The sequence below is a fragment of the Bubalus kerabau genome, chromosome 2, assembly GCF_029407905.1.
Source record: "Bubalus kerabau isolate K-KA32 ecotype Philippines breed swamp buffalo chromosome 2, PCC_UOA_SB_1v2, whole genome shotgun sequence".
NCBI lineage: Eukaryota > Metazoa > Chordata > Mammalia > Artiodactyla > Bovidae > Bubalus > Bubalus kerabau.
The window spans coordinates 74,733,158-74,877,336 of record NC_073625.1 but is presented as its reverse complement, the minus strand read 5'-3'; the positions used below and the strand labels follow the sequence as shown (position 1 = coordinate 74,877,336).

The 144,179-nt window shown below is 36.8% G+C and overlaps 1 long non-coding RNA gene across 3 annotated transcripts; it reads left to right on the top strand.

The window, feature by feature from the left end:
• The first annotated feature begins 65,390 nt into the window (after positions 1 to 65,390).
• LOC129644767 (uncharacterized) lies at positions 65,391 to 129,912 on the top strand. Of its 3 annotated transcripts, none has more exons than XR_008710973.1 (3): positions 65,391 to 65,575; positions 66,111 to 66,256; positions 129,338 to 129,912. It is a non-coding gene; the product is annotated as an uncharacterized LOC129644767 (long non-coding RNA). The 3 variants fall into 3 exon arrangements; XR_008710974.1 differs by lacking the exon at positions 129,338 to 129,912 and adding an exon at positions 115,176 to 115,356; XR_008710975.1 differs by lacking the exons at positions 65,391 to 65,575; positions 66,111 to 66,256; positions 129,338 to 129,912 and adding exons at positions 104,938 to 105,248; positions 106,657 to 106,847; positions 115,176 to 115,356.
• The last annotated feature ends 14,267 nt before the right edge of the window (positions 129,913 to 144,179 follow it).

Sequence of the window (144,179 nt, the reverse complement as noted above, 5' to 3'; positions counted from 1 at the left end):
TGTGAAATACTGGGCTGGATGAAGCACTAGCTGGAATCAACATTGCCAGGAGAAATATCAATAACTTCAAATACATAGATGACACCACCCTTATAGCAGAAAGTGAAGAGGAGCTGAAGAGCCTCTTGATGACAGTGAAAGAGGAGAATGAAAATGCTTGCTTAAAACTCCACATTCAAAAAACCAAGATCATGGCATCCGATTCAATAACTTCATTGCAAATGGATGGGAAAACAATGGAAACAGTGACAGACTTTATTTTCTTGGTATTTCAAATCATTGCAAATGGTGACTACAGCCATGAAATTAAAAGACTCTTGCTCCTTGGAAGAAAAGTTATGACCAACCTATACAGCATATTAAAAAGCAGACATTACTTTGCAAACAAAGGTCCTCCGAGTCAAAGCTTTCTTTTTTTTTTTCCAGTAGTCACATATGGATGTGAGAGCTAGACCATAAAGAAAGCTGAGTGCCGAAAAATTGATGCTTTTGAACTGTGGTGTTGGAGAAGACTCTTGAGTGTGCCTTGGACAGTAGGAGATCCAATCAGTCAATCCTAAAGGAAATCAGTCCTGAATATTCATAGGAGGGACTGTTCCTGAAGCTGAAGCTCCATTACTTTGGCCACCTGAATTGAAGAACTGACTCATTGGACAGGACCCTGATGCTCGGAAAGATTGAGGGCAGGAGGAGAAGGGGACAACAGAGGATGAGATAGTTGGATGGCATCACTGACTCGATGGACATTAGTTTGAGTAAGCTCTGGGAGTTGTTGATGGACAGGGAGGCCTGGCATTCTGCAATCTATGGGGTCACTAACAGCCAGATGACTGAGCAACTGAACTGAACTGAACTGATGTGAGGAGGTTGATTATGTTAGATTGGAGCTGAAGGTTTTTAGAGAGAAGGAAGGGAGACTGAATGAAAAGCTAGTATAATGGTATAGAGGCTGTGGGAGAAATATCTGTCAAGACTAAGAGCAAAGAGAAACCAGTGTCCTCAGAGAGAATCAGGATTCACTAAAACAAGAAAGTAAAGGGAAGAACAGAAATGAGTCAGACCAAGTGTACTGGATGTAACTACACCACTGAAGGAAAAGATTTTTAAAAAGATTTTGGATAATCAGCAATCCCTTTCCTATTCCGTATAATGAGAATTTTAAAATGCATATTAGATTCTTGAGCAATTGCTGATGCATTTAATGAAATCTCTAAACTCTTTGTTTCCTTCTGGAAATTATAAGTGAAATCTTTATCAGTTAAAGAATTTACTCAAAATCTATTTGTAGGGGATATTTAAAATGTTTTTGGCATTTTCCAAGTGTTTAAATGGGCTTCCCTCATAGCTCAGTTGGTAAAGAATCCGCCTGCAATGCAGAAGACCCCAGTTCGATTCCTGGATTGGGAAGATCTCCTGGAGAAGAGATAGGCTACCCACTCCAGTATTCTTGGGCTTCTCTTGTGGCTCACCTGGTAAAAAATCTGCCTGTAATGTGGGAGACCTGGGTTTGATCCCTGGGTTGGAAAGATCCCCTGAAGAAGGGAACAGGAAGGGAACAGCTACCCACTCCAGTATTCAGGCCTGGAGAATTCCATGGACTGTATAGTTCATGAGGTTGCAAAGAGTCGGACACGACTGAGTGACTTTCACTTTCACTTTCAAGTGTTTAAATACATGATTCCTAAGAAACTTTTGAAATATTCTGATGACCAGTGTCATTCATTCAATATTTCATTCAATATTTCATATTCAATATTTCATTCAATATTTCATATTCATTCACCTACATATTCAACTGAAGTTTCTTCTAGATGTTTATTACTGAGTCTATAGATTTATGGGTTATTTTTGAAGTGGTGCAAAGTTTTATGTTTGTTGTCATCATTCAAAACTATTTATTTGGGCAAATATATTTAAATTCATCATTTCCCCCAGATAGATTTGTCTTTTCTAGTTCTCCTGGCAACTCTGGTTTCTATATTCTCACACATCAATTTTCTATGCCAAAAAAGTTTAAAATGTATTGCCAAAATTTACATCTTGGGCTACAAATTGACTTTTTATCTGGGATCATTAGTCAAATCTGCTTAATTAACTCCTATATTGATACTTGGTTAGGATAAGAACTTTATTCTGTGTCAAACTGATCTTGGAAGAAAAGCAGTGAGTGGTCCTGAAGACAGATCTTAGCTTTCTACCCAGAAACTGATCCTGGGTAACCTAGGTGAAAGCCAAGAATCCTAGGCACTAAATCACCAGGGCCTCAAGGCTAGAAGCAAAGTATCCTGGCTCTTTCCTCCATTTGAAAGCAAGAATGTTTCCAGGAGGAAAAACTATAAAAGCAGGTACAAATTTTATTATTAGAGATACAGCATAATATCTAGGAGAGCACGCAGAAAAACAGTTTGATTATTTAAGGCAGAAGCAGGGCAGAGATACACACCAGAGAGAAAGGTATGAACATCCTCTCTAATGAGGAAGAGTGCAGTAAGTCAGAAACTAGGCAGAGAGCCACACCCCAAGAGGAGTGTCCTGATTAATGATGGGTGCGTGAAGAGGTGTTTATGTTACTTTTATAGGACAGTCCATCTGGGACTTTATTTACATTTAGTCAATTATCTTGTTTCTTTCTCCACACCTGACTGATTCTTGGATGCTCCCATAGATGTGTATGCAATTTTTTCTATAATGGATCCCACCGTAGAGGTCTATGGGTGCACGTCTACAACTATTATGCAGTGGGGCCCTCTCCATTTTGACTCTCAAGAAGCCTTCTTGCATGTGTGCAGGTAGAGAAGTCTTCTTTGACCTCAGGACCTTATCTCTTTAGCTGCTGCTGCTGCTGCGAAGCCGCTTCAGTCGTGTCCGACTCTGTGCAACTCCATAGATGGCAGCCCACCAGGCTCCTCTGTCCCTGGGATTCTCCAGGCAAGAAAACTGGAATGGGTTGCCATTTCCTTCTCCAATGCATGCACGCATGCTAAGTCGCTTCAGCCATGTCCGACTCTGTGCAACCCTATGTACAGCAGCCAGCCAGGATCCTCTGTCCATGGGATTCTCTAGGCAAGAATACTGGAGTGGGTTGCCATCTCCTACTCCTATGTCTTTAGCAGGGCTCAGCTTTTTCCACTAGCTTTGTCCTTGCAGTGTCTGAGTGACAACAAGGCTTGAATTTTACTACACTGGACATATACCAGGTGTTCAGCCCAGGGGCCCATCTATCTCCTACCTCAAAATTAGAGAACTAAATCTCTCAGCCAGAACTCAATCATTAAAGTACACCAAGTAAACTTCTAAGTCAAAATGGAAGCAAAAATGAGAAAATACACTATAAAAGACATTTGGAGTTTTGCTATAACTCACTGAAGTTCAAATTATTTTGTGATATTAATTTTGTTTAAAAGAAAGAAAATATTCAAGCTATGCTCTCATGATGGCTCTGATAGGTAACCTATCTTTTCAAGGCAATAAAAGTGCTGAAGCATCAGGGACAGACTCTCAGGTGAAGAGATAAAATTTATGAATCAAGTAGATGATGTGATTGTTAGGGCTTGAAGGGAAAGTAGTTGGCAAAATTCTCCTGAAGGGCTTTTTAAGTTTAGTTTGGCTGCTAAATATGGAAAACCAAAAGTAGCTTTGCTTATTTCAGTTACAGAGGTAATAGCAGAGTGAAATATGTCTATGTTCTGTGGATATTGTGGGTTAAACAATTGGAGAAATACCTACTGGACACATAGAAATGTAGGAATAAATGTTCTAGTGGTCTAGTGGATTAAGGCCTTTTTGTATCCTGGGAAACCAGTCCCTCAAGTCAGTGTAATTTTATAAGAGAAAAATCTCAGACTTTAAGGGAAATGCTCAAGGTTATGTCTTTCACGATGCTGCTTAATGATTTGTTTCGTGTCAATAGCTCATTGTAATCCCATACCCAGAGGCAAAACTAGAAATTTCTCCTCCTTAGAACATCAATATTTTCTATTTTTAATTATTAACATTCCCAACTTTTGCAGTCAGAAAATAAATTACTGATCACAGCACATGAAAATGATGGTATTTGTCTGACATTGGCAAAAGGTACAGGTCAAGACTTCTAACTTGATATTTTGAAACTCGCCTTTGAAAAAAGAGAAAGAGTTATTTCTAGGACATATATTTATTTCTACAGGAGTTTTCGGAGAACTGCTAGTTGATTATATGGTCCTCTCAGGTATTACAGATGAGAAGTCCCAATGTAAAATCCTGAAACAGATATACACTTGATCTCTATTTCACTTATTCAAAATGTGTTCTCTCAAACATGTGACTTGTCCCATTCATGGTTATAGAAATGGATAAATATATAATAACTTTTTAATTTTTATATGAAATATTCTTATGGAAAGAGAAATATAATGCCATACAAATTACACCCAAATCAGTGTACTACTTAAAAGAAGAAACCACCTTTTCATTGTTTTGATCATTCACAATTATTGTAGTTTGGTAATTATTTTCATCTTATACCTGTCTTTGATATTCCCATAGTTATTTGTCCCTTCATTTATGTATTTTTGTTGTTGTTGTCATTGACATAGCATTTCATTAGGTTTCTAAAAATTATTTGTTCTCTTATGTAATATTTCATTAGCACAAACTTTATAGACTTCATAATACTTCCATATGACTCAGACCTTTCCTGAAGTAAATTACATCTCATAATCTATAACATGTCCCTTCTGACATATTGTCTATTAATGTCAAACAGCCTTTATGGATGAACAGATGAAGGACACTTGGTTTAATAGATAATTGCAACTTCATTGATTTAACCATATGAAAATCATACCCAGTTGAAACTTCATGAAACAGGAAAATACATGTATATTTATATATACATATATAAATCTATGAATTCTAATATATCTTAAAGTATATTATTTAACATTAACCTTTTCTGAAAAAATATTATTAGATTACCGAATCCTCATCTAAATACTCATAGCTACCTCAAGTCCACCAGAAAAATATAGAAAACATATGTTCAAAAAAATTCACAAGTTTTTTATTAGTAGTAAGAATTTTATATTTAAAACCCATTTTGTTTCCAGCCCATTAACTATGCTATATCTCAAGCACCTAATATAATGACACACATAGTAGGAATTCAATGAATTTTTTTATGAAGAAAAATGTGAGTGGCCACTCACTTTTAAGATTGTTAGTATTTTTTGAATAGCTGGATTAATGGAAGCTCTAACTGTTCTATATCCACCCGGTTTTGATTAGATATTTTAAGGGCTAGATTGCTTCTTCTCAAGGGGGTATTTCATGACATCAGCTATATGGGAGAAACTATTCACACTAATCTAAAATAAATTATCCTATTTAAAAGTTACTTCATTAAAAGATCTGTAGTCAGAACCAACAGTGAGACTCAATTATAGAAACCAGTGGTAACTCCACTGGGAGATATACTGAGTTGGAGGTAGACTTGAGCTCAATAAGAGATTAGAATGTGTTGCTACAGCCATGACGACATTTTAATCAATCTCTCTAGGTAACAGGGTATGTATCCTCCTTTTGTCCACCCTTAGGGCCATGCAGAGCTCTAAGAAGAATTTACGAAATATAATACAAACTCAACAGGTGTTAAATGTCCTGTGACAGTAATTATCCTATATGTCATCCATTCTAAGATGCAATATACTTAACATTTGATTGTCTTCAGAACTGAATTGTGACTTAACATTAACAGCATTGTATATTTTCTATTGACCAGGAGATAGTCATGACTTAAATACCATCTACGCAGGCATCAATTTGGTCAGAGTTCATGCTGTAGTCACTGCTATTGGCTTGGATGCATTTTTGGCATTTGCGATGTTGAGTGTAATTTCCATTAAAATTATTCAAACAATATTTAAAAAATGAAAAGAGTCTATTCACTGAATTTTCATTGAAACAAAAAGCTATTGAAAATGCAAACAGTTATGGAAAATAATAGAAGGTGATACATTTTATTAATGAAACAAGTGAATTACAGAGTGATTTATGACACTCAAAAGAGGGAGATACAAGTACTTGAAACTATGTATATTTTGTTATTGAAATGAAATAAATGAATTTGTAAGAAATTTCCAGTATCTCAGAATAGAGAGGAGGCATTTCAAAGCAAGCAGAAGTTAATTAGTTCAAAACATATGCCATACTGGACTACTTTTATATATTAGAATCATTATTTACTTGCTTTTAAAAAATGGAATATAAAGTGTGTCTTACAAGTTGATAGCTTGGATTCAGTGAAATCAAATTTAAAATTTAGTTAAAATTTATTGAGCATCCTGCCTATGATAAACAATCTATGGCATTATTTATTTGTTTCAGAACAAATTTAAGGCATCTTTAAACATTGTATTTAATCTCCAAAACATAATTCAAATTAGGTACTATCTTGCCCATTTTATATTTATATAGAAAGGATTCCATAAATAAACTCTGCAAAGAGTATATACTAGAACTGGGAATGGAATCGAGGTCTTTTTGGCTCATAAACTTCTATAAACGTGCATTTATTTTAATTGAAATTAATGCCAATGTATACTATTGGGACGGGGGAGCCTGGTGGGCTGCCATCTATGGGGTCGCACAGAATCGGACACGACTGAAGCAACTCAGCAGCAGCAGCAGCAGCAGCAGCAGCAGCAGCATACTATTCTAGTAGTCAAAATATAATGGCAAATTTAAGTGAAGAGTTTATATTTTACTTAGATATAGAAAGCACAAATATGGTCACACATACACATTCATGTACTTTCTTTTATACAGGCATTCAACATTTTCTAAAATAAAACATACTTTTGTATACTTTAGTATTTGGCATATTGTTTTGAATTTTTGTAGTTCTTCACTGATTTGGTTATATAGGAACCAACTATTGTCAATTTCATTCCATCAATTTAGTAAATTTTAGTAATTTAAAAATTTTCAAAAGACAAGTCCATGACTATATAGTTGTGGAGAATCTCTAAAACTGTTTTCTTGTATGTTCCTGGATTCTGGAAAAGTCAGAGTATCTTCTAAGGACATTAAAGTGGATCTCATTTAGATTTAGAAATAGAGTACTCATGTTAGATTAAATAACAGTGCCACTCAGATGCCTGGGAAGTTTTGCAGATTCAGCCTTTCCATGAAAGAAAACTGATTTTCATAAATTTTCACTTCTGATTAGAGCCAACTAGAAATCCCTTAGGGCTTCCATCTTAAGTGTACAGAAATTCCACAAAAGCCCTATGCTTACAATGTTCTCAGCACAATTATACTCCTTGTGTACAATCCACTTCTTTTTATCAAGAGTGATGATATTATCTTGACTGTATGTGTGGTGGGAAAACATTATTTAAGGCCAAGGGATATTTACTGGTTTACAGTTTAGTACCGGTCCATCAATATAGCATTTGTGGTATTAAAATGAAAGCATTCTCATCCCCAAATAAATGCCATCAAGTATATTGTGTTGTGTTCTAATTTTATGATTCCATGGTTCCCAAACACACAGGTTTTGTTTTGCTTACTAGTTCAGAATTCCAAATCAATTAAACTTTGTGGAAGAAAGAACTGATTTCTTAATGCATAGACATGAAAGAACTGATTAAGTATGGGCAGACTACAATTTGTTCTAATGGTTTATCTTTGTTTCTAACAATTCTTGCTTCTGTATATTTCCACCTGTTAAATTACTCTATAATTTACTATTTCCTGCTATTTGACAAGAAAACATTACAATCACAATATAAAGTAATTTAAGGCTATTACCAATCAATGAAATATGTCCTGGTCTGAAATGAGATTGAAATAATTTATGGGAATTTTACAGTCAAATTAGAATGGAGATTATTCCACAGGGGGGAATCAACTTCTGCAAAACTGCAAGCATCATATATTTCCTAATAAGTTCTCACAGCTGAAACGTGTCATTATTGGAAGGCAGCACAGGAAATTTGATGCAATCAGAAGAATCTTACAAATAAAGGCTGGCAAAAAAAGGATATTGTGCACCCATAATTCAGTAATGACTTTGCGGTTAATGTGAGATGAAGTTAATGCAACATTAAACCTAGGAGGCACATCAACTTTAATACTGGTGGTAACTCACCACAAATAATGTTTTTTGACTGACTTATTATACTTTTAACCCTAGGAAACCTTTCCTAACAGTAATTAGCAACTTAACAATGGTGTCACCTCTGCCCACTGTGCACCAACACACAAAACTGAAATATCCTAGAGAGGAAACGTTTTATTTCATTGTTGAAAAACAATTACAGTCAGTTCCTCTTTTTTTCTGGCAAATGTAACCTCTGAGTTTCAAGGCTTCATGTGCAATGACAAGATTTGAATGCATTTGCTCACTATTTTATATTGAGAGCTCATGCATTGAATTTTACTTATTTATAAAGCAACACGCATTCATCAAACATGTGACAATAATTGGAAAAGACAAAAATTTTAAGGAAATAAATTCTTAGGAACAGTTGGGCCCGATAGACCTTTTGTTTTCCTAACATACAAACATAAGATACTTCTTTGTTCTCTACTCTCATTCTGCTTTCCCTCTGTCACTTGTTTTCACCTCCCACTTTAAGCGTCTGATGTTTTGTCAGTCACCTTGTTGAGAGTAAAGAATTGAATTCCCCTAGTAATTCTGACAAATGGACACTACACTACTGTGGATAGGAGATCAAGATTGTTAACTAGTCATATTCCTTGAATGTGGGGTTACTTAATTCACTAATTTTTTTTTTTTTCAGCTTAAAATTGGACTCTTCCTACTTTCTATGAGATCTGTTAAACACAAGCAATGATCATGAGAGAATTAGTGGAATAAGGTGAGGGACAATACTTCAGTTCAGTTCAGTTCAGTCGCTCAGTCGTGTCTGACTCTTTGCAAGCCCATGAATTGCAGCACGCCAGGCCTTCTGGTGGTTGTCAGGTGGAGAATGAACTGACTAATCGCCAGCCTCTGCCTTCTTCCCTAGATGGTATAATTTAAGAGGACCAGTTCTCCTGGTGTTGAGGTATCACTCAGCCTTGATGCCTCCCATCAAATACACTTGCCCTTTTCAACCTAGAGAGCTTGCTACGATTCCTCCACTGGCTGTCCAAGGCTATAGGACAAATGTGCACTGAGACAGCAGAGGAAATAGTGTAAGTTCTTACAAGATTTCTTCCTTCTCCATTCCTGTATTTCCAGAGCCATTCTGAAAGATCATGATCAGCCGAGAGGAGCTACCCTACGTCCGAGGTCAGGGGCGGCAGCCAAGAGGAGCTACCCCATGCCTGAGGCCAGGGGCAGCAGCCGGGAGGAGCAACACCACCTCAAAGGAGCCGTGGCTGCGCAGGAGGGCCTGCTGCTGCTGCTGCTGGTGATGCTGAGTCACTTTAGTCATGTCCGACTCTGTGCGACCCCATAGACGGCAGCCCACCAGGATGCCCGTCCCTGGAATTCTCCAGGCAAGAACACTGAAGTGGGTTGCCATTTCCTTCTCCAATGCATGAAAGTGAAAAGTCAAAGTGAAGTCGCTCAGTCATGTCCGACCCTTAGCGACCCCATGGACTGCGGCCTTCCAGGCTCCTCCATCTATGGGATTTGCAGGAGGCCTAGAGGAGCTATTCCACGTTCAAGGTCAGAAGGGGTGGCAGTGAGGAGATACCCCTCGTCCAAGGTAAGAAGCAGCAGCTGCACTTTGCTGGAGCAGCCGTGAAGATATACCCCAAGTCCAAGGTAAGAGAAACCCAAGTAAGATGGTAGGTGTTGCAAAAGGGCATCAGAGGGCAGACACACTGAAACCATACTCACAGAAAACTAGTCAATCTAATCACACTAGGACCACAGCCTTGTCTAACTCAGTGAAACTAAGACATGCCCGTGGGGCCACCCAAGACCGGCAAGTCATAGTGGAGAGGTCTGACAGAATGTGGTCCACTGGAGAAAGGAATGTCAAACCACTTCAGTATTCTTGCCTTGAGAACCCCATGAACGTATGAAAAGGCAAAATGATAGAATACTGAAAGAGGAACTCCCCAGGTCAGTAGGTGCCCAATATGCTACTGGAGATCGGTGGAGAAATAACTGCAGAAAGAATGAAGGGATGGAGCCAAAGCAAAAACAATACCCAGTTGTGGATGTGACTGGTGATAGAAGCAAGGTTCAATGCTGTAAAAAGCAATATTGCATAGGAACATGAAATGTCAGGTCCATGAATCAAGGCAAATTGGAAGTGGTCAAACCAGAGATGGCAAAAGTGAATGTAGACATCTAGGAATCTGCTAACTAAAATGGTTAATTTAACTAGATGACCATTATATCTACTACTGTGGGCAGGAATCCCTCAGAAGAAATGGAGTGGCCATCATGGTCAACAAAACAGTTCAAAATGCAGTACTTGGATGCAATCTCAAAAATGACAGAATGATCTCTGTTCTTTACCAAGGCAAAACATTCAATATCACAGTAATCCAAGTCTATGCCCCAACCAGTAACGCTGAAGAAGCTGAAGTTGAATGGTTCTATGAAGACCTACAGGACCTTTTAGAACTAACACCCCAAAAAGATGTCCTTTTCATTATAGGGGACTGGTATGCAAAAGTAGGAAGTCAAGAAACACCTGGAGTAACAGGCAAATTTGGCCTTGGAATATGGCATGAAACAGGGCAAAGACTAACAGAGTTTTGCCAAGAAAATGCACTGGTCATAGCAAACACTGTCTTCCAACAACACAAGAGAAGACTCTACACATGGACATCACCAGATGGTCAACACCGAAATCAGATTGATTATATTCTTTGCAGCCAAAGATGGAGAAGCTCTATGCAGTCAACAAAAACAAGACCAGGAGCTGACTGTGGCTCAGATCATGAACTCCTTATTGCCAAATTCAGACTTAAATTGAAGAAAGTAGGGAAAACCACTAGACCATTCAGGTATGACCTAAATCAAATCCCTTATGATTATCTAGTGGAAGTGAGAAATAGATTTAAGGGAATAGATCTGATAGATAGAGTGCCTGATGAACTATGGACTGATTTTCGAGACATTGTGCAGGAGACAGGGATGAAGACCATCCCCATGGAAAAGAAAGGCAAAAAAGCAAAATGGCTGTCTGGGGAGACCTTACAAATAGCTGTGAAAAGAAGAGAAGTGAAAAGCAAAGGAGAAAGGAAAGATATAAGCATCTGAATGCAGAGTTCCAAAGAATAGCAAGAAGACATAAGAAAGCCTTCCTCAGTGATCAATGCAAAGAAATAGAGGAAAACAACAGAATGGGGAAGACTAGAGATCTCTTCAAGAAATTAGAGATACCAAGGGAACATTTCATGCAAAGATGGGCTCGATAAAGGACAGAAATGGTATGGACCTAACAGAAGCAGAAGATATTAAGAAGAGATGGCAAGAATACACAGAAGAACTGTACAAAAAAGTTCTTCATGACCCAGATAATCACGATGGTGTGATCACTGACCTAGAGCCAGACATCCTGGAATGTGAAGTCAAGTGGGCCTTAGAAAGCATCACTATGAACAAAGCAAGTGGAGGTGATGGAATTCCAGTTGAGCTATTTCAAATCCTGAAAGATGATGCTGTGAAAGTGCTAAACTCAATATGCCAGCAAATTTGGAAAACTCAGCAGTGGCCACAGGATTGGAAAAGGTCAGTTTTCATTCCAATTCCAAAGAAAGGCAATGCCAAAGAATGCTCAAACTACCGCACAATTGCACTCATCTCACACGCTAGTAAAGTAATGCTCAAAATTCTCCAAACCAGGCTTCAGCAATACATGAACTGTGAACTTCCAGATGTTCAAGCTGGTTTTAGAAAAGGCAGAGGAACCAGAGACCAAATTGCCAGTGTCCACTGGATCATCAAAAAAGGAAAAGTTCCAGAAAAACATCTATTTCTGCTTTATTGACTATGCCAAAGCCTTTGACTGTGTGGATCACAATAAACTGTGAAAAATTCTGAAAGAGATGGGAGTACCAAACCACCTGAACTGCCTCTTGAGAAATTTGTATGGACATGGAACAACAGACTGGTTCCAAATAGGAAAAGGAGTATGTCAAGGCTGTATATTGTCACCCTGTTTATTTAACTTATATGCAGAGTACATCATGAGCAATGCTGGGCTGGAAGAAGTCCAAGCCGGAATCAAGATTGCTGGGAGAAATATCAATAACCTCAGATATGCAGATGACACCACCCTTATGGCAGAAAGTGAAGAGGAACTAAAAAGCCTCTTGATGAAAGTGAAAGAGGAGAGTGAAAAAGTTGGCTTAAAACTCAACATTCAGAAAATGAAGATCATGTCATCTGGTCCCATCACTTCATGGGAAATAGATGGGGAAACAGTGGAAACCATGTCAGACTTTATTTTTTGAGGCTCCAAAATCACTGCAGATGGTGACTGCAGCCATGAAATTAAAAGACGCTTACTCCTTGGAAGGAAAGTTATGACCAACCTAGATAGCATATTGAAAGCAGAGACATTCCTTTGCCAACAATGGTCCATCTTACATGACCATATAGTCAAGGCTATGGTTTTTCCTGTGGTCATGTATGGATGTGAGAGTTGGACTGTGAAGAAAGCTGAGCGCTGAAGAATTGATGCTTTTGAACTGTGGTGTTGACTCTTGAAAGACCCTTGGACTGCAAGGAGATCCAACCAGTCCATTCTGAAGGAGATCAGCCCTGGGATTTCTTTGGGAGGAATGATGCTAAAGCTGAAACTCCAGTACTTTGGCCCCCTCATGTGAAGAGTTGACTCATTGGAAAAGACTCTGATCCTGGGAGGGATTGGGGGGCAGGAGGAGAAGGGGAAGACAGAGGATGAGATGGCTGGATGGCATCACGGACTTGATAGACATGAGTCTGAGTGAACTCCAGGTGTTGGTGATGGACAGGGAGGCCTGGAGTGCTGTGATTCATGGGGTCGCAAAGAGTCAGACATGACTGAGTGACTGAACTAAACTGAACTGAGGCCTCCCTGCCCATCACCAACTCCCGGAGTTCACTCAAACTCACATCCATCCAGTCTGTGATGCCATCCAGCCATCTCATCCTCTGTCATCCCTTTCTCCTCCTGCCCCCAATCCCTCCCAGGAGAATACTTAAATAGGAACAAAAGGAGCCAAGGAGCTTCTTAGGAGAATGCAAGTTGTACCAAGTATGAAATTATGTTAAGCAATTACTTTCAAACTAATCTTAACTCCCTTGAAGAAATATTTTGACTTGGCTATTTCTATTTAAATTCAGAAATAAAACTCTTTCTCCCAGAAAATCTAGAATTAGAGTTAAATCAGAATATATATATAATAGATATTACTTTATATTCCTGCACATTATTCTGGATTTGTTGTTGTTGTTTAAAATTAAACAAAACAAAACCCAAAACTTCAAAATATCCCTGGAAAAGTATACATTAATTTATTCATTCTTTAACTGAGAAGACACTTATTGTGCTACTAAAATGTAGTTGAAATAAAGTCAAAGTGTGGCCTCTACATCCAAGGAAATGCCAAATGATAAAATACAATGATACAACAAGCATAAAATATCTTGTACATTTTCTTACAGAGTGATCTTAACTCTCATTTGCTTGATGTTTGAATAGACATATGTATGGTAGGTTATACCTTTGTATCTTCTGATGTGTACATTAGCAGTTGAACTGTTGAATAATGCCTTTTAATAATCACATAGGCACTGACTATTAGAAAAGATTATATTTGTCATCAGTTTCTTCAGCTCAGTAGAATTATTTGTGCAATTACTAGAAGATAAAGATTGCTTGAGTGGACATAGCTCAAAGCCACTTTCAATCTGCCACTGGAGAAGCAAATAAACCCCTACCTAAGTGACTCCAAGTCCTTCTAACTCATTGATTGTGAAGAAAATTAACAAAACTTGCAAGTTCAAAACTACTGAGGAAAACAAAATGTATAGACTGCCATCCTCCTTTCTTACAATATAAATGTCAAGAAATTAATTTCCTTCATGGTAAATATCTCAGTCCCACTAGCCACAAAATTTATTTGCATATAAAGAATATTTCAATGTCTATATTGATTTCTGACCATAGTGTTTGTAAAATAACAATGAAATGTTCTATTATTCTTTATTATTTGCCAAAGAATTACATCTATTTTTCTTTATCTTCCAAAGAACACTGCTGCTGCTGCTGCTAAGTCGCTCCAGTCGTGTCCGACTCTGTGCGACTCCACAGACGGCAGCCCACCAGGCTCCCCCGTCCCTGGGATTCTCCAGGCAGGAACACTGGGGTGGGTTGCCATTTCCTTCTCCAATGCATGAAAGTGAAAAGTCAAAGTGAAGTCGCTCAGTCGTGTCCCACTCTTTGCAACCCCATGGACTGCAGCCTACTAGGCTCCTCTGTCCATGGGATTTTCCAGGCAAGAGTACTAGAGTGGGTTGCCATTGCCTTCTCCATCCAAGAACACTATCAAGCATGTATTAGTGTCATTCCCAATTTATACATGAAAAAAAATGGGATATAGAATTAGAAAATTGCCCATACTCATATATTCAATATTGGATGAATTAGGGCTTAGTTACAGATTGGTTACCAAAAGAATATTAATGCCTCCCCTATTCATAGGGCTTCCCTAGTGGCTCAGACAGTAAAGAATCTGCCCTCAATGCAGAAACTCAGGTTCAATCACTGGGTCAGGATGATCCTCCTGGAAAATTCCATGGACAGAAGAGCCTGGCAAGCTACAGTCCATAGGGTCGCAAAAAGTTGGACATGACTGAGCAACTAACACTTGTATTCATATGTTGAAATCCTAACCTCCAATGTCATGGTATTAGGAGGCAGAACCTGTAGGAGATAATTGTAGCTGACCTTGGACAATCCAACAGTTGTTGAGTAAACAACAACAACAACAAAAACACAAGTTTTTTTTTTTTTTTAATAAATACATACAGTGCTACATATCTGTGATTGTTTGAATTTGAGGATACAGAACCATATGGAAGGCCTGCTGTAAAGCTACACTCAGCCTTTCCAATATGGAAAGGATCAAAACCCCTAACTCAGCTGTTTAAGGGTCAATTGTAGATTAGGAATCGAACCTGGGTCTCCCACATTGCAGGCAGACGCTTTACTGTCTGAGCCACCAGGGAAGCCCGTAGATTATGAAAATGGAACTCTGATGAGCAAAATTGATATCCTGTTAAGAGACATGGCTGATGCTTTTTCTCTTGGCCATGTGAAGATACAGCTAAAAGAAAGCCATGAGCAAACCTGGAGGTGTGTTCTCATCATGCACCATGGCTGCCAGTACCTTGATGTTGGAGTTCCCAGTTCCCACTGTTTCAGAACAGTGATGAGAAAGACATTTTATTTATGTCACGCAGTCTATGGTATTCTATCTTAGCAGCCCCTACTGATTAAGACAAGGACTGAGCTCTAAAAATAACTTTGTATGTTGCCTATGTTAAGCTTGTGATTATCTCATGTTTAAAGTAGATAACACTTACATAGACTAAAATCCAAATTGTTTTACTTTAAAAATTTGTAATATTTTCCAACTTCCTGGAGCCATTTTTTTTTTTTTTTACCTACACTTACAAGTATTTTCTAAGGAATGCACTCAGTTCAGTTCAGTTCAGTCTCTCAGTCATGTCCGACTCTTTGCGACCCCATGAATCGCAGCACACCAGGCCTCCCTGTCCATCACCAACTCCCGGAGTTCACTCAGACTCACGTCCATCGAGTCAGTGATGCCATCCAGCCATCTCATCCTCCATCATCCCCTTTTCCTCCTGCCCCCAATCCCTCCCAGCATCAGTCTTTTCCAGTGAGTCAACTCTTCACATGAGGTGGCCAAAGTACTGGAGTTTCAGCTTTAGCTTCATTCCTTCCAAAGAAATCCCAGGGCTGATCTCTTTCAGAATGGACTGGTTGGATCTCCTTGCAGGCCAAGGGACTCTCAAGAGTCTTCTCCAACACCACAGTTCAAAAGCATCAATTCTTCAGCGCTCAGCTTTCTTCACAGTCTAACTCTCACATCCATACATGGCCACTGGAAAAACCATCTTGACTAGAAGGACCTTTGTTGGCAAACTAATGTCTCTGCTTTTCAATATGTTATCTAGGTTGGTCATAACTTTCCTTCCAAGGAGTAAGTGTCTTTTAATTTCATGGCTGCAGTCACCATCTGCCGTGATTTTGGAGCCCCAAAAAATAAAGTCTGACACTGTTTCCACTGTTTCCCCATCTATTTCCCATGAAGTGATGGGACTGGATGCCATGATCTTCGTTTTCTGAATGTTGAGTTTTAAGCCAACTTTTTCACTCTCCTCTTTCACCTTCATCAAGAGGCTTTTTAAGTCCTCTTCACTTTCTGCCATAAGGGTGGTGTCATCTGCATATCTGAGGTTATTGATATTTCTCCCAGCAATCTTGATTCCAGCTTGGGCTTCTTCCAGCCCAGCGTTTCTCGTGATGTACTCTGCATATAAGTTAAATAAGCAAGGTGACAGTATACAGCCTTGACGTACTCCTTTTCCTATTTGGAACCAGTCTGTTGTTCCATGTCCAGTTCTAACTGTTGCTTCCTGACCTGCATACAAATTTATCAAGAGGCAGGTCAGGTGGTCTCGTATTCCCATCTCCTTCAGAATGCATAAAAGTGGGAATGACATTATAAAGATTCTATAGGCTCTAAACAAAAGCTGTCCTATTCAATATTTCTATTTGGGTTTTGTTTACCTTCTGATATATAAGATATAAGGGTAACACAAGATCAAGAAAAAATACTAGATCAAATCACACATTTTCTTGGACAGAGAAAACATTTACTAAATTATTCTAGGTTGAACTATGCTTCATAATTTTCAGTGTAGTCATAAGCATTTAAGAAGCTTGTGAGAGAACATAATTCAATTCATTGTTTTTGAAAAGATTAAAGCATAATGCTGCTGCTACTAGTCATGTCCAACTCTTTCAACGCTATGGGATTGTAGCCCACCAGGCTCCTCTGTCCCTATATTCTCCAGGCAAGAATGCTGGAGCGGTTTCCCAGGTCCTCCTCCAGGGGATCTTTCTAACCCAGGGATCAAACCCACGTCTCTTAAGTCTCCTGCTTTGGAAGATAGGTTCTATACCACTAGTGCCTCTGGAGAAGCTCAAAAGTATAATGCACTCAAGTAAATGTTGTTATGATTGGAGGAAAATTCAAGCATTGTATTTGCTTTCCACAATGGTTCCCTGCCTGTGTCTAGATTCAGTCTGCCATTTACTCACTGTGATCTTGGGCAAGATTCTTAACCTTTGTCTAATTACATCTTCTCATCTATTATATGAAAAAAAAATGGTATCATATGATTTATAGCAATATTCTAGTAATTAAATAAGCTAATGTGTTTACATTACTTAGGACTCTGTCACATGAAAGACATTAAGTATTCAGGGTAACACTTTCTACATCTATTATTACTAGAGTGCTACTTACTGTTTGTAATCCAAGCCCTATTGAATAATTTTCGGTTTTTCAAAATAGCCATGTAAAGTTAAAAGTGATTCTTAGAATATTTAAATATTTATGCGGTATTAAATAGTCTTAGTTCCATTAAATTTTTTAGTGAATGTGTAATCATGTTTTGAATATTTAATATTTTGCAGTGTTTTTTCCACATATACATTATATATTTTTTAATTGACAAAATATGATTCTGAGAAGATATCTGAATTAAAAAGACCAGTGTATATTGGAAATAGTTCACATTTTTCATTGCTTAATACTCACCATTATTTCATTTTTTTTAAATGCACAGATGGCACTTCCGATTATGTTGAGGTATTTATGTCTCACCACAAAAAATTCTTTGCTTGAGGTCAAGAGAAAGCATATATTCTGGCTGATACCTTTATGAATTTCATAATTATCCTAATTTATAATGGACCACTTATTGATTTTTAAATATATCATTTCCCATTATAAAGCCTTAGCAATTTTAAGTTTAGCATATTATAAAAATTTAATGGGCATATTACCATTTCATCTACCAAATAAGGATAGAAATATTGAGTATTCTTATTGTATCTAAAGTCATTCCAAATACCTGCATAATTTGTTCAATGATACCTGCTTTATAGATTCAGTTCAGTTCAGTTCAGTTCACTTGCTCAGTCCTGTCCGACTCTTTGCAACCCCATGGACTACAGCACGCCAGGCCTCCCTGTCCATCACCAACTCCAGGAATTCACCCAAACTCATGTGCATCAAGTCGGTGATGTCATCCAGCCATCTCATCCTCTGTCATCCCATTCTCCTTCTGCCCCCCAATCCCTCCCAGCATCAGGGTCTTTTCCAATGAGTCAACTCTTCACATGAGGTAGCCAAAGTATTGGAGTTTCAGCCTCAGCATCAGTCCTTCCAATGAACACCCAGGACTGGCCTCCTTTAGGATGGACTGGTTGGATCTCCTTGCAGCCCAAGGGACTTGCAAGAGTCTTCTCCAGCACCACAGTTCAAAAGCATCAGTTCTTCAGCTCCAACTCTCACATCCATACACAACCACTGGGGAAACCATGGCCTTGACTAGACGCACCTTTATCGATTAGATAATACTTAAAACCAAGATCACACTTTTCTAGTTTAATAGGGATATTATATTTTAAAATTAAACTTCACATAACCAAACTTACTGTGTCTTTTATATGCATATATACATTTCATAATATTTTATATTATAAAACACATAAAGTAGTGTGAATTAGCTTTCTATTATATGTTATGTTGGTAGATTTAAATTCTAAACGTGACCTTAACCTTCCAATAAAGTATAGGATTCCTTCAGTATCTGCAAGGGAATTGGTTCTGGGATAAGCTCATGGACACCAAAATCTGTATATGCTTAAGTTCATTACATAAAATGGCATCAAATTTGCATACAACCTACCCACATCCTTCTGCATACTTTAGATCATCTCTTGATTACTTACATAATGTGATATAAATGTTACATAAATAGTTGCCAGTGTGCATCAAATTCAAGTTTTACTTCTTAGAACTGTCTTTTTCTGGATATTTTCAGACCACAGTCAGTTGCATCTGCAGATTCGGAAACCACAGATATGGAAGACCAACTCTATTAGCTGTCACAGTGATATCCTAGCAATGATCATTTATATTCCTAGTTCTGGAATTTGCTTTTAAATTAACTTTTAGTGTAGTTATTAGTTCAGTCGTGTCTTTTTGCGACCCCCTGGACTGCAACAGTCCAGGCCTCCCTCTCCATCACCAACTCCCAGAGTTTCCTCAAACTCATGTCCATTGAGTTGGTGATGCTATCTAACCATCTCATCTGCTGATCATGTTTAAAAATTGCATTTTAAAACTTCAAATTGTCTTACTATATATGTACCACTGTGTATAATCAAAACTTCAACTGTCATTGTTATTTCCTGGTTTATAATTCTCCTTTTATTTGACATCGTTAAGATTTTTTTCTTTATAATTCATGTTTGGTAGTCCAACTGTGACCTATCTTGGTCTGGTTTTCATTATGTTTATCCTATTTAAAGTTTGCTGAGATTCTTGGACCAGTTTGATATTTTTAATCCAATTTGGAAAATTTCTTCCAATATCTCTGGATTTTTTCAACCACACTTTCATCTCTCATTTCCTTCTGGAATTCTAATTTCATATATGATTGCCCATTCAATATCCACAGATCATCGAGCTTTGTTTATTTTTAATCAATTGAGTTTTAGATAATTAATATTGACTTATCTCCAAATTCACTTATTTTTTCTTCTATTGTTGGCAATACTGATATTCCCATACAATTAATGTTAATTTTAGATGGTGCAGTTATTAGTTTTAGAATTTTCATTTGGTTTAAGAGACTTTGTGTCTTCCTCCAGTTTCCCCACTCCTCAATCCATTTTCTTTTTCATTTTTCCTGGAGGTTCTTTATTTATTATAATTACTTTAAAGTTTGTGTATGTTAATTATACCATTGGGATTATCTGTTAGTCTGTTTCTACATTTTTTTTAACTATACATTATTATTTTACTTTTTAAAAAATATCTAGTATCTTTTTGTTGTGTATTGGACATTACAGATGATATATGCTGCAATTCTGGATTCTATTAACTCTCTGTAGAATGTTGAGTTGAATTAAATTACTTAAAGCTAACCTTGACCTTGCAGAAACTTGGTTTTAAATTTTCCTGGAGTGGATAGATTTCAACTTTGCTCATATTTCTAGGGTGAAAACTTAAGTCTTAGAATATGGTTCTTATCACTAAATTGTGACCATATCCAGAGTTTAATGGAATTATTAAGTCAAACACCTTTTACTTCTCAAGAATTGAACTCTAAAATCTGGATTCCCAGTGTTAAGTAGCTGCTTAAATAATTTCACAACTTTAAAATCATTTATCCTTTTTTTTCCCCTCTGAGTGGGACTCTCGCTTTATTCTTAGTTCAAACTGAGTATAGTGTGCACATAAATTTGAAAGGTCTTACTCTTTGGTTCCTACTTTGATTGAGTATAAGCTCCTTTTTAGCTTTTGGCAGCCTGAGATTCTGACTTCTAATCTCCCATATCAATAAGACTATGTCTTTCTTATTAAACTTTCTTTTCTGTATGCCTTAGGCTAGGTAGTTCCCTTATGGTGGAAACTGAATTAATATATTAACATCATCCAATGTGTTTCTTTCCTTTCTTGGGTTGAAGTTTCCCTAGTTTCTGTTTCTGATTTTTTCAAGTACCTGAAATATTGGCTCCTTCATATTTCTTCTCTCTTCACTACTTCTGGAAATATACTTTAAATCTTCTGCATTTCCCATTTATCTTTCAATATTAAATTCTGAGTAACTTCTTCAGATATATGCTTTGTCTCACTTTGATGTATCTAAATATTTATTTTTTAAGTTTCTTGCCTGTTACTAATCATTTTATGTGCATGCTAAGTCACTTCAGTCATGTTCGACTCTTTGTGATACTATGGGCTGTAGCCCTCCAGGCTCCTCTGTCCATGAGATTCTACAGGCAAGAATACTGGAGTGGGTGGCCATGCTCTCCTCCAGGGAATCTTCCAGGCCCAGGGATGGAATTCACATTTGCTGTGTCTCCTGCATTGCAGGCAGATTCTTTACCTCTAGTGCCACTTGGAAACCCACTAATTATTTTAACCTCGTTTATTTCAAAGTATTTTACACATAATTATTATATATCCTAAATCTAGTCATTCAGATACTTACAATATTTATTCATCTGAATTTGTTTCATGTTTCTGGATCTCATTAATGATCTATTGTAAATGTATATGTGCAGTTTTTGTTTGTTTGTTTTGTTTTGTTTTGTTTTTATTTGCTACTGTATGCTCATGATTCTTGAAATTGTTTCTGTGCAAATATTTTAAGACTATGGTTGGAAAAAAGTTTTGCATTTATATTGTAGCTTGGGATTCTTAACACACCCAAATCTTGTGAATTTATGTTTATAAATTGACAGTGATTTTTTTTTTTTTTCCCCGCTTAATCTAATGCCAAGTTTCAAGGCATACATATGGTGAATATGTTTGGTCTCCACAGGTTCTTAACTTTTTACTGGATCATAAATACATTTATTTACTTTTTATGTAAGCTATTTACTTGTTTTCATCTAGGTATCTGTTAAACAGAATATATAGTTTATACAGTCAAGTATTAGAAAAGTTTTTTATCATTTTTCAAATAGTTCCATGCTCCAAATGCTTCCACATTCCATGTAGCTGTCAACAAAGAAACAAGGCAGAAATATTTTCAAATGTTAAAACCTCCTTTTTCCAGTAATAGCATCATCCTACAAAGTTACAAATTATACTAATTTTACCATCAAGATTTTTAAAGCATACTTAAACAAAAAATGGAAGACTAGGTAAAGAGAGGTAAAATGATATTTTTTTTTCATAAATAGTGTATATGTTGTGTACTTGTTGATTGGGCTTCTCAACTGGCTGAGTGGTTAAGAACTCAGGAGACCTAGTTTTAATCCCTGGGTCAAAAGAGTCCCTGGAGAAGAAAATGGTAACTCGCTGTAGTATTCTTCCTGGGAAATCCCATGGACAGAGGAGCCATTTTAGTGACTAAACAAAACAAACAAACAAAAAACTAGTTGATTAGCATCAATGCATACAGGGTAATATGGAGTAGAATTGGAAAATTTGGGATTAACTAAAATAATATTAATTTATGGCCAAATCTCTAAAATTTTAAAGTTATGAACAAGACAAGTTATAAATAAAAGCCTCAAAGTTCTGCTTCATCTAAATGTTGGAGAAACATTAGTTCTATATAGGAGTTACAGTGTGATTGATCTAAAATGAAGATTAAAAAAAATTATATATCTGAGACCAGAAAGCATAGCTATTTTGTGATATTATCAGCCTTGTAGAAATTCCTGTTCATCATATCCTCTATCTTCTTCACTGAAATGTTGGAAAGAACCAGAAACTTCAGTTATCAAACAAGAGAAATAATAAAGATGCCAAAGAAGGATTTCTACTTCTAGATAGGATGGAGAAAGTATTGAAAGATGGTTAATACCTTGGTAATAATAAGAAAAATATGGAATATTTAAAATTGTATTTTTCTACAGAGTTAATAAAGAATGGTACATGCCAGGGAATTTCAATAACCTGAATTACAGACAAAAAGGAGTCCTTATAAGAAGACAGTGAGCTCTGGTAGCTTTTATACTTTATGTGGGTTTTTAGCCTGGGCAAAGTTAGGCAGAGAAGCAGACTTGTCATAAATAGAAAGACTTTGCAGGTGTGAGTAGACATCTACCAAGTCATGGGAACTCCAGGCAATGACTCTTCTCTAACTCAAATGGTGACATTCTAAAAATGATGATAGCACCAATAATTAATAATTGGATGTTGCTCATGGATAAATTTAACACAATTATAGCTGAAGGCCAAGAATCAGTTCAGTTTCATTCTTAGAGCAATCTGAATGACCATTACTGTCCCCAGTAGAGGAGAGGAAAGAAATTTTACGTGTTAGACATAATGATTGTGACTTATTTGCTACTGTCCTTTGACACAGTGTATGAGATATAATATAAAAATATAAAAAATATTCAAGGAACCAAAGAAATTGGAACCATTAGAATCAAGAGAAAATCAATATAAGCAGGTATTCAGATCATCCAATAACATAATTAACATGTATGTATGTGTATATTCTGAAATAAGCCAAAAATATTTTAAATTTGAATTCAGATTAACCCACAGGTATCCTGGAAGCTCAGTAGAGCCCAAGCATTAGAAATAGCTAGAAAACTATAAATTAAGCTCACTATAGTGAAAATATTGGAAAACAAATGAACCACAAACCCTCACAGAATCAAGAATAAAAATACATAATATATACAGAGGAAATAGACTCAGATGTGAATATCTTCTCATATATCTTGCATTAGAAAATATTGAAATGGTATCCTTAAAGATCCAAGAGGAAAATGACCAGTTCAGAACTTAATTTTCTTCAAATTTTCTTCTTATAATATATAAATACAGGCTAAATCAAGACAGTTTTAGTTTAAATGAAACTTAGATCATTTGTTACTAGTACACTCTCATTACAAGAAATGTAAAAGAGATTTTTTTCATACTGAAGAGACAGGTACAGTTTGAAAGGTCTACAGGAAGGAATCAAGATTTTCGCAAGGGGTAAAAATGTGTCAAAACATGTTTTTTTCTACATTAAAAAAATTGTCTACTTAATGATTAAATAATGACATGTACCAGGTTGCTTGTAATTTATGTAAAAGTTAAATACATGACAAAAAATAGGACTAAACAGTGGAAAGACTTAAATAAATAAAACAAATAATTGAAGCTAAAAATCTGATAGACATCATGAAAAACTAAAAAATTGCTTGGTTAATCAAGAATAATGCAGGAAAAATGGAACAATAAATAAAAACCAGATGAGATAAACAGTAAAAAAATAACAAGAAGATTAACTTAATCCTAAATATATTAATAAGTATGGAAATGTAAATTGACTAAACATTCCATAGAGATTGTATGGTTGGATTAAAAAGCAAGACCAATCTATGTGCTTATTATTAGAGAAAGGCTTTAAATATAAAATTACAGGTAGAATAAAATGATAAAGATGGAAAATATCTTACAGAAGTACTATTCATAAGAATGCTTCTATGTGAACATCAGATAAAGTAGATTTCAAGACAAAGAAAGTTAGCAGGGTATAAGAATGAAATTTCACAAAGATTAAGTATCAATTCATTCAGAAAATATTAATATAATAATCTTTAATGTTTATTCACTGAACAGTTCAGTGCACTCAGTTCTGTCCGACTTTTTGCCACCCCACGGATGGCAACACACCAAGCTTCCCTGTCCATCACCAACTCCTGGAGATGGCTCAACTCATGTCCACGGAGTCAGTGATGCTATCCAACAATGTCCTCCTCTGGCGTCCGCTCCTCCTGTTGCCTTTAATCTTTCCCAGTACCAGGGTCTTTTCCAATGAGTCAATTCGTTGCATCAGGTGGTCAAAGTATTGGACTTTCAGCTTCAACATCCATCCTTTAAGTGAATATTCAGGACTAATTTCCTTTCAATTCACTTCAGTTCAGTCACTCAGTTGTGTCCGACTCTTTGTGACCCCATGAACAGCAGCATGCCAGGCCTCTCTGTCGGTCACCAACCACCGGAGTCCATCCAAACCCATGTCCATCGAGTCCCTGATGCCATCCAGCCATCTCATCTTCTGTCTTCCCCTTCTCCTCCTGCCCTAAATCTTGCCCAGAATCAGGTTCTTTTCCAATGAGTCAGCTCTTCACATCAGGTGGCCAAAGTATTGAAGTTTCAGCTTCAATGTCAGTCTTTCCAATGAACACCCAGGACTGATCTCCTTTAGGATGGACTGGTTGGATCTCCTTGCAGCCCAAGGGATTCTCAAGAGTCTTCTCCAACACCACAGTTCAAAAGCATCAATTCTTAGGCACTCAGCCTTCTTCACAGTCCAACTCTCACATCCATACATGACCACAGGAAAAACCATAGCCTTGACTACATGGACCTTTGTTGGCAAACTAATGTCTCTGATTTTTAAAATGTTGTCTAGATTGGTCATAAGTTTCCTTCCAAGGACTAAGCATCTTTTAATTTCATGGCTGAAATCATCATCTGCAGTGATTTTGACGCCCCAAAAATAAAGTCAGCCACTGTTTCCACTGTTTCCCCATCTATTTGCCATGAAGTGATGGGACCGGATGCCATGATCTTCATTTTCTGAATGTTGAGCTTTAAGCCAACTTTTTCACTCTCCTCTTTCACTTTCATCAAGAGACTCTTTAGTTCTTCTTCACTTTCTGCCATAAGGGTGGTGTCATCTGCATAACTGAGGTTATTGATATTTCTCCTGGCAATCTTGATTCCAGCTTGTGCTTCCTCCAGCCCAGAGTTTCTCATGATATACTCTGCATAGAAGTTAAATAAGCAGGGTGACAGTATACAGCCTTGATGTCATCCTTTTCCTATTTGGAACCAGTCTGTTGTTCCATGTCCAGTTCTAACTGTTGCTTCCTGACCTGCATACAAATTTCTCAAGAGGCAGGTCAGGTGGTCTGGTATTCCCATCTCTTTCAGAACTTTCAACAGTATTGAGATCCACACAGTCAAAGGCTTTGGCATAGTCAATAAAGCAGAAATAGATGTTTTTCTGGAACTCTCTGGCTTTTTCCATGATCCAGTGGATGTTGGCAATTTGATCTCTGGTTCCTCTGCCTTTTCTAAAACCAGCTTGAACATCTGGAAGTTCATGGTTCACGTATTGCTGAAGCCTAGCTTGGAGAATTTTGAGCATTACTTTACTAGCGTGTGAGATGAGTGCACTTGTGTGGTAGTTTGAGCATTCTTTGGCATTGCCTTTCTTTGGGATCGGGATGAAAACTGACCTTTTCCAGTCCTGTGGCCACTGCTGACTTTTCCAAATTTGCTGGCATATTGAGTGCAGCACTTTCACAGCATCATCCTTCAGGATTTGAAATAGCTCAACTGGAATTCCATCACCTCCACTAGCTTTGTTCATAGTGATGCTTCCTAAGGCCCACTTAGCTTCACATTCCAGGATGTCTGGCTATAGGTCAGTGATCACACCATCGTGATTATCTGAGTCATGAAGATCTTTTTTGTACAGTTCTTCTGTGTATTTTTGCCACCTCTTCTTAATATCTTATGCTTCTGTTAGGTCCCTACCATTTCTGTCCTTTATTGAGCCCATCTTTGCATGAAATGTTCCCTTGGTATCTCTAATTTTCTTGAAGAAATCTCTAGTCTTTCCCATTCTATTGTTTTCCTCTATTTCCTTTAGGATGCATTTAAAGGATCTCCTCTAAGTCCAAGGGACTCTCAAGTCTTCTTCAAAACCACAGTTCAAAAGTATCATTTCTTTGGCACTCAGCTTTCTTTATAGTCCAACTCTCATATCCATACATGACTAGTGGAAAAACCATAGCTCTTACTAGACAGACGTTTTTTGGCAAAGTAATGTCTCTGCTTTTTAATATGCTGTCTAGTTTTGTCATAGCTTTCCCTTCCAAGGAGTAAGCGTCTTTTAATTTCATGGCTGCAGTCACCATCTGCAGTGATTATGGAGCCCAAGAAAATAAAGTCTCTCACTGTTTCCATTGCTTCCCCATCTATTTGCCATGAAGTGATGGGACTTGATGCCACGATCTTCGTTTTTTGATTGTTGAGTTTTTAAGCCAACTTTTTCACTCTCCTCTTTCACTTTCATCAATATTTCTTCAATCTGTTATTCACTGATATCATAGATTAAATGTGTGTAAAGGAAATATTGCCAGAAGTAATGAAACAAAAGTAGAAGTAAAATTGTTACCTAACCCTGGCCCAGCTGCTTGCCACTGGAAAATCAATACAAGAGAAAAAGAAATGTTGGTAGAAAGGAAAGTTGTTTTTAATGAGTACTGACAATCTGGGGAGATGGTAGACTCAATGTTCTCCAAAAACCACCTCCAAAGATTCTGCTCAGCCAGGAAAATTTTTAAAGTGAAAAAGGGGGAGAAAACTCAGTTAATCATTGAGACAGGGGTTCAGAGTTATCAGTATCCCTTGTTGGGTGCAGACCTCTTTGTAAGCTTTTGCAATTCTTGTGATTTTTTTTAATTTTATTTTATTTTTAAACTTTACATAATTGTATTAGTTTTGCCAAATATCAAAATGAATCTGCCACAGGTATACATGTGTTCCCCATCCTGAACCCTCCTCCATCCTCCCTCCCCATTCCATCCCTCTGGGTGGTCCCAGTGCACCAGCCCCAAGCATCCAGTATCGTGCATCGAACCTGGACTGGCAACTCGTTTCATACATGATATTTTACATGTTTCAATGCCATTGGGAGAATTCTTGTGATTTGTTATTTACATACTATCTTGTTCACAGTTTGTTTATGAGATTACTAAAGCGGAAACTGTGGAAGAGATCTGGTCATGTGTTAATTACTTATTCTTCATTTATTCTTCTTTGATCTATGGGAAGAAACAGCACATTAGGCATGGTATTGTGTGGTCAAAATATTTGAAAGCTGTGGTATGGCTGGAGATGAGTGGAGTAAAAGGTGCTTGGTTTAAGGTTAGTAACAAGACAAAGCGGCCTCCTGAAAAAAGCTGCTTGCAAAATTAAGTTTTAAACACTCCTGTTTCAGGAACTAAATAAGGAGACATATATGAATAAAGCTGTAAAAAGTCTGATATTATCAACTGCTTGACCTTATTGTCCATCTATATATAGCTATGTGACACCATACTCAGCTTATGCAAATAAACTCTGCTTTCCTAACATAAATGGAAAACTAAATGAGATAGACAGTATGAAAGACCCTAAAACAAATCTATTTAGACATTTTCAAGGATTTAAACCATACAGAATGTATTCTTTGACCATAACTGAATTAAATTCAAAGTAATATAAAAGGTACCTAAAGCTTTTAAATTATATGGAAATTAAGTTCATTCTAAATAATCCATAGCTCCAATAAGAAATAATAAGGCAAATTAGAAAACAATTCAAATTGACTGATAAATATAGCATTAGAAATTATATCTATCTATAGATGCATTTAGCTATGTGTTTATCCATACATCTATCTATGTTTAGAAAAAAAAGATATATTTTAGCTTTAAATCTTACAAGTTAAAATACTAATACTAGAATATAAGGATTTCATATTTCAAATTAAGGTGCTAGAAATGAAAGATCAAATTGGGCTTAAAATAAGTAGAAAGGAGGAAATAATAAATTATGAATGAAAATCAATAAATTGTGTAAATTATATACAAAATTTTTTTTTTTTAAATCCGTTTTAAAGATTAATGAAATTTATCTTGGACCAAAGCTGGTTAAGATGAAAGAAACATCAGAGTGAGAAAACTAGAAGCGTCCAAAATGACTCCTTTTCCTAGGGCAATTACCTGGCTGTTGCAGGCCTTAGATCACTGAGGTGAGAATCTACACTTTAAATTCATGAATTAATTAATTTCTGGGGCTGGTATTTTCAACTACAAATGGGCACTTGCCATGGGCACTTGAATCATGTGCTGCTGCAGCTGCTGACCTTCAACACCCCCTGAAAGGAGTTCAGGGTGGAGAGCACAAGTGAGTCACTCTGCGCTGGGGAAGGGGGAGGTGGTGACTTCAGATAGATAGTTTCAGGAGCCAATTTTATGAACCCAGTTCTTGTGGCCCCTCTTCCCTGGTGGCTCAGAGGTTAAAGCGTCTGCCCGCAATGCGGGAGACCTGGGTTCTATCCCTGTGTCGGGAAGATATCCTGGAGAAGGAAATGGAAACCCACTCCAGTATTCTTGCCTGGAGAATCCCATGGAGAGAGGAGCCAGGTAGGCTACGGTCCATGGGATCGCAAAGAGTCGGACACGACCGAGCGACTTCACTTTCACTTTTCTTTCTTTTTTTTTTTTTTGACTTTTTTTTTTTAATTTTATTTTATTTTTAAGCTTTACAATATTATATTAGTTTTGCCAAATATCGAAATGGATCCTCCACAGGTATACATGTGTTCCCCATCCTGAACCCTCCTCCCTCCTCCCTCCCCATACCATCCCTCTGGGTCGTCCCAGTGCACTAGCCCCAAGCATCCAGTATCGTGCATGGAACCTGGACTGGCAACTCGTTTCATACATGATATTATACATGTTTCAATTCACTTTTCTTATATATCTGTGCTGTATGCTCAGTTGTTCAGTCGTGTCTGACTCTTTGAGACCCCATGGACTGTAGCTCGCAGGCTCCTCTGTCCATGGGATTTCCCAGGTGAGAATGGGTTGGAGTGGATTTCCAACTCCAGTATAGATTTTTGAATCAGGTATTGCTTTCCCATACTGGAGTGGGTTGCCATGTCCTCCTCCAGGGGATCTTCCCAACCCAGGGATCGAACTCAGGTCTCCCTCAGTGCAGGCAGATTCTTTACTGTCTGAATCACGAGGGAAGCCCAAGAGTATTGGTATGAGTAGCCTATCCCTTCTCCAAGCGATCTGCCCGACCCCTGATCTCCTGGATTGCAGATGGATTCTTTACCAGCTGCACAACCAGGGAAGCCCTCCTGAAAGACATTTTCAGAAGCCAATTTTATCAACCCAATTCTTGTATCTCCTCATATCTAGAAAAGTACCAAATCCTTCATGCTGATGGCTGTTCCTCATGACTAACAAACATCGGGAGACCAGCAGAAACGTTTTGGAAAAATATGTGCTTGAGTGCAAGTGTTCCCCCTTCTCAAAAAAATCACATATCTACTTTCTCCTCTGCCTCCTTGGAGCAGTTTTTCAGAGCTATCTAGGGATGCAGTCCTCATTTTGCCCCATATAAAACTTAACTTGCAATTCTCACATTGTGCATTTAATTTAAAATCAGCAGTATTTTAATTATTATGGACTTCCCAAGTGACCCAGTGGTAAAGAATTTGCCTACCAATGCAGGAGACCCAGAAGACATGAGTTCAATCCCTAGGTTGAGAAGATCACCTGGAGAAGGAAATAGCAACCCACTTCAGTATTCTTGCCTGGGAAATCCCATAGACAGAGAAGCCTGATGGGTTACATTCCATGGTGTCTCAAAGGCATCAGACACAACTTAGTGACTAAACAACAGCAAAATTTTAATTATTAAGGCTGTGTTTATGATTTAAGTTGACATAGAACTTTTAGTTACAAAAAAAAAATTTCTACTAAAGTAATCATGGGACTTTCTCTAGTTCTCTTCTAGTGTCAGGGTAAATATTCCATAAGCAGGTTGAATAAGACAGTGAGAAACTCAAAGTTTCTTATATTTTGTATCCTGTTGACTGCAAAAAAGAAAAAAAAAAAAACCTCAAACTAAAAGTTAAGAGTTAAACTTTATTCAGGAGGCTCAGAGAGAACTTAGCCTGAAAGACCTCTTCTCAGCTCTGAAGGACTGCTCAGAATAAGTAAGGGAGGAGACAGGATATATAATAGCTTTTCAGAACAAGCAAACAATAACAACAAAACAGGAAATAGAATATCAAAATATTACTGCTAATTAAAGAAAAAACTGACATCTGAAGTTAATGAATTTAGCACTTTTCTATGTTTGGGAAGGTAAAAGAATCTGAGCCCATTTGAAACCATTCCTTTGATATGCACCTTAAATATCTAGGGCCAGTATTCTGTTTTTTTTGTTTATTTTTTTAATTTTTTTAAATTTATTTATTTTAATTGGAGGCTAATTACTTTACAATATTGTAGCGTTTTTGCCATATATGGACATGAATCCGCCATGGGTGTACATGTGTTCCTCATCCTGAACCCCCCTCCCACCTCCCTCCCATCCCATCCCTCTGGGTCATCCCAGTGCACCAGCCTTGAGCACCCTGTCTCATGCATCGAACCTGGACTGGCGATCTGTTTCACATATCATAATATACATATTCCAATGCTATTCTCTCAGATCATCCCACCCTCGCCTTCTCCCACAGAGTCCAAAAGACTGTTCTATACATCTGTGTCTCTTTTGCTGTCTCACATATAGGGTTATCATTACCATCTTTCTAAATTCCATATATATGTGTTAGTATAGTGTATTGGCGTTTTTCTTTCTGGCTTACTTCACTCTATATAATAGACTCCAGTTTCATCCACCTCATTAGAACTGATTCAAATGTATTTTTTTTAATGGCTGAGTAATACTCCATTGTCTATATGTACCACAGCTTTCTCATCCATTTGTCTGCTGATGGACATCTAGGTTGCTTCCATGTCTTGGCTATTATAAACAGTGCTGTGATGAACATTGGGGTACATGTGTGTCTTTCAATTCTGGTTTCCTTGGTGTGTATGCCCAGCAGTGGGAATGCTGGGTCATATGGCAGTTCTGTTTCCAGCATTCTGTTTTTCTCCATTCTGAATCCCCTCAGGATGCACAGTTGGGGGTAGTTGCAGTGGCTGATAACTTTCTTGACTGCTGCATCTTTTGTTTACTGATGTGGCAGGTGACATTTTCCATCTGCAGTCACACAAGAGTCCTTAGGATTTAGTTTCAAGTAACAGTATTTTTCAGAGTGATACTCATATACACCAGGAATTTAGAATTTTCCACATAGAAAAATTTGAAGTTAAAAACAGAACTTTAACATAATAAAGTCTCAGGTTGATGACTAATGTTTGTGATTGATGAGAAAATAAACTTAGTATTTTATTTTTAACTAATAATTATTTTCAATGCAGTATTCAGTAAATTTTAATTTTAATCCAAATCTTCAGTTCAATTTTTTTGATAAGTTAAACTGTTTCTCCTAGATAAGATGTCCAGAACATTTTGTACAGATTTATTATAGTTTCATAGGCTACTGAGCTGAAATTGCTTTGCTGCAAATATCTTTATTAATCTGGGCTATTTTTCTTTCCATTGCTACTTCCAGTCACTAAAAGTTGAGATTTCTTCTGACTTTTATACTCTTTAGTAGTTCTTTTAGATTTTTTCTTCCCTAGAGCTGACATTTTTGCTTGAGTTTAAACTTTCTCACACATTCAGACATTTCTAGAGCAGGAAATGTAGAACTTCTGCTGAAAATATGATGATAGGTTCAAAAATTGGTTGCTGGTCAAAGACTAGAACAAGAGGAACGATTCTAAATCAAAACTAAGTCATTCAGAGCTTCTTTCTCTAATCCCCTTCAGGTTTGTGTCTTAAAGGCCTGTAATTAACAACTGAGTTAAAGCACAAACATCTCCTTGGGACTTTGAGAGCAGAAAGCAGCCATGGTATTGGTGCCAGCAACTTTTGCAGTAACAGGAGCTATTGCCAGCAACTTTGGCTGCAGCATTAAACATGGCAGGCATTAGCACCCTCCACATTAAGCATTGTTGGTCAAGGAGTTTGGCAGGTGTTCCCAGGATGCTCAGGAGGAAAGATTAACAGTGTGTTAAGAACATAAGCTTGGGAGTAGAGGTGGCTGGCATGCCAACAGGATTTCAATAAGACTCCGCCAATGAGCACAGGTTAACTGATGAATCGCCTCCCAAGAAATCTTAGAATTCTCTACGCTCAAGTTACAATTTAGCAGGAAGTCTTGAGCCAAGGAAATGTTTCCTGTTAACATTTGTGAACTTTATTTTTACTCTGCTAATGCTTGTGTTTTCACTACTTTGATGTGGTAACTCAGAAACCAGAATATTCCAGTTCTCTATCCAATGAATCTAGCCACCAAAACTTCTTTCTAGTCTCAAGGACAAAATTGCCCAGTCATCTTTGAATAACTCTTGCCCACCAATAATTGAGATGCTTGCTAATTAATGGATTATGATTAATGAAAATACTTTTCTAAGAAAAGAAAATTGGCCTAAAGTTTCATTCTTATTAACTAACACGATTCACACTTACTTTGGGTTTGGAATTGTTAACATAATTTTAAAACCTCATATGCTGGTTTTTTAAAAAGTTTATTTCTCAACCAAAGTAAAGTTTAAAAAAGATAATACAAAATATTTTAAAAGAAAACCTCATAAGGTTTTCAGTAGTTTCATGGCAGCTAGAAAATTTACTCATATTACAAATCAGAGTCTGAATGATCTTACAATGAATACTTGTGTCTAATTCATGAGGAAAAACAGGATATGGATAAAGGAATCTGTGTGTGTGTGTTAGTTGCTCAGTCATATCTGACTCTTTGTGACCCCATGGGCTGTAGCTCGCCAGGCTCTTCCATCCATGGAATTTTCCAGGCAAGAATACTGGAATGGATTGACATTTGCTTCTCCAGGATATCTTCCTTACCCAGGGATCAAACCCAGGTCTCCCACATTGCAGGCAGACTCTACCATCTGAGCCACCAGGGGAGCAGTAATTATGAGCTGAGTTTTCCATTTAGGCCAGTATACATATATTTGGATATGATCACTAAATAGTGTAAGAAAATATAACACAAATTTTAATGATTTCAGTGATTTTCAGGCTGGCCATTTGACTGTGGAAACAGAGTGTGTGCAAATGTATTTGAAATATTTTCACTAAAAGGTGGGTTGTGCAACTACCTTATGACATATACATCTGAAAGACAATTTTAGTATATGTTTTCACCATCATCCCCCAAAATTTAAAGGATGCAAATAGAATGGGTTAAGAACTTTAGAGTTGATTCTTATGTTTCAAAATCATCTAATACAAATTATGCAGGAATTTAGCAGTACATTCATTTCAAACATTAGGCCCCTCCAAGAATACATACAAGAATAAGGTACAAGATTCACATATTTCCCGAGGAAACAAATGGACAATTCTTCAGCTTTTATGGAAGTAAAGGACAATGTGTTTACATAAAGCTGAAAGATCCTTACATTACTTTACATTATCTTTCAGTCATATTGAAATTCTGAAATAAGTACCTACTTTAAAGTAAAATAAAGAAATTCAGATAAATGAAATGTGTATGGCTGAGACAATTTGTTCTGTGTGAATTTTGAATACATTCCAAAGGAATATTTTTCACCTTCCTTTTTCAAATCTTACCCCTAGTGTGTTTGGAGTGTTCCTTTAATTTTATGCTTCTTTTCTATGGCATTCCAAGGCAGATGATCCTGTTTTCCCCACTGTCTTCAGTAGGACCTCTGTCCTTTGTAAATGATTCTTATTTGATTCCTGAGATTTGTCAGCCTCTTCATGATTGCTATGGTGATTCAGTAGAGCCCAGGTATTTCTGTTTCCTCTTAGGTTAACTCCACTGTAGTGGTCCAGATTCTTCATACTTCCCTCATTTTAGCATAGTTTCCTGAACAAAAGCTTTTATTATGTCTTATCCAGAGAAACTTTTACCTTGTCTTGGGGGAGTGAAGGATTATAGTCAACAATCATTATTTATCCAGGCAATGATTCACACTGTTGCTGAAGTTTGAGAAAAATCTTGACGTCTGCACGGCAGATATGATCTTAGCTTGAGACAGTATATTGACTTCAAACATCATATCCGCTCCTGTGGAAAACTGGGCTATTCCTCTCAAGTAAAGCTTATTTCAACAGCTGGAATACAAATGCATATGATTTACTAGTTTAGTTTTGATGATGCTATTAAGACGTTCAGTTCTGTTCACGATTCAAGAATTTACAAGTATGTTGCATGCTGCATAGTTTTTCATAATAATAAATTGTAGATGTCTTTATTAATTATTCCTGTAAATTTTACATATTTCAGAGCCAATCATTTTCTTGCTAGTCTTTACATCCCAGTCAATTAATAACTATCATTTTGTACATGAAAGATGTTTAAATGAAAACCAGAGGATCTGAGTGCTAATCCTTGTTCTGCCATGACCAGTTATCTGTCTTGGGATAAGTCACTTCACCTCTTTGGAATTTTTTTTCCTCATGTATAAATTGAATATCAGATTTGGATGCAATCTACTATGCCTTCCCATCTAAAAACTCTTTTTTTCCATGACAAAATAGGTAACCAGGGTCATAGATTTGCTAATCAAAGTTGTCTTTTCTCTCAGTGTTACATACAACCCCACACACATACCCTGTGTGTGTATGTGAATAGTACAAATATTGAGCTAAGGCATCACTCAAATAATTATGAATACATATGAAATAGCTCATACATATATGAATACACACTTATAAACTTAGAATTTTATAAATGGTCTTATATTGACCTAGCCTGCTCTGTTTTGGACCTCTGATTTGAATAATCTCTTTCTTATTCAGATAGTCCATCCCACTGAATTCTTGGCTGTTATTCCTTCACACTGAGCCCATATTAACCTGAAAAATTTTGAATTTCCCACTTCCAGAAATGTTCTTTTTCTAGATATCTAAATTTTTGTTCCTTGTTTTTCTTTAGGTCCCCACTCTAATTTCACCTTATCAAAAAAGACATCCTAATTAGTCTTGTAAAAAATACATCCACCACATATATACATATACATGTATGAATACACAGACAGAAGAAAGTAGGTAGTTACTTGAAAAACATTATTTGGATATCTTGAGGTAATGCACACAGAATCAACGATAGGCTTTCTCTTCTGTGTTTTAACTGCAGAACCATTGCGCCAACTATGCATACTGTTTTTTGGTAGAAGGAGCATTTATGTGAAACATCATTACTGTGTTCAGTTCAACTCTACAAATTCATTATATTTTAATTTCTCCGTCTGCTAAACCATGAAGTGATAGAAAATATATAAGTGGCAACTGCAGCAGGGGAGGGCTAGAACAAACCACCAGGGAGAGCTTAGAATGACATAAGTCTCCAGGAGGTTTTAGAGGCCAGGAATATGCAGATCTCAGTAGAAAAACTCTGAGAGGCAAGAACTCCCCGTGAACTCCCTAGGGTGAATGGGGGTCAGCATCCCTGGTGCCTGGACTCTTATCTTTAGAGAAGCCATTTCAAGTTCCAATTTAAAATACTAATAGAAAAGCAGTGCAAAGGGTTACAAATATTAACATTAAAGGAAAGGAAAAAAGATTATTGAGAGAAGAAAGTTGATCTCTCTAACAAAAGCACTTTTCAATAAACTTTATTGGAAAAGTTGAAGACAGTGTGTCTACATGGAAATGAATCACATCTCAGCTGTGGCATCTCACACATCATGTTGATGTATCCAGGTTGCAGGCTATCTGAAAGCACATCAGTTGAAATCATGACATAAAAACAATCTTTTCCAAAAGTCACAGTAAGATTGCCTGTTTTTTAGGCAGAAACTTGTAAGGTTTAAAAAGTCTCCTCCTTTTTCATATTTCCTTTTGAATATTAAAAGACTGTCAATATAAAGAATGCAATTCCCCAAAAGCACATATGCATTCAAGACAAACATAAATAAATAAATATTCTTAATTTAAAGTATAAGATTTTAGGAAATATCTGAGACATACGGTGAAAAAAAAAAAAGATCCAAGTCACAAATCACATTTACCCTAATATTTATGTTTAAGCAAAAGATAGAAGGAAAAGAATTGTGAGTTTAATCAAGAGATATGTATTTTTACATATGCATATGTTTATGTGAATGTGTACTTAGTTTAAATTAGGCTACTAATTAAATATTCAGATAAAAAAAGGTGTATTCTAATTAATGTCTTTGACATTAATAAGCAAGAAATTTGAGAGTGAAAGAGGTCTTTTACATTTATTCTTCCTAATATGCCTTCTAATTTGATAAACCTTTTATAAACATGTGCATGAATGTTCCTTTACACATTCATATCCAGAGCTGACCACTTCTTTTCCACCTTTCCCTAGAGTAACATAGTCTAAGTCATGATCATGGGTCGATGTCTTAGAATAGCTTCCTATATAATGTGTGTGTGTTATTAATATTAACCCACAGAGAAGGCATTCCTCAGAGAGAGATCCTTGTAAATTGTCAGTTAGGTCAAGATTACCCTCCTCAGGGACTCCCTCATAGCTCAGTTGGTAAAGAATCTGCCTGCATTGCTGGAGACCTTGGTTCGATCCCTGAGTTAGGAAGATTCCCTGGAGAAGGGAAAGGCTATCCACTCCAGTATTCTGGCCTGGAGAATTCCATGGGTCGCAAAGAGCTGGGCATGACTGAGCAACTTTCACTTTCACTTTAGCCTCCTCAGAATCTCAAAATCTCTAGTAGCTTCTCATTTCACTCATAATACTCATGAGCTTAGGATGTTATAAATGGTCCTAAACTCATCCCCCTCCCTGTTTGTTTTAGAACTTATATCTCAACACTCTCCTCCTCATTTAGATACTCCAGCCACACTGGCCTCCAGTTATTAATCCTTAACACTGGGTCTGCTTCCGCACCAAGAACTGAACTTGAATTTCTCACTTCCTGAAATGTTTTTTCTCCAGATATTCATATTCTTTTCCCCCTCTTTTGTTCTAGATCTCTGCTCTAATCTAACCTTTTCTGATAAGCAACTCTTTTTCATCCACATAAAAAGACATCCATTTCCCTCAGACCTTATCTGCATATCCTGTTGCTTTTTCTTGTAACACAAGTTTCCACCTTTCTTCTTATTATATATTTTTATGTATTTGTTTAATAACAAGGACAAGTGACCTATCAAATTATATTTATGGTGACAGGTTGAATATTCAGCAGCATCAGTTCTGGGGTAAGCTTTGATTAGAAGTACCCCAAGCTGTTGAACTAAAGCATATATTTTATCCCTTCTACAATCAATTCACTTTTTTAATGGCTTATTACACAAGTAGTGGTAAGGATGAGTTTTAGTGATCCTTTCTTTAAAGAAAAGATTCTCTAGTCCCCCTGGCTGGTTAAGTGCTTTTTGTGCAGTGAATGATCTTCCATGGGCATTAACATGAGATACAAAAATACACATGAATTTTCTATGTCATTCATATTTCTCTTGTCTGATCTCCTTTTATCATATCTCCCAAGACCTCAACCATTCAAGACATTCGTTACTGACAAGACAGTTATGTATACAGTGGTATAATCCTTCCTGTATATTATATGCATATATTATATATACAACAAATTATATATATGTATATATACAATATAAGTATACATCACTCATAACTCAGAATATTCCTGTTGCTGCTGCTGTTGCTGCTGCTGCTGCTAAGTCACTTCAGTCATGTCCGACTCTGTGTGACCCCATAGATGGCAGCCCACCAGGCTCCCCCATCCCTGGAATTCTCCAGGCAAGATGAATAAGATTGTAAAGCAGCAGCAATCCATTTTCAGACACAAAAGTGAGTGGCTGTGTCCCAGTCTAACCCAGATCATTGAGATAATGGTCTTTTAAAAATACTGCCATGCAGAAATTCTGGATTTCACAGCATTTCCTAAGTTGATACTTGATTGAACTGAACTTGTCATTTCTCCTTATTCTTGACTTCTAAAATAAATTAACAAAGCAGTTAATAGTTAACAAAGCAATGAATGAAGTTACCAAAGGAGTTACAGAAGAAAGCAAATAAAACATTTTAAAGTGCATAATCCACCTGTACTTTATCCCAAATTCATTATAGAGAGTGTCTTAATGATTGTGAAGGGGTTATCATAATCTTGCTTCCCACCATGTGGGAAGTCTTCCTTTACTGTTTAATCAATGAGTAAAACAGTTCTAGAACACTGAGCATCTGTTGTAGGGTTACTGCTATTAATAATACCATAGCTTGTGTTCCTCTGAATGAACATCTTGAAACAGGGAGTTGGGTGAAATTAGTTCATTATGTTACCCCAAGAGAATAAGAGTTGGAGAGAACAGAGAGTGAGATGGAGAAGGAAAACAATTCCATATAAAGGCAAATTATCCAGGTCATCATCATGAAAGCCTTGTTTTAGCTGGGACCTTCTGAGAAGCACACAGAATGCCCCCAATGCTATTTGCTTCTCCCATCAGCTCTTGTTTTTTATAGTTTGAGAATTGCCCCTGAATGACTCCTTCCCCATGTTTTGAAGGCCCTCCTGCTGCTATAAGGGTCCACCGTGTAGGAGGAGTCTCAGGGATGAAAATGAAGTGTTGTTGGGACATGAAGGAAGGCCCTGCCAGCTTAAAGTGAATCTTGGACTCAGAGGTCTGCACTGGTACCATTTACCCAGATGTTAGGAATCAGAGCGGAGAAGGCAATGGCACCCCACTCCGGTACTCTTGCCTGGAAAATCCCATGGACGGAGGAGCCTGGTGGGCTGCAGTCCATGGGGGTCACTAAAAGTCGGACATGACTGAGCAACTTCGCTTTCACGTTTCACTTTCATGCATTGGAGAAGGAAATGGCAACCCACTCCAGTATTCTTGCCTGGAGAATCCCAGGGACGGGGGAGCCTGGTGGGCTGCCGTCTATGGGGTTGCACAGAGTCGGACACGACTGAAGCAACTTAGCAGCAGCAGCAGCAGCAAGGAATCAGAGATAAGGTCAATATGATGTGGCTGAACAACTGTTATCCTGGGCCCCATAAATCAACTATTTAACAATTTGGGCACATTTTGTCTATGTTAATTGCTCAGTTGTGTCCAACTCTTGGCAACCCCATGGACTGTAGCCTGCCAGACTCCTCTGTCCATGGGATTTTCCAGGCAAGAATACTGGAGTGGGTTGCCATTTTCTTCAGGGGATCTTCCCAACCCAGGGATCGAACCCTGATCTCTTACACTGTGATCAGATTCTTTACTGTCTGAGTCACAAGGGAAGACAGTCACATCTTGTATGACATTAAATTCAGACATGTAAATGTAATTTTCAAAATTTACTTTCATTCCTGCTTTAATTAAAAATATGTAGACAACACATCCTCTCTCCAGGCATTCTGCAAGTCAGTATTTCTAAATGATGACAATAAAATTTAACAGATTGTGGAAAAAAAACAAGATAAAAGATTTTAAGTCATAGTCTTCACATTAAAGAAAAGGAAGACTTTCCAGATGTTAGCAGAGGTGTGGATAGCAAACTGCACATTCTCAGTTCCACAAGTAGGCTTTTCCAAAACTGAATCAATCTACTAGCTATTGATCTCCACCTCTCCTTCCATGGCCATGCTTCTGTTTTGCAGAGGAAAGGAATTCTTCTCACTGCCATTTTATTATTGTGTGTTATGTCAGGTATGCAATACTCCAGGTGAATAACTGAAAGCACAGTCAGGAATGCACTGTTCCTAAATCCAAGATCCTCTTTCCAAGATATGCTGAGCAGGTTGGCATTTTTTTCTCTTTTGAAACTAGAATTTAGAAAAGGGAAGTTTTCACAAGGTACTTATTAACCTATTTATTAGACTCAAATAATGGATTATTCTGAGGTAAATTACTTCTGATTTTGTTGAATGGCTTTATCATGTAAATGAACTTTGTCAATTCCTTTCTATGGCAGATACTTTCCAGAAATAAAATGAACTATATATCCAGGTTCAAAGTTTAATAAATATATATTTAATGACATGTTATAATACACATTGAGATACAAGATACAAAACTAAACTCTTCAAACTTAGGTTAAATTTTTATATTTTGATGTTTAACTGTGTGAAGAATAAACTATTTATAAAATGTGCATTAAAGAGATAACATTTTGAGTGTAACTAAGTTTAGGAGAACCAGAGATCAAATTCCCAACATCTGCTGGATCATGGAAAAAGCAAGAGAGTTCCAGAAAAACATCTATTTCTGCTTTATTGACTATGCCAAAGCCCTTGACTCTGTGGATCACAATCAACTGTGGGAAATTCTGAAAGAGATGGGAATACCAGACCACCTGACCGGCCTCTTGAGAAATCTGTATGCAGGTCAGGAAGCAACAGTTAGAACTGGACATGGAACAACAGACTGGTCCCAAATAGGAAAAGGAGTACGTCAAGGCTGCATGTTGTCACCCTGCTTATTTAACTTCTATGCAGAGTTACATCATGAGAAATGCTAGGCTGGAAGAAGCACAAGCTGGAATCAAGATTGCCGGGAGAAATATCAATAACCTCAGATATGCAGATGCCACCACCCTTATGGCAGAAAGTGAAGAGAAACTAAAGAGCCTCTTGATGAAAGTGAAAGAGGAGAGTGAAAATGTTGGCTTAAAGCTCAACATTCAGAAAATGAAGATCATGGCATCTGGTCCAATCACTTCATGGCAAATAGATGGGAAAGAGTGGAAACGGTGTCAGACTTTATTTTGGGGGCTCCAAAACCACTGCAGATGGTGACTGCACCCATGAAATTAAAAGACGCTTACTCCTTGGAAGGAAAGTTATGACCAATCTAGATAGCATATTCAAAAGTAGAGACATTACTTTGCGAACAAAGGTCTGTCTAGTCAAGGCTATGGTTTTTCCAGTGGTCATGCATGGATGTGAGAGTTGGACTGTGAAGAAAGCTGAGCACCGAAGAATTGATGCTTTTGAACAGTGGTGTTGGAAAAGACTCTTGAGTCCCTTGGACTTCAAGGAGATCCAACCAGTCCGTTCTAAAGGAGATTGGTCCTGGATGTTCTTTGGAAGAACTGATGCTAAAGCTGAAACTCCAGTACTTTGGTCACCTCATGCGAAGAGTTGACCCATTGGAAAAAACTCTGATGCTTTGAGGGATTGGGGTCAGGAGGAGAAGGGGACGACAGAGGATGAGATGGCTGGATGGCATCACCGACTCGATGGACATGAGTTTGAGTGAACTTCAGGAGTTGGTGATAGACAGGGAGGCCTGGCATGCTGCAATTCATGGGGTCGCAAAGAGTTGGACACGACCAAGCGACTGAACTGAACTGAACTGAACTGAAGGTTAGAAGGGGATTACTGATTATTACATTTATATTTATTAGAATATAATTAATAAATAATTTAATATTATAATAGTGGAGGAAATGCTTCCTAAGTCAACCAACCTAAGCAGGTTAAAATAAAATATACTAGAATATCAGAGACTTAAACAGGAAGTGAGTTGAAGTTGAAGCCTGGCTTGATTCATGTGATAACTCAGGAAAACAGGCCATGGATCAAAGCAAACAACTTATTGATTGAGGATATACCCCCTCACCCACAAAGGAGCAGATGGCTGAAGCTAAGCATTTATTCTCATCAGTGGCTTTGTTGATAACTTTGTACCATGGCATACAATTTTAATTGAATGCTTTGATGGCAATCAGTGCCTGGCTTGGATTTCTTTGTTTTCTTGAATCTTGTCCATGGAAACAATGGCAACAAAAAGAACTACTTCTTTTAGCTTTGTTCACTTTTTTTAAACTATCTTATGACAGTTGCACCCTTAAGCTTGAGCTGACTTTACATCCATGTCTGAATATAAATTTGTGGGAAGCAGTACAGTCTATACAGCCATTATAACTTCATTAAAATTTGGTATACAGATCTTTCTCTGTTTCTCTTTAGCTAGAAAATAATAATCATGTATAAGACATTAAAAATTATTGATTCAAGTTTTGAATAAAATGAAATTAATCTATTCTTTTGTTGTGGTTGTTAAAGAACCCTGCCAAGTAGCAACCTTAAAGGCAATCAGGCAGTGAAGTCTATTGAAGACAGACATGGACCTTAAACAAAATAAACCAAACAAAGAAAATTGAGACTGCTAAGAAAAATAAAAATTTTAAAAGCATTTAAAAAAAATGCTTCTATTTTTTTGTCATTTTAGTAAGGGTATTTGGTCATGTAATCTAGTGTGTACTTATGGGCATCTCTGCATACATACTGCTGATAAATTTCTATATGCTAGTAAGAATTACAACCATGTTAAAGTTTGGTTTATTGGCATATATGTGCATGGAAGTGAAGCATTCATTCCCAAAACATAATATATAGTCCTTTGTGACACTAAAATTTTAGAGGAAAGAGCACATGTTTATATTAATCAATGATATTAGAAATGACTTCCTGTGACATCGCTCTCACTGTGTGCTAAGTTTTATGCCACATCCTGTGCACATTATTTTATTTATGCTACACTAACTTAATGAGGTGTGTTGTGTTAGAATTATTCTGTACTTGCAGAAACTGAGGTTACTAAGTGAAATCATCTTTCCATATCTTACAATAAATGAGAGAAGCAGAATTTGAATGCTGTGCTGCATGATGTCCAAGCTTATATTTTTAACCACGACATTTTACAGGGATTTCCTCAGCTGTCTTTTACCTTATACTCAAGTTTCATCCATAAAAACAGTCACTATTACCACATTTCCTTGCTAATAAGAATTCGAAAAATCACTGGGGATGGTCTTTTCTGTAAAACTTTGGTCTGAGAAAAGACAAAAGTAATCTGTTTTTATTCTTCTTAAGCACTGTTGATTCTGGCTAGAGTTTTCTAAGTGAAGTTTCTAAGTACAAAATTAGAAGAAACGTACATGAGAATCATAACTTTACCACTCTTATATTGTACGAGTATTCAAGGGTTTGTGTTGACTAGAAACCTTTCTCTGTTTATGTAATCTACTTTGAGTACATGGCTTCACTATGACTTAAACCCTAACCCTCACTTACAGATCAGCTTCCTTCTTTTCTAGCTATGCATTTGATACCTGCTCACTTCTTCCTGGAAATAATCTAGTAAAGCTCCTTTCCAGAGTCCTAACCTTTCTCCTGCATATTCCCCTAAGTTTTCTTTCTCCTTCCAGGAGCATAAGGAGTCTACCATAGATGACTAGCCTGCCTATATTATTAGGTTAGACTTCATCCAATTTCTTAGGGTTAGTGTGGAGGTGAAATAATGTCAGAGGTTTCTTTATGTGACTAAATATATGAATACTTTAATGAAAATTTAAAAAATAATTTTCATAAATGGGTTATTTGGATATAAGATGGAACTGAAGAAAATTCTGTGCAGTAACTTGGCATCTCAATTATGCAGAGACTAGAACAAAAACATAAGCACAAGCCAATGCCTTATCCTGAAACTGTATTCTTTTAGCACTGATGATCAAGGGAAGACTTACTATGTATCCGCTGAGGCTGAAGCTGTGCAATTATCTATACACTGGTTTGATACTGTTCTCTAAAGCTTGCCGGCTGTAATTTTTACATTTTTAGGTTTGATTCAGGTTGTTTCCTCTTTTATTCCATCTCATTACCTACTTTTATTTTGTCTTGTGTGTTTATTTATGTATGAGTATGTGTGATACATAGAGGTGCTTAGAGTTAAATTAATACACTTGTTAATTTATTTATTAAATCAAGAAATATACTATTGAGTGTATACTATGAACTAGACACTGTTCAGGGTACTGGATTTTTCCAGTGCTGAAGACTGATGAAGTCTGTACCCCTTGGAAGTATATATTCTCCTAGGAAATATATTTAACAAGGTAAAAAATAAAATGTAAAGCAATTTAAATGAACTAATAAATGAGATAAACAATAAAGCGGATAAAGGATGGAATATGATAGAAATTGGTGATGAATAGTTTAGATAACAGTTATATGATGGTTAATTTTATGTGTCAAACCTGACTGAGTCACAAGTGATGAAATATGTGATTAAACTTTATTCTGAGTCGATATGAAGGTATTTTCAGGAGAGATTAGCATTTGAATCAGTATACTAAGTAAAGCAAATTGCACAACCTACTATGGGTACATATAATATATATATACTTGTTTCTCTCTGTCTAGAGAACCCTTATTTGAACACTCATGACCAAGGAAGCCTCTGTAAAACTCCTGAGGAGAGAATAAGATGGGTGTGTGAGGCGCAGTAAGAACAGTGGGACTGAAGCAAATCTTGTGGAAGGTGGAAAGTAGGAGAATGTTGAGGCCAGATCAGAGGGCAAGGTTTACATCATTCAGGATACAATCATTAGGATTTTATGCTAAATGTTTTGAAAGTCCAACAGATATCTATTTTAAACATTTCTGTGATGACTGTGTGACAAATGAACTCCTGAGAGGCAAGATTGGAAGAACTGTGATAAACAGTCCATAAGTTATAACGGTGGGTTGAACTTGAGAGACAGTAAAAAGGGGACAGATTAGGGATATGAATTTGAAAGTATAATGGATAGATGTGGGTAAAGGATTCCGTCATAGCTCAGTCAGTTAAGAAACTGCCTGCAATGCAGGAGACCCGGGTTCGATTTCTGGGTCAGGAAGATCCCCTGGAGAAGGGCATGGCAACCCACTTCAGTATTCTTGCCTGGAGAATCCCATGGACAGAGGAGCCTGGTGGACTACAGTCCATGGGGTCGCAAGAGTCAGACACAACTTAGTAACTCAACCACCACCACCACCACCACTATGAATAAAAAAGGGATTAAAGACAATTTGTAAAATCATTGTAGTCAATCTCTAAAGCTTCCCTGGTAGCTCAGCTAGTAATGAGTCTGCCTGCAATGCAGAAAACCTGGGTTTGATCCATGGGTTGGGAAGATTCCCTGGAGAAGGAAATGGCAACCCACTCCAGTATTCTTGCCTGGAGAATCCCATGGACAGAGGAGCCTGGCAGGCTACAGTTCATGGGATCGTGAGAGTCAGACACGACTTAGCAATTAAACCACCACCAATCTCTAAAGCAGGAAGGACCACCACTCAAAACTGTCCCAACTGGTGATGCCAGATACATACTTAGAAAATAGGAAAAGTTTCCTTACTCATGTAATTGAGGTCACTAGAAAATTCTGAAAGAGATGGGAATACCAGACCACCTGACCTGCCTCTTGAGAAACCTATATGCAGGTCAGGAAGCAACAGTTAGAACTGGACATGGAACAATGGACTGGTTCCAAATAGGAAAAGGAGTATATCAAGGCTGTATATTGTCACCCTGCTTATTTAACTTATATGCAGAGTGCATCATGAGAAACTCTGGGCTGGAAGAAGCACAAGCTGGAATCAAGATGGCCGGGAGAATTATCAATAACCTCAGATATGCAGATGACACCACCCTTACGGCTGAAAGTGAAGAGGAACTAAAAGGTCTCTTGATGAGAGTGAAAGTGGAGAGTGAAAAAGTTGGCTTAAAGCTCAACATTCAGAAAATTAAGATCATGGCATCTGGTCCCATCACTTCCTGGGAAATAGATGGGGAAACAGTAGAAACAGTATCAGACTTTATTTTTGGGGGCTCCAAAATCACTGCAGATGATGACTGCAGCCATGAAATAAAAGATGCTTAGCCTTGGAAGGAAAGTTATGACCAACCTAGATAGCATATTCAAAAGCAGAGACACTACTTTGCCAACAAAGGTCCATCTAGTCAAGGCTATGGTTTTTCCAGTAGTCATGTATGGATGTGAGAGTTGGACTGTGAAGAAGGCTGAGTGCCATAGAATTGATGCTTTTGAACTGTGGTGTTGGAGAAGACTCTTGAGAGTCCCTTGGAGTGCAAGGAGATCCAACCAGTCCATTCTGAAGGAGATCAGCCCTGGGATTTCTTTGGAAGGAATGATGCTAAAGCTGGAACTCCAGTACTTTGGCCACCTCATGGGAAGAGTTGACTCACTGGAAAAGACTCTGATGCTGGGAGGGATTGGGGGCAGGAGGAAAAGAGGACAACAGAGGATGAGATGGCTGGATGGCATCACTGGCTCGATGGACATGAGTTTGAGTGAACTCTGGGAGATGGTGATGGACAGGGAGGCCTGGCATGCTGCTGTTCATGGGGTCGCAAAGAGTCGGACACGACTGAGAGACTGAACTGAACTGAACTGTACTGAACTAAGGAGAGTAGGGTGGGCCTCTCAAGCAAGTCCAACATGGCTTGAGAACTCCAGGAAAAGAGACTGACTTAGGATTTTATTGCAGTTAGGCTCTTGTTGGTCTTCCCTGGTGGCTCAAGCAGTAAAGAATCTACCTGTGATGTGGAGACCAAGTTTGATTCCTGAGTCGGGAAGATCCCCTGGAGAAAGGAATGTCTACCTACTCCAATATTCTTGCCTGGAGAATCTCCTGGACAGAGAAGCCTAGTGAACTACAGTAAATTGGATCACAAGTAGTAGGACATGGCTGCACAACCAAGACACACACAGGCATTGGGCTGAGAAAGAAGTCTCACATCTAGTTCAAATCTCTTGTTTGTGCCAAAGAGGAAATAGTTGGGATTTCTTATCAGGTTGCTCAGTAGTGGGACACAATGGAAAAGAAGAAAATTGATCATCATGCAAGCATCAAAAATAGAGACAGTCTCCTAGTTATAATAGTCCAGATCTAGACAAATAAATGAAAGATCATGCCATTTCAGAGGCCAAAAAAAAATATGAGGGAGGAACAGTATTGGTATGACTTGAATAGTCAAGTGATCTGCTGTGTGCTTAGTATGTTTGAGATTTATGTTTATTACATACCACTTTCTATCTCTCAGCTCTCATTTCTTGATGCCTTTTGCCTCCATTTGTTATATATTCAGTTCAGTTCAGTTGTTCAGTTGTGTCCAACTCTTTGTGACTCCATGGACTGCAGCATGCCAAGCTTCACTGTCCATCACCAACTCCTAGAGCTTGCTAAAATTCATGTTCATCAAGTGATGTGATGTGTGGTCATCTAACCATCACATCATCTGTCATCCAGTTTTCTTACTGCCTTCAATCTTTCCCAGCATCAGGGTCTTTTCAAATGAGTCAGTTCTTCCCATTGGTGACCAAAGTACTGGAGTTTCAGCTTTAGCATCAGTCCTTCCAATGAATATTCAGGATTGAGCTCCTTTAGGATGGATCTCCTTGTAGTCCAGGGAACTCTCAAGAGTCTTCTCCAACACCACAGTTCAAAAGCATCACTTCTTTGGCACTCAGCTTTCTCTATAGTTCAACTCTCACATCCATACATGACTACAGGAAAAAAACATAGCTTTGACTAGACAAAGCTTTGTTGGCAAAGTAACGACTCTGCTTTTTAATATGCTGTCTAGGTTGGCCATAGCTTTTCTTCCAAAGAGCAAGCATCTTTTAATTTCATGGCTACAGTCACCATGAAATAGCTTTGCTGGAATTCCATCACCTCCAGTAGCTTTGTGCTTACTGATGCTTCCTAAGGCCCACTGGACTTCACATTCCAGGATGTCTGACTCTAGGTGAGTGATCACACCATCATGGTTATCTGGGTCATGAAGATCTTTTTGTAGAATTCTGCTGTATATTCTTACCACCTCTTTTTAATATCTTCTGCTTCTGTTAGGTCCATGCCATTTATGTCATTTATTGTGCCCATCTTTGCATGAAATGGTCAGTATCTCTGATTTTCTTGAGGAGATCTCTAGTCTTTCCCATCCTATTGTTTTCATCCATTTCTTTGCATAGATCACTGAGGAAGTCTTTCTTATCTCTCCTTGATATTCTTTGAAACTCTGCATTCAGATGGGTATATATTTCCTTTCCTCATTTGCCTTTAGCTTCTCTTCTTTCTCAGCTATTTGTAAGGCCACCTCAGACAACCATTTTGCCTTTTGCGTTTCTTTTTCTTAGAGATGGTCTTGATCCCTGCCTTCTGTACAGTGTCATGAACCTCCATCCAAGGTTTTTCAGGCACTCTGTCTATCACATCTAATCCCTTGAATCTGTGTGCCACTTCCCCTGTATTATCATAAGGGATCTGATTTAGGTCATACCTGAATGATCTAGAGGTTTTCCCTACTTTTTTCAATTTAAATCTGAATTTGGCAATAAGGAGTTCATGATCTGAACCACAGTCAGCTCCTGGTCTTGTTTTTGCTGACTGTATAGAGCTTTTCCATCTTTGGTTTCAATGACTTTAATCAATCTGACTTCTGCATTGACAGGTTGGTGATGTCCATGTGTAGAGTCTTCTCTTGTGTTGTTGGAAGAGGATGTTTGCTATAACCAGTGCATTCACTTGGCAAAACTCTGTTAGCTTTTGACCTGCTTTGTTTTGTATTCCAAGTCCAAATTTCACTGTTATGCTAGGTATCTCTTAACTTCCTACTTTTGCATCCAGTCCCTTATAATGAAAAGGCCATCTTTTTTGTGTGTTCACTCTAGAAGGTCTTTTAGGTCTTCATAGAACCATTCAACTTCAGCTTCTTCAGCATTACTGGTTGGGGCATAGACTTGGATTACTGTAATATTGAATGGTTTGCCTTGGAAACAAACAGAGGTCATTCTGTCGTTTTTGAGATTTCATCCATGCACTGCATTTCAGACTCTTTTGTTAACTATGATGGCTACTCCATTTCTTCAAAGGAATTCCTGCCCATTGTGTAGATATAGTGGTCATCTGAGTTAAATTCACTCATTCCAGTCCATTTTAGTTTACTGATTCCTAAAATGGTGATGTTTACTCTTGCCATCTCCTGTTTGAACACTTCCAATTCACTTGAATTGTGCACCTAACATTCCAGGTTCCTATGCAATAGTGCTCTTTACAGCATCAGACTTTACTTCCATCACCAGTCACATCCACAACTGGGTGTTGTTTTTGTTTGGCTCCACCTCTTCATTCTTTCTGCAGTTAGTTCTCCACTTATCTCCAGTATCATACTGGGTACCTACTGACCTGGGGAGTTCATCTTTCAGTGTCCTATCTTTTTGCCTTCTCATACTGTTCATGGTGTTCTCAAGGCAAGAATACTGAAGTGGTTTGCCATTCCCTTCTCCAGTGGACCACCTTTTGTCAGAACTCTCCACCATGACCCATCCATCTTGGGTGGCCCTACATGGCATGGCTCATAGTTTCATGCAGTTAAACAAGGCTGTGGTCCATGTGATCAGTGTGGTTAGTTTTCTGTGATTGTGGTTTTCAGTCTGTGTGCCCTCTGATGGAGAAGGATAAGAGCCTTATAGAAGCTTCCTAATGGAATAGACTGACTGAGGGAGAAACTGGGTCTTGTCCTGGTGGGACAGCCCATGCTCAGTAAATCTTTAAGCCAATTTTCTGCTGAAGGGCGGGGCTGTGTTCCCTACCTGTTATTTGACCTGAGGCCAAACTATGGTAGAGGTAATGAAGATATTGGTGACCTTCTTCAAAAGGCCCCACGCATGCACTCCTACACTCAGTGCCCCCAACCCTGTAGCAGGCTACTGCTGACCCACTCCTCCTCTGGAGAGTCCTGGACACTCATGGGCAAGTTTGATCAGTCTCTTGTGGGGTCACTGCTCCTTTCTCCTGGGTTCTGGTGCACACAAGGTTCTGTATGTGCCCTCACAGAGCCTGTTTCCCCAGTTCTGTGGAAGTTCTGGCTGCTCTATGGTGGGTTAATGCTGACCTCCTCCAAGAGCGCTTATGCCATACCCAGGTCTACTGCACTCAGAGCCCCTCCTCCCGCAGCAGTCCACTGCTGATCCATACCTTCTCAGGAGACACCCAAACACAGCTCTGTCTCAGTTTCTGTGGGGTCTCTGGGTCCTGGTGTGCACAAGGTAAATTTGAGCCTTCTGAGAATCTCTGGCAGGTATGGGATGTGATTCTAAATGTGATTTCACCCATTCTATTGTCTTGCTGGGGCTTCTCTGCCCTTGAACGTGGAATATCTCCTCACAGTCACTCCAGCACCACACAGATGCCACTCCAGTCTATAACCTGATCAATAATGCTGAAGAAGTTGAGGTTGAATGGTTTTGTGAAGACCTACAATAACTTCTAGAACTAACATCCAAAGTAGATGTTTTCATTATAGGGGACTGCAATACAAAAGTAGGAAGTCAATAGATACCTGGAATAATGGGAAAAATTGGCCTTGGAGTACAGAATGAAGCAGGGCAAGGCTAACAGAGTTTTGCCAAGAGAACACACTGGTCATAGAAAACACCCTTTTCCAACAAAACAAGAGAAGACTCTACACATGGACATCACCGGATGGTCAATGCAGAAATCAGATTGATTATATTCTTTGCAACCACGAATGGAGAAGCTCTATACAGTCAGCAAAAACAAGACTAGGATCTGACTGTGGTTCAGATCATGAGCTCCTTATGCCATGCTATGCTAAGTCACTTCAGTTGTGTCCAACTCTGTGCAACCTGATGTACAGCAGCCCAGCCCAGCTCTGGGCAACAGCCCCGGACAGCAGCCCAGCCCAGCAGGCTCCTCTGTCCACAGGATTCTCCAGGCAAGCCTTATACCAAATTCAGACTCTAATTGAAGAAAATAGGGAAAGCTACCTAGACCATTCAGGTATGACCTAAATAAAATCTCTTACAACTACATAGTGGAAGTGACAAATAGCTTCTAATAGAGTGCCTGAAGTACTATGGATGGAGGTTCCTGACATTGTACAGGAGGCAGTGATCAAGATTATCCCCATGAAAAAAGAAATGCAAAAAGGCAAAATGGTTGTCTGAGGAGGCTGTACAAACAGCTATGAAAAGAAGAGAAGGGAAAGGCAAAGGAGGAAAGAAAAGATATACCCATTTGAAGGCAGAGTTCCAAAGCCTTCCTCAGTGATCAATGCAAAGATAGAGGAAATCAATAGAATGGGAAAAACTAAAGATCTCTTCAAAAAATTAGAGATGCCAAGGGAACTTTTCATGCAAAGATGGGCACAATAAAGGACAGAAATGGTGTGTTTGTAACAGAAGATATTAAGAAGAGGTGGCAAGAATACACAGAAGAGCTATACAAAAAAGATCTTCATAAACCCAATAATCACTATGATGTGTTCACTCACCTAGAGCCAGACATCCTGGAATGTAAAGTCAAGTGGGCCTTAGGAAGCATCACTATGAACAAACCTAGTGGAGGTGATGTAACTCCAGCTAAGCTATTTCAAATCCTAAAAGATGTTGCTGTGAATGTGCTACACTCAATATGCCAGCAAATTTGGAAAACCCAGCAGTGACCACAGGACTGGAAAAGATCTGTTTTCATTCCAATCCCAAAGAAAGGCAATGTCAAAGAATGCTCCAACTACTGCACAGTCATCTCACATGCTAGCAAAGTAATGCTCAAAATTCTCCAAATCAGGCTTCAATAGTATGTGAACCATGAAATTCCAAATGTTCAAGATGGCTTTAGAAAAAGCAGAGGAACAAGAGATCAAATTGCCAACATCTACTGGATCATCAAAAAAGCAAGAGAGTTCCAGAAAAACATCTACTTCTTCTTTATTGACTATGCCAAAGCCTTTGACTTTGTGGATCAAAACAAACTGTGGAAAATTCTTGAAGAGATGTGAATCCCAGACCTCCTGACCTGCCTCTTGAGAATCTGTATGCAGGCCAGGAAACAACATTTAGAACTGGACATGGAACAGCATACTGGTTCCAAATTGGGAAAGGAGTACGTCAAGGCAGTATATTGTCACCCTGCTTATTTAACTTCTATGCAGAGCACATCATGAGAAACGCTGGACTGGATGAAGCTCAAGCTGGAATCAAGATTGCCAGGAGAATTATCAATAACTTCAGATATGCAGATGACTCCACCCTTATGGCTGAAAGTGATGAAGAACTAAAAGCCTCTTGATGAACGTGAAAGAGGAGAGTGAAAAAGTTGGCTTAAAACTCAACATTCAGTAAACTGAGTTCAGGGTATCTGGTTTCATCACTTCATGGCAAATAGATGGGAAACTGTGGAAACAGTGACAGACTTTATTATTTTTGGCTCCAATATCACTGCAGATGGTGACTGAAGCCATGAAATTAAAAGACTTCTGCTCCTTGGAAAAAAAGCTATGACCAAACTAGACACCATATTAAGAATTAGAGACGTTACTTTGCCAACAAAGGTCGGTCTAGTCAAGGGATGATTTTTCCAGTAGTCATGTATGGATGAGAGTTGGACTATAGAGGAAGCTGAGTGCTGAAGGATTGATGCTTTTGAACTGTGGTGTTGGAGAAAACACTTGAGGGTCCCTTGGACAGCAAGGAGATCCAACCAGTCCATCCTAAAAGAAATCAGTCCTGAATATTCATTGGAAGGACTGATGCTGAGGTTGAATCTCCAATACTTTGGTCAACTGATGGGAAGAACTGACTCATTTGAAGACCCTGATGTTGGGAAAGATTGAAGGTGGGAGGATAAGGGCATGGCAGCAGATTAGATGGTTGGATAACATCACCAATTCAATGTACATGAGTTTGAGTAAACTATGGGAGTTGGTGATGGACAGGGACATGGCCTGGTGTGCTGCAGTCCATGGGGTGGCATATGTTGGACATGACCAAGTGACTGAATTGACTGACTGACAGACCTGGGGAATACATCTTTCAGTGTCCTGTCTTTTTGCCTTTTCATAAAGTTTATGGAGTTCTCAAGGCAAGAATACTGAAGTGGCTTGCCATTCCATTTTCTAGTGGACCACGTATTGTCAGAACTCTCCACCATGATCCGTCTGTCTTGGGTGGCCCTACACAGCATGGCTCATGGTTTTATTGACTTAGACAAGGCTGTGGCCCATGTGATAAGTTTGGTTAGTTCTCTATGATTGTGGTTTCCATTCTGTCTGTGCTCTGATGGATAAGGATAAGAGGCTTATGGATTCTTCCAGATGGAATAGACTGACTAGGGGGGAAAGTGGATCTTGTTCTGATGGGAGGGGCCATGCTCAGTTAGTCTTTAATCCAATTTTCTATTGAAGGGTGGAGCTGTGTTCACTCCCTGTTTTTTGACCTGAGGGGAAACTATGGTGTAGTTAATGAAGATAATGGCGACCTTCTTCAAAAGACCTCACGCATGCACTGGTGCACTCAGTGACCCCAACCCTGCCAGCAGGCCACCACCAACTCACGCCTCTGCAAGAAACTCCTGGACACTCATGGGCAAGTCTGGGTCAGTCTCTTGTGGGGTCACTGCTCCTTTCTCCTGGGTCCTGGTATGCACAAGTTTGTGTTTGTGCCCTCCGAGATTCTGTTTCCCCAGTCCTGTGTAAGTTCAGGTGGCTCTCTGATGGGGTTCAGGGCAACCTCCTCCAAGAGGGTTTATGCCATACCCAGGTCTGCTGCACCCAGAGTCGCTGACCCTGCAGCAGTCCATTGCTCACCCGTACCTCCACAGGAGACACTCAAATACAGTTCTGTCTCAGTCTCTGTGGGATCTCTGGGTCCTGGTGTGCACGAGTTTTGTTTGTTATATATTACCAGTTATAATTAAAAGTATCTCATAGAAATATGTTATATGCTTAAGAATCTCAGGGCCCATTGTGGTAAGCAAATAAATACACAAACAATAAACTCAGAACACATGAAAAATGACATCAAAATAACATTTTTAGAATTTTAGAGGTTCCTGGATATTTGGCACCTAATGCTACTTGGGCTTTCCTCATGGCTCAGCCATTAAAGAATCTATTTGCGATGCAGGAGACCCGGATTTGGCCCCTTTGTCAGTAAGATCCCCTGGAGAAGTGATGGCAACCCACTCCAAAATTCTTGCTAGAGAATCTCCTGGACAGAGGATCCTGGCAGGCTACAGTCCATGGGGTCACAAGAGTCAGACACAACCTAGTGAGTAAACCACCAAACCAATGTCACTTGGACAAGTGGGAAAGAGTTATGTGGGGGAAGTATAGTTTTAAATTGAATGCTATAGGAATCACATACTTGGGAGAGGTGGAAGCTGGGTAAAGTTTTGTATGCAGAGCAAGCAGCATCTTTAAGATGTGGGTTAAATATGAGTCATTAAGTACAGAGTATTGATTCTATAAACAATAATAAATTCTCAAGTTTTGATAGATATAGTTTGCTTACTTTTGAGGAAGTCCATTTGATCTCCATTGTGTCATTCATAAAAGGTCTTTTTAAGACTGTTCCTAGCATTAACTTGGAGATCAATGGGTAAAATAGACCAGATATTTTTAAAATCTTAGGATCCAGAACAATATTTTTAAAATCTTAGAATCTAGAACAAGAAGAAAATATAGCATATTTTATGGAGGTAAAGTTGTTAGTTGATTACTCATGTCTGATTCTTTGCAAATCCATGAACTGTACCCCACCAGGCTCCTCTGACCATGAAATTCTCCAGGCAATGATACCAGAGTGGGTTGCCATTTCCTTCTCCAGAGGGTCTTCCCTAACCAGGGATTGAACCCAGGTTTCCTGCATTTCAGGCAGATTCTTTACAGTCTGAGCCACCAAAGAAGGCCAAATGGTCCTCTGTTATTTAAACACCAGGATATCTGGGCATATTTGGGCATCTCTTGCCACCATACACAAGGCTTGACATTAACAAAATCCCTGGGCTGGGAAGATCCCCTGGAGGAAGGCATTGTAAGCCACTCCAGTATTCTTGCCTGGAGAATCTCATGGACTGAGAAGCCTGGCAGGCTACAGTCCATAGGGTTGCACAGAGTCAGAGATGACTGAAGCAACTTAGCACGTGCATCTGTTGCCACCATACACAAGGCTTGGCATTAACAAAACTGTTATTTTGGTAGTTCTGTACTATTCAGTCCTATATCTGGCCTGCGGATCTGTAATAATACTGTACTATTGATTTAAGCCAGGTTTTTTTGTTTAGTGTTTTTGTTTTTCTGTTTCTTGTTATCTGTTGAATGTTTAGTCACTTAACTAGATTTCAACTCATTTTGACCCATGCTGAGCCACAAAAGTGGATCAAGAGTTGGACTGGAAAACATTCTAATTTGATGGAAAAAAACAAGCAAACAAACAAACCTCTGATCAACTAAAGATTGCCATAGTTAGAGGATTGGGGTTAGAGGTTTCTTGTGTTCCATATTTATCATTCCTGATTTAAGTGAAAGGGTAAAGTAAGTAAAATTTTCATTTTACTTTATTCTCCTATTTCAATGCCACTATTCTAACATCTTCTCCCATGCCAAGAACTTATGCTATATCTAGTAATGACTTCAAATCATTTTTAAGATCTCAAAAATTTAAAATAATGTTAGGATACCACCACCTGACGTATTTACCTTGTAGAAGCCTATAATAACTTTATGTGTTGTCTGAATAATGGGCTTTTAAAATCTCTACACTGGTGTTCAGCATAGTGGCCCCTTCATAACATTTTCCAGTCCTTTGGCCATGACCAACAGTTTTCTAACTTTTGGGCCATCACTGTGCTTCCTTTGTCTTATTTTAGGATTTAGAGTTGTTTGATTTCTCACTTGGTTACTCACCATTCCCTTAACTCCATTTTACTCATCCAATTTCTAGATTTTATAGGTCTTATCCAGCTCTTATAACTCTATTGGCTATTATTTCTATTAATTCTATATAGTAATTAGCTCAGCCCCTGGATCAACATAGGTTCCTATTCAATATTTGCTATGAAATCAGTAAGAGTTAATACTTTCAGAAGTGTAGGAGAGTTCAAATTACTATGCAAATCTGATTGTCCAAACAGGATGATACCATTCATTATAACACATCAAATATATTCCTTATCAGTACTCACAAGCAGATAGAAATGGTTGTAATCCAGAGTATATTATATAGTATGTATTGTATAGTAAATCTGTTTCTATAGTTACAATGGAAGTAACTTCCTTTGCCATCAAAGCAAATGCTAAAAGCACAATCTTAGATAATGAGTGCAAAATGCTTCTCATCCTTCACGTGGCTTTCATTTCATTTTCAGTTAAAAATGAACCACTAGGAATAATTATTGTGAAGATAACTGGTTAAACTAAAAGTTTTTAAAATATCAACTTTTGTTAAAGAAATCTACAGAAATACCCTAAGTCAGAAAACATCATCTTATTGATTGAATGAAAGAATAATGCCAACATTAAAGCAGTAATAACAAAAGATAGAATCAAAATTAAAGATACAAATTCAGAATATAACGTACTTTAAGTTTATTCTAAAATTTATTTTTCTTAATTTTAGATTGATTTTTCTTTCTCCTAAAATCAGATTAAAAATAGATTTATTCTATGTATTGGCATTATTATAAACTGAAATTTTAATGCATCTTTTTTTTTCTTTTTCTTTTTTTTTTAAATTTAATTTTACTTTATTTTTAAACTTTACATAATTGTATTAGTTTTGCCAAATATCAAAATGAATCCACCACAGGTATACATGTGTTCCCCATCCTGAACCCTCATCCCTCCTCCCTCCCCATTCCATCCCTCTGGGTCGTCCCAGTGCACCAGCCCCAAGCATCCAGTATCGTGCATCGAACCTGGACTGGCAACTCGTTTCATACACGATATTTGACATGTTTCAATGCCATTCTCCCAAATCTTCCCACCCTCTCCCTCTCTCACAGAGTCCATAAGACTGTTCTATACATCAGTGTCTCTTTTGCTGTCTCGTAATTGATAGATATTCAGAATATATATGATTTTTGCCTACCTTCATGCAAACTTAGCATTTTGTTTCTACTGAATAATGCTGTTTGGGGAACAAGACAACTTTTTCTCTTTTAGTAAAATCTTTACCTTGAGCACATTTTTGTATTAACTTTTGATTGGCTTCTCAGAACCTTTCCTGAGGTTACATTCTTACAGTTGCAAATTTGTGAAAATCTCGTTTCAAGAAACAACCAAGGATATATTGGTTTTATGATCTGGTAATAGGATGTCTAGTTTTACATGCTCAATTTTAATGAAAATGTGGTGAATGTGAAAGCCTTTCAAACTGTCACTGTGCATGTCAAACACATGCAGTTACTGTTTGTATATTAAAATCCCTTCTAGCCTGACAGCATGCCTACACATTTTTTTTTTTTTAATTAGAGTATTCACATCTCTCACTCTCTTTGTGTATCACAGAGAGAACAACATTCTCAGTTACTAGGAGCTCTAACCAGTTGTGAACACTACCAGATCTTTTGAATTATCCAATTATAAGCAAGATGCTTTCATATGTTCCTTGCTCTCTTTCAGACTGGGTTGCATGGTCCATAAAAAGGTAATAGGAAGGACATTATCATCTATGTACAGTGTAATTCTGAAATACTCAGGCAATAAGTGGAAGCCACTGTAGCTTTCCTAATTGTGACTAGTGCAGAGGACATTAAAAAAAAATAGTGAAGCAGAACTTTCAGGGTCCCATTTCCCAGGCCAGGCACACATCATCTGGACTGAGATTACTTTACAAACAATTTTGACTTCTAATGGCAACTTTAGGACAAATGTGTGTGTGTATATATATATATATATATATGTATGTGTGTGTGTGTATAAAACCTCAAGAAGAAATTGATGTATAAGGTTTGCTGCTTTAGAGTTTAAGCAAATTGTTGTCATTTAGTTGCTAAGTCTTACTCTTTTGCAACCCCATGGACTGCAGCCCACAAGGCTCCTCTGTCCATGGGATTTCCCAGGCAAGAATACTGGAATAGGTTGCCATTTCCTTCTAAAGGAGATCTTCCCCACCCAAGAATTAAACATGCATCTCCTGCATTGGCAGGCAGATTCTTTAACATCTGAGCCACCAGTGAAGCCCTTCAGCTAATTAGCATTATTCATATGTTTGGGGAAGTTGTTACTGTAGGTCATTATCTAAAGAAAAAAAGACATGCTTCTCAATATTAATTTCATATTACTCAGTAGCTCCTTTAATTCTCCAGAGTAAGAAAATGATTGACACTGTGAAAGTTATGATAGTGATGCCTGTTGAAAATCTGTTCTATTACAGGAAAACAAATGGATATCTTTTGGTTGCAAAGCACAGAAATCAATTCCAACTTGCTTAAACCTAAAGGAGATTTTGTTATTGTTGTTATTTTTAATTGAATAAAATAATTCATTTTAAACAACAAAAGTCTGGAAAGTATATTGACAGATTGAATGCATATGCTTTTCTTCCAGAGTGCTGTTGATGTGCTCCCTGAAAGCTAGATTAGCATTTTATATGAAAGTCTTAAATGTTTAGAAAATACAGAGTTTAAATAATACTGGAAGTTGTTGAAGTCTGCCATGGAAAATCAGATGAACTAAATTCCAAATTTATTGTATCCAAATTAGTAAGGCAAAGAAAAAAGTTGTTAGGGAAAAACACACCCAAAATATTCTTCAGAAGAATAAGAATAAAGGATTGGGAAGAAAGTGAACATAAACAGTACAAGAATTGAAAATAAAATATATACACAGCATATAGCTTCAGCAAGGTATGGGATAGAATGAGTTGGGACAGTGTAATCGTGAAAACATATTTTCAGTCAGAGATCACAAGCCTCTGGAAATTAGAGTGATAAATAAAATAGGGTGGTTTCCCAGGGGACTTCCCAGGTGGCTAAGTGGTTAATATTCCACCTGCCAATGCACGAGACACAGGTTTGAACCCTGGTTCAGGAAGATCCCCTGGAAGAGGAAATGGCAACTTTTTCCAGTTTTCTTGCCTGGACAATCCCATGAACAGAGGAGTCTGGTGGGCTGCAGCGGAGCTAGAGGGTAGCAAAGAGATGGACACAACTGAGCCTTTAAGCATGCATACATAAAATAGGGTACTGAGGAGGTTTTCAAAGACTGCATGAGGGCTCCCTGATAACAATTTGCCTGAAACTATAGAATCACCGTCTAATTTAATGTAACCATAGTGGTAGTAGTAGTGTTAGTCACTCAGTCGTGTCTGACTCTTTGCGATTTCATGGACTGTAGCCCACCATGCTCCTCTGTCAATGGGATTTTCCAGGCAAGAATACTGGAGGGAGTTGCCATTCCTAATTTAATGTAGCCATAAAATGTAGTTAATGGGAGAAAAAATATGTCATCCTGGAAAAGAGAAGGGTGTGAGAAAAGTCAGTATACATACCGATGGGGCTCTATCAGAGAGAGTTTTCTGGCTCTACTGATCAAAGAGTAGCGTAACAGGCTTCTGGGGTTGGGAAGGATCATCGCTCTCCCCTGCAAAGAGACGTGGATCAACACAACCACATGGGCCCTCAACGCTGTCACCTGAGAAAAGATTCCTCTCCCTTGGTGTCAAAGCTTGAGAAAGGATCTCCATAGGAGAGAGTCCATACTGAGAAATAAAAATTTTTAAAGTTTGTTGTCTTATACAAAGGAAGTGTCTCTTAAATTCATAGTGTTGCCAATGCAAGGAATATCCATGTAAGCAACAAAAACAAAATACCAAATATTAATAATTCTGAAATATATATACTGTTAACTTACCCAAAATAAGGTATTTTCTAAAAGAATATAACTGTATTGTCAACTCAACAGTCATAATAATAATAATAACTTTAAAAAGAAATTCATATAAAGGCAAGGAGTTAGTATTAGACTACATTTATGAGTATACAGTAAATATTTTGTCTTTGATTTTTATTTCAATATTTTAAAAATATTATTTAACAGTTTTGAGTAAATATCATAAAACAGATAATAAAATAAATACTAAATTAAATCATCTTACTCAGTCCTTACAACACTTTGAGGTCAAGCCTATTAACACTCAGTTATACCAACAATTTGGTGAAGGAAATGGCAACTCACTCCAGTATTCTTGCCTAGAGAATCCTGAGGACAGAGGAGCCTGATAGGCTGCTGTCCACAGGGTCTCACAGAGTCGGCCACAACTGAAGTGACTTAGCATACATGCATGCATTGGAGAAGGAAATGGCAACCCACTCCAGTGTTCTTACCTGGAGAATCCCAGGGACGGGGAAGCCTGGTGGGCTGCCGTCTGTGGGGTTGCACACAGTCAGACACGACTGAAGCAACTTAGCAGCAGCAGCATACCAACAATCATGTGACCCCATGAACTGTAGCCCTCTAGGCTCCTCTGTCCATGTGGATTCTCCAGGCAATAATACTGGAATGGCTTGCCATGCCCCCCTTCCGGGCATCTTCCCAACCCAGGGTTCAAATCCAGGTCTCCTGTATTGCAGCCAGATTCTTTACCATCTGAATCACCAGGGAAGCCCAAGGACAGTAGTAGTACCTCCTATTTGATTGCTGAGATTGATCATTTGAATTTGTTCTCTTTTTATTTGTTAAAGTTTTTTTCAGTTCTATTATTCTTATTGAAGAGTCGATTTTAGATTTCATCAATATTCTCTATTGTTTTTCCTATCATTTTTTTTATTTCCATTTTAATCTTTATTATTTACTTTTTCTGCTTGCTTTGGTTTAATTTGCTCTTATTTTTTCAGTGTCTTAAAATGAAGGTTAGATTACTTATTTGAAATCTTTTTAGTAATGGTATTTGTAGTTATAAATTTCTCTTTAAGCAGAGTCCTAGTTTCTTCTTACGATTTTTTTTTTCACATATCTCATGGCATTTTAAAATTTACCTGTGATATATTCTTGAGCTATTAACTATTAAGATATGGTATTTAATTTCAACATATTCAAGAGTGTTCCAAATCATCCTCTATTTTTGATTTCTAACACTTTCATTGTGGTAAGAAAATATACTTTGAAATATTTTAATCCTTTTTAATACCATTAGGTTTGCTTTATATACTAGCATATGTGTGTGTTTGTGTGTGTGTGTGTGTTTCCTGGAAAGTATTCATAGACACTTGAAAAGAACATGTATTCTGCTATTGTTGGGTGGAATATTTTATATGTACCTTTTAGATCTATTTGTTTTTTAATACTGTTCAAGAGTCCTATTTTCTTATTGACCTTCTGCCTACCTTTTCTATTTACTATCAAATGTGTTATACTAACATCTCTATTATTATTAAACTTTCTAGTCCTTTAATTTTGTGTTTTTACTTAATTAAATTTACCATGTTTCAGAGAATCTTATCATTTGATAAGTATCATACAAGAGATACATTTATTTTAATATGAATATTTATTCTTAACTAAAGCCTAACTCAGACAACCAAGTTTCCTCTAGGGAGGAAAAAAGAAAACCTGGAAAGTGCACGTAGGGAATGTAGGAGAGATGTAACTAATAGACCAAAAAGGACATCCAATTTTTTATGGTCCACTTGCCAAAACATTAGAAGACACAGGAAAGAATGCGCCTGAATATTTCTGAAATTATTCATCTGGAACAGAAAGTGACCTTGTTGTAGTGCTTGATATAGGTAATTCCTGTTACTAACTTTGAACAGTTTTGAACAAACATAATAGGAGTAATTGAGAAAAAATTACTGTAGGAAAGACTAATGACTGATTTAAAAGACAATCTCTTTTAGGTATAAAAATCTTTTTTCTTTTCTTTTGAATTATGTCTTCCATCATCCTTATAAAACAGGGATAAAAATGAGAGTTCAAAATATATGATTGAGTGTTTGCCAACACTGACAATTATCTGCCCAATGATTCTGGTTTTAACAGTAGCCAAGGAAACCAGAGAACAAAGGTAAACAATTATGTAAAGAAAGGAAATTTCATCATTGTGCAAAAAATATCAACTGGTTTTGATTCCTTTCATTTTCTTCACTAAAGAAAGATTGTCTTCAGTGCTCTGTCTGATCATCAATAATATTGAGCACTAAAATTCTCTATTATTATTGACATGCTCAAGAGGATTGACCTGTATGTGGGTAAAACAGGTATGCTTTTATAAGACAAACTTATAGAAATATGACACTTAGTAAAGTACTGAAAAAAAAAAGAATTGTGTCATCATTTTGTGAACAGATAAAATAAAAAACCTATCAAATATACTGTAGTATATAAAGCTTTATTCTACCTTGACTGTCTCTTTTTAGTGCCATTTCTCCACTTGGATCCACCATATGAAGCATAAAGTTCCAGCACAGATTGCTACCAATTATTCTAAGAACTTGGTCCATGCTTATTGATACCACTTCACCTATTATTCTTGTGTGTGTGTTGAGTCTCTTCAATCATGTCTGACTATTTGCGACCTTATAGACTGTAGCTCACTGGACTCCTCTGTCAATGGGATTCTCCAGGCAAGAATACTAGAGTGGGTTGCCATGCCGTCCTTCAGGGGATCTTCCTAACCCAGGGAGCAAACCCGCACCTGTCTCCTATATCGGTAGGCAGGTTTTTTAGTCATCTGGAACAAATCCTTTCAAAAGTGCTTAAGAAAGTATTTATCTACATGATGAAGGAAGGACAGAGTTGAAAACAATAATGGTCTAAAAGATAAAGCAAATATTTTCATATTTGAAAAACAGACATTTAAGAAGTCACATTCTTATAAAGATTCAAATTAAATCATGAAGGGATAGCTAAGATAGTTAATATGTATATATTTTTTAATCTGGAGGAACAGAACAAAAAATCACATGTTAATCAAGGACAATGTATTTGCATAATTCTTTGTGATTAAAAATAGGTATCAAAAATATGAATAGTATTGAATTGCAGAAAAAGATTTGAAGAGGTTACTCTGAGTGGATTGTGAAGACACAATAGAAAATGTAAGATCTGATAAAATGGAATTATTGCAGTAAACAGAAATGAGAAAATTATTATAGGAAGCAGAAATGCACTAGTAAAATAGAGGTGGTTTTAGAACAGTGCAGAGATTGGTTTGACCAAGTGTAGGCTTTGCTTCCAACCAGCATACAAATCTAACTCTGTGAGGTCAGGACAGGCCTCCAGTGGTAGCTGACTAGATTTTCTAAGATGTCAAGAAGGGCCTCTTACAACTAAACCAGTTAATGTAATCAGATTTGTCCTACAGCAGTTCACAGGTTAGATTTGGGCAGCTTGGAGATGACAGGACTGGTGGATATTTTACAGAAAGATACCATTGCCTTTCAGAAGTAACTGCATAGGTAACCAAGGAGAGATTATATATATATATATATATATATATATATATATATATATATATATAGTTGTTGTCAGTGAAAGCTACATACTTGAAGGAACAAAAAGAGCAAAAGGAAGATACTAACATTTTAAGTAGAATGTGTTTGCACAATGGAATTAATCTTAGTTATCAACTTAACTAAAACAATTTTAAGAAAGGGACAAATATATTTTAAACATTTAGAAAAGACAATGTGTTCCACATGCCTGATTTTCAAATCTGACCACACCATTTCCTAGAATTTGAATTTGGGTAAATGAATTAGTCTCTCATTTCCTTATTGCTAAAACAATATATCAATAATAATACCTACTTCAAAGGGTTTTTGCAAAAATTGAATGAAAAAATTCATATAAAATGCATAGATTGGTGTCTTGAATATAAAAAAGTACTCAGGAACCTGGCTTATATAATTATGATTATTAGTAAAACTCATTGCATGTAGAAATTAGAATTTGTTTTTGGAATTTTCAGCTTCAGTATTTTTCAACACAAAAACTGAGGTTTACTTAGGTAGTAATTATATTTTGCTAAAGCATCTTCAAGTGTATTTTTCTAACCACATTACATTGCATGGTGCCAATACAGTCTTTCTTAAAACTGTAAAACAGAGGAGCTGGGCCTTCAATCAAAGAAAAACATTTGCCATGCTAGTATATCAAGTTTGACATTCCACTGAAATGGTGCAGTTCTTGAATTAAACCTTTCATTAAATTATAAGCCTCTTTTGGGCTCATTGTGCTAGAAAAGGTTTGTTAAATAAATATTCCTTTGGAAAGTGGAGAAAAAAATAAGCATCTGAGGGAAAAACAATTAGTCAACTATATTAGTAATGCAAAGTTTTGATAGGATAAAGGCTTCTGTCAGATCAGTTGTAGAGAGATGACTAAGGCAAAATAGGTGCCGGGAGCCGGCATATTGCATATTGAGTGCATATTGCATATTGAGTGCAGCACTTTCCACAGCATCATCTTTCAGGATCTGGAATAGCTCAACTGGAATTCTATCACTGCCGGGAGCCAGCATGAGGAATTCCGCCCATGACAAAGGTCATGAGGAAGGAGGCTCGGCATACGCAAAGGCGGGATCGAGCCTCAGGAGTCCCCCTGGAAATTCTCGAGCATCTACCCCCAAACCAGAGTCTGCCTACTTTCTGCTTTGTGCTTTCACCTACGCCTCTGACTTTATGGGGGGCTGTCCCCCACTACCTCTCTCTGAAAAAAGAGTTAGCTTACAGCTCCAGTTAATAATTCCTGGGTGTGACAGTGTTTAACCTACAAACTCCTTTGGAAATCCTCTAGCCTGCCTGAATAGGTTTTTCCGGCCACATGTGATTGTTCAGAGCCTCCCAACTGTGAGAGGCAGGAGATGTTCTAAACTGCCTAAACACAGATTCCTTTGAGTAGTTAAAAGATTGATTAGAAATTGTATTGGTGAAGGGTTTTTCACTTGTTGGGCCAATGTTTGCTGCTAAGTCTCCATACTCCGTACCTACTGTGTCCTTGGCAGTGTATTGATTGATATAATGGGTGTATAGAAATGTAAGTAGTAGCCTCAATGTTTGTAACGTTGGACCCTTGAGTTAATTCTTTTCTTGATTGAGCCCACCTCACCTTTGCCCTATAGGAATGCAGCTTTGTCCAATGCTTTTTTGGAGGCTGGTGCCTGACTTTGGAATAATCACCTTTAGAGAAAGAGAAGTTTCTTAAAATGTTAACAGGCCTCCTGGCCAGAAGATGATGTAATTCACCTGAACTTTTGCATATGATAAGTTTGAAAAGCGTGGCTTCGATTAGGACCAGGAACTGCTGTTCTTGCATGACTCCACCCCTTCCCCCATTATCCTCTATGCACAACTTTAGGTATAAAAACTACTTTGGAAAATAAAGTGCGGGCCTTGTTCACCAAAACTTGGTCTCCCCATGTCGCTCTCTCTTTCAAATTCTGGCTGAGTCTCCATCTGGAGCGCGGAACCCACCATGCTTGCTAATTATGCCTGGGCTTCTAAGATCCGACCGGGGAGGCCTCAGTGTCTCCTCTCCTTGGGAGAACGGAAGGACGCCTGCGGCCTACGTAAGTGGTGCAAACTTCTTGTCTTGAAGTTTCATTGGTCCCCCGCGTAAACCAAGCTACTCAGCCTCTTTTCTCCACTGAATTTTCCTACTGAGCTATCCTCATTCTATTACTCTTTATATCTTTAATTAATATCTAATTGAAGCTATTGTATCCTTACCCTCGCCGACGCCGTCCCCGCTTTGAATACCCTAGATCAGCCGGGGCTGGACCCCGGCAAATAGGTGAACAGATTTATCTATCATCTAGAAGGTAAACAGATGATTATGATCTGGTGACTGTTTCAGTATGGAGGGGTGAGAGAAACGGAAGTCTAAATGCCTCAGAGGTGTGATGGGGGGTTGACTCCCAGGCATATCCTTGAATGCCTTAGTCCTTTGGCACTGAGACACTCACAGTTACATGGTAGTGCTGAGTATGTGTGTACAACCTCAGCCTAAGAGAGCCAGCTCAGGATGGGGCTGACATAGTGGCCATTTAACTGGTGTGGCTTTAACAGTTTTTAAATGTTGGAAAATCTCTTTCCTGAATGCAGGCACTTCCTTGAGTCCTGTGAGACCCAGTACCACCCTTGCCCTTCCCCGCAGGACTCTGCTTCAGCACTACGTGTAGCACCGATGCTGATAGTGCCTGTTCTGATCATTTGATCTCATCATATATTTTTTCTCCAAGTTTACTGAGGTATCTTTGACAAATAAAAACTGTATGTATTTAAGATGGTTTGACATACAGTTGACTGTTGAACAACCCAGTTTTAAAATGTGTGGGTCCACTTACAGGAGGATCTTTTAAAATAAATGCATACACAGCCCATAGAACCAGTACTGATTGAATCTGATGATGTGAAACTGTAGATATGGTAGTCTGACTGTAAAATTACACATAGATTTTCAACTGCGCAGAGTCTGCTCCAAACCCTGAGTTGTTCAAGAGTCAACTGTGTGTGTGTATATATATATATATATGCATATATATAAATGATTACCACAATCAAATTAATTCATACATACATTTCCTCATACACTTACCTTTATGCCTCTGTGTGTGTTCGTGTGTGTGTATGTAGTCCCATCATATTCTGAGTATCATTCCTGCCAAGGTTTGTAGAATCTTGTTTTTACACAACATCTCCTCCCATTTCAAAGTCCACTTTTTAATTTAGCTCACCATTCTTTTTTATCAGTGTCTACTTACTGGTACCAAGGGCCAGTGTCTTGCAGGTTCTGGGCCTCATGTTGGCCTATGCTTAGTTTAGCTGACATTGTTTCTATACTTTACACATCCTGATTTTTCTGTATCTGCAGCTAGTGAAACAATAAGATAGTCTAACTTTAAATTTGTGAAAATGCCAGACATAAAAACAATAAAAATTTTACAAAGAGCAAGGCACACATAAGGTGATAGTGTGGCATTTCAAACTTATTGGAAATCTACATATATGATCTGATTATATCTCAAAATAGTAACAAACTAATATATGAGTGAATATTTTTTTAAATACCTGGTTATCTATGTAAATAAGGGTTGACTCAGGGGTTGAGGGCATTTAATGTTTCCCTGAGATACACCTTTATGAATCTCAGGGGCTACAAACTGCTGTGAGTTAATAAACAACAGTCTGGCTCTGGATGAGTCAGGCTAATTATGTCAAGTCAATATGATGCATTCTCCATCTACAGGAGCATTTGTGACAGCATTCTGAATATCTCTTGTTATCAACTGGGACCTTAGGCTTTCTACAATTCAGGTTGCCTTTAAAATATTTTCATTTCCATGATCTTTTCCCAAGCTAGGTTGAATTTCCTATTATAAACTGGGCAGGGAGAAATTATTAGGCAGTATTTCTTCACAGAAAGTTCTTACAGCTTCTCGGTTGTGTCTACAAAGTAGATCTCTTTTAATCTGTGTTCATCCCTATAATACTGAAAACATTCACTGATGGTCCTAATAATGGCCCATGGGAAACTCAAGAACACCAAAATCAAAAAGATGGCCTGGCTATGGGTGGATACTTTTCAGCCCAAAGGGACTTTCTTTCATCTGTCTTATTAAAAGGTAAACACTCTTTGAGGCATCTTCTTTCATCCATTAGGGACCAACTGTAAGAATAATGTAATTGTATAAAAACATTCTGGAAGGAAATTGAAGAGACGCTCAGTATCGTAAAATCTGGCCCTTTCTATTTATTATATTGCCAAAGTCCCTTGTTAGCTTTGGGACAGTTGTTTTTCAAAAGTGGTGGCAAGGCCTCACTGAGACAGAAGTCTTCATTTGCTGAATTTACTAGCAGCTCAGCATGTAACTGTGTTAAGCCATTTTTACCAAACAACAAATGAGATTCCAGAGGCCAAGGCTTACTGAGAAAAACACTTTTCCCTCACTTCATCTCAGTGTAGCTCAATAAAACAATCAAAGACCCTGATGGCCTAATTTTTATAACATTGTCTTTTTTCCTGGGTAAACCATCTGGCCTCTGACCTTATCAGGTTGGACTCTGAATACAGACAGCATCTCAGTTTAGCTTGACGGTGGTTACTTGTTCCAGTATTTACTCTGGACCAAGTAGTAAAATGTCTCTTTGTTTATTCTCAATATTGAAGATTACCTGCATTTTTTTTTTTTTCTGCTGAGCTTCACTCTAATATTGTCTTTTATTTCTTTAAATAATTAATAACCAGTGAAAACTTTACATAAATCAAACTTCTTATTTTGTGTTTTAGTCTATGAATTCAAAACATAAAGTTTAGATTCAACACTCTCTTTCAAGCAACTTGCAATATAAACCCAGCCAACATTTTAAAATTTAACTCATTAATTTTTAAAATTAAACTCACTTGTTTTTGAGAATTATATTTTATATGAAAATTGTACATGAATCCTTTAAACCTATTTTCCATATGAACTTCTCTGTTCTCAATGCTCCTTTTATTGGCTACAGTCATTACCTTTACCAAATCCTGTAAATAATTAATTTTTTATGGTGACTCAGAGCAGATGATAAACGTTAAATTAAATAGCTTGATATTTAGGCATGATTTGAAAATTTTCTATGGAAGCATCTTTAATCCAAGACTTGCTCACCTTGATCTTTCTTCTTCTTTGAAGTTTTAAGTTGGTCTCAAGCCTAAGTACAAGCTGTGGTTCTTCACCTTGGAGTTGGAGCCATATTATTAGCTCATAGAACTAATACCCAATTTCATTACTTGCCTTCTCAATAGCGTAACAGTTTCTTTAAAATCTCTAGAAGGAGTGTCAAGTGGCACTACAAATAGTTCTAGATTCTTTATTGGTGACTTCTTTCCATACAGTGCTGTGTTCAGTGAGGTATAGGATTAAAAGTGGTAATGGTATTTTATTTAAGAAATGCTTCTTGGCTAAATAAGGTCAAGGATTAAAAAAAAAAAAAAGTTGAGACTAATGTTGCTAATGTTTGAGGCTGATAAGTAGAAATGTGGAAAGAATAGAACTGGAACAGTGATTCCAAAGATATCTGGGGAAGAAGTTTATAGATGGGTATTTTAGGATGGGCTGAAATACACAAATATCTGTGTTATAGGTGACTACTTAACAAAGGACATCTGCTTAATAGGAGGCTCTGAATAAGAATCTATCAAGATTACATTTTGTAAATGCTGATAAATCTCATTTCCCATCTACCTAGTGCTTGATCAATGTGGGCACAGCAGCAAAAATGCAAGCTCTGTATGAGCTTGATGCATGGAATTCTACTATTAATGGTCTATTGAAGACTAGGTTTTGTTTCCAGTTGGGAGATAGAGTACTTAAATATAGTGTTTTTGTTTTTGTTTTTTTCAGGCATGATTTATGCTTCTAACCAGTGACCATTATTGCTTTTTCATGAAAATAAATATAAAGGGGGCGGGGGCAATGGAATACACGATATGAGTGAGCACTTATACAATTATGGCTTTCTGATGGCAAATAATCTAAGAAAAACAAGTTGATTTTTTTTTTATAGAATGTGAAAAGTAGCACATATAAGAAAATGTAATTGCAGTACGTTTTTTGGCTCTGAAGTGAACATTATTTTTTTTTAATGCAAAAAAATGTAAACATTGGTGATTCATTCATCAAGATAAATAAATTAGGAGTCTGGGGAGGAAGTAGGAAATTAAATAAGCAAACGTTAATCCTCCATAAAGAAGCACATATAATATTTTTAAAATTAATAAATCATTAAATAACAATATTAGCATATTGTTAGAAACATAAAATTAATGCTTAATGAAACTTCTGAAGAAGTGAATGGTGATATTCTCTTGAAGGCGGGATTGAAGGGGTAGAAATAGAAAGGAAGGAACTACTTTTGTATTATAATCAGTCTTTGTGTTGATTTTATATCTTTATGTGTTTATTCCTTTGTTAAGAAATATTTTAATTTTAATTAACAATCTGTATACTGCAGCTACCAGGAGGAATCAGTCTTCTTCCTCTCTTTGCAATTCCATTTGTTGATATTTAGTGCTCATTAAGGGCTTCCCTGGTGGCTCAGAGGTTTAAGCGTCTGCCCGCACTGTGAGAGACCCAGGTTTGAATCCTGGGCTGGGAAGATCCCCTGGAGAAGGAAATGGCAAACCTCTCCAGTATTCTTGTCTGGGAAATCCCATGGATGGAGGAGCCTGGTGGCCTATAGTCCACGGGGTTGCAAAGAGTTGGACACGACTGAGAGACTTCACTCACTCACTCAGTGCTCATTAAACCTATTGTAGACCCTTTATACAATCATCAGCCTTCCAGGATTGGTCTGGGCTGGAGGTGCACACACAGAGGGGCTCTCACTCCATTCTTATTCACCTGGACTTCAAAGAAGTTACATCTGAAATCATTAATGTGTGAGCATTAGAAGATTCTGGTCATGAATACAGTTCAGTATTCGTTATTGATGTTCAGTCTCTAAGTCATGTCTGACTCTTTGCACCCCATGGACTGCAAAACGCCAGGCTCCCCTGTCCTTCACTATTTCCCAGAGCTTGCTCAAATTCATGTCCATTGAGTCAGTGATGCTATATAACCATCCCATCTTATGAACCCCATTCTCCTTTTATCTTCAATTTTCCCCAGTATCAGGGTCTTTTCCAATGAGTCAGCTCTCAATGAGTCATATTTAAGGACATTTAAATCATGTTATCCTCTATAATCATCTTTTCTTTTGACTTAAGGATCAGTCAAATTTCTTATTTCTTTAAAAATAGATATTAGAAAATAAAAGTGCACACATGAATATCAGTGTCGGTGATCATGTATCCAGTTTAGGGCAGAGGGAGACACTGAGTTCAAATAGTGTAAACGTCCTACTATAACATAGTTAATTCCTTTACTAGCTCTAAAAATGCATCAATGCTTTGTAGTTTAGCTCAGTCTCTAATCATTTCTCACCAGAATCATGATCAAAAAAAAAAAAAAAAAAAAAACAACTGGCCTTGATACCTCCTGTAAGTTTTGCATATTGCTTTCAGACACTTTTTTTTTTTTAAGGCGAATGACTCAAACTTTGTTTAAAAGCCTGAACTGTTTCAAACTGCTTTAAGGATGTTGTCTAGCTTATTAGCTTGGCCACAAAAATCTGACCCATGCTTATCCTTCTTACAATTTTATACTGTTTTTCTACTACATTCAATAATACAGCTTGAGTATTTCTCTCTCTCTCTTTTTTTTTTGGTAGTCAGTACTCATGGTGAGGCATTTTGTTGGGTAGACTCTCTATTTAGATGCTTAACTTTTAAGTTTCTGAGTTAGTTCCTAGTTTTATCCTGTTTTATCGATTTTCCAGAGTGAGTGCTCAAAACAAAGCAAAACAACTTTGGCAACTCTTGTTTTTATATCAAAATATGTAATCTTGACTGTTCATACCAGATTCTCCCCTTCATGCTAGATCACATGCTAACAGCCTCTCTTGTCCATCTCTGTAACGAAATATCAGTAGCTGTCTCTCTTCATATAGTATCCTCATCAATTATTTTCAGTCTTGCACTTAATTTTCTAGTTATACTAAACCATTTGTCTTTGAATATGCTGTTCCTCTGCCTACTATCTTCTCTTTTCTTCACATTCCCCTTAGATAACAGCTGTTCATGCTCTAGCACCTCCCCTCTCCGTGACTGCCTATGATTTAGTTGGGGACTTTGTGATGTGTTTCAATACCAGCAAAGACTTTCATTGTATTAATAGCAAGGTCATATTATTTTCTAATATTTGCTTTGTCCCTGGCTCTCCTTAGAATAAAAGCTCCTGGAGGATGAAGGGCTGAATGACTGATTTTAAATGAATAAATATGTTTGTCAACCTCATTAATACGCAAATCCATACATGGGCCTCTTATATTTATTCCTGAAGCCTTAGCATGGGGGGTGTTTCAGGAATCTAGGACCTAGAAGAGCTATAGATCCTCTTCTGAACTCGAGGCCTCGTTTAAAGAAAATCATCCACTAAGAGCCCCCAAAAGAAACACATTCTCTCGCAAGTTTAGAAGAAAGGATAAGAGAGATGTAAAATTACATGCGGTCATGTCCATTATATTAAGATCTAAAGAACAAAGCTCATGTGCAATTTTTCCCTTAAAGAGCTAGTACATGCTATGGACCTAACTCTCTCCTAAGTATTTGAAACACAAATTTTATTTACCTCTCACAATGGCTCTGTGAGATAAGTCCTACAATTGTAATTTTTTTTTTACAGATGTAAAAATACAGACATTGTTTAATATTACCTGATGAAAAAAAAAAATATTACCTGATGGCAAAAAATAGATCTACTAGTGGAGGAGTCTGGAGACATTTACTCCTGTGGGCCTCGGTTCTTGGTAAAGATGCAGAGAAGAATCTGAAGTCTTGCCTCAGAGAGTTTATTGAAGATAAGGAAAAAGAGAACAGAGGGAACACCTCAAAGGAGAGGTGGGACAGAGCAAGGAAGGCAATGGCTCCGGAGTTTTTAAGGCAAGGTTATTTGCATAATCCAAGAGATTGTTGATTGATGGTCTTGACTGACAGCTGCAGGTTATATGACAAAAGGCCCTAATGTGTGTGTACTTCCCATAATTCAATCTGTTATAATTAGATGTATGTATACGTGGAATGTGTATGAACATTTAATGAGCCCAATGGCTGCCAGAGGTTACCTAAGTAAATGATAACGTGAGCTGTGCACATGTGTCAGAGTAGGGAACGTCCCACCAGTCAGCCAGTGGGAGATTTTTCCAGTCCCCTGACCATTTTGGAGTACTTAAGGAGTACTGTATTTGGGGTGGGGTTGGTAAATAACTTTGTTTGATTAGGCAGCCATTGGACGTTTGGCCTATGGAGCCACCTCTCATTGCTTTTGGCTAACTTGCTGCCTAATGGATCCAGGATATAGACCTATTCAGTTGGTTTCAGAGCCGTTTGACTAATGTTGGAAGACATTGAATAATGAGGAGATATTTAATAATATCCTTTGAACTGAGAAATTATTTTAAACCAAAAAATAAAGCAGGTAGCTCCATAAAACACAGTTACGAAGTTTGTTGTGGGTAGCTTACTTACAGGCAGGGTTGGGCAGACAAGGATCCAGAGGCATTTGCAGCTGTATTCCCACATGTCAAAAGGAGTACTGGGGAAGGTGGAGATGCCAAAGCTAAAAACAGAATCTGACTACTGGGGAGAAGTGTGTGTACCTGACTCTTTGTGACCCCCTGGACTGTAGCCCACCAGGCTCCTCTGTCCATGGAATTCCTCAGACAAGAATCCTGGAGTGGGTTGTCATTTCATCCTCTAGGGAATCTTCTTGACCCAGGTTTTAACCTGTATCTCCTGAGTCTCCAGCATTGATAAGTGGATTCTTTACCACATGAGCTGCCAGGGAAGCCCAAAGAGAAGTATACTGCTACTAAATGGAACCTGGGGATCTCATGACTTAACCATCTTCATCAATAAAAGGCATTCTTTCTGTTTTCATAGATCAGACGAAGGCAAGAATAAAAGTTGATTGGAAACTTATCTGGCTTGGAGGCATTGCTTGTAAATAGTCTAAAGCTCAGTCATCCCTCAGAAAAGGGAGGGGTATAGTCCTGCAGGCCTAAGATTAAGCTGTAAAATGGAGTCAGTGTGATTCAGCCACAAACCTAATTATTATGACATTTCCTTACACCTGGCATGTGCAAGTCAAAACAGCATTATAATTTACCTTTTGGCTTACAAGTATTTCCAAGAGTAGTATAACATAATTATTTATCAACCACAAATGCCCCAAAAAGAGAAACTAAAATCACGAACAGTTTTTATCAGAAAAGAGATAACACAATGGGGATAACATTTAGGGTCAGATCACTGTCTGAATACCAGGCTCTTAGGCAAAGGCCACTTCCATCCAGAGGTGAATTTTCCTTTCTGGGCTGAACTAAGAAGGACCATATCTTAGGTTTGGTTCATGAATAAATCAACTTCTGAAGCAGGGTAGTTTGCCTTGGCCTTTACTACAAAATCCATTTGCAGACTAAAAAAAGAGACCATTTTCAGGATAAAGTCATGAAGGATGAATGAGCAGCACTTTTATTTGGGGCCTATTTTAAAGTTTCTATTAACATATAGAGCTTTGCCTCCTACAACTCTTCCTGCTGTTCACTGAAAGTGAAATGCCACATTGCCTAGAAGAGCATTGCTGAATAAACATAGTAAAGTAGAAGAAAAATTAAAAAAAAAAAAAAACTATTACTTTGTTTCAGATAATAGTTAACCTTTGCTGGTAGAACACATTTCAGTTATTTATTAGTGGATATTCAATTTATTATTTTAGGAAAAATACCAGTAACTGAAAAAGAAGTTTTTATTGTAGCCTACTTTTGAATACACTATTGTTCCAAATTGGAATAAAACTATGGGTATATGAACAACTGGGCTTCCTCAGTGGTTCAGTGGTAAAGAATCTGCCTGCCAACCAGGAGACACAAGTTTCGATCTCTGGGTCGGGAAGATCCCCTGGAGAAGGAAATGGCAACCCACTCCAGTTTTCTTGCTTAGGAAATGCCATGGACAGAGGAGCCTGGCAGGCTATTGTCCATAGTGTCACAAAGGCAGACATGACTTAGTGACTAAACTCAACAGTGTTATGAACAATTGTCATCCTCTTCTATTTGACACAACTGAGTAACTAACACTTCACTTCTTCTCTTTGTATTACTTTATTTGGCACCATTTTGTTTCATACATTTTGGTATTATTAGACAAGATGAAGATTGTTTGACTTCAATAGTTTTGAAATGTGGGAGCTTCACAGCAGGAGTAAAATAATGAATTTTAAAGTTTATTACATTCAGTAGATTACAATGGTGAAAGAGACTGCATACTTAAAATTCTGGGCTGACTACCATGAACATGTAAAACTGAACACTGGAGCTCAGCCTCATGGTCTAGACTATTCAATTCATGTTTCTAAACTGCTCTCATTTTGATACAACTGAAAAGTAAAAGATTGCAAAGAAAATTGGTTATGGAGAATTAGAATTCATAAAATACCAAATATTTAACTTCTAAATGCTGGGAATATCCCCTTTTGAAATTAACTGATAAACTGTTAAGTTTAGTACTTTATTTGTAAATGTCCCTTATCTAACTTCTTGGCATCTTTTAACTGTTGATAACATATAAGAGTTGGATCATCATACTTACATTATTATTCAGCTCATACTATACACATAAGCAAACTACAGTTTCACCTAATGGTGTTTCATATTCATTAAGAGTTTGAGTCATTCTGATATCTTAGAACATATTTTTTCCATATGGTGTGATAGAGATATTTTTTATGTTTATTGTGAGCTCCCCTAAGCACAGAAAGAATTGTGATGGGTGGTTTGGCTCTAACTTCTGTTAACATTGTCTGAATATAGGACTATCTAGATAATGAAAGAAGTGGCATGTTTTGTAGGTATTTAAATTTTAGACACTGTTTTAACATTTTTTAACTCTATGAAAAATGCCTTTTAATGAAGACATAAGACTTCAAAGACAAAATCATTCTTGAGGTCGCTGGAAATATTCAGGTACTATATATCCATTAGTTTAAATTATTTATAAAGCCACTAAAATTTTATTTAGAGCAGAGGTAATTGATTTTATAGGGTAGCCTGTTAAAGTCAAGTGTTATCATTTGTAAACCTAGGGCAACATTTCACATTAGCAATGTTCCATGACTTTAGGCTAACAAAGTTGTCTTTAATAGCACATTTTAATACAACTCAAGCAGAGATAGGCTACCTTTTGTCAGGAAAATAGATCCTCTGTATGAAGTCCCAGTTATTAATTTTAGCAATGTCACTTTGTTTACCCAAATTATAAATGACCTTTCATTTAGGGATTAATTATATTATGCTTTGGCATTTTTGTGTTGTATCTATTTTCCTCTGTTCTGACTAATGCTGATGGCTGGCTGTTTTGGTTCAATATTCTTGTAAGAATGTGACAGAGAACAGCCTAATACAAACCTAAATGACATATTAGTATCCCGATAAGAATAAGCATCATATTGGCTAAGGGCTGGGGAAACAACAGGATTCTCTGTGATTTCTGTCATTTAGAATATATGAATTATAGTGAAACAGGGACATCTGGTGTAAGAGGAGGATACAAAACTCAGAGCAGACAGAAAACAAGAAAGACTAAGATGCCTTAAAGTTCTACTTCAATGCATTTAATTTTTGTGCATATCACTGCAAGTAAATTTTTCTCCCAGAAACATTACAATTTTATGTATGCATTCTAAAGTACATGGAAATAAAGTATGTGAAATACATCAAGAAATGATGATTGAAGAATTATATATAATATATATATCATAATTTGAAGAATGATAGGTGGATCATAAAGGAAACATAACAAAATCTAACCATTATTTAAGAGGTGATGGGTATATGGTATATATACTGAGTGATTATTTTAAGTTTCATGCATGTTTGGAAACTTTTATAGTAAAACATGTGGCAAAAATAAAATGTAAAGATTACATTCAGGAATAAAATGAATTTCTGTTGAGAATACAAATATTCAGTCGAGAATAGTAAAGATATAACTCATATTTCATAGGAAATCCTCTTTTTAAGATAAAGATTGTTTACTACTTTTTCTTGTTAACATGAATATGATGTTAGTCTCTTAGCTGTTGCTTTATCTTCTGATATCACTTAGTAAACTAAGATTAGGCTGTTGTGTTCTTTACTGCCATTGATATCCCATGTGCTTTTCTGCATTAAGAGTTAGAATGACTATAAAAGAGATAGAAAAGTTGAAAAGTTGTACTTTTTTGTCTATGAATAAAAAAATATATTTAAAATTGAGAACTCTTTGCAATCTTAGACTTTACAGCAGGTTCTTAAAATGACTTAAGTTGTTTTATATCATATCAAAGTATAGTTTCTGGAATTACAAACATCTGAACTTCAAAGAATGTTTTAATAATTATTTTGTGGCAATATGTAAGACCTTACATATCTTTACCTCAAAGCAAATCCTTGCTGGAAAAACCTAACAATTTATTAAATTTTTTATGCAATTCTTAATGCTATTGTTTTACCCTAAATTTCCATACTTTAGAACAGACATGAGCTAAAGACTTTGGATTTAGACGGCTTTCTCTGAGTGATTAAGAAAGTCAGTTTTGTGCTCAGGACACTTTAAAATTTTACATTTTATAATCTTTTAGGATTTTTAATATTTAGACAATATCTAGGGAATCTAATATTCAATTATTAAATTAGTTACCCCTTTCAATACTTCCTTTGTAATCCTATAATAATAGTGGGAGTAAGCACAGATTGAGAAAACTTGCTAAAAAGAGGTTTTGAAATTTCATGTTTTCATTGTTAACATTCTTTTTAAAATCACATGAATTGAAATTATCATTGGGGATCTTGGTAGTCAAACAAGGAAAAGCATATATTAGTATGAACAATGGTATTTTGAAAACATATAGAAATTAATAAAATTTCTGTGCTTTATTACCATATTCTAATAGTATAATATAATATTGACTTCTCATTTACCTAATAACTGCTCGTATATAGTTTGACAGGTCTAAGTACTTCAGAAATGTATGTGCCCTTTTGAACATGAATTCTGAGATTCCTCATTTATAAAATTCAATGTTTTATTTACTCTGCCAGGTTATGGTGAATATTAAATAATAGGAAACTTACAGTGAAAGACAAAAATGCAAAATGCTTAAAAGTATAGACTTCAAGCCACACTGTAAGATATAAATATTAGCTTCACCACTTTTCAGCAGTGTGACCTGAATAATTTACTTAATTTCCATTTTCTTTCTCAGTTTTTATAAACTGGGTATGATAATAATAGTTCATAGAATTACCATAATGATTGTATTAATATATTTAAAACTCCTAGAGTAATACCTGGGAAATGAGCACTTTATAATTTTGCCACTATATATAACACATTTATGTATTATATAATTATGTAAAATATATGTATAATTATTATATTATTGTATAATTATTTAGATCTATGTGTCAACTGTCTGGCAGGTAAGCAATCAGCATATTACTATGTTTTTCTTGAGACTGCATTTTACTAACTTCAATATTTCAATCTTCATGTCTTTGTTGAGAGCATTTGAGGGTAAAAAAGATATGAATTAACTCCTGAAACTGTATCAAGTAGTGTTTACTAGTATTGTCTACATTACTTTGTCAAGAATGATGACCTTTGGGGGTACCAAGTGCCATGAGAGCAGTATTTTAATAAATTATACTTTATTGATAGAGAAGGAAATGACAACCCACTCCAGTATTCTTGCCTGGAAAATTCCATGGACAGAGGAGCCTGGTGGGCTACAGTCCATGGGGTTGCAAAAGAGTCAGACATGACTTGGAAGCTAAACAACAATAACAACAAATACTTATTGAATATGAAGATGGGCATTTTATATAGTTAGCTTTAAAGAAATGGTAACCCTGAGTAAATATGTATTTATGATGATCCCTATATGAAGAATGGAAATTAGCTGGACAAAGTATGATGGGTAGCTCTTCCTAGTGGAAAGAACATGTATAATGGATCTAGGGGTAGAATAGGGAGTCCACAGAGACTTGGCTGACATTTTTAAACTTCATTTAGACTTACTTCTAAAAATTTAAATAAAGTGAAAATGCTATATTGGAACTGAGACTAATAATGTAGGGATACGTATTTCCCCCAATTATTATAAAACTCAATGAAATACCACTTACTAAACAAGTAGAATTTTTGAAGGATTCTGAAAAAATACTTCTAAATAAATAAGCAATTATAAGTGCCCTGCTGCTGCTGCTGCTAAGTCGCTTCAGTCGTGTCCGACTCTGTGCGACCCCATAGACGGCAGCCCACCAGGCTGCCCCATCCCTGGGATTCTCCAGGCAAGAACACTGGAGTGGGTTGCCATTTCCTTCTCCAGTGCATAAAAGTGAAAAGTGAAAGTGAAGTCGTTCAGTCGTGTCCGACTCCTCGCGACCCCATGAACTGCAGCCTACCAGGCTCCTCCGTCCATGGGATTTTCCAGGCAAGAGTACTGGAGTGGGGTGTATAAGTGCCCATGGATCAATAAAAACTATTTTGTAAAAAATATACCATAGGGTGGGGTTGAGGGAATGAAGCCTGCTCCACCTGATATTTAAGATATTTATGCTGCAAAGCTGGAGCAATAAAACTTTATATAGTGTTGGCACAGAGACAGTGAGACTTTTGGACATAACAAAGAGCCCAGAAAAAGAAGTATTTTGGAACTTTGATATATCTATGTCTGTGATATCACATAGCAATGGAAAAGAATTGATAAAGAAAAGTAAAATTAGCAGTCTATCTCCAATCACATGAAACAAAAGTCCATATTACTTTGACTATGAAATTAAAACAATAAAATCAATAGAAAAAATATATAGGAATACTTTTACTAAAAGATCGAGAAAGATACTCAACAAGATCCTCAAAATCCCAAATTAAATTATATATATATATAAAATTTAATATATATATATATTTGTGTATATATATATACACAGAATATAATTATATATGTACATACGGAGAAGACAATGGCAGCCCACTCCAGTGTCCTTGCCTAGAGAATCCCTTGGACAGAGGAGCCTGGTGGGCTGCTGTCCATGGGGTCGCACAGAGTCTGACACGACTGAAGCGACTCAGCGTAGCAGCATGGCATAGCATGTATATACTATATTATGCATATTTATATATGTAAATAAACTAGATCAAATTAATATCTCATTACTGAAATATATTGACAAAATTAACAGGAACAATCATTGCAGTATTGAAAACAAAACAACAACACAAAAGAATACATAATACATAAATGAATTACTTCAAAGAAGACCAAATGAAAACTATCAGAAAATGAATAATTATTTTATGAATGAAAATTCAAATAGCTAACAATATATAGAAAGATATATAATCTTATGAGTAGGCAGAGATATATTAGTACAAATTAAAGTCTCAGAGAGATATTACCTTACCCCTAACAAATTGATGAATATTGCATATCAATTATCTATGGTATATAAAATTGTTTTTGTGGTTGTTAAGTGTCTAAATTGTGTCTGATTTTTTATGACCTCATGAATTGCAGCTCACCATGCTTCCCTGTCCTTCACAGTATCCTGGAAATTGCTCAGACTCATGTCCATTTAGTCAGTGATACCATTCAACCATCTCATTCCCTGCTGCCCTCTTCTCCTGCCTTCAGTCTTTCCCAGCATCAGGGTCTTTTCCAAAGAGTTGGCACTTCGCATCAAGTGACCAAAGTACTGGAGCTTCAGCCTTCAGTCCTTCCAATGAATATTCAGAACTGCTTTCCTTTAGGATTGACAGGTTTGATCTCCTTGCTGCCCAAGGGACTCTTAAGAGTCTTCTCCAGCACCACAGTTTGAAAGCATCAGTTCTTCAGTGCTTAGCCTTCTTTAGAATCCAACTCTAACATCCATACATGACTACTGGAAAAGCCATAGCTTTGACTATACAGACCTTTTTTTGACAAAGTGATGTCTCTGGTTTTTAATACACTGTCTAGGTTTGTCATAGCTTTCCTTTTAAGGAGCAAGCATCTTGAATTTCATAGCTGCAGTCACCATCTGCAGTGAGTTTGAAGCCCAAGAAAGGAAAATCTGCTACTGCTCCCACTTTTCCCCTTTCTATTGGACATGAAGTGATGGGCCATGATGCCATGATCTTAGTTTTTTAAATGTTGAGTTGCAAGTCTCCTGTTTCACCCTCATCAAGAATCTCTTTAATTCCTCTTCACTTTGTGCCCTTAAAGTGGTGTCATATACATATCTGAGGTTGTTGATATTTCTCCTTGCAATCTTTATTCCAGCCTGTGAGTCATCTAGCTCAACATTTCTCATGATGCACTCTGCATATGTTAAATAAGCAGAGTGTCAATTTACAATCTTGTTATTCCTTTCCCAATTTTGAACCAAATTTGTTTCATGTCCAATTATAACTGTTCCTTCTTGACCAAAACAGGTTTCTCAGGAGACAGATAAGGTGGTCTGATATTCCCATCTCCTTAAAAATTTTCCATAATTTGTTGTCATCCACACAGTGAAAGTTTTTTGTGTAGTCAATGAAGTAGAAGTAGATGTTTTTTTCTGGAATTCCCTTTTTTATTATCCAACAAATGTTGGCAATTTGATCTCTGCTCCTCTGCCTTTTCTAAACCCACCTTTACATCTGGAAGTTCTTTGTCCACTACTGCTGAAGCCTAGCTTGAAGGATTTTGAGCATAACCTTACTAGCATGTGAAATGAGCCCAATTGTACAATTGTAATGTAGTTTGAACATTCATTGACATTACCCTTTTGGGACTGGAATAAAACCTGAACTTTTCCAGTCCTGTGGCGACTGCTGAGTCTCCAAATTTGCTGGCATATTGAGTGCATCACATTAACAGCATCATCTTTATTTAGGATTTCAAATAGCTCAGCTGAAATTCTATCACCTCCACTAGCTTTGTTCTTTGTGATGCTTCCTAAGGCCCACTTGACTTCACACTCCAGGATGTCTGACTCTAGGTGAATGATCACACCATCTTGGTTATCTGGGTCATGAAGCTCTTTTGTATAGTTCTTCTGTGTATTCTTGCCAACTCTTCTTAATCTCTTCTGCTTCTATTAGGTTCTTGCCACTTCTGTCCTTTATCATGCCCATCCTTGCAAGAAATATTCCCATTGTACCTCCACTTTTCTTGAAGAGATCTCTAGTCTTTCCCATTCTGTTATTTTCCTCTATGTCTTTGCATTGTTCATTTAAGAAGGCCTTCTTATTGCTCCTTCTATGGTCTGGAACCCTGCATTAGTTGGGTTTATCTTTCCCTTTATCTCTTGCTTTTTGCTTCTCTTCTCAGCTGTTTGTAAAGCCTCCTCACACACCATTTTTTCTTCTTCCATTTCTTTCTTTTTGGCATGGTTTTTCATTAGCAAAATTAATTATGTTACTAAATTTTCTTGGTAAAAACTACCTCAAAAATCTTACAGGCACACTAAACATTTATTTTTGTTCACATATCTGTAGGGACTTTTTTGATCTAGACTGAGTTTGACTGGACTTGGTGTCTGAGTTCTAGTTGGGGTTATGTTAATTCCACATGATATCATTCTGGAGCTCAAGCTCAAAAACCACTGCTGCCTTGAGGCGTGTTCTTTCCGGGTGTATCTTAGGAGCATAAGAGTTAAAGAAAAAAACATACAGGCACATTTGAGTCTCTGCTTCCATCTTGATCACTAAAATCCCACTAGATTTCCTAACTACATGACTAATTACTATGTCAGTGATGGAGAAGGAAGAAAAAATATCAAGTGTGTTTTATGGAGCCACCTATATTTGTGGATGAATAGAACTGAAATGCATTGGTGTCCAACTGAGGAAACGTTGATAGTATACTTCAGAGTTGGCCTCTGCAGGTTAGAGTCTATTCATTTATTCAGTTCATATGTTGAGGCTAATTCCTGGGTGTTAACTCCCTACAATTCCTGTACTAAGCTTCATTTGCTTCCCCTGTATGGATGTGAGAGTTGGACTGTGAAGAAGGCTGGCACCGAAGAATTGATGCTTTTGAACTGTGATGTTGGAGAAGACTCTTGAGAGGCCCTTGGACTGCAAGGAGATCCAACCAGTCCATTCTAAAGGAGATCAGCCCTGGCATTTCTTTGGAAGGAATGATGCTAAAGCTGAAACTCCAGTACTTTGGCCACCTCATGCAAAGAGTTGACCCATTGGAAAAGACTCTGATGCTGGGAGGGATTGGGGGCAGGAGGAGAAGGGGACGACAGAGGATGAGATGGCTGGATGGCACCACTGACTCAATGGACGTGAGTCTGAGTGAACTCCAGGAGTTGGTGATGGACAGGGAGGCCTGGCGTGCTGCGATTCATGGGGTCGCAAAGAGTTGGACACGACTGAGCGACTGAACTGAACTGAAAGCAGAAAATAGGAAGAATGTATTTACTTACTTTTATCTTAATATGGAATAGAGACTTTAAGTGACATCTGTAGGTGAGGTCACAGTTAGACCAATGAATGTACACTCCACACAGGACGCTTTGGTTACACATTGCTTATGATAGAAATGCATTGAATATATCTTAGTGTGCCGTCAGTAATGGAATGTAAAAGTAAAACATGTTATATAGATACAATTAATTTTTTAGCAACTCTAAAGAAAGAATAAACTATATTTGGGAAAATTTGTTCTAAAATATATTGAACCAGAAATGACAAAATGTTAAATTTTATATAAATAACCTCCATATAGTAGGTTATATATTTATGTATACACATATATCACTTAGACATAAATTCAAGAAATCTATGAGAGTGGGTATCAATGTCAGGAAGAGGAATACAATCAGAACATGAGTTTAAAGAGAAACATGAGAACCACAATGAGTAGGATGTTGATAATAAGACATAGTGAAGGCAGTACAAGCAACTCACTTCTACTCAACTGAAATGCCTGTATTTGAGATTCCTTCAGGTATAGATAGATAGATAGATAGATAGATAGATAGATGTTGTTGTCATTGTTCAGTTGCTGAGTCTTGTCTAAATCTTTGGGACCCCATGAATTACTGCATGCCAGGCTTCCGTGTCCTTCAACATCTCCTGGAGTTTGATCCAATTCATGTCCTTTGAGTTGGTGATGCCATCCAATCATCTCATCCTCTGTCATCCCCTTCTCCTCCTGCCTTCAACCTTTCCTAGCATCAGGGTCTTTTCCAATGAGTCAGCTCTTCCCATCAGGTGGCCAAAGTATTGGAATTTCAGCTTTAGCATCAGTCCTTCCAATGAACATTCAGAGTTGATTTCATTTAGGATTTACTGGTTTAACTCTCCTTGCTTTTTAATACACTGTCTAGGTTTGTCAGAGCTATTCTTCCAAGGAGTAAGCAGCTTCTAATTTCATAGCTTCAGTCAGCATTCACAGTCATTTTGGAACCCAAGAAAATAAAGTCTGCCACTATTTCCATTTTTTTCCCCACCATGAAGAGACAGGACCTGATGACATGATCTTAGTTTTTTGAATGCTGAACTTTAAGCAAGTTTTTTTACTCACCTTCATCAAGAGGCTGTAGTTTCTCTTCACTTTATGCCATTAGATTGGTGTCATCTGCATATCTGAGATTTTTTATATTTCTCCTGGCAATCTTGATTCCAGCTTGTGCTTCATCCAGCCTGTCATTTCCCATGATGCACTCTGCATAGAAGTTAAATAAGTAGGGTGACAGTATATAGTCTTCATGTTCTCCTTTCCCAATTTTGAACCAGCCCATTGTTCCATGTCCTAACTGTTCTAACTGTTGCTTCTTGACCTTCATAAGGTTTCACATGAGGTAGATAAAGTGCTCTGCTATTCTCATGTTTTTAAGAATTTGCCACAGGGTTTTGTGCTACACACAGTCAAATGCTTTAGTATAGGCAATGAAGCAGCTGTTTTTCTGGAGTTCTCTTGCTTTTTCTATGATCCAGTGGATGTTGGCAATTTGATTTCTGGTTCCTATGCCTTTTTGAAGTCCAGATTACACATCTAGAAATTCTCGGGTCATATACTGGTGAAGCCTAGCTTGAATGATTTTGAGCATTACCTTGCTAGCTTGTGAAATCAGCAGAATTGTATGGTAGTTTGAATATTTTCTGGCATTGCCCTTCTTTGGGATTAGAATGAAAACGGACCTTTTCCAGTCCTGTGGACACACTGAGTTTTCCAAATTTATTGGCATACTGAGTGCAGTGCCTTAACAGTATCTACACAGGCTATATTTCATGAGGTCACAAAGAGTTGGACATGACTGAAAAACTAAGCACAGCACACAGGTAAAGATAGTAAATTAACTGAAAATTCCATAGGTGATATATTTAATTCATCATTACTTAATATCAGAATTATGTATGCTTTTATGAAACAGAATTTAATTAACACTATTTTTCCAAGGTTTAGGACAAAGTGACAGTTGATATTTTTATTCTCAACCCCTCCTCCAAATCCTAACTCACTAAATGTTTAAGAAATAGGAAAATAGATTACTATGCTGAAGCTGAGACTCCAATACTTTGGCCATCTAATGCGAAGAATTGACTTACTTGAAAAGACCCTGATGCTGGGAAACATTTAAATATTTTAGAATATACTTATTTATTACAATAAATATCTTAAAATTTTTATTAATATATAAGAAAGTAGATTTTAAAAATATATTGTGGAATACACTTCAAATTAAGCAAAGAGTCAAAACCCATGTTTAGAGAGAACAAGTAATTATGGAAATCTATATGCTATTAAAATATACTTCCTTTACTTGGTATGACAGGAGATCCACTTGAAATTTTTTTAATACTTACTTAATTTGCATAAGTTATTTCTAAATGGGCCATAAGAAGTTGAAAATATAGCTATTGCTGAGAAGAAAATCTGGGAAACTGGGGTTGAGACATATTTATACTCACTCCTTTTGTAATCTTTTGAAATATTTACTGTATTTTTCTACTGTCTCCTACAAAGTAGATAATACAACCTAAACCAAAAGTGTAAGACAAAACTCTTAAAAATCTATAGTTAATGCAAAGAAAAAAATTATGTAAGCCTTTATGTTATTGAAATATACTACTTTCTTGGCATGAAGGAAGTCTACTTACTTTATAAAAAATGATTCTTTTATATCATTGTGTTCAAATCTCTAAAATGGCCAGGAATTGAAGGTCAATTCTTAGGTAGGTTGATACGAAGTCCAGGTCCCCAAGGAGGAGAAAGTTGTCTGGGGCTCTCGAGGAGAAAATGACAAACATTTTTTTCTACTTTGCTTTGTCTTAGTCAATATAACAATGTATCTTGCTCAAGGACAGGTTTCTCTTTAACAAGAAGCATCTGAATAATCTTGTTATCTTAAGAGGTTTGTTGTGGGAGAGAGTCTGGTAAGACCTTTCTATTGTTAGTTCTAAAATCTTGTGGAGTGGGTCTGGAGAAGTATATAAGGCCTTGATAAAACTAGCCAGTGGGGGCACTCTCCATCCCCCTTCTGATGTCTATGTAAGAAAGCATTCTCTGTCCTCTTTCACTTTAATGAGACTCTGCTACACAAAATTTCTTAAGTGATCAAGCCTGGTTCCTGGTCCCGAAGCTAAATCTTCTTCAGAGATCACTATTCCTACATTGTTCACCATAAGCTATCAGAATTGGAACAAAAAATAAATGTTAGTCCAGTTAAAGTTATTCATTTTCAACATGTCATTCTATTGCAAATAGTTGCTAACTATTTTTAAATGTAAAGTAACATATCAGACATAAATAAATACTGTATGAGCCTGCTATTTTGATCATAAATGCACACTATGAGCTTTGTCCTGGGTGCAGAGGAGTATTCTTTCATCAAAGTGGAATAAAACCTCAGAGCCAAGAGCAAAATCAAATTTGTGATATGTAAGATTAGAGCTAAAAACCACACTTTTGGTAATTATTTGTACTGGTTTACTACAGCAAACGCAAAGAGAAGTTTTTTCCCCCTTTCTTTCCTCTTTCTGTTAAGCTGGATAACACAAAACATATTCAAAAAAGAGGAGAAGCCAGTTAGATGATTGGTAATGTGTAAAAGATTGTTAATAGATTATTTGCATTGACTAGTGCTTCTCTTTCTTGCCTGGAAAATCCCATGGATGGAGGACCCTGGAAGGCTGCAGTCCATGGGGTCACTGAGGTTGGACATGACTGAGCGACTTCACTTTCACTTTTCACTTTCATGCATGGGAGAAGGAAATAGCAACCCACTCCAGTGTTCTTGCCTGGAGAATCCCAGGGACAGGGGAGCCTGGTGGGCTGGCGTCTATGGGGTTGCACAGAGTCGGACACGACTGAAGTGACTTAGCCTTGGCAGAATATTTCATTTTTGCTATAGTGCATAGCAAATATTCACTTCTTTTTAAAAATAAATTATTATGTTAATTGTAAAATAACTCTAGGATAAATAATTTTGTTAACTTTATAATGGGATTACACTGATTTACTTTTATTTGTGATTTATAATGCAAAATAAATATTAAAAAAAATTTCAGTAATAAAGTTCTTAAAATTCTGGTAGGAGAGAACCCCATTTGTAAATGGGTAAAAAATGTGGGTAAGCAATGCTACTTCTGAAGATTTTCATGGCCTGGAGGTTACCTTTTCAGATACTGCAGAATAAATTCTAATGTTCCTGGCAACTCTAATTTCTAGGAGTCTTGCAAAGGAAATGTACTCTATTTACATATTCATAGTTTTGAACTTAAGAATAAAAGCTTTCATTCAAATAACCCCACAGCAAGTTCTTTGTGATCTTCAGTGCCTAGAAGCCTTGTATTTCAGCATTTTACAGAACACAAGGTTAACTTGAGTTCTAAAAGCAGTTCATTAAGAATGATGCTTTTTAAGTAAACTCCAAACACTGTACATATTGATAATAATCACAACTGACTTCAGAGATTGTCCTGTGAGTTTCATAATTTAACAAATAGCAACCCACCAGGCTCACCTGTCCCTGGGATTCTCCAGGTAAGAACACTGGAGTGGGTTGTCATTACCTTCTCCAATGCATGAACTGAAAAGTGAAAGTGAAGTCACTCAGTCATGTCCGACTCTTAGAGACCCCATGGACTGCAGCCTACCAGGCTCCTCCATCCATGGAATATTCCAGGCAAGAGTACTGGAGTGGGGTGCCATTGCATAAATGCCTATGGCACTATATTTATCATGAAATTTACTGCCAGTAAATTTCAGTACTCTCCTTGTAAGACTTTTGTCATGTCTACAAGGATTTGATTTTGTTTTCCAACAATTCCAGATTTGATAGACCATTAAATAATATTAAATTCTTAATGACTTGATCTAAAAATAAATCAGGAGTACTTTTGAGGATGAGTTATATCAGAAAAAAATTCACTGCCCTCATAAGAGTTGAGAAGCTACACACACACACACACACTTTCAACTGTTTTAGTGAATGTATAAACTCAAAAAATATTTCACTCTCTGTGAGTCCATTTTTTGGTTCCACATTTCAATTAGATTGTGAAAAGCTGAGTAGGATCAAAGGGAGAGCAATTTAACAGGTGAAATCTCTGAGAAGTTGAAGGAAGAACAAATAAATGAGCTGGTAATTCAGGCTGTAGAAGAAAAACCAAGGTGATTTAATAGATCCCACAGCACCCTGGCAGGCTGTATTTCACAACTCACCATTTTGTTCTCTTCCGTCAAGACCTGCAATCAGTGTTTGTTCATGGATGAAATTTTGAGGAGATACTCAATTATCTATTCAATGTAAATCATTAAATACATAAAAATAATTGTTATAAAGCAAAAGCACTATTATTTCCCATTTAGAGATATATTTTAAAGGAAAGAAATGGCCTCATATTAACATGAGAAATACAGGTTAAAATCACATGGAATTGGGATCTCATAATAACTGTTTGAACAGGTTGAAGCACACTGTGTTTTTAAACAATGGGGGAGTGTGGATATGAATATAAATCCAGGTCGTTTTTTTCTCAATTTATTAAATGGAAAAATAGCCTCAAAAAGAAACATATGTTGACAACTACATTAATGATTAATTTTACCTAATTATGTATAACTGCTTAAATGAAAATACACATAAACTAGGTGGAGTGAAGCAGTGATTCTTGAAGTGTGTTATCAGACAAGCAGCCATCAGAGTTTGATTAAAATATTAATCCTCAGGTCCCATCTCATATTTACTAAATCTGAAACGTTGGGTGTGAGGTCAGCAATTTTCCTTCAACAAGATGATTCTGATACAGCTAAAGTTTGAAAACAACCAGAGTAGAGAAGGGTGATGGGATTTTAAGAAATGAGACAAGATGGTAATTTCATGGCTTTATCTGTCTACCTCCTTTACTTAGTAAGGGAAGGCCAATGTGTGTACAGTTTAAAAGATATTCTTTGATCCCTGATATTTTAAGACAAGTGTAGTGAAAAAATATAAACTTTTCTCACTTTATTGCAAAGAAGTTTCTAGCATAGTTGAACTGCCATACTTATTCTAAACATCAGATGTGAAAGTGAAAGTGTTAGTCACTCAGTCATGTTAGACTCTGTGTGACCCCATGGACTGTAGCCCACCAGGCTCCTTTGTTCATAAAATTCTCCAGGAAAGGATACTGGAGTGGATTGCCATTCCCCTCTCCAAGGGATCTTCCCAACCCAGGAGATCAAATCCTGGTCTCCAGGCAAATTCTTTACCATCTGAGCCACCAGGGAAGCAGATATCAGGTATAGATAATACAATTTTAACTCATATTAATTTATTCTTTATAAATAAGATGTTAATTCATATACCTTCATGAATTATAATGTTTTTGTACTTAATTAAGGAAATAATTAGTAGCTTGATGAAATCACTGGTATGAATTTAAGCTATCACAAGAAAACATGTTTTAAAGAGTTTAGTAATTTCTAAAAAGCCACACTTCAGATACTACATCTTTGAAAAATGAGATGACAAAGGCGAAAAGAACATTAAACTAGAAATTTGAAGACTTGAGATAAGATTTGAACTTTGCATTAATTATTAAAGATTTTAGGGAATTTTCCCGACCTCCTAAGTTATTCTTAGTTCATTTATAAAATGAAGATGAACTCCTTGATCCTTTCTATGATTTGAAGTTTAGGGGACTAGAATACTTGTACTAACATAGTTCATTCTAGCATTGCCTGGAGATTGTATTAATCGAGCTGTTTTTTTATTCAGACATTTCTGTGTACTTCTGTATTTGGTTCTATTACATTGTCACATTATGTTGCCAGAACCCCAAGTTCCTTACCAGGCAGCTCAAATGGCTGTTGTCTGTCTTCTTATTTAATGCAACTATTTAAATTAACTTTTCTTAGACTTCATGAAAACTTTGTACAAAGTGTCAGTTTGAAGAAAATAAATCAAACATGTCCATTAATACCATTCTAAGAATAAACCCTAGGATTTCTCTTAGGAATTTTCAAGTATCTCTTTCAACTCAGCGATTAAAGTTACAAGCAAGTTTTATTGCCTAGAAAAGCTTCATTTAATTCATACAGTTTTATCTAGTTTGTGAATTAATTGTATGGATGGTATTAACTTTGAAGCCCATTGCATTTTTATATGTAAATCACAATTGTGAGCCTGATTTAAGCATCTCTTTATTTTTAACCTCCCATCATATATAAACAAAAATTGGAAATACTTTAAATACTTTTGCATAGAATGTCAGTGTTAACTAAGTTATTCTTGGCAGTTCTATTTTCCTTCCAATTTAACTACTGTCAATCTTTGTGGGCTGAGATTCTTTTCCAAGAAATAATCTTTTTATCTAGTTTTATTATGACATTTTTAGTTGTTCCAAAGTTATCAAGACATGTCTGAGATAATTTTTTTTAATTTCTATATTTATGACACTATCAGCAATGAGTTTTAATACATTTGCTTATTTAAAATAATTAACATAGAGAATTTTCTCATACTTAAATAATAAAATCAAACTGCCATATTTTTACATAGTAAAGGCAGACATATCAAAATATACAACCAATCAAATTACTGAATTTTATGCTTTGCTTTATTTAATGTATACAATATATTCTTTACTCATTCATCTGTTGATGGACACTGAGGTTGCTTCCATATCTATTGTAAATAATGTTGCTGTGATCATTGTGGTGTATATGTCTTTTTGAATTAGTATTTTCCTTTTCTTCAAATATATACCAACTAGTGGAAATGCTGCATCATATCATGATTCTATTTTTAGTCATTTGAGGCACCTCCAAACTGTTTCAAAATTTGTTGCACCAATTTACATTCCCATTAATAGTATACTGTTGTTCAGTCGCTCAGTCATGTCTGATTCTTTGCAATCCCGTGGATAACAGTACGCCAAACTTCCTGTCCTTCACTATTTCCCAGAGTTTGCTCAGACACATATCCATTGAGTCAATGATGCCATCCAAGCTTCCCATTCTCCATTGCTTTTTTCTCCTTTTGCCCTCAATCTTTCCCAGTATCAGGGTCTTTTCTGATGAGTCATCTCTTCACATCACGTGGCCAAAGTATTGGAATTTCAGTTTCAGCATCAGCCCTTCCAGTGAATATTCAGGGTTGATTTCCTTTAGGACTGACTGGTTTGATCTCCTTGCTGTCCATGGGACTCTGAAAAGTCAGTTTTATCCAGCACCAGACTTTGAGAGGATCATTTCTTTGACACTCAGCCTTCTTTATGGTCCAATTCTCACATCCATGCATGACTACTGGAAAAGCCATAGCTTTGACTATACGAACCTTTGTCAGCAAGGTAATGTCTCTGCTTTTTAATATGCTATATAGGTTTGTAATAGTTTTTCTTCCAAGGAGCAAGCATCTTTTAATTTTATAGCTGCAGTCACCGTCAGCAGTTATTTTGGAGCCCAAGAAAATAAAGTCTGTCATTGTTTCCATTTTTCCCCCATCTATTTTTCATGAAGTGGTGGAACTAGGTGCCATGATCTTAGTTTTTGGAATGCTGAATTTCAAGCCAGCTTTTTCATTCTCTTCTTTCACCTTCATCAAGAGGCTCTTCAGTTTCTCTCCACTTTCCGCCTTTCAGTTCAGTTCAGTCGCTCAGTCGTGTCCGACTCTTTGTGACCCCATGAATCGCAGCACACCAGGCCTCCCTGTCCATCACCAACTCCCAGAGTTCACTCAGACTCACGTCCATCCAGTCAGTGATGCCATCCAGCCATCTCATCCTCTGTCATCCCCTTCTCCTCCTGCCCCCAATCCCTCCCAGCATCAGAGTCTTTTCCAATGAGTCAACTCTTCGCATGAGGTGGCCAAAGTACTGGAGTTTCAGCTTTAGCATCATTCCTTCCAAAGAAATCCCAGGGCTGATCTCCTTCAGAATGGACTGGTTGGACCTCCTTGCAGTCCAAGGGACTCTCAAGAGTCTTCTCCAACACCACAGTCAAAAGCATCAATTCTTCAGCGCTCAGCTTTCTTCACAGTCCACTCTCACATCCATACATGACTGCTGGAAAAACCGTAGCCTTGACTAGATGGACCATTGTTGGCAAAGTAATGTCTCTGCTTTTCAATATGCTTTCTGCCTTTAGGGTGGTGTCATATGCATATCTGAGGTTACTGATATTTCTCCTGGCAATCTTGCTTCCAGCTTGTGGGTCATCCAGCCTGGCATTTCACATGGTGTTCTCTGTGTAAAAGTTAAATAAACAGGGTGACAATATATGGCCTTGTCATACTTCTTTCTCAATTTTGAACCAGCCTGTTGTTCTATGTCCAGTTCTAACTGTTGCTTATTGTGCTGCATACAGGTTTCCTCAGGGAACAGGTAAGATGGTTTTGTATTCCTCTCTCTTTCTGAATTTTCCACAGTTTGCTGTGATCCACACAGTCAAAGGCTTTGGTGTAGTCAATGAAGCAAAAGTAGTTGTTTTTTGGAGAGTTTCCTTTTCTCCACATCCTAGCCAACATTTATTTTTGTCATTCTGACAGTTGTAAGCTGATATCTCATTGTGGTTTTGATTTGCATTTCTCTGGTAATTAGCATTGTTGAGCATCTTTTTGTGTGCCTGTTGGCTATCTGCATGTCTTCTTTGGAAAAATGTCTATTTAGGTCTTCTGCCCATTTTTTCAATTGGGCTGTTTATTTATTTATTTTTCTCATTTAGTTGCTAATTGACATCTCTCCAAAAGATAAGCCCTTTGAGGAACAAAATTTGGAGAGAAAAAATCATAATATTTGATATTAATTAAGTATTAATTATCTATAATATTTGTTCTAAGCATTTTATTTGCATTTCTTCATTGAACTAGATAGGTATCACCTAATATATATTAGAATATATTATATTTGTTTTATTAGAATATATTATATTCATTGTACAAATAAACAAACTTATGCTTAAGAAATATTAGAAAATATTAATAAATTAGTAAAGTTCCCAAACTCAACAACCTATTCAGGTTGGAATGGGGAAATCAGGATTTTGAAGTTGACTTTATCAGATCTGAGTAGTGTTGTACTAATTATGAAAAAATAAGGGTGATTATGACAAATCATATATAAACATGCAACATTTTAGAATTTAATTTGTTAGACCTCATTGTTAGACTCAATCTAAGAAAAATTTTGTTCTCAAATGTAAAAATATAGTTTTGATTTCCATGTCACTCATTTAAACTCTCATTTTTCAGCCACACATGCTGACCTCTAGTGTTTTTACTTGTCTAATTTTAGTCAAATATATATTTGTACATATAATGAAAATATCCTCTTAAAGTATAGAAAGTTATGAAAGCAGCATTTAGCCACATAATCTAATAGTTCCTTTTTGATACATTTGATGATAGTTAAATAAAGAAACAAACAAACAAATAAATAATGCTTTATCTGTTGAATCAAGTCAGAAGCCCCAATCCTGAAACTTCAAATAACAGGATGGTATTTTTCATAGAAAACAACTTACTGGGAACCTTTTGTCATATTTTAATTGACGTATTGAATGAGAAAAGCTTTAAGCTGCTATATATTTATAAGTATATAAACCTCTCTTAAATATCTATTTTCAGCTGTGACCTCATTCCTAACCCTACATTTCCTAATATTTGAATGCTCTACTCTTTCCTTAATCTACCAAAAGCAAATTTTATTTGGCTCCTAGAGCCAAGGTGCTTTTGCTCCCAAATGCATCATGTCTATCACTAGCATTCACATTTTGTAGTCACTGAGGTTATTTTTCATTTTTATTTTTTTCTCTTTTGTAACCTATATACAGTGATCTTGGAAACCCCATGGATTAAATTTTTATTGCTATGTAATCAATTACCACAAAATGTAGTGCCTTAGGGCAGAAAACATTAATTTTTTTCTAACAGTTTCTGTAAGTCAGGAATATGAATATGGCTTAGCTGGGCCTTCTGCCTCAGGGTCTCACATAAGGATGCATTCAAGGTGGTGGTCAGTGCTGGTCATCTTAAAGGCTTGACTGAGGAAGTGTCCACTTCCAATATCACTCTTACGGCCTGCTGAATTGTCACTGAATTGAACGCTTCAGTTTTTCACTAATCTTTGAATAGAGAACACCTTAGTTGGCTTCCTTCCTTCTTTCCTTTTTTTTTTTTCTTTTGCCAAATTGGTCTCTCTATAAGGCAGCAAATGTCTTTGGCAACTGGTTTTTATTCAAGAGAGAAAATAAGAGATCAAGAATAGTGAACAGAATGAATGGCAGAACATTTTTATAAGATAATCTTGGAGTAAAATCCTGCCACTGTTTTTTTTTATATACTAGTCACTAAAAGTAAGTTGCTAAGTCAATTTCCTTGTATTGACTGTAAAATAACTAGCAAAAATAAAATAAATAAATAAAGGAATAACTCTCAAATACAGTATTGAAAATGAAAGTGTTAGTCACTCAGCGATTTCTGACTCCTTGCGACCTTATGAACTGTAGCCCACCAGGCTCCTTTTTCCATGGCATTCCCCAGGCAACTGGAGTGGGTAGTCATTCCCTTCTTCAGAGGATCTTCTTGATGCAGGGATCTAACCAGTGTCTCCCACATTACAGACAAGTTTTTTACCATTTAGCCACCAGGGAAGCCCTGAATGCAGTATTAGGATAGAGTTAAGGTAGTATTTGGAAATGTGATTGTAGTGCCTATGCACAGAAGACTGAAGAGAACAAAATGTGTATACACATGTAATCTAATGATTGGTCTTCATATCTCCTCAAACTTCCTTGGCGAACAAAGTTAGATTATAATATAAATAGGGAAAACTCAAGCTTGAAAAGACAGAGCTGACTTTAACAATTTCATATCTTAATTTACTTGCTGGAGCGATAAATATTACTCAGACCTAAGCTATTTTATGTAACTAATTTCTAAACTAATTTGAATTATATTATTTTTATAACAGTAAGCTATAATAACTTTGTAAGTATAGTATTCCTCTGATTTTTGTTTTTGACTAATGTTCAAATTGGGTCTTTAAGAATGTAATAAATTTTGACATTGCTTATTTTTAGCCTCATCATAGCCTATTACAAATATAATGTTTTAGATTATATAACCTGATAAATAAATATAGTGTCAGACTCACTCACTGAATATAAAATACATGGATACATTTTAGTAGGTTTCCTATTTCAGTTGCATGAAAAATGCACATGTAGCAATTAGATTTTCTGAGGAAAAATTAGGACATACAGTGAATCATCTCAAAAAAAGTCAGAGCATCATAATCAGCTCTCTATTGGAAAATATGACACATGTGCTTGTCCTGTGTGTATAGACAGTTCTCTGAAAAATACTTTTTGAGCATTTTTCTTGAGTTATGTTCTTGTATTTACTGTTATTTTCTTCCCACTGAAATTGCAGTAAATTTTACAAAACTCAGTGTATTCCTAGGAATAAAAAAAAAAGAATCTAAATATAAAAATCAATAGCTATAGTGCTTCCAAGTTATAACCATGCAGAACTTGTCTTATTTGACAAGTGTTTGAATTTCAAACTGATGAATTGGGTTGCAAGAATATGAGCTCATAAAAATCATCCTTTCTCTGCTCTCATCTCAGCCTACCATATAATCAACATTTCATCTTCCTTTTTTTTTTTTTCCTCGCTCTCTTTCATTTCAGTACTTTAGAGAAAAGAACAAAAGTGTTTGTATTTTTTTTTTTTCTCACTATTTCAGCAGAGAATCTCAGGACAGGACTCATAGAGCCAACAGTTCTGGAAAAAAATGAGACTGGCACAGATAGAAATCACATTTGGTTTCATAGAAGTATTATAATTAACAACACAGGGAGCACTTTAGGACACAATTATTTTTCCCAGTGTTATTGGTGGTTGTCTCTGCTGCCCCTGTCCTGCACTAAAGTCCCCCTGCTTTATTCCTCCCAGAATTACAATTATCTGAATTCTGTATGTAGTTTTTCTCTTCCACACACACCGAGTTCTTATTACCACTAATATTTCTGATGGTTCAAACACTAAGTGACTTCTCTTCATGCTGGGAGGAGACAGAGTTTGCCTGTTGCCCTTGGCTGTACATAACTTAGATTTATGTCCTTCCTACTGCCTCTCAGTGCTTAGAGAATATTTTCTTTCTCATGAGTTTTTGAAGATGCTGAGAATGAATAATATGGCCTCAAAAGCTTCTAAGTTAAGTATATTGATTGCCACATGATTGGAGGTTTGCTAAATTTTTAGAGCATCTGGTAAATTAGAGAATTTCAGAATTGCTCTGGAAAAAAATAGAAGACCTCAAGAGGCAGCAACACACAATAAGCTTTATTAGATGGTGATGGACAGGGGTCTATGAAAGCGGAAGTTCCTGAATAAGAGACCTTCCAGAGGCAGCAGCTAGAGGTCACACTCTAGAAGGGATATAGGTTCCCAGAAAGGACCTCCACAGGAGGAAGAGGAAGTTTAGAGGTTTATTTGTCAGGTGATGTAGGTCAATGGTAAGTTGGGGAACCCCTGGGTTGAGAGCTCCAAGGACAGAAGGAGTTTGGGGCCTTTTGTAACTATAACATTTATCTTACCTATGGTTAGTAAAAGGCTTCCCAATGGCTCAATGCATAAAGAATGTGACCACAATGCAGGAGTACAGGAGACACAGTTTCAATCCCTGGGTTGGAGAGATTCCCTGGAGGAGGAATGGCAACCCACTCCAGTATTCTTGCTTGGATTAGTTTACCACTAACACCACCTGGGAAGCCCATATATGAGTAGCTTATTGTGCTAAAAGATGATGCTGTTGAAGTGCTATACTCAGTATGTCAGCAAGTTTGGAAAACTCAACAGTGGCCACAGGCCTGGAAAAGGTCTGGTTTTATTCCAATCCCCAAAAAAGGCAATGCCAAAGAATATTCAAATTACATTTCAATTGCACTCATTTCACATGCTAGCAAGATTAGGCTCAAAATCTTTCAGCAGCATGTGGACCGAGGACTTCCAAATGTACAAGCTGGATTTAGAAAAGGCAGAGGAACCAGAAATCAAATTGCCAACATCTGCTGGGTCACAGAAAAGGCAAGGAAATTCAAGAAAATTTTTGAATTTTTTTCTGCTTCTGCTTCATTAACTATGCCAAAGCCTTTGCATGTGTGGATAACAACAAACTGTGGAAAATTCTTAAAGAAATGGGAATAGCAGGCCACCTTACCTGTTTCCTGAGAAACCTGTATGCAGGACAAGAAGCAACTGTTAGAACTGGACATGGAACAACGGACTGGTTCAAAATTGAGAAAGGAGTATGACAAGATTGCATATTGTCACCCTGCTTATTTAACTTCTATGCAGAGTATATCATGAGAAATGCAGGGCTGGATGACTCACAAGCTGAAATGAAGATTGCCAGGAAAAATATCAACAACCTCAAATATGCAGATGACACCACTCTAATGGCAGAAAGTGAAGAGGAACTAAAGAGCCTCTGTATGAGGGTGAGAGAAGAGAGTGAAAAAGCTGGCTCAAAACTCAACAGTCTAAAAACTGAGATCATGGCATCCCGTCCCATCACTTTATGACCAATAGAAGGGGGAAAAGTAGAAGCAGTAATAGATGTTATTTTCTTGGACTCCAAAATCACTACAGATGGTGACTGAAGCTGTGAAATTTAAGATGCTTGCTCCTTGGAAGGAAAGCTATGTCAAACCTAAACAGCATATTCAAAAGCAGAGATATCACTTTGCTGACAAAGGTCCATATAGTCAAAGCTATGTTTTTTTTCCCGTAGTCATGAACAGATGTGAGAGTTGGACCATTAAGAATGTTAAGTGGCAAAGAACTGATGCTTTTGAATTGTGGTCCTGAGGAAGACTCTTGAGAGTCCGTTGGACAACAAGGAGATCAAAGCAGTCAATACTAAAGGAAATCAAACCTGAATATTCGTTGGAAGGACTGGTGCTGAAGCTGAAACTCTAATACTTTGGCTACCATATGCCAAGGACTGACTCATTTGGAAAAAACCTCTGATGCTGGGAATGATTGAGGGCAAGAGAAGAAGGCTGCTGAGGATGAGACAGTTGGATGGCATCACTGTCTCAATGGATATGAGTTTCAGCAAACTCGGGAAGATAGTTAAGGACAGAGAAGCCTGGGGTAATGTAGTTCATGGGGTTGCAGAGTCTAACATGGCTTAGCAACTGAATAGCAACAATTGTGCTCTATAGCTCCTGTGGAAGCCTACATAGAGTAGTTACAATACAGGCAATTTCAGTTTGAGATGAAGTCATGTTTTATTCTTTTTTTTTTAAATGAGTTTTGGTTTACATATAATGTATTAGTTTCAGGTGTACAACACAATGTTTCAATATTTGTGTATATTGAGAAATGATCACCACAGTAAGTCAGGTTAATATTTGTTAACATACATACTCACAAAATTTTTTATTGCTTGTTATGAAAACTTATAAGATTTACTCTCTTAGCAACTTCCAAATATGCAACACAGTATTATTAGCTATAGTCACCTTTATGTATATTACATTCCCATGACTTATTTCTTTTATCACCAAGCTATGCCTTCCTTGGAAAATGATTATTCTACTTCTGAGATGGAGGTCAAGGTTTGGTATTGGGTTCTGCCAGAGACACTTAAACATGCAGTATAAAGTAGCCATTTAATTTGAGCTGTTCTTCTTGAAGTGGGTGCTTTCTTACTACCAACCCATGAAGCAGGCATGGCCAGTAGCAAATATATCCTGGTTCAAGAAGGCTGAAAAATTACAGTTAAGTTGTATTAACATGTGGATTCTTAATGTGAATATGCTTGCTGCACAAGCATCTGAATTCTTATCATACCAGTTATTTTTGCACAATGGATGAATGAGAAAAAATCAGAAGTGGTTTACAGATTGTGTTAACTAATATGCTGACATGAGCTAAAATAGCACTGTTTTATGGTGACCCAGATGGACTGTAAATAAGTAAAATTCTTCCTGAATAGAACTGGGAGCTGTACACAGAATCTATATTGACTTAAAGGGACACAGACAGGAATTATAATCTACGCTGACTAATAAGTAGTGGTTATTTGTTTTGCTACATTAACAGGATTTAAAAAAAAAAAAAGATATACAAGGATGTACCTCTCACAGTGGAACCAGGCCTTGACAATATTTGTGTAAAATGAGAATGCTCCCTCCACATGGCATTTGAATCAGCTGACACTATAATCTGCCTCTTTCCCCAGTGAGCTCATGGATATGTAGATATGGTAGCAGCAATACTGGTTCTGGATGTGCTCAACAAATGTCTAGTTATCAATGTGGCAAAAGCCTTGTGGTGTATCAGGTGTAATGAATTGATGACAGTGGACTTTCAAATCATCCAAAAGACTGCTATGCATCAGCATCATCATCAGTAGATTATTCAATGCTACAATCATCAGTTTGTATTCAACTTAATATTGGTATCTTTGCTCTAACATTTATGTGTTCCATCATTATTGCATGTGCCACATTATCAGAAGCAGTTGACCTTACAAAGTAGTGGAATGGCCTATGAAACCTCAGTTATGGCATCATCTGTAAACCCATGCCCTGCAGAGTTGTGGAGCCTACCTACAGGATACAGAACATGCTTTGAATTAGTGGCCAGTATATTATGATCTTTCTCTCATTAGCAAAATATATAGTCTGGGAGCTATTCCAGATGAGTTACTGGCAAATGTTTGCCATCCCAGAACTATATGATCTTATGATTTAAGTTCTCAGAAGCAAAAGGCATCTTTCTACCGAGAAGTACAGCAATAGTTTTATTGTACTGTATGGATATGACTTTTTGGACGCCTCATATCACCATATCAGTAGAAAAGAAGTTTTATTTTTACTTGGATGAGGTGACTAATTTTAGTTACAAAAGAAGATAGGAATGATGTCACAAAATATATGCAAGGCAGGATACGTCCTTAACCCTCAATGGTCAAAAACCCTCAAATGGCAGGTCATTTAGTACTGCCAACTACAATGGTAAAAAATAATGGATGACAACACAGTAATAGTTGCTACAGGAAAACCTACTGATGTGTGCTAAAACTCAGTGAGTAAAAATTTAAGAAGAAATAGGATATTTATGTATTTAAAAAGGATATATCTTCTTCAAAACATTGACTAATTACAAAGAGAAAATTACTTGACAGTGGAGAAACCTACCAGAGGGCACCTTAACCACAATTAAGGTTAAAATCGCTCATAATGAGACATCTGAATAGAAAGCACCCTTTGATCTGATTTATTGAGAAGAGCACATTAACTCTGAGTTATTTTTATAAAATTACATAACATCAATATAACCATGAGAAAATATCTATAGAAAATACCATGCAAAACCAAAATTGATGGACAGTCTACAAAATATTCATACTTTGTATTAGGTAGGATTATACTACTGTTAGCATTCATTCTTAAGTGTAAATATGAAAAGTGAAAGTAAAGTCCCTCAGTTGTATCAGACTCTTTGCGACCCCATGGACTGTAGCCTATCAGGCTCCTCAGTCCAGGGAATTTTCCAGGCAAAAGTACTGGAGTGGGTTGCCATTTTCTTCTCCACAGGATCTTCCCGACCTAGGGATCGAACCCAGGTCTCCTGCATTGCGGGCAGACGCTTTACCATCTGAGCCACCAGGGAAGCTATAAATATGAAAAGGTTTGTGCAAATTCAAGTCAAGAAGCCAAACAGAGCCCACTCTGGTGGTTACTGTAACTCAACACCCACTCTACGGTCTTCTAGTTTCCTTTCTTCTAGACATCAATAAAATATCAATAGATATTTTAAACATAAAAGAGGAAGATAGATATTTTTAAAATAAAAAAGAAGTAAAAAGCAAGAAGTACATTTTCCAAATTATCTTGAAGCTTGGCTGCACCGGGCCCCTCCTGAGATTTAGATGTAGAAAGGAGGAGTAAAATATGTCTGCTGGAAGACTGAGACATCTTGTGAGCGTAATGACAGAAACCTCTATTTCCTCTAGGTTCCTCTGCAAACGTCTACGTAATAGAACCGTAGCTACAAAATAGAGTGTGGTAATAGTATCAGTGTTTTCCACTGCTAGAATCCTGTGGAACTGTTGGCTATTTCTTTGACTATATTGCCACTAGTTGCATTGTCCCTGGTTGTGTAAATTGACACAAACTTTAGTTGTGTAAATTTAGTAAGAGCAACTGTAATCATTTGATAACCTACTAGATTCAAAAGCTTAATTGCAGAAGATAGTAATGCTAAAATGATAAAGAGTTCTAACTAAATTGGTATATAATGGTAAGAGCACATAATCATATAGCTTAGAGAGAAAAGATAGAGTGAGCCTGAACAGACTGTGGCACTCACTGCTCTGAGTTTACCTAGAAACTCTGTAATGACTTATACATGTGAGTATTTTTAGAGCCAAACTCTCCTGTTACATTATTAAAATGCAGTCTTCCCTGGTTACTGGCTTTATTAGTCAGGGTGCTCCAAAGAAACAGAACCAATAGGATATCTAGCTATCTATATATACATATCTATAACTATATATACACACATATATATAATGCATGCTGAGATATTATATATAAATGTGTAGAGAGAGATTATATATATATATATATTTAGAAAGAAAGATTTATTTTAAGGAATTATTACTATATTAATATCTACATATATGTATTATATATATATATATAAAGAGAAAGAGAGAGAAACAAAGATTTATCTTAAAGAATTATTTCACAGATTGTGGGGACTGTCAAGTCCAAAATCAGGGCAAGCCAGCAGGCTGGAAATTCAAGAGCTGAAGTTGTGATTTTGATTCCCAATTCTTTTGGGGACAGCAGGCAGATAGGAAACCTAGGGGATGGTTCTGTGTTGCAGTTATGTTCAAATACCCTCCTCCTAGGGTAAACCTCAGTCTTTGCTCTTAAGGCTTTCAACCAGTTGGACAAGTCCCACCCACTCTATGGGGAGTAAGCTACTTGACTCAATGGCCCTTGATTTTAATGTTAATCACACAGAAACAATACCTTCATAGCAAAATCTAGACTGTTGTTTGACCGGACACCATGATCTGTGTCAAATTAACACATAAAATTAAGCATCACTCCAGCCCACATGATACCTAGTCCCGTAGTATTGAGCATGCTATTTTATACTAAACTATACTGTGATTCTGACTCAGAACATTCTATTTCATAGCTGGAACTATTTACAAACGAACTTGTAGATATTTTATGGCCCCAACTGGTGTCAGATCTCTGTATTACAACCAGCCCAGACAGAACAAGGATAAAGATAGTACGTGATACTACTCTAATACAAAACGCCAATAACAGTACTCAAAACTTCTCAAGATAAACAAGCAAAATTAACATTTTTCTATCAATTTTATAGTCTGAAGTTCTTTTAATTAGTGCTTACTGCAGAAAGTTATTTCATGGTGAAATAATCTGAGAATTCTATATGCACTTTATCTGAGGCTCTAGGTTTTCTCCCCAAAGACCAAACTTCCCTACTCTGATAAATATGGGTGGAAACTAACCGTTAATACTTGAGTACATTTATTACAGAACCAAAGATGATTAGAACAGAAAAAAGTTGAATTCTTCATTGACTATATTACAGAAGTATGTGGATTTATCTGTATTTTTTAAGAACTAAAGTAATAATCATCCTGAGTTTTTCTTGCCATTTAAAAAACTAAGATCATGGCATCCAGTTCCATTACTTTATGGCAAATAGATGGGGAAACAATGGACACAGTGAGATATTTATTTTCTTGGGCTCCAAAATCACGGCAGATGGTGATTGCAGTCCTGAAATTAAAAAATGCTTGCTCCTTGGAAGAAAAGCTTTGACAAACCTAGACAGCATATTAAGAAGCAGAGTCACTATTTTGCAGACAAAGGTGCATCTAGTCAAATCTATGGTTTTTCCAGTAGTCATGTATTGATGTGAGAGTTGGATCATAAAAAATGCTGAGCATCGAAGAATTGATGCCTTTGAACTGTGGTGTAGAGTCCCTTGGACTGCAAGGAGATCAAACCAGTCAATCCTAAAGGAAACCAGTCCTGAATATCTGTTGGAAGGACAAATGCTGAAGCTGAAATTCCAATACTTTGGCCACCTGATTCGAAGAACTGACTCACTGGAAAAGACCTGATGCTGGGAAAGATCAAAGGCAGGAGGAGGAGGGGACGACAGAGGATGAGATGGTTAGATGACATCACCGACTCAATGAACATGAGTTTGAGCAAGCTCTGGCAGTTGGTGATGGACAGAGAAGCCTGGCATGCTATAGTCCATAGGGTCAGAAAGAGTCGGACACGACTGAGCGACTGAACTGAACCAATCCTGAGTTTAAGGAATTATTGTAGACTGTGAAGGCATTGACAAACCTCTAGGGTCTTTCAGTTTGACCTGAAAAAATGGTGAGCTATAATAAGACTCCCTGTTTGCACTGCAGGGGCCATGGGTTTGATCCCTGATCAGGGAACTAAGATCCCACATGTACATGGTATGGCCAAATAATAAATAAGCAAAACAAATTCATTTTGAGGATTTCCCTGGTGGCTCAGATGGTAAAGCGTCTGCCTACAATGTGGGAGACCTGGGTTCAATCCCTGGGTCGGGAAGATCCCCTGGAGAAGGAAATGGCAACCCACTCCAGTATTCCTGCCTGGAAAATCCCATGGATGGAGGAGCCTGGTAGGCTACAGTCAGTCCGTGGGGTCACAAAGAGCTGGACACTACTGAGCGACTTCACTTTCACTTTCAAGCCTCAAAATTAGAAAAGGGTATTTAAGTCAGCAATAAAATACTTAAGTCAAATTATTAGTGGTCATTGTGTGAAAATTTGCACATAGATACACAAAATATGTGACTCTATTCATCCAAGAACATGTAAACAACTAGCAAAAGCCATTTATATTAAGAAACTTTGACCTTATAAAATTAAGCTAGAACAGAGTAGTCCTAACTTTCTGACTTGACTGACTTCCTATATTATTGTATATTTGAAAAATAGGATAGCTCTTAAAACATGATTGAGCTAATTAAAATTTAGAGAAATTTATATATAGCTAAATATTTCTAGTATCCTTCCTTTTACACAGTGAAGGAGAGAAGCTCTGGTGTTGCCTACCATTTATATAAGAAATAATTCAGAGGATTTCCATGCAAGAGACACATTGGCACTTTTATTATTCGTAACTTATGGCCATAAATAGGAGGACATGAAAAGGAATGTTAGAAGAAATTAATTAACTGATTAAAATTCAAGTATAGGTGCATAAGAAAAAAGGATCATAATATCCTCAATCCATTCATTTTCCAGAGTGACATCATAATATTTCAAAATAAATATACAAGAAGGTAATATAATAATAATTAACAACTGGGGATCTTATTTTAGATGAGGAATCATTAGTTGATTTAAAAGAAAACAAGCAAAACAAAAAAAAATCACAAATGTTAACTCATTTGTGTGAATTTTAAAAATATGTAATAGCAAAAGAGTTATATGAATAAAAGAGAAAGAAAAAAGAATGGTTCTTCAGTACTTAATGTAGCAGAATAGGTATATACTTCACCATATTTCTTCACAGCTGAGAAAGCATTGGTTAGATATTGCAAAGCTGAGTAACAAGCAACCATAGAATCCAGTCAGCAAATGCAGCTTCTTTGACCTCACCTGGGCTGGTTTGCAGGTGTCAGAGCTGGTTAGGGCTCAGCTGATAGAGGTTGATGTCCACAGGGCAATTCAACTTCAGGAAGTGCATCTGACTGGTTTTGGCTCCTCCAGGCTACCGCATGGCCAGGCTCAGGTTTGCTTCAAGTGTGTTCAATTGGGGAATTAAGGACAAAAGAGCAGCAGCTACTCAAATAAGGCTTTTTTGTGACAATGGGAGAAGTTGTTGTTTAGTCTGTAAGATGTGTCCAGCTCTTTGCGACCCTGTGGACTGCAGCATGCCAGGCTTCCCTGTCTGTCCTTCACTATCTCCTGGAGTTTGCTTAAATTCATGCCCATTGAGTGGGTGATGCTATTTAACCATCTCATCCTCTACCACCCCCAAAGTACAAGAGAGCAAACAGAACTCCAATAAGACACTTGTCCTTCTTGGCAAGGTAAATCACATGAGCAAGCCCCAAATTGAGGGGTGACTGGGCTACAGGTGTGTGTGTGTGTGTGTGTGTGTGTGCTCAGTCCCTCACCCTTTGTGAGCCTGTATTGGGAGTAGCCCAACAAACTCCTCTGTCCATGGGATTTTCCAGGCAACAATACTGAAGTAGGTTGTCTTTTCCTACTCCAGGGGATATTCCTGACCTTGGAATGGAAAATGCGTCTCCTATGTCTCCTGCATTGGCAGGGGGATACTTTACCCTGTGCTTGGAAAGCCCAGGTCTTGGGTTTGATGGGGGGAATGTATTTTGCCTCCAGGAAATGTTAAGGAAAGGAAGTGAATTTTTTTCAGAATGATATCATCTACTTCATTGTCCTGTTTTCCATATTTACTTCCATGTCACTTGCAATGTTCATTGACTGTATTCTATAAATGCTAGAAGTCTCATCCAAATACATCAACTTGAAATCCAGTATTTCATGATCTATATGATTTAAAGTATTTAATTTTAAAAATGAAGACCTATGATACAAAGAAGCAAGTTATATCTAACTACCAAGCATCTATCATTTAATGCTAAAACAGGAGAGAGATAGTAATGAATAGCTATTTTTGGAGAAGGAAACAGCAGGGAAGTATAGCAGTCACTGATTCAAGGCAAGTCCAAAATCTCAGTGAGAAAATATTATCAGATCTCTCTACCTTGGATTTTAAAAAACATACTTTCTTTAGACTTTTTAGTAGTGGTTCCCTAGTTCATTTTGCTTCACAGACTATTATTCAGTTTTCTGGAACTTTCTTTAATTATCCAGCTTCATTGTATTTGAAAATATTTTTCAATAATATTTCCTTTTTGACAATTAAGTAGCTTTCTCAACACACTTCTTGTTATGTAAAAATTTGGGTGCTAGAGTCCTTATTTTAATCTCATTCTGCTTTATTCTAGGCTGACTTTGATTTTGCCAGTAAAATTCTTTCAAAAACTTAAAAATCTTCAAGGCACTTTATTTTAATCCAAAAACCACATGATAACTCTTTTGAAAATATGCTTAACCATGAATATTTTGGTCCATTAGAAGTGAGAACCATGCTTTTAATCTTTCTACAAGTAGTTTTTACTATCCGAGGAGCTCTAATAGTAGTCATAGTTCACTAAGAGGTTCTAGTTAAGGCAGAACAGCCTGCCTTTGTTTTGGTCTATACACCACTCGATATCTCTTAATTCTTTTAATGATTCTCTAGGCTATTATTGAGAATCTTCTTCTGAATGGAAATATTGTTGTTATGAGTTGAACTGTCCCCACTAAAGATCTTATTTGGAAATGGGTCTTACAGAGGTCATTGAGGTTAAAATGAAGTCATTACTGCTGCTAAGTCACTTCAGTCGTGTCTGACTCTATGTGACCCCATAGACAGCAGCCCACCAGGCTCCCCCATCCCTGGGATTCTCCAGGCAAGAACACTGGAGTAGGTTGCCATTTCCTTCTCCAATGCATGAAAGTGAAAAGTGAAAAGTGAAATGGAAGTCACTCAGTCGTGTCCGACTCTCTGCGACCCCATGGACTGCAGCCCACCAGACTCCTCCATCTGTGGGATTTTCCAGGTAAGAGTATTAGAGTGGGGTGCCATCGCCTTCTCCAAATGAAGTCATTAAGGTGGGCTTTAATTGGATACAATTGGTGTTCTTATAAGAAAAGTGACAGTTGACACAGAGTCAGATGTTCACAGAGAGAAGATCTTGAGGAAAAACAGAGAATGCCAGATGAAGTTTGGAGTTCAGTTCAGTTCAGTTGCTCAGTCACGTCCAGCTCTTTGCAACCCATTGAACCGCAGCACGCATTGCTACAAATCAAGGAATGTTTAGGCTTCTAGAAGCTGGAAGAGGCAAGGAAGGACTCATTTCCTTTAGGTTTCAGAAGCAGTGTGCCTCTGCTGACACTTTGATTTCTGACTTCTAGCCTTCAGGAGTATCAGAAAATAAGTTTCTGTTGTTCAAACTCATCTAATTTGTGGTACTTTGTTATGATGGCCCTAGAAAACTAATGCAGTTGGAGATAAGAAAGGATTTTACTTTCCAACCCCTGTGGCTTGAACTCTATATTTTCTCTAAATTGTGCTATTTTTACACTTGCCAAGTATTTTTCCTAAGCTCATCTTTCTTGTAGTATCTGATTAAAATACAGTATTTTGTTGAAAAATGAAAAGGAAATTCACACAATAATGTGATCAATGGTATTCAAAATCCCTAGTCCCCACATTAGGTGAGCCTTTAAGCAGAAAATTCATATAATCCCTTCTTTCCCCACATTATTTGAAGTGTAATTCTACTGCTGCAAACTATGGCCAAAATACATAACCCCTATACTGTACCACTGCTTCCTAATTTTGAGGTGTAATTGATTTTACTAATTAACAACACAGACTCTGCAGCAAAGTTACCATTTACTAAGTTTGTGGTCATCTGTTAGATGCTTTAGTTTTCAATTTCAATTTCCTCATCTGTAAAATGAAGATAACAGCTGTATCTTCCCCATAAGATAGTCATGAGCTTCAGTGAATACAGAGTGTGTTAGGTGTTCAGTGGCTTGTGAATTGTTAATCAGTAATAGTCATAGCCTATGTTCTTAATTCCAACTTCGAAAAATGAGTAGAAAACATTCAGCATAAAATTATTTAAAATTAGATATCCTTTTTTTTTTTTTTTTTTCATTTCCTTTTCCTCTTTTTGATACAGCCTGGCCCAGTCTGGCTTCACCCTCATTTCTACCTTCCAAATATGCATTATACTGCAGTTGATTTTCTAGGGCTAATTTGTCAATCCAACAGTCTTCTTTCTCTTTAACTATTTTCTCTGATACATGTTACACTGTTTTACATTTTATTCTTAATACTCTGAAGGGCCAAGATGCTGTCACCAGTTAGAGGCTGAGAATAAACTCAAAAAGTGAGCTAAAAGGAACATAATCTACATTACACAGTAGGGTAATATTGAGTCCTTGTGGCAAATTTCCGAGAAAATGACAAAAATCATGTCCACAAGACACCCACCATTTTGGCTTGTTTCACTAAGAGGGAAGTTTGATAGAATCATAACAGCATTTTTCTCCCAGCCACCAATATACACTCAGGTCCGACAGTAGTATGCAGTACAGAAGAAGCACCCTATGTCCCTTCCTGGGGTGACACTTTTTCCTTTAAATGTTTAGGAATATAGACATTATTTGAATATGAAATATGAAAAGAGGAACTGGCATGATTAGTATCTCAACTCTCTTTTGTATTTAAAGCTTGCAACATTCTTTATATTCGACTTCTCTATTATGGCTTTAGGCTTTATCAGTTTGTCGGAATACAATTTCTCTTCCTTTGGTACTCCATTAGCTTCTTGTTTTCACTGCTCTTTATTCTCTGTAGCTGATTAATACCATGTTAGGTTACACACGCTAGAAACTTATCTTCTTTAAGAACTTGCCACTCAGAGAATGTATGGGTACATTAGTCAAACAGCTGCATCTTCCTCCTCATCACCATCATCAGAAAGCATTTTGCTAGTTCCTATCATGTTTTGTGTGTGTGTGTGTGTGTGTGTGTGTCGTGGAAGTCAAAGGACAATGAAAGAGACCACAACATTTATGTTCACACATATAACTTGTTTCCATTGCCTGAATTCAAATCACTCCAGAATTTAAAAAAAGAAAGAAAAAATTGGTCTTCTTCATATTTGAATGTGAAAAAAAATCAATTTATTAATTTCCTGGGTATTTCATGGACACAAGATAACATCTTTACTTCTATATGTATTTAAGATCAGATAAAACTAATAAATAAGTAAAAAGCTTCTGTTTTAGGACCAAAACAAAGTAATATCAGTTAAACCTAATGAGTTAAAGTTGCTATTAATTTTGTATTTAGAAATCAGGATGCTATTTTATTGATAATTATGGCATTTTAATGATATATCCTTTCATTTTCTCTTATAAATGCTACCTGATACCTTTCATCTTAAAAATTTTAATCCATATTATATAAGGCTTTATATTAAAACATTAAAAAGATGTCAGCAAAAACTACATATTTTATGTTCATTCTGTAAACAAATTCTGTCTTAAGAAAAGTAGGGACATATTTAAAGGACAAGTTTGTTTAAAACTTATATAACTTACAATCTCATTGTTTCTAGATTAAAATGTTTTAAAATTTAATGTACTCTTGACAAATGGATTCTGTCATTATATATAGACACTTCATAAGCTGTACTGTAAAGAGATTTATCTTTTTCTTTTGGATCAAAACACATGCTTATTGAGGTAGAGGAGGTTCAAAGATTAAGCTTTAGTTTCTTGTTCTTCAAAGTGTACTCTTTCCTTATTCAAGACAAACAGTAGATCTACCAAAAGAATGAAAACTGTGTGAAACAGGCAACTCTCAAATTTGTTCTCATGGAATTTATAGATTTTTTCCCCTAATCTCTGAGGCAATTTACCTTGTTTTAACTGTTTATTAATCATCTGCCTACCACAATGAGTCCTTCCCTACTCCACACCAACCTCTTTGCATAGCAAGGTATCCTCCTTGCTTTTCACTTTTATTTTCCTGAAATATAGTATCTTTCAAAAGATCATGTGAACAAAAATAAACTCTTTGTGATCTTACCTGTCTGGAACATTTTTTTCTGTCCTAACAGTTTGCAGTTTGGCTGATAGAATGTTCATTGAGTGAACATTATTTTCCTATTTTCCTGCATCCTTTTGAAGACAACTGCTGTTGTTGTATTCAGTATTACTGGTAAGAAATCTGGTGAAAGTGTGACTACTAGTCAATAAGTGTACTTTAAAAAAAAAAGAAAAAAACTTTTTTTTCTCACTTTTGTAAGCATCTAGGATTCATTTATCTTTGGAACTTGATGTTTCCCAAAGACAAATCTAGTTATAGTCTCTTTAATTTATTCTGCTTGCTGTTTAATAAGCAATTTAAATTTGAAATTCTGTGTCTTAAACTGGAGAACTATTTTTTATCTAAAATTTCTCCAGTGATTCTTTTCTTCTCCATTTCTCTCATATCCCTCTGGAAACAAATTGACATGCAAGTTACTACATTGGGAATTTTCTATCCCCAGTAGTATTTATTTTATAGTTTTCATCTATTTCTATCTTGTACTACATTTTAAGAGTATTCATGGAATTATACTTTGTGCCAAGAAAATCTCATATTCATTTAATCCATTGTGTTAGTCAACCATCTATTGAGTATATTATTCACAATATTTCTTCTAAATATATCATTTGTGGTAGATCAATTGTTTTAATAAATGAATACTATATCTCATTGACTAAACACAAAAAGTAATTTACTTTTCTCATATTATTGTCCACTTCAGATAATTGAAGATTCCCCATTTCACAGAGATAGGTTATTTCCATAATGTGTTTCAGTCATTCTTTAGAGTTCTGGAGACTCCATCAGCCTTCTGCTTCTGTTTGGCAAAAGCAAAAGAGAAAGAATAAGAAGAATCTCAAATTAGATTTCAGAGGCCAGCCAGAAATTTTGGAGTCATGGAATAAAAAATTAAGTTTATGGTTAAGAAAAGCATTCTGTGCTACACTAAGAGATTTGTATTTTTCCTGAAGGCAATGAGCCTTTGAAGTGTGTTAAGATTTTCAGCCAGCCCCATCAGCTGTGTGATTTAGAAACATCACTCTGGCTGCTCTATAAATTATAGATGTCAGTTGAGTGAAGACAACTCTTAGGAGAATGTTGTCAAAAACCAGGTGACAAATCATGGTGTTTTGGTCCATAGCCATGAACATGAGTAAGCAGAGAATTCAGAAGGCTGAAAAGAGGATATTAAGGAAGCAACAGGGCCTGGTGATGATTGAGGGTTAGTGCTGGGAAATAAGAAGTCAAATAATACAGGCACATTTCTAATTTTCACTGTGGGGTAAATTGTATTTACTAAAGTAGAGAATTTTGCAAGGGAAACCTATTAGAAGAAGAACTAGGTGTTGGGGAAAATAAATCGAGATGTCCAGTTTGTTTTTGGGTTTGTACTTTTGTAGCTCAGGAGAGACTTAAGGGCAGAACCAAAGACTTAGAAAGTATCAGTTTACTGATTCTAAAAATGATAAAATAATAAATGAAAGTCAAAGAGTATCAATTTTATTATATTCAGAGCACTTAGAAAATTATATAATATTAACTATGTTTTTCTTTTCATAAAGTAGTATGTCAGGTGATCAGAATGATGTTTAAGATGGGAGATTTTGAACATGTTGAAATACTGATGAAGTTAGTAAAAGAAAAGATTATTTTTAACTGGCAAATAAACTAGTTTATTGGAGTATAATTGCTTTACAACATTGTGATAGTTTCTGCTGTACAATGAAGTGAACAGCTATCTGTATACATATATCCTCTCCCTCTTGAAAGATGTTAATAATAAGGGAAATTATGCACTACACAATTTGTGGTAAAAGGGTGGGAAAAGGGAGTGGGCTATAGGGAACCCTTTGTACTCGCTTCTCATTTTTTGAAAACCTAAATTTTTTCTATTAATAAAAAATCTATTAATATAAAATAAAATCCAATTATATTTAAAATTGGATAAACATTTATTGTGCTATTCATATTCTGTAAGAAACTTTCCAAAATTCAATACCTAGAAATAAAGCTGCTTGTACATTTCTTTAAAGATTAAAAAGAAAAAAAAAGATTATTTTGTCCATTTAGCATTAAATACTGTTATTAATATAGGAAAATATTAGCATAGACTTTACAGTTTTGTTCTTCCATTTTTCATTAAATGGGATTATTAAAATAGTAATGACTAGAATAAACTAACCATTCCTTAACTAAAGCTATCATCTCTTGAATGGTTGATCAAAATAGTACTAAGAGAAAATGAAAAACATTCAAAACATCATCGATAAGCATCATGATCAAAGGAAGATTTTTTATCCTGAGATATAAAAATAAGTCCTTTAGATATCTTGAAGGTGAAAGTGAATATCACTTAGTTGTGTCTGACTTTTTGTGACCCCATGGATTATACAGTCCATGGAATTCTCTAGGTTTGTGGAAAATTCTGAAAGAGATGGGAATACCAGACCACCTGACCTGCCTCTTGAGAAACCTGTATGCAGGTCAGGAAGCAACAGTTAGAACTGGACATGGAACAACAGACTGGTTCCAAATAGGAAAAGGAGTATGTCAAGGCTGTATATTGTCACCCTGCTTATTTAACTTATATACAGAGTACATCATGAGAAATGCTGGGCTGGAAGAAGCACAAGCTGGAATCAAGATTGGCAGGAGAATTATCAATAACCTCAGATATGCAGATGACACCACCCTTATGGCGGAAAGTGAAGAAGAACTAAAGAGCCTCTTTATGAAAGTGAAAGTGGAGAGTGAAAAAGTTGGCTTAAAGCTCAACATTCAGAAAACAAAGATCATGGCATCCAGTTCCATCACTTCATGGCAAATAGATGGGGAAACAGTGGCTGACTTTATTTTTCTGGGCTCCAAAATCACTGCAGATGGTGATTACAGCCATGAAATTAAAAGGTGCTTACTCCTTGGAAGCAAAGTTATGACCAACCTAGACAGCATATTAAAAAGCAGAGACATTACTTTGTCAACAAAGGTCCATCTAGTCAAGGCTATGGTTTTTCCAGTGGTCATGTATAGATGTGAGAGTTGGACTATAAAGAAAGCTGAGCACAGAAGAATTGATGCTTTTGAACTGTGGTGTTGGAGAAGACTCTTGAGAGTCCCTTGGACTGCAAGGAGATCCAACCATTCCATCCTAAAGGAAATCAGTCCTGGGTGTTCATTGGATGGACTGATGTTGAAGCTGAAACTCCAATACTTTGGACACTGATGTGAAGAGCTGACTTATTGGAAAAGACCCTGATGCTGGGAAAGATTGAGGGCAGGAGGAGAAGGGGACAACAGAGGATGAGACGGTTGGATGATATCACCGATTTAATGGACATGGGTTTGGGTGGAGTCCGGGAGTTGGTGATGGACAGGGAGGCCTGGTGTGGTGTGGTTCATGGGTCACAAAGAGTTGGACACGACTGAGCAACTGAACTGAAGAATACTGGAGCGGGTAGCCTTTCCCTTCTCCAGGGGATCTTCCTAAACCAAGGATCAGACCCAGGTCTCCTGCACTGCATGCAGATTCTCTACCAGCTGAGCCATAGTGGAAGCCCAAGAAGACTGGAGTGGGTAGCCATCCATTCTCCAGCAGATTTTCCCGACCCAGCAATCAAACTGGGGTCTACTAGATTGCAGGCGGATTCTTTACCAACAGAGCTATCAGGGAAGCCCTTTAAATACCTTGGTGACATGTTTTGTAATGTAATACAAATAATATTCTGGAATTCAGGAAGAGTTGAGCAGAATTCTGCCTTTGTTAAAAATACAAAGTTATCTTGTATTTCATTTTCTGAAGTTCGCTGTCCTCATCTGTGTAAAGAGTAACATGTATTATCTCTGGGATCCTATTCACCTTTGCATTATATAGGTGTATGATCCTACAGCTGGTTGTACTTCGTAATGAGGAGCTTGTAACTTTGTTTGCTGAGACATTTCATGCAGATGCATTTTTAAAATTCAGAAGCTCTATTTTTATGCAAATAAACCAAGTGATAACAATAGAGGAGAGCAGAATTATTAGCAATATTAACTTACCATCTGTATAACTTTTCTTCATTGTTAAGAATTTCTGTAAATGTGAAAATAAAAATTTGAAGGAATGAGAAAGCCAGTAATCATTATCCTAACTGACTGACAAATCACTTTCATTAGCCAAATAAGAATTTCAGTGTTTATGAATATATTTGAAATTACTGAGATGATATGGCAAATGGGTAACTTTAGCAGACCACATCCTTTATAGAAAGGAAGATTCGGGATATTTACTTTACTGCTGCTGCTGCTGCTAAGTCGCTTCAGTCGCGTCTGACTCTGTGTGACCCCATAGATGGCAGCCCACCAGGTTCCTACGTCCATGGGATTTTCTAGGCAAAAGTACTGGAGTGGGGTGCCATTACCTCTCCGGATATTTACTTTAGGTGCTACTTATTTTGAAAACTTACCAATTAGCTACAGTTAAACTTGTTCCTTTGCTAGATTATTGGTGAAGTATAGCCTCCAAGATCTATTAAATTGTTTTTCATCTCTTAGAAGAAATTTATGAATTATAATTGAATAGTTAATTTAGGTACAATTATTCAAAAACTGGATTTCAAAATTCCTATTGTATTTTCAGTTCTGTTCATCTTTAACACTTATACATATGATTATATGGCTGACTAAAGAAGACCAAGGTCAAAATACCATTATAAATCATTTTAAAAATGTAAAACCTGTAACATACTTAAAACAGTCTATTCTTTATTAATAATTAATTTTCATTTTTGCATTAATGAAAGCTAATGCCAAAACCACTGAAAAATCTTCCTTTTAAATTCATTCTGATTATTTGATGGTACATACATTTGGGGGTTAGATTACTTCACGTAGTTTATTTAAGATAAAAATTAGTATAGTTAAGTCATAATTTTTCAGGATGCTGTGAGGGTATACATATTCTAGGTGTTCCATTTTTAAGGTCTTTGTTCTATTACCTTACTCTGAGGTATTATCAAAATGGGGGCAGATAAAATTAATCAGTTTCACAGGAGACTGATTAATGAAGCATGATGCCTGCTTTTTAGTGTGCAGTGAGTGATATCGCCCAATTAATTGGAGTGGATCATAAAAAACCCTGTTGTAGTGGGGTTTAGAATATCTCCTCAGAAAAATAAATGATAGATCAGATTGTTATCTGGAGAGCACTGAATTGGAACAAAGGAAATTTAATGTTCTTTAAGAAATATTTCTATCATGCTATAGTATTGTAATGAATTTCCCTTCTCCCCTCTAGAGAATTTCCTGTCGGAATACCTGGGACAAATCATGCAGAATCAGTTTATTTCTCTTTTGAATGATGCTGGGGATATCCAGACAAATATCCACTATCTAGCTCTGTTTTCAATATTCTTATAACACAAAGTTTCTGCCATTACAAGAGTCTCCTATTGCAGGTTAGCAATGATTTAAATTTCATCTATTTTTTTTTTTTAATCATGGACTGGTATCTTCTCTTTGAAATTATATTGGGATAAATCTTTGCAACCCTGGTTATTTGGGAAAAATAATTTAGTTGCATGAACTTTAATAAAGAGCACATGTATATTTTCTCACAAATTGTTTGCAGATGAATAATAGATTTTTTTCTCACATTTATATCTATTTCCAAGCTATTATTTCCTGATTATATCTCTAAAATCTGCAGCATTCCTCTTTGTGGATGTGTTGCCATTTTTCAATAAACACAAATCCTGTGCCAGTCCTTGGTGATCTCTCTTGCCTCCGACAGGCACTTAAAGTTTATATCACCCACTTGGGCCCTGCATCATGTCATGAGTCATCTTCAGAAGTTTTCTTTGTTTGAATCATCGGGGGATTTTAAAGTATTTGATAGCAAGGTTCATCCTGACAATTAATTCAGAGTAGGGAGAATGTAATGGAAAAGGATAATAAAGATTTTATAGATATGTCTGTATTTAACTTAAAACTAGATCTTGGAAGGTTTTTTTAGGCAGAAAGGAAGAAAGAAGCTGCCTGGAAGTTGAAACTAATGCAGCAAAGGTACAAAAATGATAACAGGAATGTTTCAATATCATTGCTGTATAACAGCATATAAACACATGTAGCTTTAAACTAAAGTGATGCTAGCAGTTGATGGAAGTAAAAGGATAGATGTAAATTTTAATTTAAAGAATGAATCTGTTAAAGAAATTCTTATGTACAGAAGAGTGTGACTCACTTACCATCCATGCAACCCTCTGGACTGTAGCCCACCAGGCTCCTCAGTCTATGCAATTACCCAGGCAAGAATACTGGAGTGGGTAGCCTTACCCTTCTCCAGTTCGTCCCAACCCAGGGATTGAACCTGTGTTTCTTGCATCTTGGCAGGCAGATTCTTTACCACTGAGCCACCAGGGAATCTCAAAAGGATAGATGTGAATTTTAATTTATAGAAAGAATCTATAAAAGAAATTCTTATGTACAGAAGAGTGTGAGTCATATACCATCTATATTAGAGTTCAACTGTAAGATTCTGTATCCCAGAGTTTTGCAGATTCACTGAATATCAGAGATGTTGTCAAATGAGGTACATATCAAGTAAAACAAATTCAAAGCATATTGACTATAAAACAGAATCCCTGCTTGTTAGTCTAATGACAAGTCATTAGGTCTATGACAATGAAGAAATGTGAGTGAACTAGTGTGGTTTACTGGGCCAGAGAGTGGGTCAAAACTGTAGCATTACAGAAAAGTTAAATGCTTTACTAGCTATCTATTACTCTAAAGCTATTGTAGTACCTGTTAGAATAATCCCGTGCTTCAAAATAATACATTCTTTGTTTTGGATCAAATCACTTATTTTATTTTTCAGTTTAGTTCAGTCGCTCAGTCATGTCTGACTCTTTGTGACCCCATGGACTGCAGCACGCCAGGCCTCCCTGTCCATCACCAATTCCCGCAGCTCATTCAAACTCATGTGCATTGAGTCGGTGATGCCATCCAACCAACTCATCATCTGTCGTCCCCTTCTCCTCCTGCCTTCAATCTTTCCCAGCATCAGGGTCTTTTCCAATGAGTCAGTTCTTCACATGAGGTGGCCAAAGTATTGGAGTTTCAGCTTCAGTATCAGTCCTTCCAATGAATATTCAGGACTGATTTCCTTTAGAATTGACTGGATGGATCTCCTTGCAGTCCAAGGGACTCTCAAGAGTCTTCTCCAACACCACATTTCAAAAGCATCACTTCTTCATAATTCAGCTTTCTTTATAGTCCAGATCTTACATCCATACATGATTACTGGAAAAACCATAACTTTGACTAGATAGATCTTTGTTGGTAAAATAATGTCTCTGCTTTTTAATATTCTGTCTATGTTGGTCATAGCTTTTCTTCCAAGGAGAAGGTGTCTTTTAATTTCATGGCTGCAATCACCATCTGCAGTGTTTTGGAGCCCCACCCCCCAATTTTATTTTTAGTGCATTTTTTTTTATTTTGGGTGTCTTTTAATAGAATGCCAATCTGAGACAGGTTAATCTGAATATCAGTACTTTAAAATTTTAAATAGAATACTTAATAACCATCATATATATTTAGGTCTGCTATTTAATTAAAGAAACTGCATATATAATATATTATTTAAAAGCCTATAGGCACTAAACAAGATGTCCTGCATTCATATTTTGTCTTACTGGATACTAAATAGTTTAACACAGGCAACCACATAGCCTCATCATGCCTCAGCTTTTATCTTTATGGAATGGAGTTATAATAGTATTTACTTCCTAAATTTAAAGGAATTCTTTTAAATATAGGCTTAATCAGTAGATGATGATAATGATGGTAGATGGGCAGACAGGTATACACACACATAGGGATTCCCAGGTGGCTCAGTGGTGAAGAATCTGCATGCCGATGCAGGAACCACAGGAGTTGCAGTTTCAATCCCTGGGTCCAGAAGAACCCCTGGAGGAGGAAATGGCAACCCGTTCCAGTATACTTGCCTGGAAAATTCCATGGACAGAGGAGTCTGGGGGGCTACAGTCCATAAGGTCAGAAAGAGTCAAATGTAACTGAGCATGCATGGACACATTGGAAAAAGCTAAAAATTTAATAGAAGTTTTTGCTTATTAACAACAGTGTGGCTATATTTTGATCTCAGCTAATTACAGTTACAGAAGTTATTTTCACCAGTATGTTATGGCCATTGAAGTAAAAATGAATAGGGAAAAAAACCCTTTTCTTTCTGTTCATTAACAAATTCAAAATTTATGAAAACAAGCCACTTCTAATCATTAATAAATAGCAGTTATATTGACATTCTATGAATCAGAGCAAGACATTTCAAATAAACAAAAGTAGAGATATTCTTTTCAGGCTCTATTTGACTTTATTCCTCCAAACTTGTGAGGATCCAACATTAAAAAAAAAAATCTTGATTTATGCCTTAGAGAACAAAGTATAAGTCAAGGATAATGCATTGACCTGACAAAAACTACAGCAAAAAGAGGAAAAAAGTCAATGGGACTTGGTGATAGTTTATCACTCACAGTGACTGAGTTTATCTCTGGGCCAAAATCAATAATGTTTGGGGAAAAAAGCTTAGATGAGAGAATTTTCTGAATGTCTTACTATTTAATATGTCTATCTACTTTTACTTTTTTTTAATACAGTGCATTATTCTTAAGGGCATACTAATATATTAATATATTTAGGAATGCAGTTTATCTTTGAATGATGACAGAACTAAAATTAAAGTCCATTTTACATCATTATTCATATCTAGTCATACGTGTAATATTAAATTAATGTTGAGGATATTTAATTATATTAAATATTGTTTAATCTCATAATTACAGCTCTGTTATACATTGTCCATAATATCATAGCTCAATTGAGTCTTAATGAAGTTGTATTAGTCTTTTTCTGATAATAGTTATTCAAAATAATAAGGATAAAAGTTGTTAATCTTGGAAACTTTGAAAAGATCCTAATTTTACCCTTAATATAGTCTCATATTCTTATTTAAATTTTTAATGTGTAAATATATAAGAATGGAACCATGCCAATTATATCTCAATAAAGGTGGAAGAAAAAAAGATAGCATCAATATTTATTGATCAACCATAATGTGCTGGATAATTTATGCATGATGCAAAATATTTTATTCTTCTAATTATCCCAAGGTTTTGGAGTAGTCAGACTCCAGATTGACCTTAAAGAACTTTCTCAAGTAACGTACTATACTAATTTTAGTTTTATATTAGTAAACAGATGGTAATACTACTTTGAGCCCATCCTAAATGTCACATAGTGGCCTCAATATTTTACAGCATACAAATTGTGATGATATATTTATTCCTTATGGAATATGTATGTCATAAATGTGAACTATTTTGCTCCACACTTCCCAGGTGGCACAGTGCTAAAGAATCTGCCTGTCAGCGCAGGAGACGCAAGAGACCGGAGTTCGATCCCCAGGTTGGAAAGATCCTCTGGAGTAGAAAATGGCAACTAGTTTCAGTATTCTTGCTGAGAAAGTCCATGGACAGAGGAGTTTGGAAGGCTAAAGTCCATGGGGTCACAAAGAGTCAGACATGACTGAGCAAACACAGCACATCTTGCTTATATTAGTGGCTTAGCATTTTGGGCACTACTAAAGAGTTTACCTCATAATTTGTTTCAGTTATTATAATAATTGATCATTAGATTATAGTAAAGTAATTTATTAGGAGAAACAGATATTTGCAGTTGTCAATAACCCTAAGTGTTTTCAAGAGATCTGTCTCAATAGACCAAGAAACTAGATGAATATTCTGAAGAGAAATAGGTGGCTTCCATAAGATCTAGAAGTCAGTTCAGTTCAGTTGCTCAGTAGTGTCTGACTCTTTGAGACCCCATGAATCGCAGCACACCAGGCCTCCCTGTCCATCACCAACACCCGGAGTTCACTCAAACTCATGTCCATTGAGTCAGTAATGCCATCCAGCCATCTCATCCCCTGTCGTCCCCTTCTTCTCCTGCCCCCAATCCCTCCCAGCATCAGAGTCTTTTCCAGTGAGTCAACTCTTCGCATGAGGTGGCCAAAGTATTCGAGTTTCAGCTTTAGCATCAGTCCTTCCAATGGACACCCAGGACTGATCTTTAGGACGGACTGGTTGGACCCCCTTGCAGTCCAAGGGACTCTCAAGAGTCTTCTCTAACACTACAGTTCAAAAGCATCAATTCTTCGGCATTCAGCCTTCTTCACAGTCCAGCTCTCACATCCATACATGACCACTGGAAAAACCATAGCCTTGACGAGACGAACCTTTGTTGACAAAGTAATGTCTCTGCTTTTGAATATGCTATCTAGGTTGGTCATAACTTCCCTTCCAAGGAGTAAGTGTAACATGATCTAGAAGTCATGTTACTGTAATAACCATTTTTATAACTAAGACATACAACAAATATTCCTAGAATTAAAATGAATTTAAAGGGAAAATCATGCTAAAGTCAGTATCTTAATTCAATACATAGTTGCATGGTACAACCTATATTATCATTATCTGCTTATTACATTATACTCAGGCTCTTATTAACACAGTGTATTATGTTATATTAGGTTAAGATATGATGCTCACTGGGACTTCTAAAGCATATTATAAAAATTAAGATATTTGATGGTTTCCTAGTAAACCCATAATTGGTTGTTGTTCAGTCCCTAGGTCATGTCTGAGTCTTTGTGACACCATGGACTGCAGGAAGCCAGGTTTCCCTGTCCTTCACCATTTCCTGGAGCTTACGCAAACTCATGTCCATTGAGTCAGTAATGCCGTCCAACCATCTCATCCTCTGTCATCCCTTTCTCCTACCTTAAATCTTTCCTAGCATCAGGATCCAATTAGTTGGCTCTTTGCGTCAGGTGACCAAAGTATTGGAGCTTCAGATTCAGCTTCAAACCTTCCAATGGATATTCAGGACTGATTTCCTTTAGGATTGACTGGCTTGATCTCCCTGCAGTCCAAGGAACTCTCAAAAATCTTCTTCAGCACTTTTGAAAGCATCAATTCTTGTGGTGCTTAGCTTTCTTTATGGTCCAACTCTTACTTTCATACATGACTACTGGAAAAACCATAGCTTTGACTATATGGATATCTGTCCACAAATTAATATCTCTACTTTACTTATGCAGTCTTAATATGCCATCTAGGTTTGAATTGCTTTTCTTCCAAGGAGTAAGTGCCTTTTAATTTTATGGCTGCAGTCATCATTTTCAGTGATTTTTGGGCCCAAGAAAATAAAGTCTGTCACTGTTTCCACTGTTTCCCCATCTATTTGCTATGAAGTGATGGGACCAGATGTCATGATCTTCATTTTTGAATGTTGAGTTTTAAACCAGCTTTTTCACTCTCCACTTTCTCCTTCATCAGGAAGATCTTTAGTTCCTCTTCACTTTCTACCATAAGAGTGATGTTATCTGCATATCTGAGTGTCAGGGGAATGTTCAACTTTAAGGGATCCAATATGTTGTTTTCTCCCTTTGTGTGCTGTTTCTCAAGGACTCTCTGTTCCTTATCAGTTCCTGGAAAACAAGAACGAGCAGAGCTGCACGCAGTTCTCAGGACTGAGATCATGGGAAAGAGCACCTGCTTGGATTCCCTTCAGTGACTCCCTTCAGTGATCTTTTAGGACTATCCATTTTGTTGCAACTGGTGGAATTTCATTCTTTTTAATGGCTGAGTAATCCTTTGATTGAAGATATATAAGCATGCATTTCTGCAAATAAAGAACCCATGTTTCGCTTGAGACTTGGGTTCCCTGTGTCCTTCTTCTTATTGACTCCAGTCCCCAGGTCCCAGTCTCCAAAGACAATGACATCTGAGGTTATTGATATTTCTCCCAGAAATCTTGATTCAAGCTTGTGCTTCATCCAGACCAGCATTTTGCATGATGTACTCTGCATATAATTTAAATAAGCTTAGTGACAATATACAGCACAGCCTTGAGGTGCTCCTTTCCCAATTTGGAACTGGCCCATTTTTCCATGTCTGGTTCTAACTTTTGCTTTTTGAAGTGCATACAGGTTTCTCAGGAGGCAGGTAAGGTGATCTGGTATTCCCATCTCTTTCAGAATTTTCCACAGTTTATTGTGATCCATATAGTCAAAGGCTTTAGTGTGTCAATGAAGCAGAAGTAGATTTTTTTCTGGAGTTCTCTGCTTATTCTCTGAACCAGAGGATGTTGGCAATTGGATCTCTGGTTCCTCTACCTTTTCTAAATCCAGCTTGTACCTCTGGAAGTTCTCGGGTCACATATTGTTGAAGCCTAACTTGGAGGTTTTTGAGCATTACCTTGCTAGCATATGTGGGAGTTTGCTAGTAATTGTGCAGTAGTTTGAACATACTTTGGCATTTCCCTTCTTTGGGATTGGAATGAAAACTGACCTTTTCCACTCCTGTGGCCACTGCTGAGTTTTCCAAATTTGCTGGCATAATGAGTGCAACACTTTCACAATATCATCTTTTAAGATTTGAAATAACTCAACTGGAATTCTGTCACTCCACTAGCTCACTTGACTCCTCCAGGATGTCTGGCTTTAGGTGAGTGATCACACCCTCATGGTTATCTGGGTCATGAAGATCTTTTTTGTATAGATCTTTGTGCATTCTTACCACCTCTTCTTAATATCTTATGCTTCTATTAGACCCGTACCATTTCTGTCCTTTACTGTGCCCTTCTTTGCATGAAATATTCCCTTGGTATCTCTACTTTCCTTGAAGAGACCGCTAGTCTTTTCCATTCTATTGTTTTCCTCTCTTTCTTTGTGCTGTTCACTTAGGAAAGTTTTCTTATTTCTCCTTGCTGTTCTTTGGAACTCTGCATTCAGATAAATCTCAGTTAAAAGGATAATTTTAAGATGAAGAAATTTCGCAGTCTATGAACAAGAAATTGTGATTATATAAGGATTAAATGAAGGTAGTTTTCGAATATCCAAAATTGTTAGCTTACTTGAAAACATGCAAAATTAAACTTTAGCACTTAGGATCAGTGTGGTCCAACTAATATAATGTTGTCAGAATAATATACTACTATAATATGAAGAGAGTTTTAATCATCTAAAAATGGCTAAGACTCTATTGAAGAGGTTTTATGGCCAGATTTCAAATTTGCTTCTTGATAAGCCCCAAATGAATAGTTTCTATTCATGGGGCTGTGAGTCATCACACAAGTCATGTCATTTTTCAACAAAGCTAATTTATTTTCTACTCTACAACATATTAATTTATAGTCATACTATTAGAGGGAGAATTCTTCAACAGTTTCAAGCTCTTAACAAGAAAGAATCCTCTCCTACTATCTTAAGAGGGTCAAATATTTCAGTTTATCTATTGACAGACTTCACATACAAGATACAGTCAGTGTTTCCTATGAGTAAGGTTACTTGGCCATCTTTTTAAAACCCCAAACCATTGATAGTCAGCACATCCTAGTACATCTTTTTATTTCCCATTTTGATTCCTGAGGGTGTGTTGCAGACAAAAGCAGCTTCCTCAATGTTCAGTAAAAATTTTATGAAGTACCCAACATGCCCAACGTATCGTGACGTAGCACAGGATAGAAATGCTTTACAAGTATGTTCTGTTTATGTGTCATTTTAATTGTCTTGGGATTGACAAGCCAAGAATCTTGGTACTATGTTCTCCAAGTTACAATTTATGCTTACTTCTTGACCAAATTTTATTTCCACAATCATCTTATGGAAAATAGCCAAGAATCTCACACCTGCCCAAGTTTCTCCAAAAAAGAAAAATAAATGTAGTTTTATTAAATGATTGGTTTACTATGTACAATGTGCACAGTACTTTGTCTTCTTCATCATGATTGATTTGGAAGAACATACTGATAATGTCCTCAGTTACAGATGAGAAAAACTCAGTGCATGAATTAATTCCCCAAGATCAAGCAACCAATAGACAAATAAGATTTGTCTTATTAAATAAGACAAATAGATCAACCTTTGTGCCCAAATATTCTATTCACAATGAACTTTTAGTTATATACCATTTTAGCATGATTTAGTAGCATGTTACAGTATAACTGTGAGCTAACATAGGCAGTCTTTATTTTTAGAAAATTATTGAGTATTATGCTTATCAATTAAAAAATCTATCAAGTACTTAGTGTGTAGCATACATCTTGTTAACTCCTGTGAAAGTAACAACAAAATAAAACCTTCAAATTATGACAATTTAGATTGTCTTTTTATGTGTGCTTTTCAAAGAGAAAACTATTTCTCTCTGAAATATTCACAATAAAGTTATTCCCTACTTTTTGTTTCTTTTTTATTTCCCCTAAAAAGATCAAACCTATGCTGGATTGCTCTCAATTAACTAGACTAATTTTATAGTCACACAGCCCTTTTTTTCTTTATGAAACAATTTTCTTCTAATTACTTTTTTTCAAATTATGAGATAATTTTATTTTAATACATTTTAAAATCTAGTCTTTGGCCCTTTCTTGCCCATCATTAGTTGCTAGGACAGAGTGTGGAAATTAAAAGAACACACAGGAAAAAAGAAGATGCAAGAGAAAGAGATGAGATGAGAAAAAAGTAGAAATGACAGATTGCATTAACTTAATGAAGCACTTGAAATAATTGGAACATAATTTTTAAAGTAACTTTAATGCTAAGGAAAAATACTTTTTTTCATTTAATCATTCATTTGTTTGAAGTATTCTCTTCTAAAATATATTTAGCTATATTCTTTCTGTGGATATAGAGTAGTAGATAAAAGCAATACAATGAAAATTCAGTTGAGATTTTTTTGTAAGTTTAGAATGTCTGCTGATTGTTTGGGGGTATATGTTGTTTAGTTGTGTTTAACTCTTTGCAACCCCATGGAATTTAGCCTGCCAGGCTCCTCTCTCCATGGGATTTCCCAGGTGAGAATACTGGAGTCGGTTGCCATTTTCCCATGCTTAACCATATTCATCTATGTGTTTTTTGTTTTTTTGTTTTTTTTTAAAATTTTATTTTATTTTTAAACATTACATAACTGTATTAGTTTTGCCAAATATCAAAATGAATCCGTCACAGGTTTTAAAGTAAGGCTTGAAAATAGTTGTATCATCCTTTTCAAATGAATTTATCTTGTTAAATCATTATTGAAAAATTGTAAGAGGTTAATTGTTCACCCTAATGGACAGATTCTTGCTTTGATTTCTTTTTTTAACTTATTTATCATTATTACAGTAACATTGTAAAAACAAAAGGAGATATTTTTCTCAAACATTGAATTAGTTTGAAAATATTATCGTCGTTACAGAATAGCATCACCTCCTAAATGTGGAGCATCTTGACACACTGGAGTATTTACCATAGCTGGTATGTTGGCATCTGATCTAATATAATGGGCAGATATCCTCGGCAGGATATGATTATGTGACTACGAACCAAATACAAGGAGACTACAAGTGCTGCCATCTAACTTCCTGAGCATTTAATTATTGGAATAATGCTAACAACCTATTATCCTTTTATTACCCTTCAGGGCCTTTTCAAGTATGCAGAAACTATTTTAGACTTGCATAAGAATCAGCCATGATGAGCTACCTGTTTTGTTAGATACTTAAGGGAAGGTATTTTCAAGAAAATATCTTGGCATATGGTATAACTACTGAATCCATCACAGTGCCACTTTTCATATTGGTTTATGGCCATGAAACAAGGTACATTATGACTACAGGGAACAATAATTCACAGGAGGGTCTGTTTTTTTCTCTTGCCTGCACACTAAATTATGAAGGCAGATTGTTTCTTGGTGTTTGCTGAAATTTATGGCATGTACATATTTTTCTGTAAATGTCCTTTCAGGTGAAAGATGTTACACAAAACTCAGGGGTTGGGGGTTTTGCTGGGCAGTAGTGGGGGAAGGGTGACAAATGATTTATACAGAATTCTGACTGATGCTGTTTGAAGCAGTTACAGAAAAGTTTTGTTTAATCAGGATTCAACAAATGTGTCAATGAAAACAAATATGATTGGCATGGGTAGAGCATAGACAGCTTGCACAGCATCAATTTAGAGTGTCTGAGATGGTCTCTTACCTAAATCCTCCCCATCCTGTGCATTCAAGCCTAAGGTGTTTAATTGAGCAGCAGTATTCTTTTGCCTCAAAAACTTATAAGATGTAAAATCCAACATTCCCAGGAAAGGCAAATTTACTCTTAATTTTACACTACACTGTAGAGGCTGATATCCTAACTGATTTCTGGTGGAAGGTTTGCATATCTTATAAAATTTAAACCCTGATAAGTCTATCCCAAGAAATGGTCAAAGTTAGGAGAAGCTCGCAGCTCAAACTACTTTGCATTTAAATTATCAAGAGAAATGAATTAGGGATCAAATTTTCAGTTGAAGGCAGGAAGAAAAGGAGAATAATTTAGAGCCTTAATTTTACCCTTTGATGATTCTTTCAGTGCCTTTTCCAATCTAGTTTCCTCTTTACTCAAATATACTCTCCAATGATCAGTTTAACTCATAACTGCAATGGGATAGGCATATAAGATACACAGAACCACTTTGGAGAAATTCCTGGTTTCTCTACTTTCTATCAAGAAAATATAATTTCTTCTTACCACATTATACTTTTTTGATTCCTTATTCTGAATTGAAATAATTACAGCTATTAAAACAAAAAGACCTATGTCACATTTTTCAAATTTTAGAAGATAATCTGAAGAATAAGAAAAAAAACTTTAAAACTTAATAATTATCAAATCAATAATTAAAACTTAGTGTACACAAAAACTTCATCTTTAGAAAACTATAACATATCTCCCAGCCTGTGCTGTTTTTTAATCTTGGAACAATAAAAACACACTATCAAAGGGAAATGACCTAAGCAGAATAACTTTTTTGAAAAATTATCAGAAAATCACTTAGAAAACACAGGATTAAAAGAATTAAGTGAAAACTCTAAATATCTAGGAAAGGATGATTTAGGATGTTCTATAATATTAATGTTCTATAGGATTCTTATAAAACATTGAGTAAACAACTTTTTGGGATCTGGTTTATAGTTTGTAATTTTTTTAAACAGTGGCTTTAGATGTAGAAATATTTCATTTTACATTTAATTTCATAAAAAAGTAAAAATATTCCTTGACAAACTGCAGAAAATGATTCATCAAAAAGTTATTTGTGATTTCTGACATTTTCTAACTTCTTATCAATGAAGATATAAAAACATTGGAGAGTGTATGTTTTGTGTTGCAGAGATTGTAGGTTCACACAAACAAAACTCACATCTCGTATTTCTAGACTCTTTGGTTAGAAGTTCTCTTCATATAACAAATTGATTTTTTAAGACAACTATGAATAAGTGCTGTTGGTGTTCGATAATCCATTAATATCTCATGAGTGCAGGCATGCTCAGTCACTTCAGTCATGTCTGACTCTTTGGGACCCCATGGACCATTGTCTATCAAGCTCCTCTGTCCATAGTATTTTCCCAGCAAGAATACTGGAGTGGGTTTCCATGCCCTTCCCCAAGGCATCTTCCCAACTCAAGGATGGAACCCACATCTCCTGCATTGAGAGGCAAATTATTTACCACTGAGCCACTAGGGAAACCCATGTGTGTATGTGTGCTTAGTCGTCCCATTGTGTGCAAATCTTTTGGACCTCATGGACTATAGCCTGCCGGACTCCTGTCCATGGGATTCTCTAGGCAAGGATATTGGAGTAGGTAGCCATTCCCTTCTCCAGGGGATCTTCCTGACCCAGGGATTAAATCTGGATTTCCTGCATTGCAGGAGGATTCTTTACCATCTGAGCCACCTGAGAAACCCATAAGCACAGCTAAAATGTAACTTTACTATAATACTGAAAATAGTGATGCAAAATAATATAATAGCACAACAAATCACTACCTACTGGAGAAGTAATTTTGTTCTATGTACTTTATTTCACAGTACTAGGAGGAAATATTAAGATAACAGGAAGGTTTTCCAGGTATACTTAAACTATCCTTTTCCTCAGAAAAAGACAAAACAATAAAACATTACAAAGAAACAATTGTTTAGATGACTAGGTTTGCATTCATGCTTTATTTTACTATTTTTCACTGATTGCATTGGAAAAATAAAGTGAGATTTATGGCATGATTATTCTACAGGACTTTATAATACATTTTTAAAAACATTATTATTGCTATGCAAAAGCATACTTGCTCAAAGATATAAAATATACTCAGAATTGAAGTCAGACTTCTTAACAGATACTTAATTTCAGTAGGACTATTAGAAATTTGGTGAGGTTCATGAAAAAAATTATTCCACATTGAAAAAAATTCAATTATTAAAAAACAGCAAGACTTGCTAATGCTAGGTAGTTGGGCAAGGTCCATTTGTTGACATGGTTGCATTTATGTTTAACATTAATTGTTCCACTAAAGTTAACTTTTGGAAGTAATATGTTCTTGTATGGGAAGGGATCTATGAACAATATTTAGTCTTTGATCATTAGCTTTGATGTGATCTAAAGTTGGAGAAGGCAATGGCACCCCACTCCAGTATTTTTGCCTATAAAACCCCATGGATGGAGGAGCCTGGTGGACTGCAGTCCATGGGGTCGCTAAGAATCAGACATGACTGAACGACTTCATTTTCACTTTTCACTTTTCACTTCCATGCATTGGAGAAGGAAAGGGCAACCCCCTCCAGTGTTCTTGCCTGGAGAATCCCAGGAATGGGGAGCCTGGTGGCTGCCGTCTATGGGGTCACACAGAGTTGGACACGACTGAAGTGACTTAGCAGCAGCATATCAAAGTATTTTAATTCAGAATGAACCTGGTAGAATCTAAACCTATGATTTGTGGTTTATTTCTTCAATGTCATTTTATGAAAATAATAATTGTTAAAAGTTTACTATGGAAGAGTTGGTATAGGTCCTTTTCTTTCACCGAATATTTATAGACAATAAGTGGCTCATTTCCATTGAATATTATCATTATTAAATTTAGTCTTTGTTATGACTTGAATTCTTTAGGCATGAGATGTGTGATCCACTGTAGAGTACTCAGATTACTGCCTTATAATAACATATATTCTTGACCTCAACTTGCTAGACTTAAAATTCTGTTACTATGAAATGTATCATATTTTATAAATATATTTTTCATTTAGTATTAATAGAAATGCTTGAAATATTGTCCTTCATATAACTTTTGCAAAGAAACAATTGTGCTTATCTTGAACACTTGTTTTAAGTCAGATTATTAAGGTTTCATTAACAATCAGAAAATTTGCCCTTTTAGGCATACACTTCTATGAGTTTTGACATTTTAGATCTATGAAACCAAAATTACATAGAATGTTTCCTTTATTGAAAAAAAGTTTTCTCTCGCCCCTTTATAATCAACCATTCTCCTTACCCCAAATCTTGACAGACACTAATTTGTTTGCTTTTTGCAGAATGGAATATAAAGGGAGTAAATCTGAATGGAGCCTTTTCAGATCAACTTTCACTTGGCATAATGCATTGGAAAGTTATTCTTTTTATAAACAATTTATTTTTTCTTATTGTTGAATAGTATTCCATGGTATAGACATGTGCTAATTGGTGTATCCATTCATCATGTGAAGAGCATTTGTGTTATTACCACTTTTGACAGTTATGAATATAGCATCTATAAACATTTGTGTTCACTGTTTTGTGTGCAAATCATTGTTCATGTATCTTTTTTAGTAACACTAAAGTATAGATTATATGATTCTATGGTAAGTGAATATTTTCCTTTGATAATAAACTGCCTCACTCTAGTCCACAGTGCCTGTTCCACTTTGCATTTCTATCAATATTTTAGGAGAGTTCTATCTAGTGCACATAATTTTCTACACTTGAAATTTTTTGTTTGGTTGGCTTTTGTTTTCTCATTTGGTTATCATTATATTTGTAGTAGAATTTTATTGTGGTTTGATTTGTATTTTCACAATGACTAATTATGTATAGCTTTTTTATATATCTTATTTGCCATCATATCTCTATGAAAATGTCTTGAAATGTTATGCCCATTTTAGTTGCCTCATTTTTTTTCTTATTGATTTTAGCACTCTTCATATACTGTGAATACAAGTTCTTTATCAGATACCTGCTTGCAAATGTTTCCTCTCAGCCATAAGCTTGTCTTTGAAGTTTTAAACATATATCTTTCATTTATCCTTTCATTCATTCAATTTACATTTAAATATCTTATTCTAGTATCATTTCGGAGAAGGTGATGGCACCCCACTTCAGTACTCTTGCCTGGAAAATCCCATGGATGGAGGAGCCTGGTAGGCTGCAGTCCATGGGGTCGCTAAGAGTCAGACATGACTGAGCAACTTCCCTTTCACTTTTCACTTTCATGCATTGGAGAAGGAAATGGCAACCCACTCCAGTGTTCTCGCCTGGAGAATCCCAGGGGCGGGGGAGCCTGGTGGGCTGCCATCTATGGGGTCGCACAGATTCGGACACGACTGAAGCGACTTAGCAGCAGCAGCAGTATCATTTATTGAAAAAACTGTTCTTTCTCTAATAAATTTTACTTTCAGCTTTGATAAAAAAAGAACCAATTATGTTAACAGAAGTGATTTAAAGGTAAAGGCTGGTTGGCAAACTGTCTTTCTCAATAGCTCCGCTTCAGCCTCAACTTTCTATCTTCCATGTGTGTCTATGATTCAGATGAGATTTCTCCCTGTACTCTTGACCCTCCCTCAGTAGTTGACTCTGTTGTTTTTTATTTAATACTGGTATCTGTGTGTGTGTGTGTGTGTGTGTGTGTATGTGTGTGCATGCGTGCGTGCGCACGCTTACGCACATGGGCTGCAGGTAGAAATATTTTCTCTCTCATCCTGGTCCAACATCAATTTTAGGTCATTTCTACATTCTGAAGATAACTTTCTCAATGATTCTGCTCATGGTCAAACTGTGCTTTGTATCTTTGGTGGCTTTTGTCAGAAAAAGAGTTTTCTTCTCCTCTCCTACCAACAAAAAATCCTTTCTTTGTCTGGACTCACAGGTAATAAATGCCCTTTCCTAGTGCACCTCTATCTATGTCCTTGAAGAGCTAAGTTACCTTTACCACCTACTTAAAGTAGAATTGCCTGGGTGGGTCTTTTTGATTTTCCAATAAGGAGTCCCCCCACTTTTTCTAAACCTTCACTACCACTGATGCTTTCTCTCATCTCCCACCCTGTGTCCAATCTTTCTCATGTACAATTGGGGAGTTTGGAAGAGAAGAACATAAGAATGAGTATAACCTTCTCCTGAGTCTGTGGTTTTTATTGTTTTTTGTACTCTTAAACTACACTTGCTGCTGCTGCTGCTGCTGCTGCTAAGTCTCTTCAGTCGTGTCCGACTCTGTGCGACCCCATAGCTGGCAGCCCACCAAGCTCCCCTGTCCCTGGGATTCTCCAGGCAAGAACACTTGAGTGGGTTGCCATTTCCTTCTCCAATGCATGAAAGTGAAAAGTGAGAGGGAAGTCCCTCAGTCATGTCCGACCCTTAGCAATTCCATGGACTGCAGCCTACCAGGCTCCTCCGTCCATAGGATTTTCCAGGCTACACTTAGACATTAGCAATTTATTAAAGTTAAATTCTTCTTACGTTCTTGTACGCTACCCAGAACCACCTCTCCCTTATTCTGTCATATGTGTGCCAATTCTCATATCCTGTCTCTCTTTACAAGTCCCCGTCTTTCTGCGGATTTCAGGCTATTTTTCTGTTGTTATTAGGATGACGGCAATGCTCTTTCCAGGTTTCTGCTTCCTGGGTGGAAGCAAAACTCCTATTAGGCAGAAGCATATCTTATACTGTTTCATGTAAACATGAATTCTCGACTTCTCATAGCTATGGCATCCTTATGGGTCTTGTTTCTGGATGAGTTTACAAAAAAAGGGAATAGAACAGAACTTCTAAGACTTGCTTTTGGTGTATGTGATTCTACCAACTCGGACAGGAAAGAATATGTCTGAAAGTGAAGAATTTTATAGAGATCGCCTAGGGTTCTTGGTTTCAAACTCTTTGGCCAATCCTCGCCCCATTTCTTTTTTGGTCAGTAGAAGATTTTAGGATCAATGCATTGCATGTGAATATTTGGCTGGTCTGTACTATATTCCTTTTTCCTCTGGACATGATGAGTTTATTACATTACCTACAATACCCATCAAAAACCAGATAATTTTTTGTTTGTTTTAAGCCATTAAAAGGCAAATATAGAGTACCATATAAAAGTAATCAGCAAATATCTCCAGCTTTATGAAAGCACTACACTTCAAATGTATAAGTCCATCTGGATAAAAAGAGAAACTTTTTTTCTGTGTAAATTTACTCTAATTTCTCATTTACATTGAGATCAAATTTAGGATTGTGCTACACCCATGAAACTAGAACTAAGAGGCAACAATCTTCTATCAGTGAAAAATATAGTGATAAAAACCATAATTACTGAGATAAAACTACATAAGTGGCCCTGATCATACATTAGATCAGGTTTTGGTAAGGGAAATGTCTAACTTGATACATTCCATCAGGAGTAAGAAAATGAGAAAGTGAATAAGACAGTAGGAAATAATGTTTGCAAATATTTTCTGCTACTACACAGGCTGTCTTTTCATTTGTTGATTGCTTTCTTTGCTGTGTAAAAGCTTTTAATTACATCTCATTTTTTAATTTTTGCTTTTATTTGTTTTGTCCTAGGAGACAGATCCAAAAAATTGCTATGGTTTATGTCAGAGAGTGTCCTGTCTAAATTATCTTCTAGGAGTTTTATGGTTTCAGATCAGATCAGATAAGAGCAGTCGCTCAGTCATGTCTGACTCCTTGCGACCCCATGAATTACAGCACGCCAGGCCTCCCTGTCCATCACCAGTTCCCGGAGTTCACTCAGACTCATGTCCATCGAGTCAGTGATGCCATCCAGCCATCTCATCCTCTGTCGTCCCCTTCTCCTCTTGCCTCCAATCCTTCCCAGCATCAGAGTCTTTTCCAATGAGTCAACTCTTCGCATGAGGTGGCCAAAGTACTGGAGTTTCAGCTTTAGCATCATTCCTTCCAAAGAAATCCCATGGCTGATCTCCTTTAGAACGGACTGGTTGGATCTCCTTGAAGTCCAAGGGACTCTCTAGAGTCTTCTCCAACACTACAGTTCAAAAGCATCAATTCTTCAGCGCTCAGCCTTCTTCACGGTCCAACTCTCACATCCATACATAACCACAGGAAAAACCATAGCCTTGATTAGATGGACCTTTGTTGGCAAAGTAATGTCTCTGCTTTTGAATATGCTATCTAGGTTGGTCATAACTTTCCTTCCAAGGAGTAAGCATCTTTTAATTTCATGGCTGCAGTCACCACCTGCAGTGATTTTGGAGCCCAGAAAAATAAAGTCTGACACTGTTTCCACTGTTTCCCCATCTATTTCCCATGAAGTGATGGGACCGGATGCCATGATCTTCGTTTTCTGAATGTTGAGCTTTAAGCCAACTTTTTCACTCTCCACTTTCACTTTCATCAAGAGGCTTTTTAGTTCCTCTTCACTTTCTGCCATAAGGGTGGTGTCATCTGCATATCTGAGGTTATTGATATATCTCTCGGCAATCTTGATTCCAGCTTGTGTTTCTTCCAGTCTAGCATTTCTCATGATGTACCCTGCATATAAGTTAAATAAGCAGGGTGACAATATACAGCCTTGACGTACTCCTTTTCCTATTTGGAACCAGTCTGTTGCTCCATGTCCAGTTCTAACTGTTGCTTCCTGACCTGCATACAAATTTCTCAAGAGGCAGATCAGGTGGTCTGGTATTCCCATCTCTTGAAGAATTTTCCACAGTTTATTGTGATCCACACAGTCAAAGGCTTTGGCATAGTAAATAAAGCAGAAATAGATGTTTTTCTGGAACTCTCTTGCTTTTTCCATGATCCAGCGGATGTTGGCAATTTGACCTCTGATTCTTCTGCCTTTTCTAAAACCAGCTTGAACATCAGGACGTTCACAGTTCACATATTGCTGAAGCCTGGCTTGGAGAATTTTAAGCATTACTTTGCTAGCGTGTGAGATGAGTGCAATTGTGCGGTAGTTTGAGCATTCTTTGGCATTGCCTTTCTTTGGGATTGGAATGAAAACTGACCTTTTCCCGTCCTGTGGCCACTGCTGAGTTTTCCAAATTTGCTGGCATATTGAGTGCAGCACTTTCACATCATCATCTTTCAGGATTTGGAATAGCTCAACTGGAATTCCATCACCTCCACTAGCTTTGTTCATAGTGATGCTTTCTAAGGTCCACTTGACTTCACATTCAGGTCTTACATTTAGGTCTTTAATCCATTTTGAGCTTATTTTTTGTACATGGTATGAGGAAATAGTCTAACCTTGGTATTTTAATGTAGCTGTCCTGTTTTCCAGGCACCATGTGTTGAAGAGACTATCTTTTCTCCCATGTATATTTTTTCCTCTTCTGTCACAGAGTGACCACAGATGCATGAGTTTATTTTGGGACAACCTATTCTGTTCATTGATCTGTCTCTATTTTTGTGCCAGTAATTTTCTGTTTTGACTACTGTAACTTTGTAGCATAATCTGAATTCTTGGAGACTGATACCTCCAGCTTTTTTTCCTTTTCCCTCAAGATTGTTTTGGCAGTTTGGGATCTTTTGGGGTTCCATATGAATTTTAGTACTGTTTGTTCATTTTCTGTTAAAAATAAATGGGTATTTTGATAGGGATTGCATAAAATCTGTAGATTATTTTGGAAGTATGGCCATTTTAACAGTGTTAATCCTTTCAACCCAAAAACATGAGATATCTTTCAATTTCTTAGTATTATCTTCAATTTCCTTGATCAATGTTTTATGTTTTTCAGAGTATAGATCTTTTGCCTAGGATATGTGTATTCCTATTTTATTATTTTTGATGTTATTTTATGAGTTTTTAAAATATTTCTTTCTGATATTTCATTATTGATATATAGAAAAGCAAGAAATTTCTGAAAGTTGTATCTTACAGCTTATACTGAATTAATTTATTAGTTATAATAGATTTTTGGAGAAGGACATGGCAACCCACTCCAGTGTTCTTGCCTGGAGAATCCCAGGGACGGGAGAGCCTGGTGGGCTGCTGTCTATGGGGTCGCACAGAGTCAGACATGACTGAAGCGATTTAGCAGCAGCATAATAGATTTTTGGTGGAGACTAGGATTTTCTATATAAAGTATCATGTCATCTGCAAATAGTGACAGGTTTACTTCATCACTCCCAGTTTGGGTGCTTTTTAATTTCTTTTTCTTCTCTGATCACTGTGGCTAGGACTTACAATGCTATTTTAAATAGAAATGATGAGTGGGCATCTTTGTGTCCTTCCTGGATATAGAGGAAAAGCTTTCAACTTTTCAGGGTTGAGTACGATGTTAGCTGTAGGCTTGTCATAAATGGCCTTTTGTGTTGAGATATTTCCGCTCTATACCCATATTGATGAGGGTTTTTATTGTGACAATATTTCCATATGCTTTATGTATGTCTATTGAGATGATGGTGTGATTTTTATTTTTCATTTGATCAATCTGGTGTATCACATGGATTGATTTCCTTTCCAAATGATAAGCCACCCTTGTGTTCCTGGAATAAATCCAATTTGATCATAATATGTGGTCCTTTATATATATATATATATATATATATATATATATATATATATATAAAGGATAGATATGTATATATAAAGGAAATATACACACACACACACACACACACATATATGTTTACTTATTTATTTATTTTTTATGTTTCACTGCACTAGGTCTCCGTTCTTTGCACAGGCTTTCTCTAGTTGTAGTGCACAGGCTTCTCATCACACTGGCTTCTCTTGTTGCAGAGCACAGGCTCTAGATGTGAGGGCTTCAGTAGTTGTAACATGCAAGCTCTAGGATGTGCAGGTTTCATTAGTTGTGGCACACAGGCTCAATAGTTGCAACTCGCAGGCCCTAGAACTCATGGTTTCAGTAGTTTAGGTGCATAGGTTCAGTAGTTTCGGCTTGTGGGTTTTAAAATGTGGGCTAAATAGCTGTGGCACATGGGTTTAGTTGCTTTGCAGCATGTGGAATCTTCCCAGACCAGGGATTGAACTCATGTCTACTGCACTGGTAGGTGGATTCTTATCTACTGTGCCACCAGGGAAGTCTCCTTTTGTATATATTATTGGATTTAGTTTGCTAATGTTTTGTTGAGGATTTTTGCATCTATGTTTATCAAATATATTGTCCTATAGTTTTCTTAAAAATTTTGTTTGTGGTGTTTTGGTCTTATTTTGGTATCATTGGTGACCCCATTGAATGAATTCAAGATTGTTCCTTTTCTTCAAGTTTTTGAAACGGTTTGAGAAGTATAGGTATTAACTCTTAATGTGTTTAGTAGAATATCCCTGTGAAGCCATCTGGCTCTGAACTTCTGTTTACTGGAACTATTTTATTACAAATTCAATTTCATTAGTAGTGGTTGATTTATTGAATTTGTTTGTTTCTTTTTTATTTGATTCACTTGTGGAAAGTTGTATGTTTATGGAAATTTGCTCATTTCTTCTAGGTTGTCCATTTTGTTGGCATAGTTATTGTTTGTAGTATTTTTTATGATTTATTTATTTATTTTTTTATATTTGTGGTGCTGGTTATTCCTACTCTTTGTTTTCTTATTTTGTTTAATTAGATCATCCCTTTTTCTTTGTGAGACTTCCCTGGTGGCTCAGATGGTAAAAGTGTCTGCTTACAATTCAGGAGACCCAGGTTTGATCCCTGGGCTGGGAAGATCCCCTGGAGAAGGAAATGGCAACCCATTCCAGTATTCTTGTCTGGAAAATCCCCCGGACAGAGGAGTCTGGTAGGCTACAGTCCATGGGGTCACAAAGAGTCAGACACGACTGAATGACTTCACTTTCTTTCTTTGTGAGCCTGGGTGGAGTTTTATCAGTTTTGTTTATCTTACCAAAAAAGTCTTTGTTTCATTGATCTTTTCTATTGTTTATTTGGTTTCTATTTTATTTCCTCTCTGATCTTTATTATTTTCTTCCTTCTGCTGACATTGGACTTTGCTTGTTCTTTTTCTGATTCCTTTAGGTTTTAAATTAGGTTGTTTACTTGAGCTTTTTCTAGTTTCTTAAGGATGGTCCATTCACTGTAAATCTTCCTACAATCGCTTTTGGAGCATCTTATAGATTTTGGAATGTTGTGTTTGCCTTTCATTAGTCTCAAAGTATTTTTGATTTTCTCTTTGATATCTTCACTGGATTTTTTAGTAGTACATTGTTGAGTCTCCCTGTATCTATTCCTTTCCCATTTTTCTTTCTGTTATTGATTTTTAGTTTCATACCAGTATGGATGGAAAAAATGCTTCATATAATTTCTATCCTCTAAAATTTGTTGAGATTTGTTGAGATTTATTTTTTTCTTGGTCTAGCATGTGGTCTCCCCTGGAGAATATTCCATTTGTGTATATATATATATATATATATGTATATCCTCTGTTTTGGAATGAAATGTCCTATTAAGTGCAACTAGTCAATTTTGTCATTTGAGTCTGCTGTTGCTGTATTGATTTTCTGTCTGGATGATCTGTCTATTGTTGGTGTTAAAGTCTCCTGCTATTATAGTATTATCATCAAATTTCCCCCTTATGTCTGTTAGTATTTATACAAGTACTCCTATATTTGTATATCTGTTAGTAATCATTCTTTGGAAGGAATGATGCTAAAGCTGAAACTCCAGTACTTTGGACACCTCATGCAAAGAGTTGACTCATTGGAAAAGACTCTGATGCTGGGAGGGATTGGGGGCAGGAGGAGAAGGGGACAAGAGAGGATGAGATGGCTGGATGGCATCACCGACTCGATGGGTGTGAGCTTGAGTGAACTCCGGGAGATGGTGATGGACAGGGAGGCCTGGCGTGCTGCAGTTCATGGGGTCGCAAAGAGTCAGACACGACTGAGAGACTGAACTGAACTGAACTGAAGCATAAGATTCTCTTTTATTGATTCCATTATCACTGAATCATGCCCTTCTTTGTCATTTATTATAAACTTTGTCTTAAAATCTGTTATACCTGATATGAGTATTAATATGCACACTTTACTGTTTTTTGTTTGTTTGGATGAAATATTTTCCTTCCCTTCACTTTCAGTTTGTGTGTGTCTTTAGGTCTGAAATAAGTCTCTTATGGGCAGGGTACAGAAGGATTTTTTTTTTTTTTTTGGTCAAATAAGCCACACCATATCTATTAATTGGAGCATTTAGTCCATTGACAGGCAAAGTAATAACTCATAGGTGTGTACATATTGACATTTTATTACTTATTTTCCAGTTGTTTTCATGGTTCTTCTCTTTCCATTTCTTCTTTTTGTTTCTTCCATTGTGGTGTGATAAATCTCTTCAGTAGTATATGTGTCTTCCTTTCTTTTAAGTTTTTGTGTATTATTGTTTTTGATTTGTGGTAACCATATGTTTCATATATGTGGATCTATAACTACTTGTTTTAAACTGTTTAAACGTAGACTTAAGAAATCTACACTTTTTACTCCCCTTCCCTAAATTTTGTGTTTTTGACGTCATATTTTACATTTTCATGTGTATTCTTTAATTTTGTATTGTTAACTACAGTTGCTTTTACAAGTCTTTTATTACTGGCTGATTTAAGTGATTGGTCCTCATTTATTTCTTTTTTTTTTAATTTAATTTAATTTTTTTATTTATTTTTATTTTATTTATTTTATTTTATTTTTAAACTTTACATAATTGTATTAGTTTTGCCAAATATCAAAATGAATCCGCCACAGGTATACATGTGTTCCCTATCCTGAACCCTCCTCCCTCCTCCCTCCCCATACCATCCCTCTGGGTCGTCCCAGTGCACCAGCCCCAAGCATCCAGTATCGTGCATCGAACCTGGACTGGTGACTTGTTTCATACATGATATTATACATGTTTCAATGCCATTCTCCCAAATCTTCCCACCCTCTCCCTCTCCCACAGAGTCCATAAGACTGTTCTATACATTTATTTCTATATATTTGCCTTTCCTAGCTGGATCAGCCCTTTTCTACTGCTCCTTCTTTTTCCTCTTACAGAAAACCCTCTAACATTTATTTTGAGGTTGATGAGCTCTTTCGGTTGTTGCTTATCTGAGAGGTTCTTTATTTCACCTATGATTCTAATTAATAAACTTTCTGGGTAGATTATCTTAGGTTGCTGTTTTTCCCTTTTTAGTATACTTTGCATATATTGTGCAACTCCAATCTGGCCTGCAATTTTTGCAAAGAAATTTGTTGATGGCTTTATGAGTATTTGCTTTAATGTGACTTTTTTTTTTCCTTTTGCTGTCTTTAAAGTTTTCTCTTTATCTTTAACTTTTGCCATTTTAATGATTGTATCTCTTATTTTGGATCCATTTGGTTTCATCTTATTTGTGACCTTGTATACTTCCTATACTTGGAGACTTGTTTTCCTCTTCAAGTTTGGGTGGTTTTCAGCCATAATTTCCTCAAATGAATTTGTGAACCATTTCTCTCTTTTCTCCATCTGGCACTCCTATAACACAAATGCTGGTACACTTAATGTTATCCCAGAGGTCTCTTATACTGTTTTCATACTTTTTAATTAACTTTTCTTTTTGTTGTTCTAATTGGATGGCTTCCATTTTTCTGTTTTACAGATATTTTATGTGTTCTTCTCTATCACTTAGTGTGCTGTTCATTCCTTCTTGTGTGTTTATTTCAGCTATTTAATTCTTTATTTCTCATCTGATTGGATCTTTTTAAAATATTTTCTAAATTTTTATTAAAATTAACATTGTGTGGATCAATTCTTCCTCACTCATGTACTTACCATTTTTATAATCAATGCTTTGAATTATTTATCCAGTTAATTGTTTACTTACATGTTAATATTTATGTCTTTTCATTTTGCTTAATTTTCTCCACCTCTCTAAAGTTAAATGAAACAATTACCTTCAGTTTACAGTTTTGACATGGTGACCCTATATGGGAGCTCATGTACAGTCTGGGTGTGCCCAATACTTTTGGTGGGAGAGCTGAATTTGACATGGATGCAAGTTAAATCCTTCCTTAGGATGTGTCAGCAAATATCACCTTGTAAGCAGTGAGGCTGGATATGGAACAACTAGAGCAGGAGGTGCTTGTGAGGCAAGACTTCCTATCCATTCAGTGACCATCAGCACCCTACTGGGGATAGGGTCTAGGCAAGTTGCTAGAGCAGAAGCTCTGAGCTTGGGCTTGGGGTTCTCTGTTTCCTTGAAGTATATGTTTTCCCCTTTCCCTGAACTGGGACTCTTGCAACAGAGAGGAGGAGTCCTGAAGCAAGTAGGACCTGTGTTGACTCTCTGTTCCTGTTGACTGTAGACAGAGTTCTGAGCTCTCTCTGATGCACTGCCTGTGCAAGTGCTCATGTTTGTTTCCCTTGCTCTGCTTAGATGCAGCCTCAGGTCAGGTCCCCTTTGTCTCTCAGAGTCCATCACCGCCCCCAGCCTCCACCACCCCCATCCCTTTGTGGAGGCACACTGTAGAGTTGACAGGACACACATGGACTCTTGGTACATATTTGCAGGATCTGTGGTGGAGTGGTGGGGTCTTGTTTGAGTAAGTGCCAAGAATACCCATTGCAACGCCATTCAGATTTCACCCCAAGATTGGACCACTTCTACATCCCAAGGTGAATTTTCTCTCAGATTGTGCCCACCCTATTCAGTGTCATGATATGATGTGGAGTGAGCAGGGGCCGAGCTATAACTCAGCTTGGGTTAGGTCACTCATTAAGGCAGTCATGGTAAACCCAGCAGTTGCTAGAGCAGTCCTCTCTCTGCCCTGCCTCATGGGCTAACCAAGAAGGTTCATCTCCCCTGAGTTGGACACCATGATTGTGGAATTCACTATGTGGCTCTCACTGCTTACTCCCCAGGGTGGTGTCTTTTTACTTATTCTCCCTTTTTCCCTAGTACTCTTCCAAAGACACAGGTCCTGACCTGACTGCTTTTTTTCCCTTCTTACCCATTTACTTGTGTATCTTTCCTACAACTTTGGCTGTATTGGAGTTTCCAGTTAGTTTTCAGTGATAATTGTTTCACATGTAAATGTAATTTTGATGCATTCATGGGGGGTAGCTTAAGTTCTATATCCTTTTACTCTACCATCTTGGTTGATCTTCAATATATGTTATTTTCAATATAATTCTTTCATGCTGTTTACAATCTACCATTCTAAATTGAATTTGAAACAGAATTCTAATAAAATATCTCTTTGACAGTCATCATTAAAGCTTTAGACTGTATTATTTGCATTTGTGTTTTTTCACTCTGTTTAATGAGCTTTACAAACTGTAACATCTTGAACTCTTGTAATACAAGATTGGGTCAAACTTATTCACAGTCCCCACGGTAGACTTATATTACCATTTAATGGTGGTACATTTGATTTGATGGTTATTGATTTACAAATGCACAGATGGGGTCATTTTAATTTTTCAGAATAAAATCTCATTTAAAAATATATTGAAATAGTATACAATTTTATATAGTTTAAAATATTAAAAATTTCCTTATCTGACTTTTTGTGTGAAATGGAATTATATTTACAATTTTTATCTAAAACAGAAGATAAATATGCAAAATAATAAAGATTATTTACATTTCTTGTATGTTGTTATAATTTTTTATCCTATTGTAGAACATTCTCTAAACAATTTTAAAACTAAAATGTTGTGTTTAACTCTGAATACATGGACAGCTAAGAGTATGTTGTTCTCATGAGTAATTTATACATAACTACCACCTTCTCTAGGAAAATTGAGATGGATTAAAAAATGCATAGGATATTTTATTTCATTATTTTCACCTAAAACATTTTATTACATCTATTTTCAAGAGGATGGCTAATGTCATATGCTCATTGCAAATGACTCATTGCGCCTAACTTGATTTCATAAAAATATACATCTTTCTTTACACATAGCAATGCTTTATTTAAAAGAATAAATAAAATGCATATATTATCTTAATTCTTACAAACCATTAACATTTCTCAGAGACTTGACTTAAGATGGCAGAGTAGAAGGATGTGTGCTCATCTTCTCCTATGAAAACACCAAAATCACAACCAGCTGCTGAACACCATCAACAGGAGAATGTTGGGTCCCACCAAAAAACATACCTCACATCCAAGGGCAAAGAAGAAGCCCCAGTAAGTTGGTAGGAGGATGCAATCACATTTAAAATAAAATTTCATGCCCACCAGAGATACTTGGAGGGTGCAAACAAAACCTTGTGTGCACCAGAACAGAGGGAAAGGAGCAGTGATACCCCACAAGAGACTGAGCCAGATCTGTTTTTGAATGTTTGGGTGTCTCCTGTGGTGGCATGGGTCAGTAGTGACCTGCCTCATCAACAGGGGCTCTGGCTGCAGCAGACCTGGAAGGCATGGTGTATGGCATATATCCTCTTGCAGGAGTTTGACATTAGCTACACTATAGAGCTGCCAAGCAGGCAACCCACAAATTGGAGAATAATTAAATCAAAGAAGTTCTCACACTGTTGCAAAATTTCTAGGACCCACAAAAGATTTCCCAACCTGGGGAGCTGGCAAAAGGACTGAGAAGCCCCAGGGAATCTGACTTTGAAGACCAGTGGGATTTGATTAAACAACTTCCACAGAACTGGGAAAAAAGACTATTGGAGGGCACAAACAAAATTTTGTGTGCACCAGGATCCAGGAGAAAAGAGCAGTGACCCCAAAAGAGACTGAGCCAGACTTGCCTGTGAGTATCCAGGAGTCTTTGACTGAGGTGTGGGTCAATAGTGGCCTATCATGGAGTCTGGGGCACTGGCTACAATAGTTCTGGGAGCCTCAGCATGCTGGCATAAGACCTTTTGAGGTGGTCACCATTACAGGCATTACCACTACTATAGTCTGGCCTCAGGCCAAACTACAGGGAGGGAGCACAGCCCCAGCCATTAGCAGAAAAATGTATTGAAGATTTACTGAGCATAGGCTTTCCTACATACTCAGGACACCTCCCAGTTTCTCCCTTAGTCATCTCTCCATGAAGAAGAGTCTATAAGCCTCTTATCTTTCTCCATCAGAGGGTACACAGACTGAAAACCACAATCACAGAAAACTAATCAAGCTGATCCCATGGACCACAAGCTTATCTAACTCAATGAACATGACATATGGGGCCAGGCAAAGTGGGCAGGTTATGGTGGAGAGTTCTGAAAAAACATGGTCCACTGGAGAAGGGAATGGCAAACCACTTCAGTATTCTTGCCTTGAGAACCCCATGAATAGTATAAAAAGGCAAAGAGATAGGACACTAAAAAATGGCTTCCCCAGGTCAGTAGGTGCCTAATATACTATTACAGAAGAGTGGAGAAATAGCTCCAGAAGGAATGAAGAAATGGAGCCAAAGCGAAAACAGTGCCCAGTTGTGGATGTGTATAATGGTGAAAGAAAAGTCTGATGCTGTAAAGAACAATATTGCATAGGAATCTGGAATGTTAGGTCCTTGAATCAAGGCAAATTGGAAGTGATCAAACAGGAGATGGCAAGAGTGAACATCAACATTTTAGGAATCAGTGAACTAAAATGGACCAGAATGGGTGAATTTAATTCAGATGACCATTATATCTACTATTGTGGGGAAGAATCCCTTAGAAGAAATGGAATAGCCCTCATAGTCAGGAAAAGATTCCGAAATGCAGTACTTGGGTGCAATCTCAAAAGTGACAGAATGAGCTCTGTTCATTTAAAAAGCAAACCATTCAATACCACAGTAATCTGAGTCTATGCCCCAACCACTAATGCTGAAGATGCTGAAGTTGACCATTCTATGAAGACCCACAACACCTTTTAGAACTAACTTCGGGGGGGGGGTGGAGGGGGGAGTCCTTTTCATCATAGGGGATTGAAATGCAAAAGTAGGAAGTCAAGAGATACCTGGAGTATCAGGCAAGTTTGGCCTTAGAATACAAAATGAAGCAGGGCAAAAGCTAACAGTTTTGCCAAGAGAAGACACTGGTAATAGCAAAAACCATCTTCCAACAACACAAGAGATAACTCTACATATGGACATCACCAGATGGTCAATACCAAAACCAGATTAATTTTATCCTTTGAAGCCAAAGACGTATAAGAATATACAGTCAGTGGAAACAAGATCAGGAGATGACTGTGGCTCAGATCATGAACACTTTTTTGCAAAATACAGACTTGAAGAAAGTAGGGAAAACCACTAG